This window comes from Oryctolagus cuniculus, chromosome 14 (genome assembly GCF_051225735.1).
Source record: "Oryctolagus cuniculus isolate XC-2025 breed Fujian yellow rabbit chromosome 14, ASM5122573v1, whole genome shotgun sequence".
NCBI lineage: Eukaryota > Metazoa > Chordata > Mammalia > Lagomorpha > Leporidae > Oryctolagus > Oryctolagus cuniculus.
Window position 1 is genome coordinate 20,421,233 of NC_142880.1, and position 144,179 is coordinate 20,565,411.

The following is a 144,179-nucleotide window of genomic DNA, read 5'->3' on the forward strand; positions in this document are numbered from 1 at the left end:
GTAGTAATAGTGATAGAACAAAAGTATAATAAAAAGCCAAGACACTGTGGAAAATAAAAATGACCTAAATGAAAGATCTCTGTGAGTGAGATCCCAGTGGAAAGAACGGGCCATCAAAGGAGGAGGTACCTTTCTCTGAAGGGAGCAGAGAACTTCCACTTTGGCTATGACCTTGTCTAAATATGATCAGAGTTGGCGAACTCAAAAGGCCTCCATAGCCTTGGCAGCTCATGACAAGAGCCTCGGGTGGTTACTGACATCATAAACAAGAGTGTCAATTGTTAAACAAACAACAAGAGTCACTGTGCACTTACTCCCCATGTAGGATCTCTGTCCTTAATGTGCTGTACTGTGTGAATTAATGGTATAACTAGTACTCAAACAGTACTTTACACTTTGTGTTTCTGTGTGGGTGCAAACTGTTGAAATCTTTACTTAGTATATACTAAATTGATCTTCTGTATATAAAGGTAATTGAAAATGAATCTTGATATGAATGGAATGGGAGAGGGAGCGGGAGATGGGATGGTTGCGGGTGGGAGGGAGGTTATGGGAGAAAAAGCCACTGTAATCCAAAAGCTGTTCTTTGGAAATTTATATTTATCAAATAAAAGTTAAGGCCAGCGCCACAGCTCACTTGGCTAATCCCCAGCCTGTGGCGCAGGCACCCCGGGTTCTAGTCCCGGTTGGGGTGCCGGTTCTGTCCCGATTGCTCCTCTTCCAGTCCAGCTCTCTGCTGTGGCACGGGAAGGCAGTGGAGGATGGCCCAGATGCTTGGGCCCTTCACCTGTGTGGGAGACCAGGAGGAGGCACCTGGCTCCTGTCTTCAGATTGGTGCAGTGCGCGGGCCGTAGCGGCCATTTGGGGGTGAACCAACGGAAGGAAGGCCTTTCTCTCTATCTCTCTCTCTCTCACTGTCTAACTCTGCCTGTCAAAAAAAAAAAAAGTTAAAAAAAGTGTCATTTATTACTGAGTGCTGACTGAATGCCAGGTCCTGAAAATGCACCATGGCTTTAAGTACTCAAAAGAATTTTCTGATGGGTATTATTACTGCCCACACTTGACAGATAAAGAAACTCATAATTTGGGAGATTTGAATTACCAGCCTAGGCACACAGTACTGAATCAAGATAGGGCTGGGATGTTAACCCTAGACCCTGCGATTGCGAATCCCATACTGTACCATCTTACCAACATCACTGTGCCTCCATTGCAGCTCACATCCATATCTTTCTGTAGTCTTTTTGAAATGACATTCAGGAATAAAAATGGGCAAGGCTTTCTACTAGTGTCATGTGACAAACATTCAGAGTGAATCTGGGAAATAGAATTCAAAAAGTCCATGTAAAATCTGAGATCCTACTCCACTTCTTTTATAGGATTAACCAAATGAATGGAAGATATGAATTAAACTGTCATTCTTATTTTATGTAATAATTGATGGTTTCCTTATAAGCGGTATAGCCACATGAAATTAAGTTGTATGCCATTTTATGGTCTGGAAACTTCTCTAATAAGGAGAAGAGAAACAGAACTCTGTGTTCTTATTGCAAACTTCCCACCTGACCTTGAGCATGCCTAGTAATCTTTGTGGGTCTCAGTTCTTTTGGTGTAAAACAAGAATAATTAATTTTACTAATCTTGCAAAGGCTTTGCAAAGATTAATGAGTTTATCATGTTTAGAACACATTCTATAACTCCTTAAGGAAAGGGACATGAAAAATGTGCAGCACAATATTAAGATTGAGAAAGATGGCTATGTTAATCATTCATGGTATCTCAGGGGCTGCCATGAGATTAGGATTGAGTCTTTTTTTTTTTTTTTTTTTTTCATGGTACTGATGAGAACAAACTGCACATCCCCACAAAGGCCAGCAGAGGGTTTATGGGGTGGCTGAAGGGAGGATACCTTTCTAGGTAACAGGATTGTCTCTGCATCAAACAGCCCAGATTTCTTACCTCAACACTTTACTAACTAGCAATGTAACACCAGGCAAATCCCTTCACCTTCATGAGCCTTGGATTCTATAGCCACAAAATAAGAATAACTCCATCTATCTCATGTGAAATGTGAATTTATTTAGCACCAACTCATTATATATCATTTCCCTACCTTAAGCTTGCATTCCAAAAAAAAAAAGGCAATGAAAAAGAGAAAATTTTAAAAAATCATTTTGATATTGATTTAATATTTTAGATAATGACAAAGGCTGCAGGGGAAATAAAACCAGGGAAAGGGATGAGACAATGTAGGGCAGGTAATTTACACTTGACCAGGGTGGTGACCCAAATGGTGCAGAGGATGGCCACATGACAACCTACAACATGTGTTTTGTTCCATGTGTGGTAAATATCATAATATTTAACAGCTAAGAGAACATATTCGGCTATCTCTAGTTCTAGAGGCCTAGTCTAAAGGACCACATATCATAATATATAATTTTTAAATCCATGCATATGAAAGGTCTTCAAAATGTTAATGGAAAATGCATATTATGAAAAAACTAAGCATGGATTTCAAAATTTTTGCAACAAAATGTACAACTTTAAATCATTTTTTCACAAACATTTTGAAATAGCCTTGAATCTCAAATTAGCAATGGAGTGTAATTTGATCACAGGTGTATGAGATAACTCATATGGTGGACAAACATTTATAATATAATTGATAAACAAACTACCACAGTAAAGGAGAGAAAGAAGGAAGGGAGGAAGGAAGAAAAGAAGGAAAGAAAGAAGGGAGGGTGAGAGGGAGAGAGAGAAGGAAGAAAGGGAAAAGGAAGAAAGAAAAGGAAGCAGTGTTGACTCTGGCTTATAAATTCAAAATTGATTCTTACTAGATAAGGGTGTAAGTCTGTCTTAATACACCCCTCTCTTGGGAGAGCATGAGCTAGGTCAGGTAGGAGAATTTCAAGAGAAACCAAAAATGGTATACAACATATAAAGGAAAAATATTCACTGAAAATCAACTTTTGACTCAGAAATTTCCCAAATTGTATATGTGTCAGAACTATAAATCTAATAGTTCAACACATTCTGGAAGAATTAAAACAAAGTACAAAGTAGATAGAGAAGCAAAGAACTAGGTGGTAAATCACAATGCTTTCACACATGGAAGCAGACAGAATAGGTGAATGAGAACGGGCATATCAAATTTCTGTTACAATAACAGAATCCCTGAAGCAAGCTAATTCTATGAGGAAGTTTATTTTGGAATCACGATTTTGAACATTCCAAGTTGGCCTTGGTGATTCAGCCTCTGTTGACAGTTCTTGCAGGCAGAAATTCGTGGCAGCACAGAGCGAGAGGCAGGGGTACAAGTCAGCCTACATCTACGTGGCCTCCTAAGCCACCGGGAGTCAGTTGTGGGCTAAACACTAATGATCTAATCCAACCCCACCCCCCCAAAAAAAGTCTCCAGCTTCAACTACCATAATTGGGTTAAATTTTCACCTTTTAGTATCATTGACATAAGACTTTGGAAACAAAATTCCTGTGTTTGGGCAGACAGATATTCAAACAATAGAATTCTTCCTTTGGCTCCTGAAAAATTTGTGTTTTTTTAATATATATATATATATGTGTGTGTGTATATATATATATATATATATAACATACAATCATTTCGTCTCCAGTGGTTCTTAACTCTTTACTAAGTCCAGCATGAATTTAAAAGCCCCAAGTCTGAATTCTTTTCTGAAGCTCAAGGTAAACTCCTTTAGCTATGAACCTCTATAAAAGCAAAAACAAATTATAAACTTCTAAGACACAATGGTAGGACAGACATAGGGTATGTATTTCCACTTCAAATGGGGGAAATAAGAAAATAGAAAGAAGAATGAATCAGTCCAAAGCAAGACTGAAAGACTGAAGCCCAGTAGGTTAAATATTAAATCCTAAAGACCCATGTATAGCATCCGGGATCCACTCTGGCGCAGGTTGAATTCCTAGGACCTGGGCAGAGCTGCTCCTGTAGCTTTGCTATTTGGCTGCTCTCTGTCACTACATGCAGATGTGTGAGGTGTTCCAAGGCTGCATAGCTTGCTGCTGGTCACTCCATCTGCCTGCAGCTGCCTCTGCAGCTCTCCTCTCACGGCCTTACCAGTTCCATCAGGAACTCCTTGCAGGAACTTTGACCCTACAACGCAATGCCTGGCCTCCCAGGCTTTCCTCTGAAATCTTGGGGGAAGTACTGTGACCCCTAACACTTGGTTTCTATACAGCTGCAGAGCCAGCACCAGATGGTCACCAACAAGTTCTGCCACCAGCACACGTTGAACAGGGATCTACTCCTTAGCACTCAATGCAGGGAGATGATTTCTGATGCAGCCTTGGGAAAGCCCGTGGAGAGTACCCGGGCAGTCTATGAAACAGTTCTGCCTTCCCGGACCTTTGGACCTGTTGTATGAGAGTAAACTGAATTGACCTCGAGGCATTTTCCACCATTGCCTTGCAGATTAGCACATGGCTCCCTTTAACCTGTGCTAAGCTCTGTAGCAAGCAGTTCCTCCACCATTCTCCTGACTGTACTTTGTCTTTGCTAGTTCTCTGACCGGGCTGCCCAATTTTCAAATATTTCTGCTCTGTTTCTTTTTAGTCTTGATTCACACCATAAAACTTACTAACATCAGCCAGTAATGCCCATGGCCCAGTCTGAACACTTTGCTGTTCTGAAATACCCTCTCCCATTTAAACTAGTCCATCATTTTGATGTTTGTCCTTCCACACAGTGGCAGGCATGGACATAGGTTCTTTGCTGCATGTAGTAAGTTCCCCATAGGATCTTTATTTCCATAGGATTCATTTGCATGGACAGCATGGCCTTCGCTGTCTACACGTCAGGCTCTGATCTTTGGTGCGCTCATCAGAATTACCTGTAACATTCCACTTACAGCACTCTGGGCTTTTGCCAGATTACTACCCCAAACTCTTTTAAACTATTCTCATTAATCAACTCCAGAATCACTTCAGCATCTTCAGGTAGAGTTCAGGTAACAGCCCCACTCCTTGGAAACAATTTTTTTTTATTTTTGCAATAGTCAGCTTTAATACTACAACAAAATGCCTGAGGTAGGCTAACTTCATAAGGAAAGAGGTTTACTTCAGCTCATGGATTTGGAGGTTCAAAGTCCAAGATTAGGCCCCTGATGGTAGAGTCCTGAGGCAGCACAAAGCATCAAATGGCAAGACAGAGCATGTGGCTCTAGGTCTGTGTCTCTACTTGTAAAGCATCCGGATCCGTTCACAGAGCTCGCCTACAATGACCCACTCTAGTTCAATCACCTTCCAAAGGCCCCACCTCCAACCTCCGTAATTGAATTCAGCTTCTACCCTCTTAGTACTATCAACACAAGATTTTGGTAACTGTATCTCTGAGTTTGAGCTGGGGACAAATATTCAAATAACAACATGAGGATACGTTTGCAAAAATCAAATGTCATCTGCTGAAAGTGAGATGGGAAGTGGGTGAGTCAGTACTGGGGGGATGGAGCTTGGGGAAAGACGCTGTGCGGGAAGCAGAGTGACCTGACCAGAGGAACACTGATCAGGCTCCTGGTTCCTGAGGCCTCATGGGATTTCAGTTCTGCACATTTACAGTGCTGCCAATCAAGGTGCCAAGGAAGACTTCCGGAAATGTCATTCCAGGAGATATGTCACAGTGGGTGATGCCATATGTGAGCAGGCAAGAGTTAAGTCAACAAAGTTGGTGAAGACATGCTAAGGGATCAGTGGTTCATGACAGGCTGAAGAGGATGTGAATGATTTGGTAGATTATTTTTTCATTTTTATATTTAAACATGTTACATACCAAGATCAGTGGGAGTTGCTCAAATGTTTCATTCTAAAAGTCTTGTGAATTAGGCATTTTAGACAAATTTGCAATGCAAAAACCATGTTTGGAATAAGTATGCTTGCAAGCATAGGGCAAGCTAGAAGGAAAGCCAAGGCCATGTTCCAGATTTCCAATTCCCTATTTTGGATGCTTTTTATAAAGTCTACGAATGTACCAGAAAAGACAATAGAAATTCTGATTATACTGTGACAAAATAAAGGCACAAGTTCTTTTCAATGGGAGGGAGTTTCTGGATGTCTGTGAGGTTTATCAGAATTATCTTTTCAGAGTGCTCCTTTTGCTTAGTGTTTCAGACACAAAAGACACCCGTGAAGCAGCTTTAGGGTATTGTGTTCTTTGTCTTCTGAGAGTGCTGCTTTAAAATGCATTTGGCTGCCATTCTTCTGGTATACAATCGGAAGACTGTAATAATAATAGCACCTTCCATTTATGTAGTGCTCCACAGTTTCCTAAGGACGTCCACATTTATTATCTTATATAAGCCTCATCATAGCTAGTGAGCATACTCTCAGGTGCTTTGTTGTATCCATGATTGTTGGGTTGACCTTAGTCATACATGCTTTGCTTATTTATATGCTTGAATACCTATGTAAAGCTCTAATCAGACAGAGCTTCAAAAGCAACAGAAGCTGCAGTGTTACTTATAATTTTGAATTATTTGACTTCCTTCTTTTAATTTGGTTAACTTATTGCTCCCTTATGCTTCTCAAGAAGTTACCATTATTTAAATATAAATCTTTTTTTTTTTTTTTTTTTTTTGACAGGCAGAGTGGATAGTGAGAGAGAGAGACAGAGAGAAAGGTCTTCCTTTGCCTTTGGTTCACCCTCCAATGGCCGCCATAGTTGGCGCGCTGCAGCCAGCGCACTGCACTGATCCGAAGGCAGGAGCTAGGTGCTTCTCCTGGTCTCCCATGGGGTGCAGGGCCCAAGCACTTGGGCCATCCTCCACTGCACTCCCGGGCCACAGCAGAGAGCTGGCCTGGAAGAGGGGCAACCGGGACAGAATCCGGCGCCCCAACCGGGACTAGAACCCGGTGTGCCGGCACCGCAAGGCGGAGGATCAGCCTAGTGAGCCGCAGCGCCGGTGCTTTATATGAAATTTGTAGTACAAGGGCCTGCATTGTGGTGCACTGGTTCAGTTTCTGCTTGTGATGCCAGCATATCATAGAGGAATCTCAATTCAAGTCCCAGCTGCTCTGTCTCCAATCCAGATTTCTACTGACACACCTGGGAGGGCAGCAGAAGATGGTCCAGCCAGGATGGATTTCCTGGCTGCTGCCTTCAGCCTGGCCCAGTCCTGACTATTGGGGTTCTTTGGGGAGCGAATCAGTGGAAGTCTCTGTCTCTCCTCTTTTTCTATCACTCTGCCTTTCAAAGAGTTAAAGAAATCTTTTAAAAAAAATTGTACTATGAAGAAACAATTAACCAATAGAAAAATAGGTGTTGATTTATCAAAATATCTCTTTATAATCTGTGACCTTAGAATTTGTTGCTTGCACTGTTAGGCTTTTGGAGAAAGTTATCATTATCCCTGCAGGACAGCATGAGTATTAAGCAGCACTACTTAAAAGAAACATTGCCTACCATTTCTAGAAAAATTATCCTTAATAATTCAATTATTTAGATCTCTATCCAAGTTTTGTTTCCAAAATATTGTATCATAAACTTAATCTGAATGAATTGGAGATAGATCAGAAAAAATATTAAACAGAATTCAAGATCCTGGGAAGACACTTTTTTTAAATTAACATTGTGTCTCAGTGGGTTAATAGGTAAAATGTATATATAATTTTGATTTTTTGGATTACTAGCAGGGTGCAAAAGAATTCGCTAAAACAGATGTTTGATCAACTCTCAGATTCATATGAATTGGTATGAATGGTAAGAAGATATTTTGAAAACTGAAGCTATGCACATTTAACATCTAACATTCAAAAGCTGATATATACAATAGAGATCATAGGTGTTTTGTGGCATGACTAATGTGCCTAATGTAAATAACCAAATGGCAAACTGTATTCTGACTATTCTCAATATACTCTGAATTCTTTCTTCCAATTCAGATTTAATTTATAATAGAAAATGGCAACACATTTGGACAAAACTTTCATATTTAGTTTGAAATTTAATCATCAGTGTTAACAATGAGACATTCTTTCTGCATACTTCAAATAAACTCAATTTATTTGAGAGGCAGAGGGGAGAGAGAGAGAGATTGAGAGAGAGAAGGATATCACATCAGCTTGTTCGCTGCCACCCATTTATTTACTCTGCAAATACTTAACGGCCAAGGCTAGAACAGAGTTGAAACTGGGATCTGGGAATGCAATCCAGGCCTCCCATGTGGTGGCAGAAACCCAATTACTTGAGCCTCACTGCTGCCTGCAAGGTCTTCATTAGCAGGAAGCTGGAGCCAGGAGTCAAAGCTGGAAATCAAACCTAGGTATGCCAATGTGGGATGTAGGTGTCTTAGCTACCAGGTTAAATGCCTACTCCCATTTCCGCATATTTTAAAATTCATGTAAATTAATATGAATTTTCAAGTGCTTTGTAAAAGAGGTAAGCTTTTGGAAATAAAAATAATTACTTTCATTTTTTATCTTTACTTTGGCAAAAAATCTCTCTTAAATTCTTTCGCCAGTATGAGACAATCTATCACTTACGGCCAAACTTGATAGCAACAATTAGATATGTGTGCCTGCAAGTCAATAGCATCGAGAGTGATAAAATCAATTCTGTGCAAGATGGAATGTTTTTAATGTGGTAGGAAGACAAAATGCTATTGCTTTGTGACCAAGTGTGTAAAAATACATTGCTCTGGGTATCTGAGAACTACACAGATGAGAAAAATCAGCTATCACCATTTGTTCTTATTTTTTTTTAATTATTTAAACTTGTGAATAAAGCAATAGTCCTTTTTTCTAAAAAAAAAAAAATAATAAGAGTTCCCTTAAGTGGTCAATTTAAACAACACAATGATTATCTTTGGAACAAAATTGGCCTGTTGCTGTTCTGGGATTTTTTGCATTAGCTATAAAAGAACAGATGTTTGACTCACATACGGATTTCTTTTAATAGTTTTCATTAAGTCTTTAACTGTAGTGTGTCAATGTGGTTCTGTAGGCATATCCAACCATCTGTTCCTTGAAACTGTGATAGATGTTACTTATAGCAGTGTATTAATTTTATTGGATCAGTCACTAATACAATAAGAAGTTTGTTTGTCCTGGGAGTGTTCCAAAAAGACTGACTTTGTCAGTAAAAAAAAAAAAAAAATCACTGTCTTGCTAAGTCCTCTATTTTATATAATTTATCCTATTTATTTAGCTTTCATAGGTTTTATAGAAGTGTATTACGTGAGTATTTGGTTTCTAACCCCAAATCCATTTTCCTCAGGTCTTCCGGAGAAAACATCAGTAGACAGTAATTTTAAGAATTTGATTTTTCTAGTACAAGGAGTAACACAACTTTCCATATGTGTTGTCACTTTCATCCATTTCGGGAATGATCCACTGCGAAAACTTTGTGGAACACTATGGATTTCCAACTGGAAAGAATTAAATGTTTGAGAAGTGATATTTGCCATCATTACGGATCTCTGGAGGTCTCAGCTCTGCCGACCAGGAAAAGAGGAGTCGTAGGAAACAGCTTCGGCCGCCACAGCAGCCGAGCCGCTGCCTGGAGCCAGATAAAGTGACCTTACGTTATACGTCCCGCAATGTTGGTGAATTATCTTAGGCCAGCTCAAACATGTCTGTTTCCTCCAGGTTTTCAAAGTCATCCTTTGCTTCAGTGTTCGAAGAGGTTGCCTAGAATCCCTGGCCATATGTTACGGGAATTATCACCCGGGATTTAAGCTGTTTTCTGAGCAAGTCACCTTTTTCCTAGTCAGTTTGATCTGTTTCCTACATGTTGTTACTTCTTAACTTTACATTGCTAATTGTGTTGAGTTTCTTCAAACTAGCCCGAAGACTTTGAGTTTAATTATTCCTCCCTAATTTCACAAATGCAGAGTTATTTTCTAATGCAATTTTTAAAAAGGTTGTTTTTGGAGTAGTAGAATGGATTATAAGCCACAATATAAAATGCAACATTAAATAGTGTTAATCTGTCATCATAAATTCCTGGGAATTTCTGGTCTCAGACCCTAACTTTTAAATTCATTTTTTTTGAGCTGCTCTTTCTTTCTAGAATCTCTTCTCCAAGCTCTTAAATCACACTTCTTTCTTTTGCAGAGTGTTCCATTTCTTTGTCCTGCTCATCCCATGCTCAGGATCTTTTTTTTTGACAGGCAGAGTGGACAGTGAGAGAGAGAGACAGAGAGAAAGGTCTTCCTTTGCCGTTGGTTCACCCTCCAATGGCCGCCGCGGCCAGCGCACTGAGGCCGGTGCACCGCGCTGATCCGATGGCAGGAGCCAGGAGCCAGGTGCTTTTCCTGGTCTCCCATGGGGTGCAGGGCCCAAGCACCTGGGCCATCCTCCACTGCACTCCCTGGCCACAGCAGAGAGCTGGCCTGGAAGAGGGGCAACCGGGACAGAATCCAGCGCCCCAACCGGGACTAGAACCCGGTGTGCCGGTGCCGCTAGGCGGAGAATTAGCCTAGTGAGCTGCGGCGCCGGCCGCTCAGGATCTTATGCTGTCCACATCTGATGAAGATGCTCTAATAAAGAAATGACTATTTATTTTGTATCCTATCCTCCATCATTAATGAAGAAACATCAGAAACTTTGATACTCACTGACTTTCTTATTAAATTCTAAGTTCTCCTTCTATTCCATCTCTATAAATGATACAGATTTCTTTTCACCCTGTACAGAATGAACCTTTGTGGTTTTATCCTGCAACACAAAATTTGGGTTGCAAAGATCTAGCACTGGGTTCAAGGTTAACCAGCTTTGAGAAATTCAGTTAAGCTGTCTGAGATCAGCAAAACAAGCAAAGTATGTAACTTTTATGATTGTTGAGGAACAAAGATGAAAAAAACCTGAAATAAATGTAAAAACTCGATGAGACCCCCTCCCACTATTTGTTCTGTCATTTATCTGTCATCTTTCATCTATCTGTCATCTGTGTATCTCTATCTCTCCTAAGTAGCAATGCCATTTCACTAAATTGGAATTTTTCATCCTGGGCATTATATTTTCAATTTCCCAAACACACAGTGGTTTTCTGATTTATAGTACAACAAATTACTGTACAAGTACAATCCATAGCCTGAGAAGACTCCTCCTCAGCTTTTGTTCTTGCCTTCCTTGGTTTCTTAGAACTAGTTCTTTGTGTCTGCATGAAAAAAAAGTCTCTACTCACACTCTCCACTTCTACTGTCTACAGGTAACCTCCATTTTCTTCATCTTTCTCTTACTTCATTTAAATTTCTGTTTATATCTCTTTATAACATTTGAATTACTACTTAAAGCTCTTTAAAACATATGAATTTCTACTTATAGCTATTTAGTTGGGTGATTTTTAATTACTATCAGATGTAGATTTTGGATTAATAAATCCCACCAGATGGCTCCTTAGGGATCATACATATTATATTTAAAGCATTAGCTCTTCTCATAAGATAGTCCTGGTAATAATATTTAGCGCTCCATCCTTGGTACTGAACTTCAGTTCCCTCATCTTTAAGGCCTGACTCACTTCTAAGGATTGAATTGCTCATAATTGTTTCCAGTTGCCTGAGAGCAATATCTGGTTAGCATACTTTGTCTTATTTTATGCTCACTTGGTATAGTTTTGTCAATAACTCTATACTAATTATTCTAAATCTCCCATATTTAAAAATGGGTTGTAATTTAAGAGTTCATGTAGATCATTTTTTTAATTAAAAGCATGTGGTTAATATATTCTAGGAAGTATCCCTCAGTTATTGTTCTATCAAGTGCTTAAGTAAGCATAGCCAATTTTTAGGAAGTGACCATTAGAGAATAACATTAGGAAGAAGGTGAGATGGAAGGTTCTGCCTTTAGTTCCCTTCATAGAAATACCAACTGGCAAGTATTCATAGAGAAGAATCTGAGAATGAGGCTGGAGCATGGACCATTAAAACAAGGAAAATAAAAGCAACACATTAGTAGGGTGAGCGGAATAGCTTTAAGCACATTGCTCCTCCCTTGGCCTGAAAGAGCACCACACCACGAGGACTTCCCTGAGCCCACAGTTCTCTAGTGAGGAAACCTGACGGCACAGCAGGCCAAGCAGCTTTCCCAGTGTTCTGGGGTGGATACCAGGTGGCCCCTTTCTGTCTTTCCCTGTCTTTCTATGGTTTCATTAACTTGTGAAAGCCAATCCTAGTGTAAGTGAAACTGTGATGTCTGAAAGAGCTGGACGTTTCCGTAGATACACAGACAAAAATGTAATGATAGAACACTCATGAAAACTCAAGGAAATAGGACACCACCAAAGGGAACAAAGATCTAATAAGATTCCTTTAATATGTGACAGATAACTAAAAATAATCCTCTTAAAGAAGTGCATGGAACTACGATATAAGAAGTGATTACATGAGATTAGGAAAGCAATATTAGGAACTTAGAACTAGCAGTTCCACAGAGAAATAGAGACAATAGAAAGAATCCAAACAGAAACCCTAAATATGAAAAGTGCAATGAATGCACTGAAAACTTCAAAAGCTTCAACGCAGATTTAACCAAGCAGAAAGAATAGCCTGCAAAATGGAAGACAAGTGACTTGCAGTTATTTAATCACAAGGATAAACAGAAGTAAAGAATGAAAATAAGTAAAGAATGTCTATCTACAGAACTTTTGGGACACTGGCATGTGAAATAATATACATTATGGAAGTTCCAGAAGAATACAGTAGCAGAAAGTCTATTTAAAAAATAATGTAGGAAAATACCCCAAATTTAAGAAGAGAGATGGACATGCATATTTATGAGGCATAGAGATCTTCAAATAGGTTGAACTTGAAAAGATATACACTATGACATAATTAAATTGCCAAGATTATAGGATACAGAGAATTTTGAAAGTGAAAGAGAAAAAAAAAATCAATTTGTAACATAAAAAGGACCAGGATTACTCAGAAGAAATCTTGAAGCCCAGGAGAGAGTGAGATGAGAGAAAAAAACTGCCAATGTCAATAACTGTATACAGTAAAGCTGTCCTTTAAACATGAGAGAGAAATATTTTCCAAATAAACGAAACTGAATGAGGTCATTACCACTTGACCTGCCTCACAAGAAACACCAAAAGAAATTCTTCAAATTTAAATGAAATGCTATTTTTTAAAAAAATTTTATTTGAGGTGTACAAGTTTCATGTACTTCATACATACAGATTTAGGAACATAGTGATACTTCCCACTTTATGCTCCCTCCAGCCCAGGTTTCAACCCTTTTTCCTTCTCCCCTCTTATTCCCACTCTTACTCTTTACAAAGTTCTATTTTCAGTTTACTTTATACTTATACTACACTGAGTAAAGAGTTAAACAAATAGTATGAAGAAAAGAAAAATGTACTGTTCTTCAGTTCTAGGGACAAGGGCTATAAAAAATCATCAAATCTCAAGATGTCAATTTCACTCCAATGCATGACATTTTAGATATGCTATTAGTTACTTCAGGCCAGGGAAAACATATGATATCTCTATTTTAGGGAATGGATTATTCCACTAAGAGTAATGGTTTCCAGTTGCAACAATTTTGTTGCAAAAATTAGAATTTCACTTTTTTTTTTTTTACAACTGAGTGGTACTCCATAGTGTATATATACTATAATTTCATTATCTAGTCAACAGTTGATGGACATTTTGGTTGATTACATATGCTAGCCATTGTGAATTTAGCTGCAATGAATATGGGGTACAGATAACTTTTTCACATGCTGATTTCTTTTGGTTTGGATAAATTCCCAGGAGTGGGATGGCTGAGTATCTGATAGGTCTATATTCAGATTTCTGAGGTATCTCCATACTGTCTTCCACAGTAGCTGTGCCAGTTTATATTTCTACCAAGATTGCATTAGGGTACCATTTTCCCCACATCCTCCCCAGCATTTCTTGTTTGTTGGTATCTATTTGAAAGCCATTCTAACTAGGGTGAGGTGAAATTTCATTGTTGTTTTGCTTTGCATTTCCCTGTTGGCTAGTGATCCTGAACATTTTTTCAAATGTGTGTTGGCCATTTGAATTTCCTCTTTAAAAATGCCTATTCAAGTGTTTTGCCCATTTCTTAACTGGTGTGGGGAGCAGCCCGGACTGGACTGAGTTACTGGAATTAAGACTTATTCTATGCATCTGCTCTCCCACAATATGGCGCTGGGAGAGAAGTAAACAGCTTCTGCACAGCTGCCTCCAGTTCAACTAATAAACTGTAGGACTTGCTCCTGATTGGAGAGCAGCGTGCTCGGCGTGTGGGCAGCCGAGTTGGGATTGGCGGAGGAGGACTATAAAGGAGGAGAGAGACGGCATGCACCAGGAACATCTAAGGGGAACATGTAGCTGAAGGAACACCTGTGCAGCCCCCGAGAGAGCCGGCCGGCGGTGTGCCGCTCCCCCGCGGAAGTGGGGAAAGTGGCAGGGGGAACTGCCCTTCCACGGAGGTGGAAGGGACAGTAGCCAACCCGGGAAGAACCAGCAGCAAACCCGGGGAGGGCCGAGCAGACGAAAGAACAGCGCAGGGTCCTGTGTCGTTCCTCCACGAAGAGGGGGAGCGACAAACTGGATTGTTTGTTTTGTTGTTGTTGAATTTCTTAAACTCTTTATAGATTCTGGATATTAACTTTTTATCAGTTACATAGTTTGCAAATATTTTCTCCCATTCAGCCGGTTGCCTCTGCACTTTGCTGAGTGTTTATTTGCAGTGCAGAAGCTCCTCCATTTGATGTAATCCTATTTGTAATTTGGCTTTGATTGCCTGTGCTTTTGGGGTCTTTTCCAAGAAGTCTTTGCCTATGCCAATGTCTTGCAGAGTTTTCCCAATCTGTTCTCTAGTAATTTGATGATGTCAAGTCATAAATTTATATCTTTGATCCATTTTAAGTGGATTTTTGTGTAAAATGTAAGGTAGGGGTCTTGTTTCATTCTTCTTTATGCAGAGATCCAGTTTTCTCAGCACCGTTTCTTGAAGAGATAGTCCAAGCTCTAGGGATTGATTTTAGCTATTTTGTCAAAGATAAGTTGGTTGTAAATGTATGGATTGATTTTTGGAATTTCTGTTCTGTTCCATTGGTCTACACATCTGTTTTTGTATCAGGACCAGACTCTTTTGAATATAACTGCCCTGTAGTAAGTCTTGAAATCAGGTATTGTGAAATATACAAATCTGGCTTTGTTTCTGTTGTATAAGATTGCTTTAGCTATTCAAGGTCTCATATGTTTCCATATGAATTTCAGCATCATTTTTTCTAGATATGAAATGAATGTTGTAGGCATTTTTATTGGGATCACATTCAATCTGTAAATGGGTCTGTATTATGTACATTTGATGATACTGATTCTTCCAATCCATGAACATGGAAGATTTTTCCATTTTTATGTAACTATTTCTTTATATATTTTTGTAGCTATTGTGCAAGGGAATGATCTTAGAAGTTCTTTCTCAGTCAAGGCATTTTCAGTGTATACAAAGAATATTGATTTTTCTGCTTTAATTTTTTTCCTGCCACTTTACCAAACTCTTTCATGAGTTCCAATAGTCTCTCAGTGGAGTCTTGGATCTACTATATATAGAATCATGTCACGTGCAAATAGGAATAGTTTGACTTCCTCATTTTCAATTTGTATGCCTTTGATTTCTTTTTCTTGCCTAATGGCTTTGGTTAAAACTTCCAAGTGTTTATTGAAAAGCAATGATGAGAGTGGGGTTCCTTGTCTGGTTCAGGATCTTAATGAAAATTATTTTCCTCATTAAATAAGATGTTGGCTGTGGGTTTGTCATAAATGGCTTGATTTTGTTGAGGAATGTTTCTTCAGTACATAATTTGTTTAAGGTTTTTGTCATTAAAGGATGTTGTATTTTATCAAATGCTTTCTCTGTATCTATTGAGATAATCATATGGATTTTGTTCTTTATTTGTTAATGTGATGTATCACAATTACTGATTTGTGAATGTTGAACCATCCATGCATACAAGAGATAAATTCCACTTAGTCTGGGTGAATGCTCCTTATGATGTATTGTTGAGGAGTTTAGTACCTACATTCATCAGAGATATTGGTCTATAGTTTTCTTTGTTGTATCTTTTTTTCTGATTTAGGAATTAAGGTGATGCTAAGTTCATAGAAAGAGTTTTGATGGATTCCCTCCCTTTTTATTGTTTTGAGTATCTTGAGGAGAATTGGAATTAGTTCTTCCTTACATGCCTGGTAGAATTCAATAGTGAAGCCATCCATTTCTGGGCTTTTCTTTGTTGGAGGGGTCTTTATTACTGAGTCAGTCTCCATCTTGATTATTAGTCTGTTTAGATTTTCTATGTCTTCATGATTCAATTTTGGAAGATTGTATGTGTCTCAGACTCTAACCATTTCTTCTAGATTTCCCAGTTTATTGACATGTAGCTCTTTATAGTAAATCTTGAAAATTCTTTTTTATTTCTGTGGTATCTGTTGTAACAATTCCTCTAATTTTATTGATTTGAGTTTTCTCCTTTATTTGTTTATTTGAAAGAGTTACACAGAGAGAGGAGAGTCAGAGAGAGAGAAAGAGAGAGAGAGAGGTCTTCCATCTGATGGTTCACTCACCAATTGGCCACAGCATCCAGAGTTGTGCTGATCCAAAGCCAGGAGACAGGAGATTCTTCCAAGTCTCCCATATGGGTACAGGGGCCCAAGGACTTGGGCCATCTTCTACTGCCCTCCCAGGCCACAGCAGAGAGCTGGATCAGAAGTGGAGGAGCTGGGTCTCGAACCGGCACCCATATGGGATACCAGCACTTCAGGCCAGGGCATTAAGCCACTGTAGCATGGTGCCAGCCCCACTTCTTGTCTAATTTTAATTATTTCTTTTTTCATTCTAACTTGGGGTTTGGTTTGTTTTTCTAATGTCTTTGGGATGCACTGATAGCTCATTTATTTGGTGCCTTTCCAATTTCTTGATGTAGGCAGCAGTTCCTATAAACTTCCTTCTTAACACTGTTTTTACTGTATCCCATGAGCTTTGATATGATATATTGTCATCTTCATTTTTTTCAGAAATTTTTTATTTTGTCTATGATGTTCTTCAATCAGGAGCTTATTGTTCATTCTGCATATGTTTGCATGTGACATAGAGATTCTTGAGTTATTGATTTCTAGCTTCATTCCATTGTCAGAGAAGATGCATGATATAATTTCAATTTTATTTTTTAATTTGATGATACTTACTTTATGTCCCAGCAAATGGTCCATTTTGCAGAAAGTTCCATGCACTGATGAGAAGAATGTGTATTCTTAAATTGTGGGGTGAAAAGTTTTGTAGATATCAGTTAAGTCCATTCAGTCCATACTATCGATTGGCTCTGTTATTTCTTTGTTGATTTTCTGTAGTGGGCTATTGACATCCCCCATTGCTACTGTACTAGAGTATATGTCACCTTTTAGGTTCATTAATATTTCTTTTAAATAAACAGGCACACCATGCTTAAACATTTATTATAGTCACATCTTTCTGTTGTATTGATCCCTTAATTATTACATAGTGTCCTTTGTTTCTTTTAGCAGTTTTTGTGTAAAAGTCTATTTTTTTCTGATATTAGAATGACTATACCTACCCTTTTTTGTTTTCTGTTGGCATGGAATATATTTTTCCATCTTTCTACTTTCAGTCTCCATGTATATTTGTTGGTGAGGTGTGTTTCTTGTAGGCAGCAAATAGATACAGCCAGTCTGTATCTTTTAACTGGAAAGGTTAAGCCATTTACATTCAAGGTTAGTATTGCTAAGAAATGTGTTGGCACTGCCATTTTTTTAAACATTCATTTTATTTATTTGAAAGACAGAGTTCTGGAAAGAGGTAGAGGGGGAGAGAGAGAGAGATAGAGAGAGAGATAGAGAGATAGAGAGAGAGAGAGAGGTCTTCCATTGGCTGGTTCATTCCCCAAATGGCTGTAATGTCCAGAACTGAGCTGATCAGAAGTCAGGAGCCAGGAGTTTCTTCCTGATCTCCCATGTGCGGTGGCCCAAGAAATTGGGCCAATCTCCACTGCTTTACCAGGTACATTGGCAGGAGGCTGTATCGGAAGTAAAGCAGTGAGGACTCAAACTGGCACCCATATTGGATGTCATTGCTGCATGCCAGGGTTTTAACTCACTGTGCCACAGCACCAGCTCCAGCCCTGACTTTTTTTCTATAAATATTCCTGCTGTTTACTTTTTATTTCTTTTGTACTTTTACTAGGAGATTTTCTGCCTTCACATTCTTTCTATGGAAGGAAGAAAAATGCTGTGAATTTCTGTTTAAGCTGTGGAAGTGCAGCACAAACATAGGCACAACACATCACTTCAGTAGCCATGACCAGAAAATATCATCACTATGAGAAATTGCAGTAAAACTTCCAATAGTAAAACAAAAAGAAAATATTCTAAAATGGGCAAAATCTTTATGTGTTTCTATCTTTCTGTGTTTCTGTGTGTAACACATCCATAAGCAGCTTTTGTAAGGCTGGACAAGTGGTGACAAATACTTTTAATTTCTGCTTGTTATGGAAGGTCTTTATTTAACCTTCATTAATAAATGCCAGCTTTGTGGGGTACAGTATTCTGGGTTGACAGGTTTTATTTTTCCTCTGAAGACTTGGACAATATTTATCCATTCTCTCCAAGCCTGTATAATTTCTGATGAGAAGTCAGCTGTGAGTCTAACTGGAGAGCCGCTGAAAGTGATCTGACATTTCTCTTGTACACATTTTAGAATCTTTTTTTTATGTTTTACTATTGAAAGTTTTATTACAGTGTACCACGGTGATCTTTTCTGGTCATGGCTGCCTGGGTATTGTGTTGTGTCTGTTTTTGTGCTGCACATACATACCTTGCACACAGATCCATGGTGTTTTTCTTCTTTCAGTAGAATTTTCATGGTGGTTTTCATTTTAACTCTCTTCTGAGAATGTACTTTGTACACTTTTTTTTTACTACTTATCCCCAGCTTAGTGTAGTATGCCATTCCCTATTATGTCATCTTGGAATTTCTTAATGAAATGCTAATTAACACTGTAAATGAATATAAATGTATTATATTCACTAGTATAGGTAAATGTATAGCAAAATTCAGAATTATCTAAAATTGTAATGTCATTTTGTTTTTTTTTTAACATTTATTTAATGAATATAAATTTCCAAAGTACAGCTTATGGATTACAATGGCTCCCCCCCCCATAACTTCCCTCCCATCCACAACCCTTCCCTCTCCCGCTCCCTCTCCCCTTCCATTCACATCAAGATTCATTTTCAATTATCTTTATATACAGAAGATCAATTTAGCATGTATTAAGAAAAGCTTCCAACAGTTTGCACCCACACAGAAACACAAAGTGTAAAATACTGTTTGAGTACTAGTAATAGCATTAAATCACAATGTACAGCACATTAAGGACAGAGATCCTACATGAGGAGTAAGTGCACAGTGACTCCTGTTGTTGACTTAACAAATTGGCACTCTTGTTTATGATGTCAGTAATCACCCGAGGCTCTTGTCATGAGTTGCCAAGGCTATGGAGGCCTTTTGAGTTCTCCAACTCTGATCATATTTAGACAAGGTCATAGTCAAAGTGGAAGTTCTCTCCTCCCTTCAGAGAAAGGTACCTCCTTCTTTGATGGCCCGTTCTTTCTACTGGGATCTCACTCACAGAGATCTTTCATTTAGGTCATTTTCATCTCTTATAGGAAAGATTTAAAATATACATGTTTAAAATAATGTAACATATTAATTCATCAAGGTATATGCAATATAAATTACATAAATTGGAACATGTGTAACCAAGAATTTGAAGAGGGAGTAGTGAACTAGAAAATTTTGTATATGATGGAGATTAAATTTTTATCAGCTTAATATAGGATATTCAGATTTAAGCTTCCTGATGGCAACAGACAAAAACTTGTAGTAGATAGTCACAGTATATCACCAAAACACACACACACACACACAGAGAAAAGAAAAAAAACAAACCTACAAAATCCATAAAACCACAAAGGAGGACAGTGAGAGAGGAATTAAGAAATAAATATTTTTAAAAAATCAGAAAATTATTTAAAAATATAATAGTTTTTACCTACCAATAATTACTTTAAACATAAATGAATTAATTCTTCAGTTAATAAGCATAGTGTGGCTGAATTGATTAAACAAGCACCACAAGCAGATACAATTATATACTGCCTATTAAAGACTTAATTTAGTCTTGAGGCTACACAGATTTCTAATATATAAACATATAAAGATCACCCCATCCACCAAAAATACATTTTTCTCAAGGGCACACAGAACATTCTCCATAGCTGATCATATGTTATGTGGTCCACTAAACAAATCTTAACCAATTAAAGCAGATGAAATGAGAAATAAATAATCAGTAATAAAGGGAAAACTAGAAAATTCACAATATGTGGGAATTAATATATTTGAACAACCAATAGATCAAGGGAGAAAGTAAAAGGGAAATTTAATAAATCTTGAGATGAAAGATAATGAAAACAGAACACACTGAAAGGAATGGGATGCAGCAAAAGCAGTCTGACTCATAGAATGGCAAATGCCCTAAACAGTACTCTGGCCTCAGAATCAGCCCTTAAGGCATTCAGATCTGGCTAAAAAGCCCATGAGAGTTTCGCAGGCATGGAAAGCCAAGACACTGTGGCAAAAAAAAAAAAAAAAAAAAAAAAAAAAAAAAAAAAAAACACAAACAAACAACAACAACAACAACAACAACAAAAAACACCTAAATGAAAGATCTCCGTGAGTGAGATCCCAGTAGAAAGAACGGGCCATCAAAGAAGGAGGTACCTTTCTCTGAAGGAAGGAGAGAACTTCCACTTTGACTATGGCCTTGTCTAAATATGATCGGAGTTGGTGAACTCAAGAGGCTTCCATAGCCTTGGCAGCTCATGACAAGAGGCTCAGGTGATTACTGACATCACAAATAAAAGTGTCAATTGTTAAATAAACAACGGGAGTCACTTTGCACCTGCTCTCCATGTAGGACCTCTGTCCTTAAAGTGTTGTACTATGCAAATTAATGGTAAAACTACTACCCAAACAGTACTCTATACTTTGTGTGTCTTTGTGGGTGCAGTCTGTTGAAATCTTTACTTAGTATATACTAAGTTGATCTTCTGTATATAAAGATAATTGAAAATGAATCATGATGAAGAATGGGATGGGAGAGGGAGTGGGAGATGGGATGGTTGCGGGTGGGAGAGAGGTTATGGAAGGAAAATCCACTATAATTCAAAAGTTGTACTTTGGAAATTTATAATTATTAAATAAAAGTTAAAAAAATAAAAAGCAATCTGAAAGAAAAGTTTATGTCTACAGATTCCTCTGGTAAGAAAACAGAAAGATCTCAAACCTCATGTTATAACTCATGAAAATAAAAATAAAACAAAAAAATTTGGACAAACTTTAGAAGGAAGAATATAATAAAGACTAGAGCAGCAATAAAAAATAGAAATTAAATAGATTAAAAAAACATAAAATACCAACAAAACTAAGACTTGATTTTTTAAAGAACAACCAACAAATCTTTGCCTAAACAAAATTATAATTAAAAGAGAAGACATTACAACTGATACTACAGAAATAATGGATCATAAGAGATTACTATTAATAATGATATAATATAAATTGGATAAACTAGAAGAAATGTATAAATTCCTAGATAAATGAAGCCTACCATGATCCAATCATGAGAAACAGAAAAATGTTAACTGAGCAATAGTGAATAAGGAGATTGAATTAATAATCAAAAGCGTTTTTATTAGTGAACACCCAGATCTCCATCTAGATTTTACAGTTATAGTATATACTCATTATTTCTATAACTATATGTGGAGTTACAACACATTCATTTTTGTAAACCTTTGTTGAAATAAAAAGGATAAAAAACAGAAAAATAGCAAAGATGGAGACACTATCCTGTATTTGAAAAATGCTAAGCTCTACCTCATCAGTCTTCTTATATTTTTTCCTCCAAATTTCAGAACTTATAAAATAAGTATGTTAAATTTATTACTATAATATAACCTATATTTCCATGGTCATTTCATTATCCAAAGTTGTTGACTTACAAGATATCTATTATTTTGAAACCCAGAAAATGATCATTTTTATTTCTATGGCAGTGTCTTTTATGATGAAATACTGTTTTCTTATGAAGTATGTTTTAATGTATTGGCTATTTTTAGAGTGTGACTTCCTACTTGTAAATACATGCTTTGTTCCACTGAAATCGTAAATATTCCCATTAGATTTGATGGATACACATAGCTTCTCGGCCTTTTGGCTAAGATAAATGTTGAATTCATGGGTACACACTGATAAATTATTAGTCATAATTAATGGAATGATGCATATGATTAACATAGATTATTCTTGATAAGGTCACTTTAAAATACTTTAGAAGAATTAATTAATATATGGTAAATTTTATGTGTAAGGAATGTTATTCCTAGAGATCAACTTAATACTAAAGATTGAAAGACTTATGCTAAAAATGTGAATATTGTTTGCCTGTTTATCTTTAGGGAATTTCAGTATTACTTGGAGTTGGTTTTATGTTGATCTCATGTAAAATTAGATTATAATCTCAGTGAGAACAGATTCTGTGTCTTATTCACAACTCTAACACTTAAATAGTACAGAACCATAACTAAAAGTAAGGATGTCTGAAGTAGACAGTAGGTTAAGGGTCCTCTTTGAAATGCCCTCATTCCATATTAGAGTACCTGCGATGGAGTCACCTCTACTTCTGATCCGGCTTCCTGCTAATGCACATCCTGGGTGGCAGAAAATGATGGATCAAGTACTTGGGTATCTGCCACCCAGATAGAGTTCTTGGTCACTGGCTTCAGCCTAGCTCAGCCCTGATTGTTGCAGGCATTTGGGTAGAGAATTGGAAGATGACATTTCTCTTTCACTTTCTGAAAAAAAAAAAAAAAACTGAAAAGAAGAAAAAATGAGTGTCGAATAAATACTAGGAAGAACAATTGTGTCTTGGATTTGCTTTATTTCAATACACTAAGTTTTTATTACATCTCCAGTTTGCAAAGCATGGGCTACAATGAGGTTGCACATAGTTGTGCAATACATGTTGGAAAAAATTTGTTGCCTTTTGTAGTAATTATGTAATCTTGAGAAACACCTTTCAACTCTGTATGCTAGATATAAGAGTACATGTTATTTATTTGTACTTCTTTCAATGGTAGTCCAAAAATTGTAGTAAATTTAACTTTATTTTGTGACACTTCCCTAAATAACAGTATACTCTTTGGAGCCCATGTATCATTCCTAGATATCCACATGAAGGCAGTGTGTGCAAATATTGTGGGAATTCCCCAATACAAACAAGGGAAATAAAATGTGATGATCAAAGCAAGTACATTGAGGACTTTTTTGCTATAGCAAGGAATTTTCACTGTTATTGCTGGAAGGGAGAAGAAAAATTATCACTATAATAAATTCAATTATAAACATTTGACTTGTGAGTAGTTTTCATTTTACTTAAGTATTTATACAGCTGAGGTACATGAGTGAATATAATTACAGTAATCATCAAATGTGTTGCAGCACTGACTTACATGTTGACTTTCCTCCTGCTAGCACTTGAAGGCTGTAAAGTGCTTGTTCACATATTCATATCTTCCTCTTGGGAGCTGATAAGGAGGGAAGTAGGAAATCCCTTTCAAGTTTCTGTTTCCTGAAATGCTATATCTTGTATTCAAGCAGCCCTTCACCAGCTTAGAAGGACAATGTTCCCTGGGACTTCTCTTCAAAGACTCAGGGTTTCTGAGCTTTCTTAGACTGTATGTGGTATTCCATTTTCCTCTCTCTGTCACAGGCAACTTGGTCCTGTCAAGATTTGACGAATATTACTTTCTCTAATGAGGATACAATTGGAGGTAACTTTAGTCCTATATAAATTATAAGATTGGGATGGGGTGCATTTTCTAACTGGTAATAATACTGTGACCAGAGGTGTTCTCTTACACACATTGAGTAACTACCACATAGAGTAGACTATTTTGATGTTTTATTTAGTGCTCACAAATTGATCAATGGGACAATGGATTCAGTACCAATTAATTAGAAATGGGACCAATGTGTACACATGCAAGAATACTTCAAAAACATTAGTGGAAAATGGGATTAAAAATAAGTTTATATTGATACAAGAATTTTGAAATACTCATATAGTTTCTTGCAACATTCATTTTCATTAAGCTTTTTGAAAGCAAAGATATGACTTAATCTAACTAAATATCAGTAACTTAAGATAAGGAAGTGTTGCTTCCAGTACCTAAAAATTGATCATCAGGGGCTGGCATTGTGCCGTAGAGGGTTAATATACTGCTTGGGATGCCTGCATCTCGTAACAGAATGCCAGTTCGATCTGGGCCCCTCTATTTTCTGTCTAGCTTTCTGCTAATGTGAACCCTAGGAGACAACAGGTGACAGATCAGATACTTTGGTCTTTGCCACTCATGTGGGAGACCAGATGGAATTCCTGGCTCCTGGCTTTAGCATGGCACAGCCTAAGCTCTTGTGAGCATGTGAGGTATAAACCAGTAAACCATCTCTCTCTTTGTCTCTCTCTCTCTATGTATTTATCTCTCAAATGAATAAATAAGCCTTTAAAAAAGGTAGCCTCAGTTCATACTCATATGCATATTAATTTTAAAATATTTCATCATAGTGGAGTGTTAGCACCTAACACCCATCTTTAAGATGTGTAAGGTTGTGATCTGTAATATGTTGATATTTGTGAAATGAAATATCATAAAATATATTTTGAAATGATTTTTTAAATATTTTATTTATTTATTTGAGACATAGAGCTACAGACAGTGAGAGGGAATAACAGAGATAAAGGGCTTCCTTCTGTTGGTTCACTCCCCAGATGGCCGCAACGGCCGGAGCTGAGCTGATTCGAAGCCAGGAGCCAGGTGCTTCCTCCTGGTCACCCATGTGGGTGCAGGGCCCCAAGGACTTGCGCCATCTTCTACTGCTTTCCCAGGCCATAGCAGAGAGCTGGTTGGAAGAGGGGCAGCTGGGACTAGGTGGAGGATTAACCTACTTTGCCATGGTGCTAGCCTCTTGACAATGATTTTTAAAGCAACATTATGAAAGTCAAAACTAGCACAAAATTTTCATAAACATTAAGGAACTTTATATTTCTTTACTTTTATTTTATAATTATATTTTAACATTTCTTAATGGCACAATTTACTATTTATTTGTACCAAATGATACATGCTTGTTTTCACTAAGTAATTTAAAATGTTATAATGCTCAATGTGTGGTGCCATTTTAAAATGTCACAAATTTCATACTTTTCTTTTTTTAATTTTTTTAACTTTTATTTAGTAAATATAAATTTCCAAAGTACAGTTTATGGATTACAATGGCTCCCCCACCCATAATTTCCCTCCCACTTGCACCCCTCGCATCTCCCGCTTCCTCTCCCATTCCATTCACATCAAGATTCATTTGCAATTCTCTTTATATACAGAAGATCAATTTAGTATATATTAAGTAAAGATTTCATCTGTTTGCACCCACACAGAAACACAAAGTGTAAAATACTGTTTCAGTACTAGTTATAGCATTACTTCACATTGGACAACACATTAAGGACAGAGATCCCACATGAGGAGTAAGTACACAGTGACTCCTGTTGTTGACTTAACAATTTGACATTCTTGTTTATGGCGTCAGTAATCTCCCTAGGCTCTAGTCATGAGTTGTCAAGGCTATGGAAGCCTTTTGAGTTCGCCGACTTCGATCTTATTCCGACAGGGATAAGTGGAAGTTCTCTCCTCCCTTCAGAGAAAGGTACCTCCTTCTTTGATGTCCCCATTCTTTCCACTGGGATCTCACTCGCAGAGATCTTCCATTTAGGTCTTCTTTTTTCACTTATTTATCTGCATTGCTTAAGTTTTTATCATGTATGTTTTCATGGGGACCAGTGCAATATTTCAATACACGTATACAGCAGAAACCCATGAATCCAGGTAACTAGTTTTCTATTCCCTTTCCTTTGTTGTTTGGAGCCCACCAGTTCCTCAAAAAAATCATTTTAAAATAAATGATAATCCATCACATATCATTTCTAATTTACTTCTTTGGAAACTACATGTAACCTGTGGAAATGGATTATGACTTTCAAGAAGTCACACAAGCCAGTAGAAAATTAGAGGAAATGCATGTTCGACTTGCATTTTGCAGTATGGACCACTTGCAATGTGACTGGTTTGAGTAGAGGTAGATGCATGGTGTCAGAGAAACATTGCATTTCACACATAATCTGGAAAACAGAGCCGATAATATCTCATCAGTAAGTTTTAGACTTACCACACATGGAAACACATTTTGAATACATTAAATATTTGTATTTTTAAAATTAATTTAACGTGTTTCTTTTTTACTTTCTAAGTGTGTCTACTAGAAAATATACAAAGAACTATTGCTGTGCGGTTTGCATTACACTGCTGTTGGACAGTCCTGAGTGAGTGCATCACATGCTGGTGCCTTACATGCGTTTTATTCACGGCTGCACGTGTGAGTGGTGTCATTATTCACTCACCAGTGAACTCTCAAAGACCTTTCCACTTCCATGTTGACTGTGAGGGGAAGGCCAGGCAATGAATTATTCACGTTGTAGCACTGGGGAAGCGTTTAGTGGATCCCATGAGGTGTGTTGAACCGAGGGCAGTGCTAGGTAGACAGGCCTCTGACATCGCCTCTTCTTTCAAGGTTTTGTCATCCTATTTCAGTCGAACTATACATCATTGAATCCCCTCCACTGCCTCACTGTGTATTTACTTTCGGAAACAGCCGTTGCTTTCCAGGGTTCACAGAAAGAGCTTGTTGATGAAATGATGCTAGCATTTTTATTGTTTTTTATTCAGATTCACAGCAATATTCTCAATATTAGCATGGTCTTAGTTGTAATGATTACGTTTTTGATGCTGTTATCTTTCCTGCCAATACAATACCTTTCCCAGGGGGATTAAATACTTTCCATCAATGAAAAAAAAAATCAGATGGCAAATAAGCCTGACATTTGTAGAAATGGAACTGACAGCAAAATCTTGGGTAATTATCCATCCTAGTTGGCAGAGGGAAGTTATTAAAATGCTAACAAGATTAACATGGTTTGTAGGAAGTCCAGGAGCCCAAACCTTTCGGTTTGTCTGTCATCTGGTTTGGCAGTATGCTTTCCATCAGGCAGATACTGATGTGCTTTGGCTACGACTGTAAGGATTAACCCCATGGCTGTTTGATCCTGCATCATGATGTTGGAGAGTGAATAGTAAAACTGGCAAAATCAAATTCTCTGCTGTTGTACTTTCTCTAATGCAATATTTATTGATTTAAAGTAATTATAACACCAAAATAAGAACTCAACTCAAAGAACCTATCTGCCAGAATATCTTTCCATAAAAGCCAGACTGGTGATTTTACTTCTTTACCATTTGTACACAATCCACTTTTAATAATTCCTATTTGGGAACAGTAGCATGGATGGTGAAATTCTGTTTTAGAATTTCCTTCATCACCATGCTAGACTGGCTTGGGTTAAGATCCACCTGTGTGATAGTCTTGGCTTTGTGGGAAATACAAAGACTTCCATACCTTACACTGTAGCTGCAGGTCTCCTCCAACACAATGCAGACAGCTCTGTACAGACCTAGCTCATAGCTGCACACTGCATTGGAGAAAGTGCAGCCATCTCTCATTTGTGACCCAGAAGAGTAGAGGTGCTTTGGAAAATTGAAATCCATAGATAGTTCCCAAACCCTGAAGCAGTTACATTCTGCCTTAGCCTCTGCCCTATTTCTTTTTCCTTAGGGATCTCTTTTTAAAATGTATGGAAATGAATTCACTTATTTTTTTTCTCTCACTTACATTTTACTTTGGTGTAGAGTTAAGTCATGTTGTCACTGGGTCCCCGATCGCTCAGCACAGATCCTTGTGCACTGCAGGCCTCATCTTCAGAAGACTGTATTGACTGCAGGGAGCCAAGATGTGAGTGGGGTGAAACAGACAGAATAAGTAAAATGACAGCTCTGTGTAATGTTCCAATTGGCTGACAGGATGACTGTTCTATTTTTTCTTCATACTCTGCATTTTTATACCATCTCACAGGATTCTATGCTTAAAAGAAATACTACATGCTTAATAGTTCATAAAATAAGCAAGAGAGGTCTGTATAATTTCGATGTCCCTATTGTGTTGATGGAAAAATACATTTATGTTAGTCAATGTTTCTTTTTCACATGGAAGATACACATATAGATACACACATGTGGAAATACAGGATATCTATGGGGTATATGGAACATTTTTTTTTCTGAATCAATTTGTTGCAAAATTGCCTGAATTATGCAAGTCAATATCCTTTCTTTTATCTTTCTTTTTTTTTTTTTTTGACAGGCAGAGTGGACAGTGAGAGAAAGAGAGAGACAGAGAGAAAGGTCTTCCTTTGCTGTTGGTTCACCCTCCAATGGCCGTTGCGGCCGGCACACTGCAGCCCACGCACCACGCTGATCCGAAGCCAGGAGCCAGGTGCTTCTCCTGGTCTCCCATGGGGTGCAGGGCCCAAGCACTTGGGCCATCCTCCTCTGTACTCCTGGGCCACAGCAGAGAGCTGGCCTGGAAGAGGGGCAACCAGGACTAGAACCCGGTGTGCCGGCGCCGCAAGGCGGAGGATTAGCCTAGTGAGCCGCGGCGCTGGCCCAAGTCAATATCCTTTCTCTCTGTTCCCCCCACCCCCCAAATAATTCCTTTGAACGGTACTGAAATTCGTCCTGAATATAAATTAAAAACTTAGTCTGTTTTGTAAAAACTTGCCAATTATGGCTATATTTTTCTTTTCAAGGCTGTTCTGTTCTCTTTTTCTTTAATTCTCTGTGTCATCCCCATTACAAGCACCATGTTCCTCTCTTTCTGGGGCTTTATAGCCTTTGTTTCTACATGGCTGGCTACTATTCACCCTCTGTCCAAGATCTATAGTTACTTTATCTGAGAAATTTTCCTGGTAAGTTGTTCTTTAACAAGTGCCGTGCTCCTGTTGTGTCCTGTTAACCTCATCTTAGCCCCATTGGACATACTGTCCACTCTCTATGTCATTCACAACAGTATTTTTTCTTTAATGGTAGGGACTATGTCTTCCATTGCATGCTGGTGTTAGCAAATAGCCTTGTCCAAATTTAGTATTAGTCGAGAAATAAATTGACGACAAACCAAAAAGAAGCAAGACAAAAATATCATTTTAAAGGCAGAAGAAGGGATAAAGCCAAATAATTAAAATGCTTGTGAACACTACCTAAATTGACCATAAATCTCCACTTATTTATCCTTTTATTCTGTAAGTATTTAATGCAATGCCTTTTCTATTTCAACATCTTTCTTGGAAGCAATTTCTATATGTTAATTTATTTGATTCCTTAAAATATATTTTTAATTACATGAAGTCACTTTTAGTTACAGACTTTTTCACTGGTTTTTAGAAATTTTATGTATTTCTTCCTTAAGGAAAATAATAATTTTCTCAGCTACAAAGAAGTTGAGTATTATCTTTCATGGAGCATTAGGTTCATCATCCCAATTTTTTAAACATTTTAAGTTTTGGTTATTTCATCAGATGTTAAAATTGCCTTATTGACTTACCATCTGGAAAAAAAAGCAGATTTTGTTGATCTCACTTTTCTGGAGCTTTTTTGCTTTGGAGGAAAAAATATTTTATACCACAGTCATGTTCACAAACCCACAGAATAATTGAAACTGAAATTATAGTTATTTATGTTCATGTACCTTTAGGCTATATCATGAATTAGTAAAATGATATAGATATATTTTCTATGTGTAAAAGATATATGTTATTGTCTTTGCATGTTTCAGCCACCTGGAACACTGTAAAACTGAAGTGTTGCATATGTTATAGTGGTTTTCCTTTAGAGAAATCCATCCAAAGACTGGAAAAGAAAGTGCAGCTGTAACTGACAAAACAAAACAAAATGACTCATTTGGAGGCCTGATAGGTATTCAGAAGAGAAAATGTAGTAACCTTGATCGAGGTCACCATCTAATGATGCCAGGGCTGGATGCTATCTGTACTGAACTCAATATTGCCATCCCAAAATTCATGTCTATTTCAACCCCAGAATGTGAACCTAATTGGCAGTAAGATCTTTGCTGATGCAATCAATTTAAAGTGAGGTCAGATTGGATTAGGGCGGGGCCAAACCTGGTGGCATCTTTCTTGGAGGAGGGAAATTTGAATAGAGTCAGACAGACAAGGAAAAGGCATGTGTAGACTGGGGAAGATGTTGGAATGACACGGCTACAAGCCAAGGAGCTCTAAACACTCTCAGGTAGAAGTTAAGATTCAAGGAAGGATCTTCCCTTGGACTTTTTAGAGAGTGTTTGACCCTGTTGATACATTGCTATTGCAATTTTGTCTTGAAGAACTGTGAGGCAATTGGTTTCTCTTATATCATCCCAGTTGCATTACTTTACCATAGCAGACCTAGGAAACTAATATAGATGTTTAAAAGGTTTGTCAAAAAATAAATAAATAAAAGAGGACTTAAAATTTGTTTATTTTTATGAAAAAATTCTGAAGTTCACATCAAGAGTTTTCATAACACACATTGAAGACCTCCTCATGTAAATGAATTTCAAAAAATTTTGCTCCAAGGTGAAAATGTGTTTGCATTCTGTTTTCCATTAATTTTCTTAGATACCTTGTCACATAACAACAACAAAAGAAAAAAACAGAGCAGTGCAGACTGAAGTCATGCTCTGTTGGACTGAGGACTTAGAATACCACTGAGAAGGATTAAGGAGGAGTGGGCAAGATCCATGGCAGGTGACATCAAATTACCCAACTTCCATTTATGCCTGTATCCAGTTGAGGGAATGAAAGGAGCTCTTTTATCTTAACAAACTGACAATGGCAGATGAGTTGCCCTAGATATCAAGTATCTCAGTCTGTTTAGTTGCTGTGACACCATAAACCAAGTGACTTATGAACAACAGGAAATTATGAGAGGTGTTCAAAAAGGTCATGAAGAAATACATATTATGAAAAAGCTGTGCATGGATTTCAACATGGTTTGGCACCAAAATAAACTTGTGCTAACTTGTTGTAGCATGTCTAAACAAAGTCTACTTTGAGGAGGGAGTATGTATAAGAAAGATAACTCCTAGCAGAGTACCCTGAATTCGGCTGAAATTGATGCAAGAACATACAATTTATGGTGAAGTGTGGGTGTAAGAATGATGAAATCATAAATGCTTTATGAAAAATTTATGAGGAAAATGCACCAAAGAAATTAGCAGTTTACAAATATGACAGCTGATTTTCTTTTTTTTTTTTTTATTTGACAGGTAGAGTTACAGACAGTGAGAGAGAGACACAGAGAAAGGTCTTCCCTCCTTTAGTTCACCCCCCAAATGGCTGCTACGGCCGGCACTGCGCTGAGCCGAAGCCAGGAGCCAGGTGTTTCTTCCTGGTCTCCCATGCAAGTGCAGGCACCCAAGCACTTGGGCCATCCTCCACTGCCCTCCTGGGCCACAGCAGAGAGCTGGACTGGAAGAGGAGCAACCGGGACTAGAACCCGGCGCCCATATGGGATGCCGGCACCGCAAGGCAGAGGATTAACCAAGTGAGCCATGGCGTTGGCCCCACAGCTGATTTTAAGAAGGGACAAGACAATGTTGAAGATGAAGCCTGCATTGGCCGGTGCTGCAGCTCACTAGGCTAAACCTCTGCCTGCGCTGCTGGAACCCCGGGTTCTAGTCCCAGTCGGGGTGCCGGATTCTGTCCCAGTTGCTCCTCTTCCAGTCCAGCTCTCTGCTGTGGCTCGGGAGTGCAGTGGAGGACGGCCCAGGTCCTTGGGCCCTGTACCCGCATGGGAGACTAGGAGGAAGCACCTGGCTCCTGGCTTCAGATCAGCGCGGCACACTGGCTGTAGCGGCCACTTATGGGGGTGAACCAACGTAAAAAGGAAGACCTTTCTTTCTGTCTCTCTTTCTCACTGTCTAACTCTGCCTGTCAAAAAAATAAATACATAAAAAATAAAAAAGGAAGATGAAGTCTGCATTGATCCACATTAATTTAAGGGAACAAAATGAATTTTGTTTATACCTTAACTGAACAGGCATGATGATTAATAGTAGAAACAACAGCCAATGCCATGGACATTTCAGTTTGTGCAACTTACACAGTGCCGACTGAGAAATTATAGTGGAGCAAGTTTTCTGCTTGATGGATGCCTTAAACTGTTGCACCCAGACTAGCTGCTGACAAGACAGAGCTTTCAGTGAAAACTGTAAGCATGTGGGACCAAGAATGTGAAGTATTTCTCCAAAAGAATTATTACAGCAGCTAAAACATAGCTTTACCAGGATGACCCTGAAGACAAAGCACAATCAACATAACGGCTACCAAGAGGTGGAAATAGTCCAGTTATGGCAGAGTGGGCAGGTCAAGAGAAAAGGTCATGGTAACAATTTTTGGGGGGATGCTCAAGACATTTTGTGTGTCAAAATTCCTGGAGGGACAAAGAACAATGATATCTTCTTACTATGAGCATCTTTGAGAAGGTCAGCCAAAGCATTGGCAGGAAAATCCTCCAGAAAAACTTCACCAGAGAGTCCTCCTCCACAAAAATACACCTGCTCAATGATTCCTCAAACAAGTGCAGTTTGTGATAGTGTAGATCGGAAATCATTAGGCATTCACCTGATAGTCATGACTTTTCTCCTTCAGACTTCTTTTTGTTTCCTAATTTTAAAAAATCTTGAAAGGCATCTTGTTTTTCCTAAGTTAATACTGTAAAAAGAGTGCACTGACATGTTTAAATTCCTGGAACACACTCTTTAAGAGGTCTCTTAAAATTTGTGGGGTAACGGGTAAGGCCACCGCCTGCAGTGCCGGCATCCCAGATGGTCAGTGGTTTCAGTCCTTGCTGCTCCACTTCCGATCCAGCTCTCTGCAAGGGCCAGGAAAAGCAGTAGAAGATGGTCCAAGTCCTTGGGCCCCTGCACTTCATGTGGGAGACCTGGAATAAGCTACTGGTTCCTGGCTTTGGATCGGCACAGCTGCGGCCAGTGTGGCCATCTGGGGAGTGAATTAGCAGATGGAAGACCTTTCTCTCTACCCCCCCCCTTTCTCTTTCTCTCTGCCTCTGCCTCTCTGTCACTCTGCCTTTCAAAAATAAACGAACCTTTTAAAAAATTGTTTTCTTTATTTATTTGCTTGTATATTTATTTGAGAGACAGAGATAGAGAGATCCATTCCCTGGTTCACTCCTCAGATGGCAGCAACAGCCAGCGGGACTGAAGCCAGGTGCTGGGAATTTAATCCAGGTCCTCCATGTGGGTGGAATCAGCTCAATCACTTCAGCCAAGGACTCTGGGGTCTGCATCAGTAGGAGGCTGGATTCAGGACCTAGAGCTTCGGATCCCATCAGGTATTCCAATGTGGGACACAGTTTCCTAACTGGATTCTTAACTGCTAGGCACTGGGTCTGGTTTTGTTTATTTTTTAAGATATATTTATTTATTTGAGAGGTAGAATTCCAGATGATGAGAGGGAGAGACAGAGAGAAAGGCCTTCCTTCTGCTGGTTCACTCCCCAAATGGCCCCAATGGCCGGAGCTGAGCCAATCCAGAGCCAAGAGTCAGGAGCTTCCACTGGGTCTCACACACAGGTGCAGGGACCTAAGCCCTTTGGCCAACTTCCACTGTGTGCCCACCCCTAGGCCTGTTTGTTCGTTTGTTTGTTTATGTTTTTATACTGTTTCAGTTTATGGCACAATACTTTGAATGTTTCTTAGAGTATTCTTATCTTTGCTTACATTAACCATTTATTCACACACTTTGCATATTTTCCCATTAGGATCTGTATTATGTTTGTCACCGTCATTTAAAATTCTAGATCTGATGACTGAGATGTGTTTCATGCCTTATTCTGGTTTTTCATCACTTTGTGTCTTCAGAGTGCGTTATTTTTTCTCACTTTTTGGCATTCTCTGTAATTTTTTGTTGAGAAGTATGTGGTATCAGATAATAGAAAATGCATTAAATTGGAAATGTCAGTCTTGGCCGCCAGTTGAATGGTTGTGAGTTCCAGGTACTCTAAATTCCTTGGTGTCCTTGTTTTACTCTGCTGTCTTGAACTTGGGTCTTCCCTAAGTTTTCTCCCCCCTGGATAGAGGCTGCACCTAGATGCTCCACCAGCTATGATCCACTATCATTTTACCAGAACCCTGTTGGAGTGATAGAAGAGGGAAAGGGGAGCGGTGCATAATTATCTCAGCCTTTCTGTGTTTCTTGTGTTTTGCATCTGTGAACTTCAGAAGCATGTCGCCAGTGACGGCTTTATCTTCCTTCTCTGGCTGCATCATTCCCAACCTGCTTCTTTGAAGCCCTGGTCCTTGTTGACTGTGGTTTTTAATTCCTTCTATGTGGGAGGAAGGCTCAAGTGGGCTTAAGTGGCATGAATGCTCTTCTCCAGCTGAGACAGGGCTCCTGCAACGTCTTTTCTTCCTGAGAGTAGACCTTCACTGTGGAGAAGGCTGTCAGTGCTCTTACTATTAATCCGCCACCCTTCACCTTATGAGAGCCATGTGAAGATCTTAGATCTATGAGAATTCAGTGAGGTTACTAAACCCCACTCTAAGACTATGTCTTCAATAGTTTCTTGTTGTCATTATAGTCTACATTCAACCTCTACAAATTCAACAAAATCACCGCTGATATTTTCCTACAAATTTATGGCTCCAGAAGCAGCTTCTGCTGGGAGTTTCTCCAGATTTCCGAGAGGTTACACTGACACCTCAGCCCTTTCACAGGTTTAAGAATGTCACTAAGTTTTAGTTCTTCCAAATTTTTCCTGTAAGGGCAGGATGAGCACTTCTAAGCTTTTTCCATATTGAGCTTTAAATTGGAGGATATATGCCTTTTTCATTTGGTATATTTTGCTACAATTACTTATCAAACGTCATAAATCTGAAAAGATTAAATATTTTATAAAGATAAAAGTGCTTTCTCTGAGAAAAACCAACCTATCTAATGATAAAGAAGGAGAGTTTGTTTTTTTTTGTTTGTTTGTTTGTTTGTTTTTTGTGCTGTGTTGGAAGGGGATTCCTGGTGTAGAAGTTGCATCAGAGTCATGAAAAGTTGTATTTAAATGTTTGTTCTTATTAATACTTTAAAGCTTTTATGCATTAGTTAAATTTTGATAGTTCTATATTGACATCCTAGATTAACAAATAAGATTGTGTTTTGTTAAGTATATTTTCCAAAATTTAAATCTCTAGAAATGTATGTATATTGAATGAAAGCAACCAGTACCACAGCCAAAATTTCTTCAGTCACATGCTGGCATTTTCTTTCTTTATTACTTCTGTCTCCTAGTTTTTCTTCTCTGTTAGAAAATCCCCATTGTTGTAATTATTCCAGATGGTGCTTTTTTGACGATCTATCTTGTCCTTTCCAATTTTAGCTCACAGTCTACTTCTGACTCACCGACCAGACCATAGTGCTGTGGAAGGAGCGGCTTGAAGGCTTAGTGGCATCGAGGAGGTAAGAAACAGTCATTCTTTTGATGTTTTCTTCCCAAGGATCTCAAAAGATGATGTAAGGATTCTTCTTGATTCTTTCAACTTGTAGTGCTTTGAACACAAATTCTGCAACACTAGTTGAAAGTCAGTCTCTCTCTTTCTGTCGTCTTTCTCTGTGTCTCTCTTGTTTTGTTGATGGTTTCCTGCTTGGGACAAGGGTTTCATGACCCTAAATGAGAGCAAGCTGCCTCTACGGTTCCATCCCAATTTATTGAGGAGCTCTTCTCCGCCTAGAGGCAGAGGCTGCCTTCGACAACCTTATAAGGCCAGGTGGGTTATGAAAGCTGAGTTAGTCTCATTAGAAGTGTTGCCTTGTGTTCCCAAAATTCAAGAGGGAAAGAACCAATGCAGGCTCTGATATACTCAGCATTCTATCTTGTAGGGGGCCTTCCATTGGAATCACATGTACCTGCTTTCCACCCACAGCCTTGGTCTTAAAAGAATTGAAAGGATTAACTCAAACATTCAATAATATTATATGGTAGGGGAGATATGACATGAAACTTGGAAACAGCTGATTGTGGTGTGTGTTCTTCACACATCACTTGTAGCTATGCAGGATTCACTTCTCTTAGTGAACTTAGTTTCTTTCTTCTAAAACTAATAGTCCTCGAAGAGTCTTCAAGTTATTGGCACATATTTAATTCTGTTGTTTAATGATAAATTAAAGGAACTTATCTACACTGATCTACTAGCAAATAGAATAGCTGAAATTCCAAAGAGAAGTTGCCATGATACCTGATTGATAAATTAGGAAAAGGCAACCATGCTAAATGTTCGATCATAGAATGATTAGGGAGTAAGCTTATATATAGCCACCCTCCTGACAATCAGTCTAAAATTCTGTAAACTTTGTCACATTAAAACAATAAAAGATACTAAAAGTTTAGATTGCAGGACATCCAAATTGATTATTTTTCAAGAATAAGCACACTCTGATAGTCATTTTCTTTTAGTTTAGAAAATAGGAATTAACTTTTATTTAAATAATTTATGTGTGAATGCAATGTTTTCAGTTCAGGAATTCTATTTAGTGAAGGCTGTCCTTTCTGTACTTCAAATAATAGTCACATGTGTTTTTTTGGATGTGTTTGTGAGCACTGTTTAACAATTTTCATCACTCTAGAAACTGTTAAAAGTGGAGAATTTTTGAGAAAACAATAAAAGATCATTTAGCGTATAGGGCATTGGTTGCTTCTACTCTGTCCGGTGCTTCCTACATGCACGTGTCTGGCTTTGGCTTCAGAGAACCCGGGCACTGAGACAATCACTGTGAACAATGTTGGGACTCCCACCTCATCAAGTCTGCTCCTTCTTTATTTTCTCAACCCACCATTACTTTTTTTTTCAGAGTCTCAATTATCCATTGCCAACTTTAATGCAGGTCTTATAGCCAAATGCTTTCATAAAGAAAAAAAAATCACTCTTTTTTTCATTTTATTATATACATCGCTATGAATGGCAAATTCATTGACAGCTGTTGTACTTGGCTAGCATTTCTGGATTTCATTTCAAGTTTGCAGAAAAGTTATCTTTTCTTTCTCATTCAAATTTCAGCCAGCTATTCAAATTGCAAAGCAATTTTTGGAATAGAGTGTTTTAAAGGGATAAGTTAATTGATTGGTTTTAATCCCAGATAGTTCTACTTTTCCTTTCTTGAATGTAGAGGCGATGCAAGTTTTCCACAATCACCTAATTCTGTTATGTGGCGGATATTAATTAAATGATTACTGTGTTAATAATTTGAGTAATACTTTGGGGAATTGTCAATATATTTAAAGGTAAAATTTGATTTTTTGAGTATGTACATTTTTTTCATTACAATTGTATTTTTGCCAACATATCATTTCATTTAGTGCTTTCAAAATCTTTGGGAGAAGTGTTTTACATCCTTCCATTTGCACGAGAGGCTCAGAGGGTGAGGGAGGTTAAGCAACCGGATCATGGTTGCATCACTTCTAGAAAATGAAGGCATCAGGATTCAAACCTGGAAAAGGCTCCCAAGCTCATGCTTCCAAAGATTCTGTGCTGATTTCCTCAAGGACCTTATGGTATTGTGGGGAAGTAAACAGAGATGACCCAGCAATGATGGAAAGTACAAGACTGACCAAAAGTTCATCTGAAGAGCAAAAATATTAAAAAAATGTGAAAGTTCATTTCCTGAAGCATAAAAATTCTAGGAGGGTAATTCAAAGTTTGTTTTAAACCACAGATGTTTGGTTTAGATTTCATGGATGTTGAGGTTTGTATGAGATCCTACCCATCATTAAATAATGTCTGATTCCAATTTTTGTGATCATCAAAACAACCTTATTCTCTTCATTGATTGATTTTCTTATTAGGAATTGGTTTCAATTTAGTCATCCCAATAAAATTGTATGAACACATTAACCACCTTTTTCATATTTCATGGTAATAATCATTGAAGCAAATGATACTACTCCAATGTAAAAAACATTTCTTTATATATAGTCCTCTGGTATTTCTTAACATTCCTTTTACTTGTGAGCTGACTATACATGCAATTTTAAATGCTTCCTTTTGCTTATAGAATCACATAATATATTTTTAACTTATGAAAGTTTAAACTGAAAAGACTGGGTTATGTTTAAAAGATAAAGTAAAAGTATCACACTCATAGACCATATTTTTGGGATTTATGATTTAAGTTCTTTAAGGAGGATTTATTTTTGCCTTAAAACATTTTTAATATAGAAAATTATAAAGAATAACAGAAAAATAGCCCATAATTTCACATCAGATAATCTCTGGTGCATTTAAAGAATAAATTAATCCTGATTTTAAAAAATTAATCATTTGAGAAAGGTATAAAATGAAAATAAAATCTCCTTTACCTTCTTAGTCCTTGCCAACAAAGAGAATTAGGGTTAACTTACTGTTTAGTGCTCCACATAAAAGTAGACACAGAACATTATGTGGATATGTGCCCTTTTAAGTATACTTCACATTTTGTTTGTCACATGAACTTTTCATGTAAACTACCTTTTCACATTTTTGCATAGTTTTATATTGCATTAGTCAGGTTTCTTGATCACTTTTATGCTCAATAAAAATAAATAATAATACCTTGTCCTTTATGTTACCATACATTTTCCAGATAGAAGTTTAATATCTTTATATATATCAATTTTTTGATTTTTGGCTTCTGGACTTACCTTTCTTCTTGAAATTTTAATTTTCTTTTGAATTTTTTTGGCATATCATTTGAAACACTTAAAAAATTTTTAAGATGATTGAAAATGATTGCAACAGACTGTTATAAGAATTAAGAGAAGGAAGCAATTATTTCTTTTATAATGAAGTAGAAAAGTTGTTTTTCTGATAGCCCATGAAGACTGATAGGATTTTTATAAAAATACAATGGGAATGAGAAGATACAGAGGTGAGAAAGACTGTGAATGGGTTGAAAAGTGGTGCAGGAAACGGCATCTGGCTAAGTGTTGATCCCTGACTGCCAGGGCCCAGCTACTAGAAAGATGCATGAAGATCACTGAAGATGCGCAGCCCCTCCACTGCCTCTCTGCTTGGTCTCATTTGTCCAAAAGCCTAGAAACCCAGAGACTGGAACGTAAACACTAATACTATACAGAAATCAGTCCTTGTAGATTTAGAAAAATCCCTACATTCTTTGCTCATGACTAACAGACCCTCAAGTTTGTTTATGAAATACCTGCAGTTTTTACCCATATCAGTTTCTCTGTCAACAGCTACCAAAGAACAAAGGATGTAATTCCACATAAAAGGAAAGATTCTCCAGTGAAAATGTCAATAATTTGAAAAAGAGATGTTAGTTTGCTATCCCAGTTCGCTATTTTCCAGTTTATGAAGAGGCATTGTTAGTAAAAGCATTCAGAATTTTTTCCTGTGCTAACATTTGTGGATTTTTTAAAATCTGTGACTGGTTCCTAGCAAGCAACCTTCCATCCCATGTCTGAAAAAAAAAAAAAAAAATACAAGATTAGAAGGCCATTATTTGTTTGATTAATTTGTATGAGCACAGCTGTTAGAACATTGAGTATGAATTTAGATAAGAAGAAAAAAAAAATGGCCTCATCTGTCCAGAACCTCCTATTGTGTTGTTCTACCAATTACACTTTACAAAAAAAATCAGATGGGCAAATGTTTGGCAGCAAGGAAGCCGCTGACAAGGGGTAGATGAGCATAGTTAAATTCTAAGAGCGTGTTGTGTTTCTAGCCCTAATTCATAAATTTTCTGTCTTGTTTCCTTTTCTTTTGTTCTCTCATTTTCTGTTTCCTGCTTGCTTTTAACTTCCTTTCCTCTACTCCAGTTATAGCAAATATCAACAAAACATTTCACTGCTTAAGGGAGAGAGGCAATGCTTAATTCCTACTGGAAGTATACTTGTCTCATTTTAATCATTCTCTGAAAATTCACCTAGGTCTGAGTTAACACTCAGCTTTACTGGATAGCTTTTGATACAGAACATTCATATGTAACTTAGAAAAAAGTCATTTAGTGAAAGTGTCCATTTAGTGAAAGTTGTCGCGTCCATGAACAAATATATGAACTTCATCAGAAAAGGGCAGATGCGTATAAACGCAGGCTGCTGTCCAGCCCTGTGTGAATTGACCAGTCTCAAGGTGGTATTCACTCTGGCCCTGGGGAGTTCCCACTCTGAGTACAGAGCTGGTTGCAAATGTGTTTTCAGTCAAATATAATTACTGAGGAACACAAACATGTTTGCCGTCCAAGCCCTTTGCGACATGAAACCCTAGATGAGCTTGCACTGAGGTCTTTTTGAGTAAAGATCACTCTGAAAGGTTTTGTGGGAAAGATGGTGTAGCCAACTGGATAGAGAATCTGACTCCAAATCTAGTTGGTGGTCTCTGCTATCCACAGGCACCGGCCACAGCTGTCATGTGTTTGCCTCATTACCAGGACAGGAGTGAGCCAAGAAAGAGAGGAGAGCATTATCTCTATATTTGCTGTAACATCAGTGTTATGTTTAATATTTGGGGCAAAAGATCAGCTTCATTTTCCAAAGAGGGAGTTATACAACAATTAACTTAATCTGTGTTTAATAGGATTTTTATTCTTTTGTGTTCACTATAATATGGGAATAATTTCAGTGTGTCTGTGCAGAGGTCCCACTAGCTTACATCACAGTATGGTATGTGTTGACTGAGCACCAGTCAGTGGCACACATTGGAAGACACGATCTCTGGTCACATATGGCCGCTTCCTCTGCAGGTTGGCTTTAAACAGATGAAAAAGATCTGCCCCATTCAGTAATGCCAGATATAGCTAGGGTTTATTGTATTAATAAGCTACTAATCTCCATTCAATCTAACGCTTTCCAGGATTACTCTTTGGTTTGTATTCTACCTCATAATGCTTATATAATAGACAAAGACATAATGTCCATATCATTAGAACAACTGGAATGCTTATCATTGGATTATATACATACACATAAAAAGTTAAAGTAGTAATAAGTATATACTGAAATGTCTATCTACCTACCTATCTACTATCTATCTATCTATTTGTGGAACAAAGATGAAAATTTTGGTAGATGCTAGGGTTGAATTTTTTGACCTTCAAAATATAGGAATTACTAAAATGATCATCTTTAATAATCCTGAAGTTCTGTTAAAATATTATTGCATTTTACAAGAATACAGTATAATGGTGACTACAGTTAATTCATTGTATTCTTGTTGCTGTTGTTGTAGTGCAGAGGATTAAGGTTCCACTTGTAACCTGGGCACCCCATATTGGACTGCCTATCTGGGTCCTGGCGGCTCTGCTTCTAATCCAGCATCCTGATAATGCACCTAGGAAAGCAGTAGATACTACTTCTACACATGTGATAGACTCAGATGGAGCTACAGGCTGCTGGCTTTGGTCTGGCCTATTTGCCTGGCTATTTGTCTGTTGTTGCCATTTAGGGAATAAACTAGCAGTTGGATGGTTCATTCTCTCTCTCCCTCTCTCCCTCTCTCCCTCCTTTCCTCTTTCCCTCTCCCTCTCCCTTTCCCCTCCCTCCTTCCCTCTATCCCTCTGCTTTTCAAATAAATAAAAATAAATTTTTAAAAATGTACATTGTGGTCTTGAAAAAAAGAGAATTTTTTTCCTAAAAACATTTTATTGATTAACTTGAAAGGCAGAGTAACAGAGAGATAAGGAGACAAAGAGACAGAAATAGATAGGGGGAGAGAGAGAGAGTTCTTCCATATGCTGGCTTGTTCCCCAAATGCCTGAAGCAGCAGTAGCTGGGCCAGACCCAAGCTGAAAATGTAAAACTCCATCCGAGTCTCCCACATGGATGATGGTGGCCCGAGTACCTGGGCCACCATCAGCTTCCTTCCCAGTGCCATTATCAGGTAGCTGGATTGGAACAGAGTAGCTAGGACTCAATATGAGGTGCATGCATTCCAAGCAACAATTTAACCAATGTACCACAATACCTACCTCTTATCACAAAAATGATAATTGTAATATGGTGCATATGTTAGCCTGCTTTGGTCATATATATATGTATATATATGCGTATGTATTTCAAAATATAAAAGTATATAATTGCATGAATTTGCTATACATGCAGTAAATATATAGTTTTTATCTGCCAATATAAAAAATAAAATCAACAAAGAATTGTTGCAAAGTGCATGTACTGCATTGGATATCAGGCAACCTGTGATCTTACTCAAGTCAACTATTGGTCCTATGGGATTGGGGAGGTTGTTTAAACTCTCTAAGATTTCCCCCTACTGCATAAAATAAGAGTTAAGATCACTCATATCTAAACTGCCCTCGAGGACCAAAGGGTTGTGGTCATGACCAAAGGGGTCCCTTAATGAACTTTGACAGAGCTTCCTAATTTGATGGCAGAACTGTGATGCCAATAGAGGAACACAGCACCACTTATGTTATATTTACCACTGTAGGATCCAAGAGTAAAACCAAGCAAAATAAAACTCTACACTTACTTGGGAGTTCACAATCTGTCAACATTTATATAACAGTGCTTTTTTCTGCTGTAATCCAAAACTGTCTAAATTTTTCAGTATACATGACATAAAAACCATGTGTCTAAATAGATCTTTTTAAAGCTTCAATAGCTCATTTATGACTATTTCAGCTAGCTTTTCCTGCATAATTAACTAGTCCCAAACTTAGTACCTTCAAACAACAATCATTTTATTTTGCTCATGAGTTGAGGGTCACAAGCAAGGAGAGGTACTCACCTTTACCTCATGGGCCCAGGGGTCTCTGTTGAGGTTCCTCAAACAATAATGGATTGATTGGAATTACTTACTTGAATATTTTATGAACTTAATTTGTGTGGTCCCTCCAAAGTTCATACGATAAAACCTAGTGCCTGGAGTAATGGTGTCTGGAGATGAGGCCTTAGTGGGGGTAATCGTATCTTGAGGGTAAAGCACTCATGAGTGAGATCTGCGCTCCTGTTTCTCACTCTCTCTGCCAAGTGCAGGTACAAGGAGAAGACAGCTGTCTGTTAACCAGCAAGCAGCTGTCAGCAGACACTGGGTTTTTCAGCTCTTTGATCTGGGACTTCCCACTTTCCAGAACTATAAGAAATGAATGCTTGTTTAAATTGCCCAATTTATGGTATTATGCTAAGACAACCCAAACTGACTAAGACAGGACCGTATTTGTGTAACTTTAGTTCATGCTGCTGGCTGAGGTTGTTCCGTCTCCTGGCTTTATATGATGGTGGTGCCAAGAGCGAAGAAGGCTTTTCCACATGTCTGGTCGCTCAGTGCTTCTCCATTTGGCCTTGCTGTCATTCTGTGTTGCTAGGGAGTACTTCCAACTGTAGTTTGATTTCTTACATGATGACTAGTTTCCAAGGAGGAGGGAGTGGGAGATACTAGTCCTCTTAGAGCTTGGGCTTGAAGTAGCACAGGGTCACTGCCGTCCTATTCTGTTACCCAGACAGATTCAGCAGGTGAAGAAGCACACTCATTCACTTCTGCATGATAGGGTGGTTAAGAATTTGTGATCATCTTTAGTCTTCCCCAGTAACCACCCCTGATTTTGTTATTTCTCTAGAAGAAGATGTGCTGGGAGTTTTGTCACTTTAGTGGGTATTTGTTCCTTTTAAGTTATTTTGTAATTAAAATCACTAGGTTTTTTTTTTCCCAAAGGGTTATTAAACCAGAATCAGAGCCTAACTAATGTGCAAAGGTCAATCATGTACATGCTTAGCTGGAAAATTCCCTAAAGCAGCTCAGTAAAGGCACGAGAAGGTAGAATTTTTTTCTACATCAGAAAACTACTTTGACTCCATGATTTAGTAGAGACCACATCACCTGGGAAAATAGTAGCATCTCATGGACAATCCGGATCATCCCAACTTGCAATGATTTTTGTTTTATACATTCTTTGCCAGTTTATAATTGTATCGTGGCAACATATATTCAGTAGAAATTCTACTAAGTTTGAATTTGGTCTTCTGCTAGGGAGGCCGATGATGTGAAGTATGATGCTGTCTTCAGATGCAGGGCTGCGGCTCCCAGGCAGCCTGGCAATCACCGGGTGAAGAGCTGTACTCTAGAGTACACTGTGTTGCTAGCCTGGGGTGTTGGGTAAGATAGGGATAATAAATGCAGTTTTCAACTTCAGTATTTTCAACTTGTGATTTGTTCCCTCATCATGATTTGAGGAGATTTTTGTTGTTGTTGTTGTTTTAACTTTTATTTAGTAAATATAAATTTCCAAAGTACAGTTTATGGATTACAATGGCTTCCCCCTCCATAACTTCCCTCCCACTTGCACCCCTCCCATCTCCCGCTCCCTCTCCCATTCCATTCACATCAAGATTCATTTTCAATTATTTTTATATACAGAAGATCAATTCAGTATATATTAAGTAAAGATTTCATCAGTTTGCACCCACACAGAAACACAAAGTGTAAAAGTGTAAAATACTGTTTCAGTACTAGTTATAGCATTACTTCACATTGGACAACACATTAAGGACAGATCCCACATGAGGAGTAAGTACACAGTGACTCCTGTTGTTGACTTAACAATTTGACACTCTTGTTTTTGGCGTCAGTAATCTCCCTAGGCTCTAGTCATGAGTTGTCAAGGCTATGGAAGCCTTTTGAGTTCGCCGACTTCGATCTTATTCCGACAAGGTCGTAGTCAAAGTGGAAGTTCTCTGCTCCCTTCAGAGAAAGGTACCTCCTTCTTTGATGGCCTCGTTCTCTCCACTGGGATCTCACTTGTAGAGATCTTTCATTTAGGTCTTCTTTTTTTTTTTTCTCCCAGAGTGTATAGGTTTTCCATGCCTAAAATACTCTCATGGGCTTTTTAGCCAGATTCAAATGCCTTAAGGGCTGATTCTGAGGCCAGAGTGCTGTTTAGGACATCTGTCATTCTATGAGTCTGCTGTGTATCCCGCTTCCCATGTTGGATTGTTCTCTCCCTTTTTGATTCTATCAGTTAGTATTAGCAGACACTAGTCTTGTTTGTGTGATCCCTTTGACTCTGAGACCTATGAGTGTGATCAATTGTGAACTGAAATTGATCACTTGGACTAATGATGGCACTGGTACATGCCACCTTGATGGGATTGTATTGGAATCCCCTGGCACATTTCTAACTCCACCATTTGGGACAAGTCCAATTGAGCATGTCCCAAATTGTACATCTGATTTGAGGAGATTTTGTTTGCTCACAAACAAAAATTTCAAAAAGTTTGTGGAGGGGTGGATGTTGTAGTGCAGGCTTGGGATGCCAGTATCCTATCATCCCACTGCTGATTGGAGTCCCAGCTACCCTCAGCTTTCCATCCAGCTTCCTGCTAATGCATCCTGGTAGGCAGCAAGTGATGATTCATGTTGTAGGGCCGCTGGCATCCACATGGGAAACTCAGATGGCGTTCCCAGCTCCTGGTTTGAGATTGGCCCAGTCTTGGATGTTGTTGGCATTTTGGGGAGTGAACCAGAAGAACATCATTCTCTCTCTCTCTCCCCCCGCCACTCCTTTCCTCTCTCTGACTTTCAAGCAGATAGAAATAAATGAATACACATTCTTTATGTTTGTGGGGGAATGGAATTAATAGGTAAGTTTAGGGGTATGCGTCTGGCTCAGTGATCACACTGTTCATTGGGACACCCACGTCCCGTACTGGAAATGCCTGAGTTAGTGATCCTTTCCACTCCAGCTTTCCACTAGTGTGCATTCAGGGAGGCAGCAGGTGATGGCTCGAATATTTGAGTCTCTGCTACCCATGCAGGAGATCCATACCAAGTACTGGCTTCTGCCTTTGGTCTGGTTGACCCCAGGTTGTTGTGAACATTTGGGGCAAACCAGCAGTTGGGATCTCTCCTCATTCTACTCACTCTCCCTCTCCGACTCCTCCTCTCTCCTTCTACTCCCACCCCTCCCTTCTCTTTCTCCCTCTCCTCCTCCTCTTCTCCTTCTGTCTTCTTTTCTTCCTTGTCCTCCTCCTCTTCCTCTTTGCTCCCTCTGCTTTCAAATAGAGTAATAATAAAGCAAAAAAAAAACCTCAACAAAGATGTTTATCATCAGTACAAAAAAAGTTTGAAATGCGCACATAGTGCTTTTCATAATGCTCATTTTTTTTTCTTTTTGAAGACCTGTCATTAGTTTGCTAGGGTGGCTATAAAAAGGTGCCATGGCCTAGGCATCTTCAATAACAGAAATTCATTTCTCACATTTCTGCAAGTCCAAGATCCGGGTGTTAGCAGGATTGATGCCTTCTGAGGGCCACAAGGGAAGTATCTAGCCCAGGCCTCCCTCCCTGGCTGGTCCATGGCTGTCTTCTCTCCTTGTCCTCCCACTGTCTTCCCTCTGAGCCTGTTTCTAAATGTCGTTTCCCACAAGGACAGGTGTTGGAGGGGAGTATATATCCCACACTATTGGCCTCATTTTACCTTAGTTGCCCCTTTGAAGGCCTTGTCTCCAGATTCTGTCACATTGTGAGGTACTGGAGGTTAGATGGATTGGGAAGGGGGCAGAATTCAACTCAGAACACACATACACTAACCAGCTCTCTCTTCTAAGCCCTCCATGCTTGTGCCCACAATGATGTGTTCAGCTTAGCTATATTTATAAAAATTAAGGGCCAGTGCCGTGGCTCACTTGGTTAATCCTCCGCCTGCGGCGCTGGCATCCCATATGGGTGCCAGGTTCTAGTCTTGGTTGCTCCTCTTCCAGTCCAGCTCTCTGCTGTGGCCCAGGAAGGCAGTGGAGGATGGCCCAAGTGCTTGGGCCCCTGCACCCACATGGGAGACCAGGAGGAAACATCTGGCTCCTGGCTTCAGATTGGCGTAGTTCTGGTCGTAGCGGCCATTTGGGAGGTGAACCAACGAAAGGAAGGCCTTTCTCTCTGTCTCTCTCACTGTATAACTCTATCTGTCAAATAAAAAAAAAAATTAAAAGAGAGGGAAGGAGGGAGAGGGAGAGAGAGACTGAAAGAGCGAATTTACATATGTGCCTTAGAAATAGGTTTTATAGGGGTTTGCTTTGTGGCGCACTGGGTTCAGCTGCTGCCTGTGACTGGCATCCCATGGTCGCCGGTTGAAGATCTGGATGCTCCACTTCTCAGGGAAAACTGGTTGTCAAGACAATACCTTTCTGACTTTTTTTAAAGATTTATTTATTTGAAAGGCTGTCGCTCGCCCTCTTCACGGAGGAACGACACCAGACCCTGCGCTGTTCTTTTGTCTGCTCGGCCCTTCCCGAGTTTGCTGCTGGTCCTTCCCAGGTTGGCTGCCGAACCTTCCACCTCTGTGGAAGGGCGGTCCCCCCTGCCACTTTCCCCACTTCCGCGGGGGAGTGGCACACCGCCAGCCGGCTCTCTCGGGGGCTGCTCAGATGTTCCTTCAGATAGATGTTCCTGGTGCATGGTCTCTCTCTCCTCCTTTATAGTCCTCTTCCACCAATCCCAACTCTGCTACCCACACGCCAAGTACGCTGCTCTCCTCCAATCAGGAGCGGGATCAGCTCCTGCAGGTTATTGGTCAAACTAGAGGCAGCTGTGTAAAAGTTATTTACTCCTCTCCCAGCGCCATATTGTGGGAGAGCAGATGCATAGAATAAGTCTTAATTCCAGTAACTTAGTCTAGTCCGAGTTGCTCCCCACAAAAGGCAAAGTTACAACGAGAGAGGGGGAGACAGAGAGAGAGAGATCTTCCATCTGCTGGCGTTCCATCCACTGGTTCACCTCCCCCAACCATGGCCATAACAGCCAACACTGGGCCAGTCCAAAGCCAGCTCCCTGTTAATGCACCTGGGAAAGTAGTGGAGGATGGGCCAAGTGCTCGTACCCCCTGCACCTGCGTGTGAGGCCTAGAAAAAGCTCCTGGCTCCTGGCTTCAGTCTAGTCCAGCCCCAGCTGTTGTGAATATATGGGGAGTGAACCAGTAGATAGAAGATGTCTCTGTTTCTCCTTTAGTCTTTCAAATAAAATTATAAATAAATAAATGGGCAAATAAATATTTTTAAAAAAGAAATAGGCCTCACAAACTGGAGCAAATCTGAACCAATGACTATATCAGAACCTTTTATTTATAAAACATGGTCATTTGTTGTGAAAGTTGAAGGGAAGTTCCTTTTGGTTTCTTTTCAGTCCATCTACTAGTAATTAGAATCAACAGTGTTACTTGTGCTGTCTTTTCTTCTGGAGCCACTTATCCCGTACTGGCAGGTTCATTTGACTTTCTGGGATGATTTGCCAGTGGATCCCATGTTTTCCTGTTGCAAAGCGGCTTGGCTGTGCCTCATTGCACACCGAGCGTGATGCCTGACCTGGAGTTGTGCAAGACCTACCATGCTGTGTGTGGGGGGTGGCAAGGGATACCTGCAGCAGGGAGGAGCTGACCACATGTATCCGTCTCTCCCCTCCAGACTCACTGGTAGTCCTCTCACAGATCCTGACACCGGGAAGAAATCAGGGTGATGGAGAGAATTAAAGGATAATGCCATTGGAGTAATGTTAAGCATCTTAAGTAGGGACTTTTTGGCAGGCTATGATCACACATGTGGATTGAATATATAATTCAGAGCATATTAAAATGTTAGAAGGAGAAAGACACTTTAGAGATTCTTCAGCTAGTACAATGCATTGTTTTAGACAATATAAAATAACAACATTGGCAAAAAAAAAGAGAAAAACTAGAAAATATTTTATAAAATAACTGTCCCAAGTTTGAGCAGTTTCTTAGTAAAAGACAATGTTCTCCTAACGTGCTGTAAATATTTACAGTATTATTTACTTATTTTTTAAAAAAGGTTTTCATTAAGTATTTTGCCAGACTTTTCATTTTCCAATTTCATAATGCACTAAAATCTATCAATTAATTGGTAAATGAGTAGAAACAGGATGCATGTGTCTTTTAACATTTTCTCTGTGGTGTGCTTAATTAATTTAAACGAAACTGCGGCTCTAACACCAATAGAATGTTCTCTTTAAATTGTTTTTTTCTTCTTCAGTAGGAATGTGCTTTTACTCTTGCCAATAGCTCTCTATCCTGTAAGTCTTCTATAGCAAATAGCATTCATGTGCTGAATAGATGCTAGGAAGCTATCCAGTCCAAGTGTTAATCATGCACATAACTCAACCTCAGCTTTGTAGCACTGTCCAAACACTGGCCATGGGGCTGAGGTGCTTATACAAGGCTCTGGGTTTCATTTTCCAAGTGGCATTATTTTCCAATCCAGGAAATTGTTTCAATCTTGTAACTTTAGCATATAAAACCCCAGAGTATAAAGCCATGATATTTACTAAAAGAAAGTGTAATTTTATGCCTACATATTAAAGAACCAGTCAGCGGGGCCAGTGTTGTGGCATAGCAGGTGAAACCTCTGCCATCTGGGTGCCTGTTTGTGTCCTGGCTACTCCAATTCCAATACAGATCTGCTGATTACCTGGGAAAAGAAATGAAGGACAGCACAAGTGCTTGGACCCCTACACCCTCATGGGATACCCTGACTCCCGGCTTTGGACTGGCCCAGATGGCTGTTATGGCCATGGTTGGGGGAGGTGAACCAGCAGATGGAATTCCAGCAGATGGAAGATCTCTCTGTCTCCCCTTCTCTCTTTGTAACTCTGCCTTTCAAATAAATAAATAAATCTTTACAAAAAATCAGAAAGGTATTTTTTTTTGACAAGCAACTTTCCAGGAGAAGACCAGAAATGAAAAGCTCCATAACAGAATAGATGGGGTATACAAACCTTGTAAATAATTTCAGAGCAGACCATGAGCAGACTGACACTGTGAAAACCTTTCAGAATTAATCCTTCACAACAATACTTGATGACAGCCATGAGTGCAACCTGTCATTGAATATTCACCGACCTGTGACAAGCACAGTGCTTGGGGGCTGTGAGTAACACAAGGGTGCACACGCTCTGACATCCGTTAGTCTGTGGTTTGTGCCAGTTATTCAACAAGTGTTTCTTGAGCACTACCTATAGGAAGGCACTTGCTAAGTATGCCCCGGAGACAAGAGGGACAAGTGTGATGCAGACCTTGTGCTTCAGGTTTTACCTAGCTGCTCCACCTGTAGTTTCTGAAAATTCTAGAACTCCATTTATTTTTTACCTAAAGAGGACACTAGCCACTTGAGCTTGACTTTGTGTGCAGCACCAGCTCTCCGCTCTCAGATAACCCATATCTTCTTTCCCACCTCACTTCTATTCTCTTGACTGACTGTGTGGCCCAGATTTTTGTGACTGGTGCTCCTTCTGTGCCTAAAGTTTTGAACCGTTGCTGTGTGAAGGTGTTGCACATACTGTTGCACTTTTGAACTAATTTTTCTGCATTTTGATAAAAATTTATGACTACATTTTAATTTCTTTAAAGGTGTATTTGTTTATTTGAAAGTCAGAGTTAGAGAGAGGGAGAAACAAAGAGAGATCTTACATCTGATGTGGGGAGCAACCCGGACTAGACTGAGTTACTGGAATTAAGACTTATTCTATGCATCTGCTCTCCCACAATATGGCGCTGGGAGAGAAGAAAACAGCTTCTACACAGGTGCCTCCAGTTCAGCCAATAAACTGTAGGACTCGCTCCTGATTGGAGGAGAGCAGCGTACTCGGCGTGTGGGCAGCCGAGTTGGGATTGGCGGAGGAGGACTATAAAGGAGGAGAGAGACGGCATGCACCAGGAACATCTAAGGGGAACACCTGTGCAGCCCCCGAGAGAGCCGGCCGGCGGTGTGCCGCTCCCCCGCGGAAGTGGGGAAAGTGGCAGGGGGCACCGCCCTTCCACGGAGGTGGAAGGGTCGGTAGCCAACCCGGGAAGAACCAGCAGCAAACCCGGGGAGGGCCGAGCAGACGAAAGAACAGCGCAGGGTCCTGTGTCGTTCCTCCATGAAGACGGGGAGCGACATAATGGTGCCGTGACTCGGATATGAAGCCTAGGCAGGGCTTAGTGTCGTTCCTCCACGAAGAGGGGGAGCGACAATCTGACATCCCCAGATGGTCATAACAACCACGGCTGGGCCACTCAGAAGCCGGGAGTCAGGAACCTCAACCCAGCTCTCCCATGTGGGTGGAGACCATATTCCACTGCTTCTCTCAGGCCATTGATAGGAAACGGGATCAGAAGTGGAGCAGCCAAGACATGAGCCAGCACCCATGTGGGATGATAGCATCACAGGTGGCTTTACCCACTGTGCCACAATGCGGGCCCCTAAAATTCTTCTTATATGGACAGCAAGTAGCTTGCATTGGGTCCCAGACTAAAGGCCTCTTCTTAACTAAATCACCTCTTTAGAGTCCATATCTTCACACTTACATTCTTGGCCCCTAGGTGTTTGGGCTTCAACAGTGATGGTGGAGGCATAATTTGTCCCAGAAACAAAAAGGGACTAATTACTCTTTCACTTAAAGAGGAATTTACCATTCTTACTGAGATTTGTTATTTAGTGTTCTGTGTTGCTTTGATCTGTACACTGAAGAGTTTGCAGAGAGAAATCTGGATTTCAAGAGCCATGCCTTCATGGTCAAATGATCCTGGAAAATTATTGACGTATCACCCAACTCGACAGATTTTTGTTTACATCTGTTTATGTGTATACCAGAGTGTTATTTAATTATTTAATCTTTGAAAAATTATAATACATCTATATTACCCTATAGGCATTCAATTAGCTCAACAAATTAGTGTCTTAAATATTAAAGTGTGTCAGTAATGGACATAGACTTTTGCAGGGTGCTTCCTTATTTCACACCATAGCATTTCCCTGTAATTGTTATGCCAAAAAACCCAAGATGGGTACAGGCCTCTGTTACCTGCTTGAGGAGGAATTGCAAAGGGAAGTGGCTGATTCCTTGGGTAGAGGCTTATGCTCTGAATTGGAGAGGCTGGTCTCCACGCCTTATTTCTGCTGCTATCTTGGCTTAAGAATTTGAAGTGTGTGGCTCAGCTTTCCATCTAGAATCAAACCCATACCTTACATTCTAGAATAATTATATGAGACAATTGACAGAAAGCATGTGGCACAGATAAGATCCAGGAAAGGGTGTAAAAAAATCTTCCTCCTCAAAAACACCAAGAAAACACACACTACTAAGGTCTCAAAAATATTTGTGGAATAAATAATGTCAGCTATTCTTATGCAAGAAAAAATAAAACCGTATTTCAAATTTTGAGTAACAATTGTGAAAGGCTTCACCTATGCAATGCCTGCTGTGTGAAGAACTCCCTAAGAGATAAATGTTATCTCATTTAGCATAAAGTGAGTGTTCCAAGTTGTCTCCTCACTCAACAATCTGTCTCGATCAATATCTGTATATCTGAGATGGCTCAATCATATGAAAGATCTTCAAAAAGTTCATGAAAGTGTATATTACAAAAAAGCTGTGCATGACTATTAATTTTTTTCTCCTAAATAAACTTACCTGTTATTTCTACTTCCCACAAACATTTGGAGGTACCCTCATAAATAACGTATCTAGGAATAACAATAAATAACAATAAATGAGTGAGCCACCCTGCAGAGATATGGATCTCCTATTGTTAACAAAAATATTCAGCCAAAGATATATTGTAAAGGGAACAATGAAATATTAACTCTAGGCATGGTAAAGAGAATTGCCTGTCTTCTACTCAAACAAGTGTCCCAGTACAGTTACTCCTCTGCTGTGTCCTGTGTCCCCACAAATTGTCTAATCCTCTTCCTCACTTATCTGTGATGTTACTTTCTCATATCAATTTCCTTTTGACAATTCCAGGACAGATTTTCATACCCTTCTTGTGTTTATTGGATATTTTAACTTTAAGAAAAAACTTTAGTAATGATATAAAAAAGAGCTTTGATTTCATCTACCAGTCTCTGAAATTACATATAATTTAGCCGACATTGGCTTCTTCTCTGTGTGCAGGGCTCTGCAGTTTTTCTCTAACTGAAGATCTCAATGCTGTATAATGACATTATTTATCAATATGCTGAGCAAAAAGATGGTGGGGGCATTTCCATTGTCAGGTGAGAAACTTTTTGATTGGAACACGAACTAAACTTGATCTCATAGTAGGTAGAGGTATGGAGGCTTTAATAGTTTACTTGTAATACCAAAAGAAATTCTCCTTTTGGTGTCATCTCTATGACTGTCCATATTGAACTATTTTAGGACCCATATCCCATAGGCTATATATATCCCCCTCTACAGCCTAAAAAAATGGGTTTTAGCAAATGGGTTTTTAGCCCAAGTCTACTATTGAATACTGCTTTAGCCATATCATACCAGTAATAAATATCATTAAGTAAATGAAGACTATTCATATTGATATTTGACTATTACATATTATTCAGTAATCTTTAGGTATTAGGGAAATACAATTTTATAAAAGTGGAATGACTTTGAAAGTCATAGAAGCATAGCAGATTTCCATGTGACAGAAATACCAAATGAAGATAAAGTTATTGGTAATGACCCTTGGCAGTCAGGGTGGCTTTACATCAACACTTGTCCACAGGGCTGTAAATCAGAGAACTTGAGCCTGAGAATAGTAGTTTCTGGGGTCTAAACCTACTTATTGAAAGACTTAATGTTGCCCAAAGAGATTTGGCCTTTACTCTTGACTTCTGGGAGGTACTCTAATCCCTTGAGATGTTCTGCCTGGTAGAGTGTCTATTTACCTGGAGTCATTGGGCCATGTCAGTTAGTCCCTTATAACAAAGTGACCTATAAAGGGGAACTTGGACCATGTGATATGAACTTGACCTCAGAAGGAACCAGAGATAACATCAAGCATGCAGGTGACTGAACCACAATGAAGAATCTGGACGATCTGGATGCCAAGTCAGCTTCCCTGGTTGGCAATGCTCCATGTGTGTTGTCCCACATCGCTTCTGGAGAAGTACATAGCGTTGGCCCCACTCCACTTGGCGAAGGCAGCTGGAAGCTCCACATCTGTGGCTCTCCTAGATCTCCCCTACATGCCTCTTCTTTGCCTTTTTCATGGCAATAAACAACCACTGCAAAGAAAACAGCTTTCGGAGAGTTCTATGAGCCCTTGTAGTCAGTTGCCAAGCCCAACAGGAATCAGCGTTGTTGCTAGAAGTGAGCATAGTTGCAGTGACTCTCAGACCTGCAGTTGATGTCAAAAGGTTGCACTGTTTTATAGGAACCCCAAACTTGCACTTGGTATTAAAAGTGATATGGCCTGGGGAACTCCTGGACTCTCTAGAGGCCTAGAAAAGTAAACACAAATCTACAGATGTTCACATCCCCCCCCTTTTTTTTTATTTGACAGGTAGAGTTATAGACAGTGAGAGAGAGAGACAGAGAGAAAGGTCTTCCTTCCATTGGTTCACTCCCCAAATGGCCGCTATGGCCAGCGCGCTGTGCTGATCTAAAGCCAGGAGCCAAGTGCTTCTTCCTGGTCTCCCATGCAGGTGCAGGGCCCAAACACCTGGGCCATCCTCCATTTCCCTCCTGGGCCACAGCAGAGAGCTGGACTGGAAGAGGAGCAACTGGGACTAGAACCTGGCGCCCATATGGGATGCTGGCGCCGCAGGTGGAGGATTAACTAAATGAGCCACGGCACCGGCCCCTCACATCCCTTTTATAAAATGATATAGTATTTCATAGAACCTGTGTATATTTTCCCACATACTGAACTTCTAAATCATACCAACATTACTGAAATAAATAACACAATATAAATACTATATAAATAGCTGTTATACTGTACTATGTGTAGTTAGTATTCATGATGTATAGCATAGGATCTGTAACAATTACAGTGAATATTATTTTGAGTACCAGGGTCTATCAGTATTCTATTTATTTTCTGTCTGTGAAATCGTTTATTCCACATAACAGATAGATAGTTTCGTTATTCAATTTTATAGAAGAGAAAACTGAACAAGCCTACAGAAGCTGTGTATGTTGCCCAATCTTACCTAGTTTGTAAGTGGAGGGGCCAGGATCTGTCTCCTAAGTAAGAAGCACGACTCAGTGCGTGAAAGAAAGAATGATGAGATCAGGATGCACCTGGTAACACACCTAAACATGTGAAGCACTTTATGTTATCAGAGACAAAGTTTGAGGAAAGAATGGAGCAGGAGCATGCACACTTGGAAAAATACAGGGTGTGACCCCATTGTGCGGAGTGACAGGGCTCATGGGCGTGGGCAGACGGCGCTTGGACTTTACAGCCTCTGTAGACTGAAAGATTCTTTCTAGAAGCAACTGTTGCTAAATGTGACGCTCAGCTAACTGATGAATGGATGGTAGAGCTAAGAGGCTGACAACCTGCAAACATGGTTAGTGTATTTTTAACTTTATCACTTACTCATCACTGTATACAAGTATCACTTAAGGAAAAAATTTGGATGCAAAGAGATATGTAAAAAATATTTTCATCTGAATTTTAATTATGTTTCTAGAGTAGAAACAGATTTTGTTTGATTTGCTTACATGTTGCTCAGCGGAGAATAATTGTTTCATTGATATAAAGCATTGTCCTTTCAGCAGGACACTTTGAATGATAAAAAGTATGTCTTCTTAGCAGGACATACTGCATCACAAGCATCTTCAGTGTTTCGTACTGAGATAGAGATGCACAAAATGATTGCATCTATGGTTTTTGTTTGGCAAATACCTTTTTCCTCTCTCTCTGAATGTATTTTTTTTTTTTTTTTATTTTTGACAGGCAGAGTGGACAGTGAGAGAGAGAGACAGAGAGAAAGGTCTTCCTTTGCCATTGGTTCACCCTCCAATGGCCGCCGCTGCAGCCGGCGTGCTGAGGCCGGCGTACTGCGCTGATCCGATGGCAGGAGCCAGGTGCTTCTCCTGGTCTCCCATGGGGTGCAGGGCCCAAGCACTTGGGCCATCCTCCACTGCACTGCCTGGCCACAGCAGAGAGCTGGCCTGGAAGAGGGGCAACCGGGACAGAATCCAGCACCCCGACCGGGACTAGAACCCGGTGTGCCAGTGCCGCAAGGTGGAGGATTAGGCTAGTGAGCTGCGGCACCGGCCCATTGAATGTATTTTTTTTTATTTTCCTTGCTGTCTCATTTCAGATTCATCTTCCTAAAGCAGTAATGTGCTATTTCATTTTTTGTTACAAAAGAAAAATATATTCCTAATTTTTTTAAAATATCAAAAATTGCATATGGAATAATTGCCCTTCTTGGCGGTGCTGACTAGGTACATACTCAATGTCCAGTTATGAATTTTAGATCAAATATCAGCTCTGAATTGATATAAGAGCACAATTATGCAAATTGGCTTTTACAAAATACAGTTAATAATGCACAGTATGCAGGTGCATGGGTACATTGGGCCCTGAGTCTATTATTCAAAGTCTTCATTCAGCTGTCTCGGGCTTGGTTGGGAGCTGCTATTCACTGGAGGGTATTATACTCTCAGGGCCTCCTCCAGGATTCATTAGTTTCATCCAAGGTGAATAAGAAATATGAATCCCCCTGACATTTAAGTAATTTAGCATGCTCAGTGAAGAATTCAAGCTTTTATACGAAAGATGATTATTTTATATTGTACTGGGAGGAGGACATGGATTTCTCACTGCCAGTTTCTTCTATGCCCAGTTTATTTTTCATCTTACGTTCATGCTCTCTTCAAGAATAATTCCAAGCATACCTTTAAAGTAAATTGGGAGCAAGACAATTAAGCTTCAGATGCTTGCAACTCCAGCAGCAAAATCTGAATTGCTACGAAAGAGAAAGCCTCAATATACATGAAAGCCAGAGAGGGTCTTAGGGAGGAAAGCCAAGGCTCTTGAGTAGCAGAGATTAACGAGTCTGCTCTGAGAAGTTCTTCATTACAAGTCCCCTTCAATGCAGTGCAATTTTAAAGTAAAAATTGCGAATTTATCTTTATATCTTCAATACTTTATGTATCTGGTTCCAGTTTTATGAAGAAATTTATGTTTAATAATAAATCCTTGTATCTTGATAGGTTTTTAACCAGAAGTAATGTTTTCAGTTATTTCTATAAAGTAGAAATGATTGTTGCTCAAAAAGGAAGATATAACTTAATAGTTTGACTCTTCATATCTTTCTTTCTTTTCTTATTTGGCTAGTAACTGTATGAGAAATCTTTTCTTATGCTGTTCTTATTGCACAGAGCGTTTTTATTGCAGTCCAAGTGTGTTATTCAGTATTAGTGCAGGAAAATGTCTACATTGTTCTCTACACTTGTATCCTTTTTATTAAAGTAGGTGAATGCACTATAGATATTATTTTATTTTATTTTATTTTTTTATACAGGCAGAGTGGATAGTGAGAGAGAGAGAGACAGAGAGAAAGGTTTTCCTTTTTGCTGTTGGTTCACCCTCCAATGGCTGCTGCTGGAAAAGTGTGTTAATATTCTTACTCAAGTCTGACTTGTTTTATTTCAACATCAATAAATCATATCAATATAGTTTCATTTAAATACTAATGATAAATTTAGGTTAATAAACTTGGTATCAAATGAAATGAACAGGTAAGTTTTTCCATTTCTAGCTTGCATTAAGAATCAAATATATTAAATTGGATTTTGACACTGTCACATTTAGTATATTTTTGCTCAGTACTTTTATCATCAAAGGGTTGTCATCAGGCTGTTTATGAATTGAGACCACTGCTTATCAAGCTATGAAATTATTTAGGATAAATGAGTTGAAATTAAAGAGCCTAATTATTGTAGTAGACTATTACCAAAACATTTTTCTCTCTGAACTTTGGCCTTACTCTCTATAAAGTTTCCATTTTTCAAATTATAAAAAGAAAATCAAATATTATCCATTTATTGAGGAAAAAACAGTTTTGCTTTTTGTCGTCGAGTTATTTTTCAGGAGTTTTTTCAATGTAGCCTCACTCTCTCTTTTCGGCTTCACTTCCTATCACCTCTTTTTTTCTTAAGGCTCTCCTCTCTGTTCTGCACCCCTGTACCCCGCCTGTCCCCAAGGCATAGACAGCCTTTAAATATGCTGTTCCTTGGCTTGGAATACCCATCCCCACGTTTAGTCTGGGAAAAATCCCATTTGTGTGTTTCTCCCCTGAGCTCCCTTTCCACTTGATGGACTCCTGTGAGTCTTTGAGTCCTTATCAGTCAGTGTTGAAATTGTGGGCCTTCTCTGTTCTCATTTGTCTCTCTATGTTATTCTGCTTCATTTCTGGAATATCCAGCAGAGTGTTAGATGTCTAATAAAGTATTCAATAAATTCTAATAAAAGTAAACTAAAACTGACTAATCCCCTTAATAATAAATCAATGTACTTAACCATAGGACTTCTGAATCCTGAAGCTCCTTTCAAGTCTTCTGCTCCTACAGAGCCCCATGAATATTTATATGTAATATGCAAATCCCGACTTTGATCAAATGCAAAATTGTTTGAACTCACATAGAAATTCCAGATCAAGTCAGGAAAATGGCTCTGCACATGATCTGAGGGCTCCCATTTTGTTTTTGTTTTTGTTTTAATTTTTTATTTAGTAAATATAAATTTTCAAAGTCCAGTTAATGGATTACAATGGCTTCCCCCCCCATAATTTCCCTCCCACTCACACTCCTCCCATCTCCCACTCCTTCTCCCAGTCCATTCACATCAAGATTCATTTTCAATTATCTTTATATACAGAAGATCAATTTAGTATATATTAAGTAAAGATTTCATCAGTTTGTACCCACACAGAAACACAAAGTGTAAAATACTGTTTCAGTACTGGACAACTGTTGGAAACTCAGAGACACCATGCACTAAAGCAGACCTCGAGTGCCGTAACTAGACCCGTGGATGGTATTCTGGCTTGAAACACAAGCTACCGTTTCTTCCTCTGTTTTCACTATAACAATTACCACAGCAGGCTTCTGAGACATTCAAAGTGGGGGAATTTCTCCCCAGCAGCAAGCCAGGGATCAATTCAGCAGAGAACACAAAACTAGTCTCAGTTTTCCTGGCACCGATTGTCACGCACCACAGGTTGAGATTCCGTTATCAAGGCTACTCCATCCCTATGCATCTCTTTAGATTCCAGTTACAAACCCCAGATTTTTTTTACTCTGCTTCTAACAAATTATAAATCAGGATCCCCACGACCTACTCCTTGGAGTCCATCTATTTGCTTGAATGGCTCAGAGAAATCAGGGAAACATTTACCAATCCCTTCTAAGAGGTACTGGAAAGGACACAGATGAAGAGATTCATAGGGAGAGGTGTGAGAAGGGGCGTGGAGCTTCCATGCTGTCTCCAGGCTTGCTCACTCCTGGAACATCCACATAGTTCGCTATCAGGTAGCTGTCCATACCCTGGTATGAGCCAGGAACCAGGTAAGAAAATGAACAAACTACATATCATATCACAAATAGTGGTCCCTAACATTTCATGTCCATTTGGAAACTATGACTTCGTTTGAAAACAATCTTTACATACATAATCAAGTTAGGAATAGGAGGTGGCCATGTGAACATGGATGCACAGTTTGGACTGGTGTTATCTATACATCAGGCCTTGCCAAGAATTTCCCGCAACACCTAGAGGACAGAAGATGCAAGGAAGGAGCCTTAACAGGAGCATGGTGGATGGACATCTTGATTTCAGGAAGACTTTGAAAGATGCATTTCTGGAGTTGTAAACCACCCAATTTGTGTCCTTTGTTACAATAACTCTAGGAAAATAATAATGATGCCTGCACTTACTGATAAAGTAAGGTATTTTTAGATCTGTTTGATTAATATTTATTGAGAATTTATGATAGACACAGTGGTAGACATTAGCAATATCTCTCTGGAGAGTTTCAAAAAGAATGGTGGGCATAGTGTAGAGATGTCAGTGTCACATGTAGTGGACACTATGAGTTACGTGATGATTGTACTTCCTCCCCATTTGATTTTGCTACTACTTTACTGTGAATTGTTACATTCAGATTATCAGTTGGTTAGAAATATGTAAAATAGAGATGGAATGATAGTCCAAGGGGTTTCTTCTAAGAAGAGTTTGTACTTTAGTGTGTTATTTTTATACAGCTCTTTGCTCTCGGAAGCACTCCAATGGGTTTAATTCACTGGAGAGTAGCTTCTATAAAAATATTATATTGGTGCCCTATAGATTAATTTCAAGGTTTTTACTTTAGGGACATAAACATCATTTTGTAAGAGCTTGCTGGCTTGTGACTCACCGAACACCAGGGCAAAGTAGTAAACATTTAGCCAGGAGTTATGTCTTCTGGCAGAGAGACTCAAACTTGCAACCTCTGGGATATTCTTTCTCACTGATCGTACTGTAAACTCTCTGACCTCGCTCAATGCAATTCATGGCTCTGTCTTAGAGTTTCTCAATCTTGAATGGTAATAATGATCTTTTCCATCGAAGCTGAGATGTATTTATAAAGTACATGGAAGTTGCCAACAGGAAATCGCTACATACACCACGATTTATTGTTAGTTTTATGGCTGATTCAAATCCCAAAGGAATTGAAGTCATTGCCATTTGAAGGTCGTCCAGTTCATTTTTCAGACAGATGACTGACTCAAGACAGCAGTCACATGGTCCCTGAACAATTACACTCTGACTGCCTTGGCTATCACTGAAGAAAAACATGATTGTTGAATTAATGCGGCTATAAAAATGACCTGCCTTGTGTCCCCAAGCAATTGGTAACAGAAGATAATGGAACTGGGTTGAAAACAAGTTAACACTTTTCTCCTAAATATTGTTTCAGTTTTGAGGTGAGAGAATTAAAGATTGCTTAGACTTAAGTGTTCATGAGAAACACTTATTTAATTAAAAATTTTCTATCTTGTGATAATAAAATCAGTATTTGATAAGTGTGATGAGAGGCACTAAAGTGTTCAGAGTAGTATGAATTTGAGAAAATTATTTGCATTTGATGAAATGAAGAAAGCCCTTGGAAAAGGTGACATTCTAAAATGCTTTTATTATCATTTTAATTAGTTTTTAACAGATTCAGTATAGTTCATAGATAAAATTCTAAGAATATATTGATATTAACTTTCTTCTTTCCTCCCTCCCTGTCTCTTCCTCCAACCTTCCTCCTCCCTCTTTTTTGTTTATTTTTCAGTTTTTGAAAAAACATATTTTACATTTACATTACAGTAAAATGGCTAATGCTTCACTGCATAAGGAGTTCAACAAGTGAAAAGGAATAAGACCCTAGTGTAGTGGGAGTATAGACAAAGGCTATAAACAATAGCTGAATGAAAAAATGACCATTTCACCCATGTACAGTGAATTTTATAGTAATCACAGATTATTAAAATTATAGTAGCATAAGATTCTTAACCATTGAATTGATAAAGCTATAAAACAAAGTTTTACAAAACTATGTTTGCAGCAATGCTGATAAACACAGGCCTTTTCTTTCTTTTTTTTTATTTTAGTTTCCACATATATGGGAGAAAATGTATTCGTTTTTCTGTATCTGGCTGATTTCACTCAACATAATGTCCTGCAATTGTATCCATTTTGCTGCAAATGGTAGAATTTCATTTTTAATAGGTGATTAATATTCCATGATGTATATATATATATATATATATATATATATATATCACATTTTGTTTGTCCATTCAGCTGATGATGGACACTGTGGCTGATTCTACCATAATTATAGCAGCACTGTTCATAAGAGCCAAAATTTGGAGAATGTGACATTTTAATTAGATCTTAAAATTGGAGAGAATTTCAATAGTAGAGATAAGGAGAAAAGAAAGAATTCCCCATGAGGAAAATAAAAGTGAATTTTCTTATTCAAATGGAAACCATCAAATGAAAATGCAGCAGATAGATCTGAGGAGAGCTGAGTACTTTGATTTCAATGGAGTGCATAAAGGGGAAAACAAACCACAAAAATAAGAAAAAGAGGGTATATGGCTGTGCTGGAAATAATTTTACTAGCATTCTTAGGATTTGATTTTTGTGTCATAAAGGAGAGACTGCGTTTGGGATAATCTGATCATTTGTTAATTAAAAAAACTGTTTTCAGTGGTGTCTGTACTTGCCATTTCCTTCCAAGTAACCATGAAAAGTGGCCAAAAAAAAAAAAAAATAAAAGTTTAGATGAAGAGCTAGAAAAATTAATTCAATTTTTTATTCAGGTATAACTCACATGAAACAAAATTCACACAATTAAAGTATACAGTTCAGCAGTGTTTACTGAGTCACAGAGGTGAGCAGTGTCCCATGATCATTACTGCCTAATATTAGAAGTTTCATCATCACGTGAAGATACCGTACCACGCCTATCAACAGTCACTCCTCACTCTCTGCAGTACTGCAAATGTGTAGCGCTACCATCACCAATACTATTTGGTTGTAGGAATCGCTGATATTTTACTGTCTCTCTATATATTTGTTTTTTAAGCATATTTCACATGCTTAGAGTCCTCCACTATGTGGCCCTTTATGACTGGTTTCTCCCGTATAGCATAGTATTTTTAGTTTCATCTATGCTATGGCACATTATAGCACTTTTTTCCTGTTTTCTTGTCATCATATTCCATTGTATGAATACCACATTTGTTTATTCATTCACAAATTGATGAACATTTTGGTTCTTTCACTTATTGGTTATTATAAATAAGGTTGTTGTGAATATTCATTTGTAAGTTTCTGTGTGGATGTGTGTTTTCGATTGCCTTCAGTATATATATGGGAATGGAATTACATGGTAATACAGTACCTCCAGTATTATCATTCTGAGGACTTGTTGAGCTGTTCTCCAAAGTGAGTGCCCTGTTTGACAATTCAATCAGTGATGTATGCAGGTGGTAGTTTCTCCAGATCTTTTCCAATACTTGTTATATTTTTTTTGTTTTAGCCATTTTAATGAGTGTTGAGTCATATCTCAATGAAGCTTTCATTTGTATATTCCCAATAATTAGTGATGCTGGTTAAATATCTTCGCATGTCTTTGTTAGCCATCTGTGTACAGTCAGAAACCACTTAATAACAGGGACACGTTCAGAGCAGTGCATTAATAGATAATCTTGTTTTGTGAAGTTAATAGACTGTACTTACTCAGACTTAGAGGGTTACATCGCTAGTCCATATAATCGTATAGAACCACCACTCTATATGCTGTTCTTTGTTGTCTTTGCAGAAATGTCTATTCAAATACCTTCCACTTTTTAAAATTGGATTATTGTCTTTCTATTTTTGAGTTGTAGAGTTTCTTTTTATATTCTGGCTTCAAATTCCTTATCAGATATATCATTAAAAAATTAGATGACAAATACATGATATAGTTTATCCCTTCTCTGCATTATCATTTTATTCATGGTTTTCTTGAAGTACAATTTTAAAATTTTTGATAATGTCTAATTTATATATTTTGTCTTTTGCTGATGCTTTTGGTGACCACAAATGTGTTGCCAAACCGAAGGACATGAAGATTTATCCCTGTGTTTTCCATAGACTTGCCTCTTTAGCTCTTTTATGGATTTTGAATTAATTATTTGTATATACTATGAAATAATGGTCAAGCTAATTTTTTATGTTTGAATTTCTCATTGTACCAGCACCATATATTGAAAAGATTATTTTTTGTCCAATGAATTGTTAAAAATCGGTTGATTTTAATGCAAGATTGTATTTCTGGCCTTTCAATTTAATTCCATTTATCTGGATGTCTTTCTTTAGGCCAGCAGCACAATGTCTTGATTATTAAATAATTTTAAAGTTGGAAAGTGTGAGTCCTCTAAGTTTTTTCACCTTGAGTATTATTTCAGCTCTTCTGAGTACCCTAAAATTTCATATAAATTTTAGGAATATCTCATAAATGTCTGCAAAAGAAAGCTAGGATTTTGAAAGAGTTTTTTTTTTTTTTTCCGTAGATCAACTTAAAGAACTCTACTCTCTTGAAAATCATGTTCCAATCTTAACATTCTGTGTGTTTCAGTTTACTCAGTTCTTTGATTTCATTCAACAATGTTTTATAGTTTTTAATATACATATACTTGCTTTGTTTTTTATATATATATATATTCTTGCTTTGTTAAATTAATTCCTAATTTTTTTAGGAATTAATTCCTAAAATTCCCAATTTTCATATGATTGTAAATTGATTTTTTTCTCCTTCATTTCATTTTTTGGATTTTTCATCACTACTGTGTAGATAAGCACTGATTTTATATTTTTCATTTTGTGTCCTACAATCTTATTGAACTCATTTATTAGTTTAAAATTTTTTTATTTGGGGAATTTCTTATGGTTTTCTTATGTATTATTGAATTTATTTATTTATTTATTTTTAAAATCAGAGAGCTAGAGATAGAAAAATAGGAACAAGGATGGAGGGAGGAAGGGAGAGAGAGAGAGAGAAATATCTCCCCACCTATTGGTTCACTTTCCAAGGGTTTGTAATAGCCAGGGTGGGGCCCTGGTGAAGCCAGGAACTAAGAAGTCAATCTAAGTTTCCTAAGTGGGTGGCAGGAGCCCAACCACTTGAGACTTATTTTCTGCCTCTCAGGGTGTGCATTAGTCTCCAAGATGCGCATTAGCACTGGAATTTGGAAGCAGGGCCAGGATTTGTAGCCAAACATTCTGAAATGGGCTGTGGGCAACACAAGTGGCATCAAAACCACTGTGACAAACACCCCTCCCCCCACTTATGATCTTCTATCTACATGATCATTTCGTCATGTATTTTAACATCTTCCTTTCCAATATGAATGCTTTGAATTCCATTCCTATTTCTTGTCTAATTTCTCTGGCTACAACTTTTGGTAATGAACTGAAATGATGAGAGGAAAAAAATATTGTCTTGATCCTACATTTTAGGAAAAAGTTTTGAGTTTCTCACAATTAATTGTAACGTTAGCTGTGGTTGTTTGTAGATGTTCTGTACCAACTTGCAGAAGTTTCATTTTATTCCTATTGAATGCTTTTTATTACAAAAGCAGTGTTAGATTTTGTCAAATATTTTTTCTGCATCTATTGAGACAACATTATGAGGTTTTGTCTTTTATTCTATTAATATGTTTGTTTCAGCCCATTTTTTTTAGCCCATAACCAAGCATTTAAGACTGAATAGTTTATAAACAATGTTTCTTTGTTTCTTAGAGTTCTGCAGGCCAGGGGATCTAGGATAAAGGCATCAGCTTTCAGTGTCTGGTGAGGGCTTTCTTGCTGCAACCTTACACAGCAGGACAGAAGAGCAATAAAGAGCCCAAACTATTTCCTTTTATAAGACACTGACTACTTCCCCCCAAATCCCATCTTTTAATAACACCACATGGAGATTAAGTTTCAACGTGAATTTTGGTGAAAACACATTCAAACCATAGTGATGATGTATTAAATTAAATAAATGATTTTCTGATATCAAATCAACATTCCATTTCCATAATAAATCCCACTTGATACCATTGTATAATTTCTCTCTATATATTGCTGGATTCAGCTTGCTGGTATCTTTTGATAATTTTTGCATCCATATTCATAAGAAATATTACTTTGCATATATTCTTGTGACATCTTTGTCTGGTGTGGTGTCAGGTTAATATTGGTCTTATGGAATGAGTTTGGAAAGCATTCTCTCTCCCATTTCTTGAAAGAGTTTATGAAGGATAATCCATTCTACTTTAAAAACACATTGTCACTTGGTATCCATGGGAGATTTGTTCCAGGATCCCCTCACAAATACCAAAATCCAAGCACACTCTAGTCTCTAATGTAAAATGCTATAGTCTTTGCATATAACCTATGCATATCTCTCATACACTTTAACTTACAATACCTAATACAATGCAGGATATTATTTAATAGCTTTTCTACTGTATTGTTTGGAGAATAATGACAAGGCAAAGTCTGTATGGGTTCTGCAATTTTTTTCCAAGTACTATTGATCTGGGGTTGGTTGACTGGATGGATGGGGAACAGGCAGATATGGAGAGCCTACTGTATAATGCAAATAAAAACACTCTAAGAGCACAAAAAGTCAAAATAATTTCTCAATGTAAATAGACACAGGCATTTAACATGAAACCCAAGATCTGCACAGTTCCTTTCTAAGAGGCTTTTTACAAAAGATGCATGTGCCAATCAGTGGTATGAGCTCTCTTAAGGATCTGAAATTCTTCAAACTTAACTTGAAGAATAGCAAATTCTTGACATAGGCTTTAATTACTCTAAGCACTTGTTATTCAGAAAAGCATTATTGAAAATGAATTCTACTGGGACCAGTGCCATGGCTCACTTGGTTAATCCTCCAGCTGTGACGCCAGCATCCCATATGGGTGCCGGTTCTAGTCCCTGTTACTCCTCTTCCTCCTCTTCCAGCACCCCAGGGTTCTAGTCCCGGTCTGGGCGCTGGATTCTGTCCTGGTTGCTCCTCTTCCAGTCCAGCTCTCTTCTGTGGCCCTGGAAGGCAGTGGAGGATGGCTCAAGTGCTTGGGCCCTGCACCCGCATGGGAGACCAGGAGAAGCACCTGGCTCCTGGCTTCAGATCAGCACAACTCTGGCTGTGGCGGCCATTGCAGGGTGGGTGTGTGATCCAACGGAAGGAAGACTTTCTCTCTGTATCTCTCTCTCTGTCTATAACTCTACTTGTCAAATAAATTAAAAAAAGAAAATGAATTCTACTGTGACTTAAATGGTTATGTCTTTTCCAAAATTCATGTTGTTGAAACTTAGTCACCAGGGTGATATATTAAGGGGTTAGGCCACTAGGAAATGATTAAGTCACGGAGGAAGAGGTCTGGTGAATGGGATTAAAGCCTTCAGACAGCATTTGCTCTTGCCCTTCTGTCTCCTTCCATGTGAGGACGTCACCATGAAAAAGCCCCATCTATGCAACAGGCCCCCATTAGACACCAGTGTTCTTGGACTTCCCAGCTTCTAGAACTGTGAAAAGCAAACTTCTCTTCTTTATAAATTACCCAGTATGGTATTTCATTATTGTAGTACAAACTTAAGACAAACCAGGCACTGTCACTTAAGAAAAGACCCACTCTCCTAGATTTTGATTAAAAACATAGCTTGCAAGGAGATGGTAACTACTCACTCTTACTGGGGTCAATGAGCCACTTCAATATTCACTTAGAAAGTAGCACTGTACAATTTATTCTCATTGCATGTTTTGTTTTTAGTTTTGCATTACACAGAGTGAAAGCAATAGAAGAAAATAGGAGAGAGTGAGACACAGAGAGAGTGAGGGTGAGAATTTCAGAGAGATTGCCAGACCTAGATATCCAATATATTTTATTTTATCATGAGAAACCACCTTTCAAAATAATGAGTGTTGATCAAATAACACATTCAAATTATTTGGTGCATTGCAGAGTGCCATTTCTTTCCTTTTTTTCCTCTAATTTGAAAGTTTTAGGATGATCTATTTGGTAATTTAAAAGTTGAGCGCGATGGTGTGTATATTTGATTATTTCACTAGTTCAACGAGCCAGCATTATATTGTAGTCCCAGAAAGCACAATTGCTTTAAGAGAAATGGGCTGGAGTCCCCCTTCCCCCTTCTGACACTGCAGACAACTGTTAATTGAACCCAGAAAACACCAAACTTATTGGTAAAAAATCAATAAATGTCTTTTGTTCACAGCCTATAATATTTTGCTAATAGATTTTAAATTCCTAAAAAGTCACCACTTTGTCCTACAATAGTCCTTTGCAGCATTTATTTGTCTTCTTGTATGCTAATATATAGTTCAGTTCATATATGCCCTATCCCATTCTGCAGTGAGTGATTTTAAATAGCACTTACTTACCAGAAAGAAATAATATTCAGATTAATGAGAATATGTATAAAGCATTTTGAATGCAGAAAAAGAACAGTATTTAAAACTAATAATAATGAACTATGATAGAGAATATTCATATGTCTATGTCTTTAGAAATATATTTATTTTGGTATAATAATACATGAATTCACACTTTCAAGACACTGTTTTTTAGAAATATTTGTCCTCTACATGGGTGGAAAACCTATAATTCTTGAATAAATCTTTTGAAATATAATGTTATATTTTTATGCAAATGATGATTATAAAAGAAATATTAGAATAAAGTAGAAATTGAAAGTGAAAATAACATCTCCTGTATTCTTTCTCAAAGTGATCATTGTTAATCAATCAGTAGATGTCTTCCCAGTTAACTGAAAAATCAAATAGATGCATAGTAGTCTGTGACTCAATAGTTAAATGAATTGATGAAACAAGTCTAATTTTAATGTTTTTAAAATGTACTATTATATTGTACATATTTCTTTTCTACCATTGTCTCTCAATTATATATTAAAGTTATCTATTGTTTCCAGAATCCTAACCCATTATTTAGTGGCTACATAGTACTCCATAGCTAACACAATAAATTTCCTGTTTTTAAAAATTACCCTAAGTGGCCTTTCTAACTTCAGGAAAAAAATTCAGAACCCAAGCTACCAACATATTCTGATTCTGAGAATCCATATTTTAAAAATGTCTGTATTTATATAGGGTAACCAAATTTCATGTATTTCATATATTCATATTTAAGAGCATAATGATACTTCATGTTTAAGGAAGTACTCTCTACTGGCAATAGCTCTTTCAAAATAATAGTACTAACTCCTATTCCCACCAGAAATATACAAAGTCCCCATGCCCTACTAAGCTGGGTCTCTAACCATTATAAATTTCAGAATTGAATAAAAGCATTGAATTTATTTTCAAAATAGTAAGCTTTATAGAGTTGATATAAACTTTCAAAATATTGATATAGGCTATGTATATACAAAAATACAAAATATAAAATAGATGTTATTGGTGCCCAGATATTCTGAATGAATATGCATTTCATTTGATGAATCACTGATGCAAGTAGAAGGAGTATGGTCTATTATATGGGCTAAATGAGAAAACTATTCTCTAAAATGTATGTTGTATTATTAACCAATTTCAGATGATGAGAAAATCTAACTTTGCTTTTAAGGATTTTCTCTATCAGTGAATTTTGGAGACTCTCCTCATTTGTTTGTTTTATTGAGACCATGATCACATCAAAGAAGGAATTTCTCAAAATATTAAGCACAACTTAAAAGATGTTGAACACTTCAATTCACCTATGTCTATTTAGAATATTTGCTTGCTTTAATTGAAGTGCTAAAAGAGCTTTGTCTTTTCTAGAATATGTATATTTATAGAAAATGGCAATTTCATTGTGCTCTCAGTTTAAAGGAAGATTATAGAAAAATCTAATTCCTATTAATGGAAAATACAGCCAGCTCTCTGTATTTTCAATTTCTGTATCCATGAATTCTACCACAGGTGGAAAACACTTGGGAAAAAAATTGCATCTGTATGAAACATTTGCAGACTTTTCTTCTTGTTATTATTCCCTAAACAATAAAGCACAATTCTCTGAAGATACCAAATGATGGCTGTATACATCTTTCAAGAGACTTAGCCAAGATCAAATTTTGAATGGAATTACATACATGAACTTTCCACAAAATTTCTCCATTAAATAAAATATGCCCAGTGTTTTCAGAAAAGCCTGAACAAGAGATATGAAAGTGCTTATTTTGTATTGTTCAGTGTTGTAAATGTTGGGTTTAACTAATTTGTAGTATTGTTTAAGATTTATCTATTTGGAAGGTAGAGCTAGAGAGAGAAGGAGAGAGAGAGAGAGGGAGGGAGGGAGAAAAAGGGAGAGTGAGAAAGGGAAGGCAAGGGACGGGAAGGGAAGGGAGGGGAGTGAAGGGGGAAGGAAGGAAAGAAGGAAGGAAGGAAAGAAAAGAAAGACCTTTCATCTGCTGATTGAATCCCCAAAAGGCTGGAGCTAGGCCGGGCCAAAGCCAGGCACCTGGAACTCCTTTCTGCTCACCCATGTGGGTGGCAACAGCCCAAGAACTTGGATCATTTCTGGTACTTTCCTAGGTGCACTAGCAGGGAGCTGTATCAGAAGTGAAGCAGCCAGGATCCCTTCTGACACCCATATGGAATGCCAATGTCACAGGCTGGTAGCTTAACCTGCTTTGCCACAATACCAAGCCCTAACCAGTAGGATTTTTAAAAGTTCCCTTTTAGAGGCCAGTTTCTGTTATTCAACTTTTATTTGCCCAAATGAATTTCGAAAACTGAATGTACTCTTAAAAATCACAGTAATTATTAATTAAGGGACATTTTACACCAAACAAGAAAATACATGATTTTATTTTTTTTAAATATTTATTTTATTTATTTGAAAGACAGAGTTACAGAGAGAGGTAGAGACAGAGAGAGAGAGAGTTCTTCCATCCGCTGGTTCACTCCCCAGGTGGCTGCAGCAGCCGGAGCTGTGCCAATCCAAAGCCAGGAGCCAGGAGCTTCTTCTGGGTCTCCCACGTGACTGCAGGGGCCCAAGGACTTGGGCCATCTTCTACTGCTATCCCAGGCCATAGCAGTGCATCAGGGTACCTTTTTCCTCACATCCTCACCAGCATTTGTTGTTTGTTGATTTCTGTATGTGAGACATTCTAACTGAAATGAGGTGAAACCTCCTTGTGGTTTTGATTTGCATTTCCCTGATGGCTAGTGATTCTGAGCATTTTTGCAAGTGTCTGTTGGTCATTTGCATTTCCTCTTTTGAAAAATGCTTATTTAAGTTCTTTGCCCATTTCCTGGGTTGTTTGACTTCTTATTGTTGAATTTATTGATCTCTTTATAGATTCTGGCAGTTAACCCTTTATCAGTTGCACAGTTTGCAAATATTTTCTCCCATTCTGTTGATTGCCTCTTCATTTTTTGAGTGTTTCTTTTGCAGTACTGAAGCTTCTCATCTTGATGTAATCCCATTTGTCAATCTTGTATTTGAATGCCTAGTGCTCTGCAGTCTTCCCAAAGAAGCCTTTGCTTATGCCTATGTTCTGCAGAATTTACCCATGTTCTCTAATAATTTGATGATATCTTCTCATAGATTCAGGTCCTTGATCCATTTTGAGTGGATTTTTGTGTAAGGTATAAGGTATGGGTCTAATTTCATACTTCTGCATGTGGAGATCCAGTTTTTCTGGCACCATTTGTTCAAGAGACTGTCCCTGCTCCTCTGATTCATTTTAGCTCCTTTATCAAATATAAATTGGCTATAGATTCATGGATTAATTTGTGGAGTTTCTTTTCTATTCCATTGGTCTATAGTCGGTTTTTGTGCCAATATGCTGTTTTGATTATAACTGGCCTCTTAAATGTCTTAAAATCAGGTATTGTGATATCTCTGGCTTTATTTTTGTTGTATAAGATTGCTTTAGCTATTCAGGGTCTTTTGTATTTACATATGAATTTCAGCATAGTTTTCCCTAGATCTGGGAAGAATATCATTAGTATTTTGATTGGAATCTCATTAAATCTTTAAATTGCTTTTGGTAGTATGGACATTTTAACGATGTTGATTTTTGCAATCCATGAACATGGAAGATTTTTCCATTTTTAATGTCTTCTTCTATTTCTTTCTTTAGTGTTTTGTAATTTTCATCATAGAGATCTTTGACATCCTTAGTTAAGTTTATTCTAAGGTATTTTATTCTTTTTGTAGCTATTGTTAATGGTACTGGTGTTAAAAGTTCTTTCTCAGCCATGACATTGTCTGCTTATACAAAGGCTATTGATTTTTCTGTGTCGATTTTATATCCTTCCACTTTACCAAACTCTTTTATGAGTTCCAATAGTCTCTCAGTGGAGTCTTTCGAATACCCTATATATGGTATAATGTCATCTGCAAATAAGGATAGTTTGATTTCCTCTTTTCTAATTTGTATCCCTTTGATTATTTTTCTTGCCTAATGGCTATGGCTAAAACTTCCAGGACTATATTAAATAGGAATGGTGAGAGTGATTATCCTTGTCTGGTTCCAGATCTTAGGGGGAATACTGCTAGTTTTTCCCAGTTCAATAGGATGCTTTGTGTGCGTTTGTCTTATATAGCCTTGACTGTGTTGAGGAATGTTCCTTCTATACCCATTTTGGTTAAGGTTTTCATCATGAAAGGATGTTGTATTTTATCATATGCTTTCTCTGTGTCTATTGAAATAATCATTTAATTTTTGTTCTTCAGTTTGTTAATGTGGTTTATCACATTGATTTATTTGCAAATGTTAAACCATCCCTGCATACCTGGGATAAAACTCACTTGGTCAGGGTGAATGATCTTTCTGATCTGTTGTTGGATTCAATTAGCTAATATTTTGTTGAGGATTTTTGCATCTATGTTCATCAGCAATATTGGTCTGTGATTCTCTTCCTCTGTCACATCTTTTCCAGGTTTAGGTATTAAGATGATGCTGGCTTCATAGAAGGAGTTTGGGAGGATTCCCTCCTTTTTGATTGCTTTGAATAGCTTGAGAATAATTGGAATTAGTTCTTTAAATGTCTGGTAGAATTCAGAAGTGAAGCCTGTCCAGTCCTGGGCTTTTCTCAATATTGGTTATTGGTCTGTTTAGGTTTTGTAGATCCTCATGCCTCAATTTTGGTAGATTTTATGTTTCTAGGAATCTATCCATTTCTTCTAGATTTCCTCGTTCATTGGCATACAGCTCTTTGTAATAATTTCTGATGATTCTTTTAATTTCTTTGGTATCTGTTGTTACATTTTCTTTTTCATCTCTGATTTTATTGATTTGGGTATTTTCCTTCTTTTTTTGGTTATTTGTGTCAATGGTATATCTATTTTGTTTATTTTTTCAAAAAACAGCTTTTTATTTCACTTATTTTTGTGGGTTATTTTTTGTTTCAAATTTGTTTATTTCTTCTCTCATTTTAATTATGTCTTTCCTCCAATTAGTTTTGTGTTTGGCTTGTTGTTGATGTTGTAGGTCCTTGAGATGTATTGATAGCTCATTTATGGAGTACTTCCAGTTTCTTCATATGGGCACCAATCGATATGAACTTCCTTCCTGACACTGCTTTTGCCATATCCTGTATTTTTTTTTTTACAGGCAGAGTGGACATTGAGAGAGAGAGAGACAGAGAGAAAGATCTTCCTTTTTGCCGTTGATTCACCCTCCAATGGCCGCCATGGCCGGCACGCTGCGGCCGGTGCATCACGCTGATCCGAAGCCAGGAGCCAGGTGCTTCTCCTGATCTCCCATGTGGGTGCAGGACCCAAGCACTTGGGCCATCCTCCACTGCACTCCCGGGCCACAGCAGAGAGCTGGCCTGGAAGAGGGGCAACCGGGACAGAATCCGGCGCCCCGACCGGGACTAGAACCTGGTGTGCCGGCGCCACTAGTTGGAGGATTAGCCTATTGAGCCATGGCACCGGCCCATATCCTGTATGTTTTGATATGATGTATTGTCATCTCCATTTGTTTCCAGAATTTTTCTGATTTATCTTTTGATTCTTCCATGACCCCACTGTTATTCAGGAGCATGTTGTTCAGTCTCCATGTATTTACATATGTGCTAGAGATTCTTGAGTTGATTTCTAGCTTTATTCCATTGTGATCAGAGAAGATGTATGGAATGAATTTGATTTTTTTGAATTTGCTGAGACTTGCTTTGTGACCTAGCATATGGTCTATCCTGGACAAAGTTCCATGAACTGATGAGAAGAATTTGTATTCTGCCACTGTGATGTGAAAATTCTGTAGATAACAGTTAGGTCCATTTGGCCTATAGTGTCGACTAACTGTTGTTTCCTTGTTGATTTTCTGTCTGGTTCATCTGTCCATTGCTGAAAGTAGGGTATTGAAATCCCCTGTTATTATTATACTGGAGTCTCTATCTCCCTTTTGGTCCATTAACAATTTTTTTTAGTAGCCAGGTGCCCTGTAACTGGGTGTATATACATGTATTATAGTCACACCTTCCTGTTTGATTTATCCTTACATAGTGCCCTTCTTCATACATTTTAAAACTTTTTATGTTAAAGTCTATTTTTTCTGATATTAGGATTGCAACACCAACTCTTCTTTGGTTTCTGATAGCATGGACTAAATTTTACCATCTTTTCACCTTGAGTCTGCATGTAATTTCGTTGGTGAGATGTGTTTCTTGTAAGCAGTAAATAGATGGGCCTTATTTTGCAATCCATTCACTCAGTCTGTATCTTTTTTATTTTTTAAATTTTATTTATTTATTTATTTTGACAGGCGGAGTTAGACAGTGAGAGAGAGAGACAGAGAGAAAGGTCTTCCTTCTATTGGTTCACCCCCCCCAAATGGCTGCTATGGTGGCGCCCAGCACCGATCCGAAGCCAGGAGCCAGGTGCCCCTTCCTGGTCTCCCATGCTGGTGCAGGGCCCAGGCGCTTGGGCCATCTTCCACTGAACTCCCGGGCCACAGCAGAGAGCTGGACTGGAAGAGGTGCAACCGGGACCGAATCCAGCGCCCCAACCAGGACTAGAACCCGGGGTACTGGTGCTGCAGTCTATATCTTCTAACTGGAGAATTGAGGCCATTTACATTCAGGGTGACTATTGATAAGTAACAAATTGGCCCTGCCATTTTTCCATAAATATTCCTATTGTTTACTTTGTATTTCTTTTCTACTTCTACTGGGGGTTTTTCTGCCTTCTCATTCTTTCATAATGATGACTATCTTTTTGTGCTTCTGTGTGTAGCACATCCTTAAGCATCTTTTGTAAGGCTGGATGAGTGTCAAGAAATTCATTCAATTTCTGTTTGTAATGGAAAGTCTTTATTTCACCTTCACTCATAAATGCAAGCTTTGTGGGGTGCAGTATTCTAGGTTGACATTTTTTTTTTCTTTTAAGACTTGGGCTATATCTTACCATTCCCTTCTAGCCTATAGGGTTTCTGACGAGAAGTCATCTGTGACTCTACTTGAAGATCTCTGAAAAGTAATCTGGCATTTCTGTCATGCCCATTTTGGAATCTTTTCTTTATGTTTTACCATGTAAAGTTTGACTACAATATGTCATGGTGAGGATCTTTTCTGGTCACATCTGTTAGGAGTTCTATGTGCTTTCTCTTCTTGAACAAACTGGGGAAGTTTTTTGGAGTCATTTCACTAAATAAGCTTTCCACTCCTTTCTCTCTTTCTACTTCTACTTCAGGAAGACCCATATGCTGGGTCATTTGATAGTATGCCATACATCTCCAACACTGTTTTTAAGTTTTCTATTGTCTTCTTATTTTTTTTGTCTGACTGTAAGATTTCCAAATATTTGTCTTCTAGATCGGATATTCTTTCTTCAGCCTCATCAAGTTTGCTGTTAAGGCTTTCCACCATATTTTTTATTTGATACATTGAATTCTTCATTTCTAAAATTTAATTTTGATTTCTCTTTAAATTCTCAATTTCCCTTAGTCCTTTTTCACAGTCCCTGGAGCAAAACTCTTATCCATTTGGTTAAGAGAATCTTCCAAAATCAGAACCATTGTTGAAAAAAGTCTTTAGTAATCTGGATATTTTTGAAATTTTCTACTTGCTCCTTTTGACAGGAAAACATCTTTAAAATCAAATATTTTTGTACATCCACATTTATTCTTGTTTTAACCCTCCAACAAGGGTTTAGTCTATATAACTGGGATAGGGTCATTTAAAAATACAGTTTATTGACATGTAACATTTACATACTATAAAGTATATGAATATGAAGACAAAAGAATAATTTTGAATTGTACTTTGCTTTATAATTTATTGATTTATTTGAGTCATTATCTCCTAAAATGTAACCATTATTTGTACACTTTCACTTATTTTTATATATATTATCCCATTTCTCTACTTATATAAATAGAATCAGATAATAATGTAATCTGCTTTGTCTGACTTCTTTTATTCAGCCTTATTTCAGTGACATTCATCTACTGTACAGGGCATTAGTTTAATTGTGTGGTTTTCCCTTGTGCAAATATACCACAATGTTTTGTATTAGTTATTGGCCTTTTGACTGTTAGCACTGTGATACAATTATTAACTATCATCCCTTGAATATTTTTGTGCATGTCTGTTTCTGCTTCTCTTTTTGTATGTTTATTTGGTTTAGTGTTTCCTACTTTTGCAATTGCTATCTTATCACTTATGCTATTTTAGGTGTATGATGTCATAAATTTCCAAAGCAGTTTACCAAATTACATTCCCAGAGAATGGCAGTCACTCAATATCTTTTTCAATGCTTGTATTTGGCAATTTTTAAGATTTTATTTTTAAGTCCATCTGGTGAGTATGTATTGAGAGCTTAAGTGTTTAACTTTCTTTCTGTACTTGGTTGGATGTTTATTCAAAACTCTAATCTTCTGTCATTTGTATTTAAAGTTCAACCATTTAAAAAGACCCGTTCTTGAGCAATCATATTTACAATGTGTTTAATAATCTTAAAAGTATTTGTGCACATTAGAATTTGCTTATTTTAACTGTCTTTGAAGTAACTACAGGATTATGTTTCAGTTAGTCTGGCATTTAGACATCTCTACAGTCTGGTCACTTCATTTTTCATATATTATGTAGCCCATGGGGTCTCAACAGTTTGTGGTTCCAATGTACAGTCATATTGACAGAGCTAAAGCTTGAAAAAAAGGCCTTAGCTGTGTTAATGAGGTTCCTTTTCCCTATAGAAGAGCTAAGGATTTTTATCTGTGCAGAGGATGCTTTCAGACATAACGGAAAGCTGTGGATTAGGTCCTGAGTATGGACAAACATGTCCATGTGGATCTATTTAGTTCTACTAATATGCCTTTTTATTTCATATGTGACTCATGCATGCATATTTGTGTATTGTTTCTCCTTGTAGGGACATTGGTATAATTAAATAGTACAGCATGCGCAATGTTAGATTGTGTTATTGATATATATAAGGTACACAAAACTTATTGATTACATCATCTTCTACTACTTCAAGGTCAAGTTCAAATCATTTATTTTCTACTAACCCTTTTCAGTACATTCCTATAATGATTTCTCTCATAAGTATCCTCCTTTATGATTAGCTTTTTAGTTCTAATCATATATTTAATTTCCAAGACCACGTTTTATTTCTTCGTGCTACTTTTCACAGGGTGATAGCATGCTGTTCTTGCTTTATGGATAAGGAATATTTAAGAGGTTCTGAGCTTATATTTGCAGATTTTAAATATAAATTTCTAATGATCTTTGTATTGTTTAAGTATATCCTCATAGCATTATTTTTCCATTTGTGTGCTTGGTTTCTGTTTTTGTCTGTCTTTCTAGTTAAAGGCCTTTTTCAAATGTCTGGTGATGTTCTTATGTTAAGAGAGGACATGAAAACTATTGCATGACTGGTGTGCATGATAGGGCTTGTTGATTGGTGAATTTCAGTGAAGGATTGTCTCATGGAGAAATTCCTTAAACATTTTTTTTTTGACAGGCAGAGTGGACAGTGAGAGAGAGAGAGAGAGAGAAAGGTCTTCCTTTGCCATTGGTTCACCCTCCAATGCCCGCTGCGGCCGGTACACCGCGCTGATCCGATGGCAGGAGCCAGGTGCTTCTCCTGGTCTCCCATGGGGTGCAGGGCCCAAGGACTTGGGCCATCCTCCACTGCACTCCCTGGCCACAGCAGAGAGCTGGCCTGGAAGAGGGGCAACCGTGACAGAATCCGGTGCTTCGACTGGGACTAGAACCTGGTGTGCCAGAGCCGCAAGGCAGAGGATTAGCTTAGTGAGCCGCGGCGCCGGCCAAACATTTGTCTTTATTATATTTCTTATCAGGAGGTAGACTGATCAGTTTTCACACAACAGTAATTGTCAGTTTCTTAACTTGGATGTATAGTGCTGGTTGTGAGGCTTTTAGGAAAGAGAAAGAGATGGGAAGCAAAAAATGCATCAACTTACCCTTTTGAGATAGTTCAGAACACATACAGATTTTAAATATATAATCTAATCTATAGAGCCACTACTGTGAAATAGCGCATACAAGTATACCCATCTCCTGGCTCCTCTATCATCTCCGCAGAGTTGAAGAGCCATCAGCTGGGAGGGCATTGCCAGCATTCTCTGTAACACGACCAGGGAATAAATGTTGAATAATAACTTCCCAGTAGAGATTTTGTCTTTGCATGTCTTCAATGTGTCTTGCTTAACCTGCTAAAAGAGTGCTACCTACAAAAACATGCTACAAAAAAAATGACTTTAAGAAGCTTTTGAATAAAGGCCTAAGAAACATCTAAAACCTACCATGACATTCTGCTAGGTAGCTGAGGGGGTAAAATAGATATGCAGAGGACACTGGCTTGATCCCAAACCTTAATGTAGATGGACCCTAGGGATAAAGTCCTAATCCGAGAAAGGAGGTCTTTTACTTTGGCAAAAGCGTCTACAACCTGAATACAAATGAAAACCAAATAGATTATTCCTTTTCAAAGCAGAAAGTCTCATCGTTTTATACCTTCTTACAAGAAAAATAGAAGGAAAGGAGTTTGTTCAAAAGTTGTTCTGAACTAGATTGGGCACTCCATTCCCTATTAGATCCAACTGCAGAGTAGAAAGTATTCAAGAGGGAAAGCAAGTTTGAAGTTTTAAATGTTTGAGTCTTGAAAGATTGGGAGAACTAACTAAGTTTGACAGCCCCCAGACAACCTGACATCATTAATCCTGGATGAATTACATCTTTGAAGGAGAAGGGATCCTGCAGAAAGGGAGGCTCCCCAGGATGGTGGCAGAGAAAACATCTTGAGAGGAAAAATGACAAGCCTCTTGTGGACACTGATCTTTAACCTTCTGTAAAAACAATGAAAAGCATTACCCGCTGATAGAATGATCAGTAGAGTGCAAAGAACAAGGACTGAGCCATACGAAGCCCTCAATATTAGGAGAATGGAACTAGGGGGCAGGAGGAAGAGCTTTTTCAAGCCAATATTTATAATCATTTCCCATCTCTTTGGCTGTTACACTGTTAGAAGTGTTTTTCTTATCTCGGGTTTTTTTTTCTTCTTCTGGGAATGATCTCTATATCCAGTCTGAGAATAATACTGCATTACAGCATTTCCCATGGGTTCAGTTGCCAGTCATCAATTCAACTTGTTTTTGTCTTTTCTAAATTCCTTTCACTCATCTTTCTGAAGTTCACACAACCAATACATTTACAACTATGGCCATTTTCATAAAGGTAGTCCTACAGACATGAGTTATGCTAATACCCATCTAAATTCAATAAAAAAGATTCCTTGCCCAAGGATGGATGTACAAACCTTCATACAGTTGTAGCTTGAGGACTCTATATTTTGAGACCCAAAGGCAGGACTCCTGGATAGGTTGGGGGTGGGAATGAAATTGTTTAATTACCTTTCCTCAGATACAAATTAAATTGATCATTTTAATGTGAAATAGATAGTCACATCAGTGTTTATAACTAGCATCACAGATGATGTTAGAATTAATTCCTGGCAGTATTATGGGCATAGGGAAAATGGCTTGCAAATTTGCAAATTCCTTTGCTACTTTCAGGAATGCAAAATGAAACATTCTGATTTAGTACTTCCACTTCCAGGAAATCTACTCCTGAGATGTATGATTGAACAAAAGCACAAAAGTGTACATAATTAAATAGTTTATAATATTGGTTTTAAGTCTAAAATTAGGAAAAATATATTAATGAAAAATTAATTTAATAACTAAAACCATATAATGAAATGCCAAGCTATTGTAAAATGATATGGAACCACATTTAATTTTAAGAAACACCAGGGGCTGGGATCATGGCAAACAGGTAAAGCTGCCACCTGAGACACTGGCATCCCATGTGGGTGCCAGCTCCTGCACTGGCTGCCCAGCTTCTTATTGAACTCCCTACTAATGGCCTGGGAAAGCAGCAAAAGATAGCTCTAGTGTTTGGGTCCCTGCCACCCATGTGGGAGACCCAGATGAAACTCCTGGCTCCTGGCTTTGGCCATGTGGGGAATGAACCAATGGGTGGAAGATCTCTTTTCTCTCTCTCTCTCTCTCTCTCTCTCTCTATCTCTGACTTTCAAAACAAACAAAAATCCTAATAGTAATATTTTTAAGGAACATGATATATGCTTGATGAATACATCATTCTACCACACAGAGCATTATACACATCTCAAACTCTCTATATATTTGTATATGTAAATATGTATGCAAAAAACAATATCTGGGAGGAATAAGCCTGATATATTCAGAGTAATAGTTCTTGTTGTTTAGATTTAGGTTGGTATTCACTTTTTTCTATACCCAACCAATATTGATTTTAAAAAATTAACTAGCTTATGAATATATGAATGTTACATAAATACCAAATGTGGAGTGATATTTTCCCTTAAGCTATTTTAGTGACACTGACAGTATTAAAAGACATCTTGCTTTTTAATGTGTATTATATCTACAGTTTTCTTTTAGTAGATTTATGGCATAATACAAGAATAAAGCTTACAATTGAATCATTAGGAATGACAAAACCTAAGTGAAGCAAAGAAATATATTTCCCATATTTTGTCATTTTATATTTGGTTATTATTAGTTATTTATGTATAGTCAGTTATATACAATCATTAATCATTTTAATTATAGGACTTTCAAGGAAAGGTCCAGAGTAAGACTATCTTTCTCAAAGAAAGAAGGAGGAGAATCATGACCTGATTCCACCCTGGTAGCCTTCTTATTAGTAGTTGATTTGCCTTGGTTGTATTGACTACAGAAAGTAATTTATGTGATGGGCACTTTTCCAACTGGAGGCCAAGTGATATCAGTCTTCAGATCAGTGCAATGAAAGAAACAATAGACCCTTACAGGCTAACTAAGAAACTGTACTTAAGGAAGAAAAATATTTTAAGACACTTAGATAAATCTATTTAAGATTTGGAACTGGCATCATTTCAGATGCTAGAAAGAATAAACTATTAATGGCCGGCACCACGGCTCAATAGGCTAATCCTCTGCCTGCGGTGCCGGCACCCGGGGGTCTAGTCCTGGTCGGGGTGCCAGACTCTGTCCCGGTAGCCCTTCTTCCAGGCCAGCTCTCTGCTATGGCCCGGCAGTGCAGTGAAGGATGGCTCAAGTCCTTGGGCCCTGCACCCGCATGGGAGACCAGGAGAAGCACCTGGCTCCTGGCTTCGGATCAGCGTGATGCGCTGGCCGCAGCAGTCATTGGAGGGTGAACCAATGGCAAAAGGAAGACCTTTCTCTCTCTCTCTCTCTCTCTCTCTCTCTCACTGTCCACTCTGCCTGTTAAAAAAGTAAAAATAAAAAAGAAAGAATAAACTATTACTAAATCCAACTGAGATTATTTAAAGCAAATTATTTTGGTGACCTAATGGTTAAACCCAAAGAATTTAGATTTTATTTGCTTCTGCAGGCGCACATGAAGATAGCTAACTGCTTTGGTTTTATTCCTATGAGCTGAAACAATAGTAAAGAGTTTCTCTAGGATCTAAAACCACATGGGTGCATCTATATGTAAATAAAAAATTCCAAGTCTAAGATAATGGGAACTCTATTGTCCTCACCATTCTCTAGAGAGCCTCTGAGTTGCTTAAATTGGTTGTGCACTGAGTCCTCTTTGAATGATACTCATCCTGCAGAATCTAATAAACATAAAATTAATGAACAAAATTAATGACACTAAGACTTGATTGTTGCTTTCGAACTTTGTTCTCTTCTGTAGATTTTGAATTTTTCTTTTTAGTTTAGCCAATTAATAGTAACTGGAAATTTCAGTATTGTGATATACTGTGCCTAAGGAGAAGTCTTTTCTGGAAGAATTTATTATTTCCAATCTGATTCCTTGCATTAGTAGGAAATACAAGTTGCAGTGGAAGTCCGTGTTGGAGAATTACATAATGAGTTCCTGCTCTATGCCAGGCCCCCTGCCAGGTCCTGAAGAGATAACATTGAGCACACAGACATGGCGCCTGCTCTGATGACAACTTGCATCCAGATGAAATGTATTTGCCTTTAGGCATTAACTGGACGTCGATTGAAAAGAGCACATTTCAAGGTGGATTAAGGGTATAACCTTTCTCTACCACTTACTAGTGAATGGGCATTTACTTAGCTATACTTTGCTCAACTTTCCTCATCTAATGAAATGTGGATAATAATAGCACTTGCTTCAAAGATTTGTTCAGGAAATGAAATAATACATGTCAAATGCTTAGGACAGTGTAATGCATGCCAAAAGTTCAACAAATGCCAGCTATTATTTATTTTTATTGTAACTTCATTAGTGTCATTTAGGAAATCAGGAATGGTTTGCAAGAGTCTCTCCTTGATATTCTGTGGCTAGAGGTAGAGGTGGTACTTGTTGGAAGTCCCACAGGACAGTTCTGCTATGATTGACACAAAAAAGTCCTGAATCTTTAATACTCAATTCTGACCCATCCATTGTTCAGCTATAAACTTCCTTCAATTAATTATTCTGAAGATGCATTTTCATTTTGTTTTTAAGATTTATTTATTTATTTGAAAGTCAGAGTGACAGAGAAAGAGACAGACAGAAAGTGAGAGATAGGCCCTCCACCTGCTGATCTCCCCTCTAAGTGGCCACAACAGCCAAGATTGAGCCAGGGTGAAGCCAGGAGCCAGGAACTCTTTCTGGGTCCCCCACATATGTGGAAGGAGCCCAAGCACTTGGACCAGTATCTGCGGGACCTTCCCTGGCAGATTAGAAGAGCGCTGGATCTGAAGCAGAGCTGCCAGGACTCCACCCAATGATCTGACATGGGATGCCAGTGCTGCAAGTGGTGGCTTAACACACTGTGTCACCATGTTGGCCCTTAAAGATGCATTTGCTGAACTTTTGACTGTTTGATTATGTCCTGCTGACTTTCAAGTGCCTGTAGGATGCTTGAGTGGGACTTTGCAGCTAGTGCCCACCCATGTCCCTTTGGCACTTTCACGTCAGGAACATCACCCAGGCTTACAGCTGCCAATGTTTGCAGCTCTTTGCTTGAGGTCCTTCCCTGGCTGCCAGAGACCACTTTGCTGGTTGTCCCCGTGTTTGCTGTTAAGTGGGAAGTTTCTTCAAATTAACATTGCCAGAAACAGCCTCACCTATGAGTACTAGAAGTTGGTTCAGAGGGAAACAAGTATGAAGTGCATATTTGACACTGTTTCTCAGAGCTCCCTGGGAGGATTAGGAAACTTGAGTGATAACATACCCAAACCCATCAATTCTATCTCACTTCCCTATTCTCCGACTTGTGTTTCTTGGGATCCTTTCCCAATTACACTTCTTGCCCTCTAATCTTTTTTAGGAGCTGCTATTTAGAAGAATCCCAACTAGGACCATTCTTTTACCTTGAAAACTCTGTAAACTTTGCTCTATTGTCTTACGGAATATCTAGGCTTGGAAAGAAGCCCAAGAAAAATTGAATTATATTTACTGGAAATTTCCTGATTTTTAAAATTCTCATCATTATAAAAATTGTCAAGATTGGTATAGGTATGGGTCTTTTCCCTTTGATATTGTCTGGGACTTTATGAAATATTTTCACCTGAATAACACAGGTTTCTAATTATCCCGAAGAGTTTTCTTCTATTAAATGTTTTATCATAGTTATTGTCCCAGTTGTTCTGTTCTCATTTTCAGAAACATCTGTAATTTTTGCATAAGTGATTTATCCTTTATTTCTATTATTCTCAGTCTAATTATTTCTTACATTCATTAATTTTTCTCCCAGCCTGTTCAAGAGCATACATGTCTTTCATGTAATTGATTCAATTTCCTTGTGCTAGTTTTGTTATTTAACAACTTGGAAGGCAGAATTTTGCTTTTAGTTTTCCTACAATTATTTCTGATTTCATTCTTTTCATCTCAAAGGAAAATCTGTTATTTCTATCCACTCAATCAGGTCTGTTCCTGGTACCTAGAGATCGTAACATTCAGCATTACTAGGATGAAAAGTTATTTCCCTAAAATTTTTTAGAAATTCCCTAGGATCATTTATTGGAGTTATAGCAGGAAGTCCCCTGGTATTTTCCAGCATCTAACATAGTACTTCTTTGAAAGTACAAGAGAAATCGAACCTGAGCACTCAGCTTGCCATGTGCTGGTTTGTGCATGGCCATTTCCCTGTCTGCCTACTTAGGTGTTGGTGGAATCTTTTCCTTTGTTTAACTGTTGAGTGCATATGAGTCTCACTTTGATTTTCAGAGGCCAGCCTTGATCACCCATGGCTTTCCTGGCCTGAGATGGAAACTAACAGAATTCATTTTATGACTCTCTCAACTTCAGAACATAGTGAACCCTTAAACATAATTCCTAACATGCAATCACAATTAAGTGCTCCAGTCTGTCTCTGTGTCTAATCCTATCTAAAGTGGTTTAATTTGGTAGCACACTTTTCAGCGTAAAATCAACTCCTCAGGTGTCTTTCTTCTTTCTGTGTAGTGTTTCTTTTCCTTTTCTCTTTTTATTTTTCCCCTGAAAGCATACTTTGTGACTCTGTATTAACATAATAAAATGTTGAGTGGCCAATTGTAATTTTTATTCATCCTGTCACCCTTTATAGTAGAAATCTCATGCATATTTTGAACTACTGATTGTGATATTGCAAAGTATTTTTTTTGTCTTCTCCATATCTTTATAGTATTTTAAGTAGTAGAAATTTTAGAACATTGCAATGGGGGACACCTTCCATTTTCAAGTGGAATTGGAGCATTCAGCTTTCCAAAGGAAAGACTTATGGCAAGCAGAGGGTGGTATGAGCCTAGAAAAAAAGGAGTTGAAATCTTGTGTGAAACAATTCGCATCTCTGATTGTAAGTTGTTTAGCTTCCTGAGCCTCAATTTTCTCATGGGCAATGAGCATATTATTTCCCATGCAAAGTTGCTGAGAGGGCTAATTGTTTACAGTGTCATGCAAAGTGGTCAATTGAATTGTGAGATCTTACTGAAGCTTCAATACTCTATCTGCAAAAGAGGTTCAGGTCCAGATGATTTTATAAGTCCTTTTCCCCTTGAAATTTCTATGATTTGAAATAAAACTTAGGTGCTCTTAAAATTTATTGTTTGATGTTTCTGTGTGGTGAGGAGAGGAGGGGGAATAACTGAAATGGGTCAGTGAGACCCTGGAAGTATTCTATATAAGTGTTTAATTCTTTGACATTTTATTTTTACTGGGTGATTTATTTGATTCCGGATCACATGCTGCATAACATTGTTAAGATTTTCATATGTGTAAACCTCTTCCTAATTAGACATGCGTCTCATGACCTCTAAAACCATGACTTGCATTTCTTCGTTATTCTGCCAGTTAGAGTCACAACTGCCAAAGGTTCTCAGTGAGTGTTTGTAGAATTGGTGAAGAACTAAATACATAGAATTAGTAGAATTTCTGGGTAACGATGTATCATAAACTATTTTGTTGTATAAGACTTTTTTGAGATATATGTTTTCTCTAAGTAAAATACCTGGGAGCAAACTAATTAGGTCATTAGACAAATTGTTAGAAGTATTGCTAAAACTTTTGTCACAGTGGTTGTACCATTTATAATTCCACCAAAACCATCTGAGAGTTTCAGTTGCTCCACATTCCCATCAACATTTGATGTTGTCTGCCTGTTAATTTCATTCCATTCTAGTGTGAGTATGTCTGGCACCTCACTATCATCTGTTCAAATGTTTGTTTTATTGAATTGCTTATCTTTTAATTATTCTACAATAATCAATGTATTTTTTTACTATAAATTTTGCTGTGCAATGTATATGTAGCATTATGGCTATATATGTAGTGTAGGGTAACTCACAAATCCTTTTATGAAGGGATTGGTACAAATCCTTTGTGAAGTATGTATTAATACCTATTGTATTAATGTAGATTATCTATTAATTTTCAGAATGGTGTCTTTTGAGGAGCAGAGGTATTTTAAATTATTATCAAGTACAATTCATTATTTTTCTTTTGTGATTATCTTTTGTTCTTTCTCTGCCTACCCTTAGGTAATAAATGTTTTTTTTTCTAGAATCTTCTATAGATTTAGATGTTATGCTTTAATTCTGTGATTTGACTCAAATCAGTTTTTGTATTTGGTGTGAGATATGAGTTATGGCTTATAGACAGCCAGTAATTCAATACTGTTTATTGAAATTATGTTTCTTTCCCACTAAATGATTCTGTTGAAAATTTAATTGATAAGGTAAGTGTAGATAACAAGAATTTTCTTCTCTACTAGATTTGGACAGAAGAGCATTTATTGCTGAATCAAATTCACAACACAGAAGAACCACTTTTATATTAAATTTTAAAATTATCATTTTGAATAAATTTTGTCTTAATAAAACTGTTTACATTTGAGATCACTTATATCCTAGTGAGATTACATTAGAGATGTGATGGGAAGACACACTGGAAAGAAAGGGCAGGAGAAACAGATGAGCCTTAAGATACCATGGCCAGACTGGCCAGGAGATAAAGGAACAGAAGCAGGAGAGGGAATACAGACTAGTACATTTAACACTGAAGAACGTGGGAGGGAAGTTAAATTTTTTTAAGATTTATTTATTTATTTGAAAGGCAGAATTATAGAGAGGCAGAGGCAGAGGGAGAGAGGTCTTCCATCTACTGGTTTACTCTCCAAATGGCCTCAATGTCCAGAACTGAGCCATTCTGAAGCCCAGAGCCAGGAACTTCTTCCAGGTCTCCCACACAGGTACAGGGGCCCAGAGACTTGAGCCATCTCTACTGCTTTCTCAGGCCTTAGCAGGGAGCTGGGTCAGAAGTGGAGCAGCTGGGACTCAAACAGGTGCCCATATGGGATGCTGGCACTGCATGTGGTGACTACCTGCTAAGCCACTATGCCAGCCCTGGGAATTTAAATTTTGGTAGAGAAAAAGTTTTGAGTTCTCTGAAATACATACCCAGACATTTAGTTTTTACTTTGCAGTTTTTAAATTGAATTCAGCTTGACAGAATGACAAGTGAACAGAAAATGTCATACCAGAAGGTCAACGAAGTCCCAATTTACTGACACAGTTTTCTTGTTTGTTGTTTTATCCTACAGAGATAGATTTTTTTTACCCCAGGCATGAATAGATGGAGATCACTGTTTCACCTCCAGACTTATCCTCTTATCTGAACACTTCATCTTTAATTTGGAGGAAAACTACCTGTTAGGTAGGGTGTGATAGGGTACAGTGGTTTTGATAGAAGGCTACTTATAATAATTCTTAATAGAATGCTGATTTATTAGTTATACAAATGACCCACTGTCTTCCTGCCTGGAGCTTTCTTGTCCCATCCCCACCTTGTACATACACTCCCCTCTCTGCCCCACAGTGCAGATGGCAGGTAGTCAGGTCTGTGGTGCTGCCGTCAGCTGGTCTTTTCCCCCCTAACTGATCCTCATGAAGTTCTACAATAATGGCAAATTGATGAATGGTAACGCATAAATGAAACATAAATCTTGTTGAACTTTTTGGAGAAGACGTTGCCTCCCTAAAAATACCTATTACTGATAGGTGGAGAGTTTGTTTAGGAAAAGAATATGGGCATCTCTTGGGATTGCTCATCAATTTAGATGCTTATATCTCTTGCCATGCTAGTGAATTTATGTATCTTTAACTTCCTGTCAAAATTAGTATTTTTACTAGATATTAAGATCTTTACTTAATATGAGATGCATCATGCCTGCTGAATTTGCCATTTTTGTGTGTGGCAATAGAATAAAAGAGACTTCAAATTACCCCAAAAAAGAAAAATGTAAACTTCTGCCAAGACAGAGTTTATAAACCAGAGAAACTTAATTTTGCTGATACTGTCATTGTTAAATATGTCATCTTAGGAATGACTTCTTTTTTCTAATTTTAGCTGACTGTTTTCACACTTGCAGCTGTGTGAGTTCAGTGAGTCATAAGTAGTGGCAGAAATATTTTTAAAGCGCTGTTTTGTTTTAGAACAAAATAAAAAGTAAAGTAGTGAATTCCTGTTTTCTCCTGCAAATACAACTCAGAATCGTTGGGTACTTTGTAAGAGTGATTTTTCACCTCAGTTCGGGAGAGGGAACTGACTTTATTAAGTATAAAATAAGGATTTGAGGAGATGTATTTTTTAATAGCCATATAATTTACCCACGAATTTCAGGGTTTTATTTAAGGATTTTATTTAGTTATTTATGGGAAATTTTTTTTGTAAATTGACTTTGGGGACTGTTAGGAATTCTTGGCTTTGAAAATTACTAGTGCTATGGGGAATTATCAAAGTTACTGTGGGGAGCAGCTCGGACTAGACTAAGTTACTGGAATTAAGACTTATTCTATGCATCTGCTCTCCTCTGTGGGGAGCAGCTCGGACTAGACTAAGTTACTGGAATTAAGACTTATTCTATGCATCTGCTCTCCTACAATATGGCGCTGGGAGAGGAGAAAACAGCTTCTACCCAGCTGCCTCCAGTTCAACCAATAAACTGTAGGACTTGCTCCTGATTGGAGAGCAGCGTACTCGGCGTGTGGGCAGCCGAGTTAGGATTGGCGGAGGAGGACTATAAAGGAGGAGAGAGACGGCTTGCACCAGGAACATCTATGGGGAACATCTAAGGGGAACACCTGTGCAGCCCCCGAGAAGAGCCGGCCGGCGGTGTGCCGCTCCCCTGCGGAAGTGGGGAATGTGGCCAGGGGGAACCGCCCTTCCACGGAGGTGGAAGGGACAGCAGCCAACCCGGGAAGAACCAGCAGCAAACCCGGGGAGGGCCGAGCAGACGAAAGAACAGCGCAGGGTCCTGTGTCGTTCCTCCACGAAGAGGGGGAGCGACAGTTACAAGCGTTGAGGAATATTTTCTTTCTTTTTCTAAACATAGCCACAGTTCTATTTTCATTTGTGAATAAACCTTGTTTTATTTCTGAAAATGGTGCCTGTGTCTCTAATCAGGAGGAATGGTGATGATGAATGGATCTGCCACCAGGATTTAACAAGGACTGTGACTCATCACCCTTACGCTGATGATCTTTACCCTTCTTCAGCTTAACCCAATGGGAAGACACACCCTTGTGGAATTAACTTCCTCCCCTTCTTCCTATTTCTCCTGGTTTCCAGTATTTGTGGTAATTCTTTGCAGTTGGAAAACAGCAGATTCTTATGATGCATACGACCTGATAATAAAATATTTTTTAGATGTCTTTATTTATTTGAAAGGCAGAATTGGTGGGGGGGCAGCTCTCTTCTATCTGATGATTCACTCGCCATATGACTCCAATGGTCCTGGCTGAGCCAGACTGGAGCCAGGAAATTCTTCTGGGTCTCCCACATGAGTACAGAGGTCCAAGCACTTGGACCACCTTCTGCTGCTTTCCCAGTCCCATTAGCAGGGACCTGGATCAGAAGTGGAGCAGGCAGAATAGGACCCAGTTCTCATATGGGATGCCAATGTCTCAGGTAGCAGCCTAACCCACTATGCCACAATGGTCCCAGAATGTTAGTTCTATAGACGTATTTTGGGACATGAACTAATAATGGCACAAAAAGTTGCCAGCTGTACTCTTTTCTTGGACATAGATGCCAAAAATCCAGTTTAGACTTTAACTGGTTCCTTTCCAGCCAGACTTTGCAAAGCCTTGTACCAGTCTACATCCCAACTAATCAAAGCCACTACACATCCAAACCAGTTCTTCATATTGTTGATTTTTTAAAAATAATCATTATGATGAATGTGTGTTACTGTTTCATGATTTTTTATTTGCATTTCCCTGATCACTAACTTTTCATGTCCTTATTGCTCACCCAATTATCTTCTTTTGTGAAATTTTTACACAAGTACATTTTCTGATTTTGAACTGACACTTATTTTTTGACAGAGTGGATAGTGAGAGAGAGAGACAGAGAGAAAGGTCTTCCTTTTTCCGTTGGTTCACCCTACAATGGCTGCTGCAGTGGGCGCACTGCGGCTGGCACACTGCGCTGATCCAAAGCCAGGAGCCAGGTGCTTCTCCTGGTCTCCCATGTGGGTGCAGGGCCCAAGGACCTGGGCCATCTACCACTGCACTCCTGGGCCACAACAGAGAGCTGGACTGGAAGAGGGGCAACCGGGACAGAATCCAGTGTGCCGACCAGAACTAGAACCCGGGGTTCTGGCACTGCAGGCAAAGAATTAGCCTAGTGAGCCGCGGCACCAGCCAGAACACTTTTTTTTTTAAACTTTTATTTAATGAATATAAATTTCCAAAGTACAGAATATGGATTACAGTGGCTTCCCCCCCATAACGTCCCTCCAACCCGCAACCCTCCCCTTATCCACTCCCTCTCCCCTTCCATTCACATCAAGATTCATTTTCAATTCTCTTTATATATAGAAGATCAGTTTAGCATACATTAAGTAAAGATTTCAACAGTTTGCTCCCACACAGAAACATAAAGTGAAAAATACTGTTTGAGTACTAGTTACAGCATTAAATCTCAATGTACAGCACACTAAGAACAAAGATCCTACATGAGGAGTAAGTGCACAGTGACTCCTGTTGTTGACTTAACAAATTGACACTCTTGTTTATGGCATCCGTAATCACCCTAGGCTCTTGTCATGAGTTGCCAAGGCTATGGAAGCCCCCTGAGTTCACTGATTCTGATCATATTTAGACAAGGCCATGGTCAAAGTGGAAGTTCTCTCCCCCCTTCAGAGAAAGGTACCTCCTTCTTTGATGACCCATTCTTTCCACTGGGATCTCACTCGCGGAGATCTTTCATTTAGGTTTTTTTTTCCCCCCAGAGTGTCTTGGCTTTCCATGCCTGAAATACTCTCATGGGCATTTCAGCGGGATCTGCATGCCTTAAGGGCTGATTCTGAGGCCAGAGTGCTGTTAGGACATTTGCCATTCTATGGGTCTGCTGTGTATCTCACTTCCCATGTTGGATCATTCTCTCCCTTTTTGATTCTATCAGCTAGTATTTGCAGACACTAGTCTTGTTTATGTGATCCCTTTGGTTCTTAGTCCTATCATTACGACCAATGCCATCTCCCTAGTCCCAGTGATCAATTTCTGATCACAGAACACTTTTTATTAGTATCAATTTTTTAATATATTTTAAAAGCAAATTCTTTGTGCATTTTGCCACTCTGGCTCACCTTCTTATTTATTTTATCAATGGAGTCTCTACAAAAGCAGAATTTTTATTTATTTATCTATTTTAGAAGCCCAAAGATACTCTTTTGCTGTGTTTATGTTGAAGTCTATACACACCATGGACAGTCACAGAGATGAGCTTCAGGACAGTGTGGTTATAGGACTGGGACAATCCAGGGGGACTGGGTGGGAGGTGAGGCCATGGAGGCTGCACTACTTCCTGCTTTTTGACCTTAGAGACAAAGATAACTAACCTCCAGTTGAGAGTCACAGCCTTCCCCTTTGACAGTTTGGCACAAGGCTCAATGCAATCAGCCATGTTGTTCCCAGAGTCCACCTGGTCCCAGGAAGGCTGTCCTGCTGCTTCAATTCTCAGTAGATGAGAAAAACTCAGAAGACTGGAAAATAAGTACTTTAATCCCCAAACAACAGGACTGTCAATCAAATGACCTGTCAGTGAGCTCAGCCTTAGCTCCTCTGCTCTGTGGTGCAAGGGTGCCAGACCCTGGTTTAGCATCAACTGTGCCTTGCTGTAGCACCTACAACTTCAGTTTCCAACAGAAGTTTCCCACCCTGGTCATAACTATCCTCTGGGAGTGCACTTCACTAAAAGCAATAAGCTTTTCTCTTCTTTAAATTTATCTTTAAAACATTTTTTGCAGATGTAAAACTGAGCATATTTAAAGAGTACAATATGACATTTTTTACAGGTGTAAAGTTTGTTTGGAACAGGAAAATGCATTTGATTTCATAAGGCTGGCAATTTTCAAGTTTGTGCAACCTCTTTAGAAAGCAACGTGTCTTCCACAGAAACCCCCCAAGTGGAGTCTGACATGGGCACTGACGTCTGAGACACCAGTTCAGTTTGGGCTGCCCACATTTGTATGACTGCCACCTCTACCTTGGGCATCTAGGAGTAGGTGTGGTTGTCCAGTGCCCAAAAAAACATGCCTGGCACAGGGACAACAGCAAGACACTGCTTCTCACAGCTGCACAGGCTCCAGAGGTCAGAACTGTATTACTTTGATTAAATCTAATATGCATTTGTAGTGTGCAATTTTTGTGTGTATTCCATAGAAAAACTACAGGCATGCCCCAGTGTCAGAAAGATGTTCTCCTGCTTACTTTCAGAAGCTTTATACTATCAACTTTTCTTAAAATTTTAGCTAGTAATCACAGTTCAAGTTAGTTTTCCTTTGTGTATAAGGTATAGGTCTATGTTCATGTTGTTTTCCCCACAAGGATGTTTGGTTCTTCCAACATCATTTATCGTAAAAACCGTACAGTCACCCTTGAGTTACTCTGGAATCTTTGTTAAAGTCAGTCTAACCTATCAATCTGGTTTTCTTGCTGGAATATTTCTTCTGTCCCATATATCAGTCTATTTGTGCAGTCAACATGTTGTCTTTATTATGGTCATTTTGTAATGTACCAATAGACTGAACGCTCTGTCCTCCCAAAATTTGTGTGCTGAAACCTCATGGGACAGTTTCCTACTAGGAAGTAGGACCTTTGTGAGTTGCCCAGGTCATGAGGGTAGAGCCCTCCCCAATAGAATTAGTGTCCTTAAAAAGAGCCCCAGAGAGACCCTGCCTTTTTAGCCAGGTGAGGACACAGTGAGAGGAGACTGGCTATGATCCACGAAACAGACTCAAAATATGCAGGACCTGCTGCTGCCTTAATCTTTCAGCCTCCAGAATGGGGAGTGTCGCTCCCCCTCTTCATGGAGGAACGACACTAAACCCTGCCTAGGCTTCATATCCGAGTCACGGCACCATTATGTCGCTCCCCCTCTTCATGGAGGAACGACACAGGACCCTGCGCTGTTCTTTCGTCTGCTCGGCCCTCCCCGGGTTTGCTGCTGGTTCTTCCCGGGTTGGCTACCGACCCTTCCACCTCCGTGGAAGGGCGGTTCCCCCTGCCACTTTCCCCACTTCCGCGGGGGAGCGGCACAATGCCGGCCGGCCGGCTCTCTGGGGCTGCACAGGTGTTCCTTCAGATAGATGTTCCTGGTGCATGTTGTCTCTCTCCTCCTTTATAGTCCTCTTGCACCAATCCCAACTCTGCTACCCACACGCCGAGTACGCTGCTTTCCTCCAATCAGGAGCAGGTCCTGCTGTTTATTGGTTGAACTGGAGGCAGCTGTGTAGAAGCTGTTTCCTCCTCTCCCAGCGCCATATTGTGGGAGAGCAGATGCATAGAATAAGTCTTAATTCCAGTAACAGTCTAGTCCGAGTTGCTCCCAGTTGCTCCCCACAGGGAGGAACAGATTTCTGCTGTTTATAAGCCAACCAGTCTATGATGTTCTGTTCCTGCAGCCTGGAATGGACTAAGGCACACGTCTTGAAATCAGATGGATCAGTCTTCCAACTTTTCAAAAATGCCCGTTTTAGATCTCTTAGACTTCCATGTAAATTTAAAATCAGCTTGTCAATTTCTATAAAGAAATAAAGCTTGCTGGATTTTAGCTTTCATGGCTTGGAATATACTGATGAACTGTTGGTAAACTCATGGCTGTACAAAATTCATGAACTTGTTACATCTTTATATTTTAGCCTTTTTAAATTTCTCTCATTAATCATTTGTGGTTTTTTTCACTGTAGAGATTTTAAGCATATTTTATTATCATTCCTATTTCATGTTTTGAGGTTCTTTAGTAAATAACATTTAATGTTTATATTTCATATTTTCACTGCTAGTAAAGAGAAATTCACTTGATACTGATTTTGAATCCATTGACCTTAATAACTCTTTAAGTTTTAGTTCTGTGATATTTCAGTGGTGCAATATTTATTTCAAAGTTATTGCAATTAGTTTATATGTTGCTTACTTTGTTTTTATAGGTGTCCAATATAGAGAATGATAGGACATAATGATTAAACGCAGTTATCAGTTCTAGTTGCTTTTATTCTCTATAGTCCTCAGGATTTTCTACATATAAAATATTTTCCACTAAGAATAAAAATTGGGGGGATTTTAAATATGTGTAATTTTTTTTTCTATTTCCAGTCTACTGGTACTGAGACCTCCCATACAATCTTAAATCTAAACAGTGTGCTTTGACATTTTTGTCTTGTTCATTTAGCTTCAAAAGGAAATGTAGTATCTAGGTTTTTGTAGATGATTTATTTCAAGTTGGGGATATCCAGTCTACTGGTATAAAACTATTCATTTCATATCTAGAACATCATGCTCATTTGCAGTATTAAATTTTAGCCAGCACTATTTTCAAATATGCTCATTTTGTGATTCATAGGAAAATTTCTTGATAAATATTGTAGTTCCTATCTGATAAAATTCCTGTTATATTTTTATGTACTTTTATATTTATTATTTTTAAGATTTTTTTTCTTTTATCCAACACATATATGGGCATTTTCCCTATATGTTATCTTGCATGGTTTATTTTATTTTATTTTATTTTTTGACAGGCAGAGTGGATAGTGAGACAGAGAGACAGAGAGAAAGGTCTTCCTTTTTGCCGTTGGTTCACCCTCCAATGGCCGCCACGCCTGGCGCACTGTGACCGGCGCACTGCGCTGATCCGAAGCCAGGAGCCAGGTGCTTCTCCTGGTCTCCCATGGGGTGCAGGGCCAAGCACTTGGGCCATCCTCCACTGCACTCCCGGGCCACAGCAGAGAGCTGGCCTGGAAGAGGGCAACCGGGACAGAATCCGGCGCCCCGACCGGGACTAGAACCCGGTGTGCCAGCGCCTCTAGGTGGAGGATTGGCCTATTGAGCCGCAGCACCGGCCTATTTATATTTATTTATATTTATTTATTTTAACTTTTAGCTAAGTTCTCTCTTTCAAAGTTGATATAAGCAAAACTAGTTGTAGTCTTGCCATTTGTGTTTTTCTATCAAAATGTAACTTTTGTTTTCTTGACCAATGATCATTCAAATATTATAAAACTCTAATCCATTAGACTAACTAAAGTTTCATGCCTTGAATTTTTTTTTTTTTAGATTTTACTTTATTTATTTGAAAGACAAAGTTACAGAGAGAGGTAGAGACACAGAGAGAGGTCTTCTATCCACTGGTTCACTCCCCAGATGGCCACAACAGCCAGAGCTATGCTGATCTGAAGCCAGGAGCCAGGAAGTTCTTCCACATCTCCCACATGGGTGCAGGGGCCCAAGGACTTGGGCCATCCTTTACTGGTTTCCCAGGCCATAGCAGAGAGCTGGATCGGAAGTGGAGCAGCCGGGACTAGAACCAGCGCCCGTATGGGATGCCAGCGCTTTGGGTCAGGGCTTTAACCTGCTGCACCACAGCACTGGCCCCTGCCTTGAATGTTCAAGTCTCTTTTGGCACTTTCTGCCCTATTGTCTTTATACATTATATCATTTATTATAAGCATCTTGATGCCAATATTCAGATTCACTAGCTAGTTATCCTGTTTTTTAAAAAACAGCATAATTAGATTCAGAAAGCCAAAAAACTTTCTTTATTTATATGCATTTATTATTTTTTCTTAACATAATTGGATAAACAAATGAGAAGGGAAAATGTCAAACTTATCTACTTCTCTCAATGGTTACACATCCCTCTTCAATTATTTATTTTTTAAATGACAAAAGTGTTAATGTCAAGTTAATATATACACTAAACAGAAACTGAAATAATATATTTACATAGCCTCATATTTTCTCAGGGGTAAGTCAATATTGAATAATTTACCTACAAAATTTTGGAGTATTTCCTTTTGGTCCAAATATTCATCATCCTACTTGGCACCTTAAATATCCTTTTGAGCACATAAGCTTACTCATGAAAGAATTTTTGAGGTGTCGAATTTTATTCCTCTTTTCATTATTTCATTACCCAAAAGACAGCTGCTTATTCCAGTTCACAGGATCTACTCCTATAGTTTTATGCATAACTTTGAAAACCAAAAAGATCATCTGGCTTCAAGTCTGTACTCCTTAACAAACCATATGAATTTGGGCCCACTTAATTTATTTATTCATATGATTGTATAAAATATCATCCAACTTATAACATAGTTGCTAAGAGCTAGTGAGCCTCTTTGCTTCATGTCTCCTATACAAAGGGCAGAAAACATGAAACTAGACCAAACCGAAGATACCTCTTTAATCATTTTGATGTTCTTAAATATTTTTGTGTACAAATACAGATTGACAGAAACTTTTATACAACATATATTTTATATTACAGAACGTTGTGAACAATTTGGGAAAAATTCAGTATTTTTGATTAACAGTTACATTGCAAGCATTTCTTTATTTTTGAACATTGAGATTGCTTCAATGTAAAATTAAATATTTCTGAAGATAACTTTGAAGTAACTTATAATGATAAGCATAGTACCATGCATGTGTAACAACTAGATGAATATATGTTTGAAATAATTAATGAACTTACACAGAAAAACAGAAAATGCTCTGTTATTTGTTCCTTACATTGCTCACCAAGAGGGCTTTTGTTTTATTCCCAGGATTTCCTATTACAAATGCTGACTTGACTGTTGATCAGGGCTGTCAATTCTTGATCCATCCTAGGACCTGATATTTGTGTAATTACATTAGAGGAGGCATCAACAATAATAAATAACCTTGATTATACTGAAGGGGAGATGAATAATTAAAAACCTGGATGAGGCATTAATTTACTACCCAATTGTCACATAATTCTAATTGACTATTCTATTTACCTCTCCCTTTGGGTAAAGTTATTTTGAATGATATAAAAATTGCACTGGAATGGGTGACCAAGATCATGAATAGAATCATTACAACTCAGCAAGGGACCTTGTTGGACAGCCTTGTCAAAATAGGTTAAGAAATTTCTCATGATTGTTGGCTATGTTACAATATTTTTAAGGATATCAATCTATCTTCTTTTCTAGCACCTGAAAAAAAATTATCTCACATAATCTTATTTCTTCCTGGGGTGAAAGGAATAAATCCTTTTTTAAAAAAAGTAGAATTTATGGATGGGAAGCCTCTGGATAGCCAGGGTGGACTATATATAGTTTTGTATGTAAAAAATTAGGTATGTTATGGAGAGAAGTTATAGCCCTGCTTAGGAAATATACTTAAAGCTATACCATCATAACCCAAGCCAATCAGAAGCTGGGATTGCTGTGACAGTGACTCTTTTGTAGTAGAAAATTTGTGACTTTCAGTTTTGTGATAGCTACCATTTTCCGAAATCAGAAGTAACAGGTATGACTTCCAGGATGAAGTAGTTAGGAGTGATAACTTCGGTTCTCCTATGTTGTTGAAAATAGTGTTACCGAGAAGCTACAAGACACCATAGTTTCTGATAACTAAAAGACCGTTTCCCCCAGCAATTCACATGAGTTGTCTCCTGTGAGCAGGAGAGAAATCACGTTCTGTAATAAGTCATTATGATTTTAGGATTATTCCATTACTGCCGCATAAGTTTTGCTGTCCAAATTAATTCAGTGAATTAAATGAAAGAAAATATGACACACATCAAATTTCCCTTGTAGCAAAAATGATTTAAAAATTGGAAAACTGCACAGCATATAATGTTAATTCATTCTGTAGTGTGAACTCTACTGAAGAAATTGATGAGAATTGGCACTCCGTCTCTGAGAACCATGCTGATTCTCAATTAGAGCCTCTCCTATGAATTCAGTTTTCCCCATCTGAGGGGTTGTGATGTAGCCCATGTGTGGCAGTGAAAAAATACTCCTGTAAGCCCAAGGAAAATGTCTCCAAACTCAGCTCTGCGTGACTCGAGTTCCTTCAAAATTAAAATGTAAGTTTATTTTTATGTGAAAATTTCAAATCCATGCATAGTTTCCCAAAAACAAATTTTCCAAAAACTTTTTTAAAAATTTATTTATTTGAAAGGCAGAGTTGTAGAGAGAGGGAGAGGGAAAGAGAGACAGAGGGAGATATTCCATCTGCTGGTTCACTTCCCCAGAATGGCTGCAACAGCCAAGTCTGGGCCTTGCCGAAACCAGTAGCCTGGAACTCCATCTGGGTCTCCCACATTGGTGGCGGGGAACCAAGCACTTAGGACATCTGCTGCTTTCTCCAGGTACAATAGCCAGAGTTGGATCAGAAGTGGAGCAAGCAGGACTTAAACTGACACTCACAGGGGACCCTGGTATTGCAGGCAGTGGCTTAACCTGCTGTACTGTGACAGCAGCCCCTCCCCGAGCTTTTGTTGTGCCCTCGTGTATATATGGAACACTAGGATGTTAAGGTGTATGGCGACTACTTAGGAATCTAAAGCCTAAATCTCACTGGTGGCTCATGTTTGCATATAGGAAAATCAATGTACTTTGTGGAATTTCAAATTTAGCACTCAAATTGTAGAATATTGGCATCCAATACAAATCTATCTATCTATCTATCTATCTATCTATCTATTCATATATATTACTATATATTATATAATAATTATTATGAGAATAAGAACTCTTTATATTAAGAATAATGTTGCTGATAATTTCAGAAATAATTGCCTACATATTTCCAAATGCATGTGAACACCCTGCTCTGGCATCTTGGAGAATGATTCACCGTCATCACTATATAATTTGGAATGGAATCACCCTTTTTGCACTTTCTTCTGTCTCTATTTCTCTTATCCCTTAAATATGTTCAGAGTAGGTTTGAATCTATGTTGGAAAAAAAGAGACAGCAAGAAAGGGGACACAGAAGGAGCTCTAAGTGGAGATTTGAGGTTTGGCAGAAGCTACAGTGTTCAGGGAAGCCGATGCTTTCACTTGAGATTATTGTCAGTATATTCAGCATTTATCTCTCACATTTACAATAATTCAATTTGTGGAAAATGGAATTAAGAGACAAAATTCAAAATGTGTAAACTTTATTTCTTGGCATAAGCCCCATCAAGTGGAAGACACTGTTGTCAGCAATGAGACCGGCTGTGTAGTGAACCCCTCAAGGGCTGAGCATCTTGGGCATTTAACCATGTTAATGAGACATTTCTACATTATGAGCTGAAGAAAAATTGATGTCTTTAAAGATTGATTAAGATTAGGAAATAAAAAACCATAGTGAGCTAAGTTGGTACGATAAGGTTGATACCTAATGATGTTCCATCAAAGCTCTTTCAAAATTTCCCTTGTTCAGTGAAAGAAATGAGCAGGAGCATTATTGCAGTAGAAAAAAATTCTATGGTGAAGCCTTTCTTCGAGGTTTTTTATTTCCAAAGCTTGGACTAATATTCTCAAAACTTTTTTGTAAGAAGCAGATGTTATTGTTCTTTGGCTTTCCAGTCAACAAGTGAAATGCCTGGATTATCTCAAAAGACTGTTGCTGCCGGCGCCGCGGCTCACTAGGCAAATCCTCCGCCTAGCGGCACCGGCACACCGGGTTCTAGTCCTGGTCGGGGCGCCGGATTTTGTCCCGGTTGCCCCTCTTCCAGGCCAGCTCTCTGCTGTGGCCAGGGAGTGCAGTGGAGGATGGCCCAAGTGCTTGGGCCCTGCACCCCATGGGAGACCAGGAAAAGCACCTGGCTCCTGGCTCCTGCCATCGGATCCCGGCCACAACGCGCCGGCCGCAGCGGCCATTGGAGAGTGAACCAACGGCAAAAGGAAGACCTTTCTCTCTGTCTCTCTCTCTCACTGTCCACTCTGCCTGTCAAAAAAAAAAAAAAAATTAAAAAAAAAATTAAAAAAAAAAAAAGACTGTTGCCATTACTTTTGATCTTGGCTGGTCTGCTTTTTCTTTGACTGGACCATTTCCACCTCTTGGTAGCCATTGCATTGCCTGTGCTTTGTTTTCAGGATTGTAGTAGTAAAGCCATGTTTCATGTCCCATTATAATTCTCCCAACAAGTGCTCCAAGGTCCTGATCATATTGAAATTCTCCATTGAATTCCCTGCTCTCCCCTTTCATTGCCCTCTCATTCCTAGCTTGATCCTCATACCAGCTTCAGTTTGGGACACTTCTTCATTTTTTTTTTCATTCCAAATAACCATCACCATGATCAAATCCTAATCATCAGCATATGTGATTCTGCAGTCATTTGGATGTTGGCCTCATTATCTTCATGTGAGCACAATTCACCAGCCTGCGAAGGACAGTTGATTTCAAAATTGCCTCATTCATCTTAGACAGCATCATCTAAGTTGTTGTCATTTCACTCTATTTCATCTAAAATTTGTTTTTAACAGAAAGGACAGCAGAAAAACAGGATCTGAGAACCCTGGCCTCTCTTTGTCACACATCAGCATTTTATGCTTGACCAAGAAGTTGATTATAAATACCCTTTTTCATCTTATTAGGCCAAATATTAGTCAGAATCATAGCAAATGCTAAATAAAAATCTGAGCAGAATATATTTTAAAAATATACACAAATAATCAGCCAGCAACATCAACGCAACGTTTTCTAGTGGGCTTTGCTTTTATTTTATGGTCATGAACCATTGAATTCCAAGAAACACCATCATAGTTCCCCAGGCCCTGCATCTTGCTTCATGATTACGAGAATAGGAAAAGAGGAAATATGTCCTTCCCCCTATAAAGTCACGTGTCTGCTAATTGCTAGAGGTGGGTTTCATTCCTCAAGCCTAGGGACAGCACTCCTTCTGCTGTAGCATTTTTCTTGGTGTTGGTCCAAACTACAATACGTTAAGTTCAACATGGGATTGCTTTGGAGCCCTTCCTGGGTGTGATATTGTGAGATACAAAAGAAGTTATCTGTCTGGTGGTAAATTCCAATTATTATGAATCACTACTTAATTTAACCTATTTATTCTCCATCTGAGTCATTTGTCTTCGTACTTAGAGAGGTAAAGCAGGTTGGCCAAATGTATGCTTTAGCCCGGTGGGTTTTCTTTAGGGAACCTGAAGATGATCAGAGATGTTAATTGCTTTGTTGCTGGCTTCAGTCCCTCTTTCAGAGGATCTTGTCTGTAATGTTTCCTGCTAATCTCATTCTGTGCACAGGCAAGAGCTATTTTCTTTCCATTTGGCTTCTAAATATGCCAACATTCATTTAATTTATTTTCCTGTGCTGTTGAGCTTGGACTTTGTATGTCTTCTCAATGACAAATAACAACATTAAAAAATAGATTTTTTAAAAGGCAAATTACTTATCTTCCTTCAAATGTTATGATTATTTTTGCATTTCTATTAGAGAAACACCAACTTGCTTATTGTTTATCTTTTGCATTCCAGCAGATTGTCCCATCAGAACATTATGTGGACAGGATGAGTGTTCTGTAATTTTTTACCCTTTGTCAATGTTCCTTGCTTCTTTAAGTGTAAAATGTCTATTTTCTTTAATAACGTTTCAAAACATTGACATGGCAAGCAAATATTTTGGTTATGTTTTATATATATATAATTAATATATGTGCTATATTAACATTATTGTCACTATTTTTTCTACAACATTTAAGGAGAAAAGAATGTGGAGATATTTGTTCCCAGGGGAAATAGCTGTGTGTCTTTAGGCCAATGGTATAACATTTTTTTGTTCATGTCCTTCATCTATATGCTAATTCAGCAGTGATATGTTGAGCCCCTTTTCCATGTGTTGGTAAAAACTGGCTAACGGAAAGTAAATAGTAATGACCAAACTGAAGTGCCCGCATTCCAATGAGAGGTGGATTGAGAAAGGTATGTGGGCAAGTAGTTGAAGAATCTTAGAGAAGAGGATCTCTGGAGCTGAGTTTAAAGAAGGAGTAAGAATTAAGCTACTGGAAAGGACACAGAGGTAGGAATAGAAGTGTGGATAGAGGAGTTATTTGAGCTAAAAGCACTTGTGAAAGCCAGAGTCTTAATGTAGGAAAATAAAAGCAAGGCATGAATGCTGGAACAAAAACTGTGAGATAAGGGTTAGAGGAAATTGAGATTAGAGAGTAAAAGAGGGCGGTGAGATAGTGGAGAGTATGTACACCTTATAATCTGGAATGCATTTGGTAGTGATACAGGGAAACTGTTGAAATGTTTTAAACGGAAGTAAGTTATGTTTGTGTTTAAAGTAGATTACTTTAAAATTTATGTAGTTCAGAGAGCTTTATGGGAGGTTATAAAGTTGTAAGTGATGGGAATGAAATCAGATCCAGGACCTTCAACGCTCACCCTCCTGGTACGGAAAGGGTACGCAGAGCAGCGTGCTGTCCTGGCCTGATAGAGGGAAAAGAGAATTGGGAGTCAAGCACTCTAGCCAGGGCTTCACAGCAGGTGGCAGAGCCAGTGAAACCAAATCCTCGGAGTTCAGGTACCCAGTCCTTCCATTACATCAGAGCTGTCTTCTGACAGGTCCATGCAGCTGTCCTCTGGAAATCAGTGCTCCTGGGGACATCCTCGCAGGCAGCGACTCTGACGTCTGCTCAGATCAGCAGCCTCAGTGTGTGAGCACACACTGCGTGATGAAAAACAATCATCTGTTTTCTCAAAATACCTTAATTATATTTTACTTACATCTATCTTTTTTAAGATTGATGGTTTAATTTGATTTTCATGCCTAAACAATTAACCAAAATTTACTATTCTCCATTTATCATATGTTCATTTTAAACCATAGAAGAGAGTTTGTTAAAATGTATTTGCGCTCCTCTGTTTCTAGTCTTGTTTTTTTCTTGTAAAGATTTATTTATTTATTTGAAAGGCAGAGTTATGGAGGGAGAGGGAGAGACTGAGAGAGAGAGAGAATCTTCCATCTGCTGATTACTCCCAAAATGTCCACAATGATAGGGGAAGGGCTAGACCAAAGCCAGGAACCTGGAATTCCATCCGAGCCTCCCACCTGAGAGAGAAAGAGAGAGGGAGTGAGAGAGATTTCCATCCACTGCTTTACTTACCACATGGCCACAACATCCAGGCCTGGCTGACATTGGGAACCAAAAGTGGATAGCAGGGGCCCACACACTTGGGCCATCTTATGCTGCTTTTCTCTGGCTTATCAGCAGGAAGCTGGATGGGAAGTGGAGCATCTAGGACTTAAACTAGGGTCAGTATCACAGGTGGTGGCTTTACCTGCTGCAACACAATGCCAGCCCCTCTGGCTTTGTTTTCTTTCTTTTTTTTTAAAGACTTATTTATTATTTACTTGAAAGTCAGAGTTACACAGAGAGAGAAGGAGAGGCAAAGAGAGAGAGGTCTTCCATCAGCTGGTTCACTCCCCAGTTGGCCCAGTTGGAGTAGAAGATGGCCCAAGTCCTTGGGCCCTTGCACCCTCGTGGGAGACCCGGAAGAAGTTCCTGGTTCCTGGCTTTAGATTGGCGCAGCTTCGGCTGTTGTGGCCACTGGGAAGTGAACCAGCAGATGGAAGAACTCTCTCTCTATCTCTCTATCTCTCTGGCTTTTCTGAGATATTGGCCTTGTTGGCTGCTCATACCCTCCTTCACAAGGGATCCTTCTTTTGCTTTGGAGATTCTGTACTGTGTTCCCTTTTTCCAAGTAACTGCCTATTTATCTTCTTTTAATTAATATCTTTCATCTTCAATTGTTAATCATTCCCATGTATAGGAAAGTTATTATCTCATTTAATTTGTTGACCAGTCCTGTGTGTAGGATGGATTTATTATCTTATTATAAATTGTTAACCTGTTCTGTATATAGAATAGAATTAGGGAAAAAAGCGTACATTTTATGAGCTATCAACACAATGTACTTCAATCTCTGGATACATGCTGTCCTGGAGACTCCCACCTATCAAAACTAGTGCACTCATTTTGAGGACAATGTTTTGTTGTTGAGTTTTGGGTTTTAAGTTGTAATTATTGCACATCTGGTGGGAAGGCCAAGTTTTCTTAGGAGATAAAGTGTTTCTAAATTCTGAAATCCCAGGAGCTTCCAGTCTCCAACAAGGAAACAAGATGCTCCAGGGAACATTTTCCTAGCAGCCTCCATTGGTGTCACCCCTCTAATCCAAGCTCCAGAGTGTGACGTGTGAGTGGGGTTGCCCTGATGGATGTTCCGACCGACATTTGAAGGCAGAAACTCTCGGTGACTCCCCAGATGTGTGAGTGATTTATGCTGCTGCATTTACTGGTGTTAGGAAACAACCAGTACTAACAAATCCACTGTTGCCCTCTCCATCCATACATTTATGTGACTCACAGGGCAGAGAAGGGGAAGAACCTGGGTGTATGGGATTTTCATCTCAGCCGAGATTTGCAAATCTCAAACACCTTTTCTCTCCTGATCTCATAATTTGCAACAACAAAATTTAAAAATACTTTGTGTGTATACCTTCTTTTTTTAATTTTTTATTTTTTTAAAAAATTTTGACAGGCAGAGTGGACAGTGAGAGAGAGAGAGAGAGAGACAGAGAGAAAGGTCTTCCTTTACCGTTGGTTCACCCTCCAATGGCCGCTGCGGCTGGTGCGCTGCAGCCGGCGCACCACACTGATCTGAAGCTGGGAGTCAGGTGCTTCTCCTGGTCTCCCATGTGGGTGCAGGTGCCCAAGAACTTGGGCCATCCTCCACTGCACTCCTGGGCCATGGCAGAGAGCTGGCCTGGAAGAGGGGCAACCGGGACAGAATCCGGTGCCCTGACTGGGACTAGAACCCGGTGTGCTGGCGCCGCAAAGCAGAGGATTAGCCTAGAAGTTTATATTGGTGCTGACACTATGTCTCTCTCTCTCTCTCTCTCTTTTTTTTTTTTTTTTTTTTTTTTTGACAGGCAGAGTGGACAGTGAGAGAGACAGAGAGAAAGGTCTTCCTTTTACCGTTGTTTCACCCTCCAATGGCCTCCGTGGCCATCACGCTGTGGTCAGCGCACTGTGCTGATCTGAAGCCAGGAGCCAGGTGCTTTTCCTGATCTCCCATGGGGTGCAGGGCCCAAGGACTTGGGCCATCCTCCACTGCACTGCCGGGCCATAGCTGAGAGCTGGCCTGGAAGAGGGGCAACTGGGACAGAATCTGGCAGTCCTGACCGGGACTAGAACCCGGTGTGCTGGTGCCGCAAGCGGAGGATTAGCCTATTGAGCCCCGGCGCCGGCCATATATTGGGGCTAACAATATGTCTCAATGGGTTAAGCCACGGCCTGCAGTGCTGGCATCCCGTATGGGTGCAAGTTCGAGTCCTGGCTGCTCCATTTCCCACCCATGTCCTGCTAATGTGCCTGGGAAAACAACAGAAGATGGCCCAAGTCCTTGGGCCCCTGCACCCGCATGGTGGAAGAAGCTCCTTTCTCTGTTTTTCTTTTCTCTCTTTCTGTAACTATGCCTTCCAAATAAAGAAAGAAATCTTGTTAAAAAAATAAAAGTTGAAATTGATGGAAATCTCCAGTGCATTATACATATTAACTTTAAAATAAAACTTTCATCTTCCTTTTATCTAATTATGCACTTATGGATTTATTTATTTTAATGAGTAGATAACAAAGCTCTATTATTTTTGAACCAAGCCTTTCAACTTCCCATCTGTTTCCTCTATAAATTTTATATATTTATTTATTGCTTGCTTTGAATGGGTCATACCTGCACTTGGTTCAAAAACCAAATGATATAACAAACATATGCACTGAAAAGTCTTGTTTCTATTCTTGACCCTTGTAAGTAATCACATTTATTAGTTCTTTGGAATAAGTCTAATATTTTTAGGCATATTCTGGCAACCATTTTTCTGCCTTTATCAGTTCTTTCCTAAAACGTAGCACAGTATATACACCTTGCCATTGTTTCTTTTAACAATGGTTACCCTTGATGTAGCAATCTACCATAAACCTAGTGGCTGATAGCAATGTAAATATATTACTTTACAGTTCTGAATGTCAGGTGTCAAAAATAAGTATTAACAGAACTAAACCCAAGGTTTGCAGAGCTGGTATTTTGGGAATTAAAAAAAAAAACTCTATTTTTTATTCCAGGGAAGAATTAATTAATTAATTAATTAATTAATTTTTGTCTATTCCAAAGTGATGAGGTTGCTTTTGCATTCTCTGGCTAATAGCCAAACTACTCTATTGTCTATTTCCAACTTCTTGTTGCCTTCTCTTCTTCTGTCACCAACCTCCTTTTCTTTTTTTTAAAGATGTATTTATTTGCTTGCAAGGCAGAGTTATAGAGAGGCAGAGGTAGAGAAAGAGAGACAGAGGTCTTCCATCCACTGGTTCACACCCCAGTTGGCTGCAACAGCCGGAGTTGCGCTGATCTGAAGCCCGGAGCCAGGAACTTCCTCTGGTTCTCCCACGCAGATGCAGGGGCCCAAGAATTTTGGCCGTCTTCCACTCATTACCCAGATCATAACAGAGAGCCGAATTGAAAGTGGAGCAGCTGGGACTCAAACCGGCATCCATATAGGATGCCAGCATCACAAGCAGCGGCTTTTACCCACTATGCCACAGCGCCAGAACCTCTAGTTCCTCTTCATAAGCATAATTTGAGATTACATTTAGAGCCAACCTAGATAATTCAGGATAATCTCCCCATCTCACAATCATTAATTTAGTCATATTTGCAAAGTCCCTTTTGTGATATAAAGTCACACATTCACAGATCCTGAGAATCAGCATGTGGGTATCTTCTGTGGGGGCATTCAGCCTGATGCAGTAATATATCCTGGATTCCATACCTCTTATTAGCTAGATAGCTGTCTTTCTCCTTATAGCTGCAAAGTGTTCCAAAAATAGTTGTACTATGATGCATTCAACTAATTTGCCATTCATGAACATTGGTTTTGCTTTTAGAGACAATACTGCAACATATAATCTTATACATACAGCCTGTAGCACCTGCACACACCAAACATACATGATATATAAATATAAAAACATAATAAATACATAAAGATGTGTGTGTTTCATTACTTTAGCTAAAATATCCAAGAGTAGTTTCTGGAAGAAGAGAAAAATTTACTTCAGTTTACAGATTAGAGGTTACAGTTCATGATTAGATGGCCCCATAATCTACCATCTATGCTGGCTGGTCATGACAAGTGTGAAAAAATGGTCACGTGGCAAGCCAGGATGTGGCTAGAAAAGCTAGGTAGAACCTGAACTGACCAAGATAAATGACCATCTCACAGAATCACTCTCTGAGGGGAGGATCCCAATGACCTAAACACCTCCCACCAGATCCACGTCTGACAGGTCATAATTGGATCAAATATCCACCATTAATCCATCAGCTATTAACCGTCAGACATCAGAATGTACACTTCTTGCATGAGTTTTAGTCCTGCCCAATTCATAATGATACATAAACATGACATTTTTGAAGTATTAATTTTAGCATTTATTGAAGAGTAAAAGGTCAGTTGTGTTAAAATTTGCATTAATTAGTTGGACTTTTTATAATTAGCTTATTTTCTCAGGACATGTCATATTACACATTGGAATGAGGTAAGATTCAACATCAACTCCTTTTAGCTCTTAGAAATCTTGTTCAAACAACTAGGTATATGGTAATTAAAGGAGTTATAGCAGTATCTCACAATTCTTTAAACTCACTTTAAATCACATAATTAAAGTCAAATAGTAATCTATCATCAAAAACTAGTGATTTGTCAGCTGACAGCTCTTTTATGTGCTCCTTTAACTTTTGTGGAATGCAGATAGTTGGAAACCATTAAATTGAAAAACAAATGATCACTTACTGTCCATCAGAGTAATTCACTTTTGCAAAGTCAAAAGTAATAATTTGAAAATAATTGCTATGCTTTGCTCTTCTGTGAATTTTCCCTCTAGACTAATAGAAGATTGTAGTCAGGGAGGCAGGAAATAAGATCTAAGTCAGAGAAGAAAAAAATATAAAAGGAAGTTAGGAAATGGAGAAAAACCTATGTTTCTTCATGGGTAAATCAGTTCTGCTTTTGTGCACATGAGAGTTGAGGATCTGAAAATGAATTTCTTTAAAATATCACTTTTTGCATATTCTCTGTGAACACATTATAAACCCTCAGGGTGTGTATTCCTCAGTCACCATGAAGGACACAGCTACTTACTACTTCAGAAAATATTTTCAAACACCAGTAGATATACTTTTACTCTCTTCTTAATGGCATGCATATATTTTAGAAGCACTGCATTAGAGCAAAGGGTCTCTAAAATAATCCCTCTTCAAGAGCAATGATCATCTCTTCTAGTTGCTTAACGTCTCCAGAACAACTCCTTGTGTTTTCCAAATATATGTGGATGAGAAGTGCTTATGGACTGAGGAAAAGAAAGTGATTAAGAGTGAATTCACTGCATAAACACTGAGGGCAGATGTGGTCAGTTTTCTATCCTCTTGGCAGTTCCTCCTAAAGGAGTAAAAATCTTGGCCCTACCAGGAAGGTCCACCTGGTTCAGCTGCCTTTGCTTAGCTGTGACAGGGCAGCAAGTGAGAATTCTCACTGGGATTTCTGGCCAGGGATACAAAAGCTGAGCACAATGAGTGTTAAGTGCCACACATTCTAAACAGGAGGTAGGCCATCAATGCTGAACTTGTTGGAAAATAGCCTAAATTGGTTCTACAACACTTAACCCATCATCACCCCCCATCTATACTTAAGAGAGCTATTAAATTAATGAGTAAGGACTGATAAGTGAAGATTTTCTTGAGGAAAATGTTGGGGTGTTGTACTTTCCTTTTACTTTTTGATAGGAAAATGTGCTTTTCTACAACTTAAACTCAGTGAATGGGCTTTCAGGGGGACTATCTAAAGAGCTTAAAGGTAGAGAAAACGCATGCCTATTTTTCACCGGAAAGAAAGGGCTAATGGCTGACTGGTGTTAGCTGGGGAGCAGAACAAAGAGGGCTCCCTGAAAGATAGCTTTTATTTCCAGCGTGTGGCCCATGTGTTGCAGTTGAGAGATGTTGAGTGTGACCCATGTGTTGCAGTTGAGAGATGTTGAGTAATGTAGCGAAGCCTGAGCCAGGTTTGGATGATCTCAAGGGCAATGAGTCATGCAGAATGTTTGTGAGCAGAGAGCACCTGGAGAGGAGCAAGGCGGAAGATGTAGACGTACTCCCGAGAGAGCATACTAATATTTATGCGTTGGTCGAGGGCTGTGATCTTCAGATTCTAATACTACCAGTCAAGTAGGATCCTTCAGTGCTTTTCCCTCCTTTTCTCTCACCACCCTCCTCCTACCCTTGAGCTTCTGGGAGGGCCCAGGAGCACCAGAGCAAATGCAGGAGTGGGAGGAAAGTAAGGGAAGGGTCCCACCACTCCCCATTTCTCACTGCAGGTTTCCTGGCACAGGAAAGCCTTGACTGTGTGAGAGAGATATATTATAACAGCAGATTTAGCTGAACTTTTAACACCTGAAAATGAGACTTTATTAACAAGCAAGTCAACCAAAAAAATCTTGGGATCTTCCTATGATTTAGTTAGTGTTGGTGAGCTGACTGAGAAGATGTATAGACCTCATCGTCTGTTGTTGGTATCCCATTTCTGACTTAGTAAACTGATTACATAATAATGCCCTTAATGGATGTTTAACTCAGGATTTCAAAATGATTTTTTTGGAAACTCATCCACACTCTTTAAGTGCAAACCTCATTACAACCAATTTTCTTGATCTATGAAGTAGAATCTAATGTAACAAAAGTAACAGGGAAGATTTTAATGTTAGAAACAAAAATTCCATGACAATTCCCTAACCACATGGGGATTTTGAAGAGATTTTGCAGAGCCTACCTCCAGGTATCAGTGGGGTAGGGGAAGGATGGAGAACTAGAGATATGTTTTAAATTACTTTTGACAGTAAGGTTAACTTCCCTACTTTTAGTCAGGAATGAAGATGTAGTTGCTATTAAGTAACTTCTATTTATTCCTGTATAACCTAATGAAACACTTCTCACATTCCTACTCTCTTGCAGTATTTCAGATACTACCTTATTTAAGTAGTTATGTAGACGTTTTGCTTCTTGTTTTTGTCATAACTTTCTAAATTCCAAAATTCTTCACCATCTCTAGCTTCAGATAAATTCTCCACCTAGAATGTAATCTGAAAAATATTTCTTCTGCAGTGCCTCTGTGAGCAATATGTGTGTGTGTGTGTGTGTGTGTAAACTTATGTAATGAAATAACCTAGTAGTATAGGGACTACGGTCAATGTCATTTCCAGAAGTTGCATCAGAGGCACAGAGAAGTTAAATAACTTCCATAGCTAGGAAGTGGAATGCCAAGAATTGGAACTCAGGCTTCTAGCTCCAGAGCCCCAACCTCTTCTCATTTCATTCTCCAGGGTCTTTAAAACAAAGTTGATTTCCCATTCTGGGTGGACAGTCAGATGAGAAAAATGTGTACAAAGCTTCCCATGTATGACTGAACAATCTTTTTTGGAGGAGCTTCTATGGGAATTCTGTAGGTGTTGGTTCATTTTTACATAACCTGCACCTGCAAACCTGAAGAACAGATGCTTTGGGCAGGAAACCAGATATTTTTAAAGATAAAATTTCCATGTTCAGAGACCACTAAATGACAACTGAAAAGGAGAGGTAATGAATAGTAAAGATAAATCAACATACAGAAAGAAGGGATAAGTATATTGGTAAGTTGAAATCACTTGTACTTACACAAAAAGAAAAAAATATTCAACCAAATCAAACTGTATTTTCTGAAATTTCTGCAAAAATTTTGGTCACTCTACCAGTCCCATTGCCATGATTCTGGGGAAAAAATATAATTGTCATATTAGCCTAAATGTCAACAAAAATAAATAATTACTGCCAAATTATTCACATATGTTTTTCTTTTTTTTAGAAAACTTTTATTTAATAAATATAAATTTTGAAAGTACTTTTGGATTATAGCGATTTTCCCCCCATAACCACCCTCCCACCTGCAAACCATCCCATCTCCTACTCCCTCTCCTATCCCATTCTTCATTAAGATTCATTTTTAATTATCTTTATATACAGAAGATCAACTTATTATATACTAGGTAAAGATTTCAACAGATTGCACCCACACAGACACACAAGGTATAAAGTGCTGTTTGAATATTAGTTTTACTGTTAATTCTCATAGTACAACACATCAAGGACAGAGATCCTACATGGGGAGTAAGTGCACAGTGACTCCTGTTGTTGATTTAACAATTGACACTCTTGCTTATGAGGTCAGTAATCACCTGAGGCGCTTGTCATGAGCTGCCAAGGCCATGAAAGCCTCTTGGGTTCACAAACTCCAATTTTATTTAGACGAAGTCATAGTCAAAGTGGAAGTTCTCTCCTCCCTCCAGAGAAAGGTACCTCCTTCTTTGATGGCCTGTTCTTCCCTTTGGGGTCTCACTCACAGAGATCTTTCATTTAGGTTAATTTTGCCAGAGTGTCTTGGCTTTCCATGCCTGAGGAACTCTCACTCCCATATCTTTTTCATAGCAAATATTGGGCTTCATGCAATTCATAAACTTAATTCTACTGTTAAATTTCTATTGTTCTACTGAAGATATCATCAGCCTATGAGACCAGCTAAATGCCATTTCTTTGGCTGTGACAATTACTCGTCTAAGACAGATGTGTGAGAAGTAATCTGTCATGTGTGAGGCCTTTGCAGAACTACCTCCTCCTAGGAGTGGGCTCATCTGGCCCTTCTGTACCAAGCTGCCCTGGAGGCATGCCAGGTCCTTGCATGAGTGGCATCTTATCCTTCTTTCCCTGCTGTCCCAGAATGCTGTCCACCTTCTTCTGGCCACATGGGCTCCTCTACTTTGCAAGTTGAAATGTCAGTTTTCATTATCAGAAGACAACATGCCCATTACAAATCCTATTTTTTTTTTTTTTTTTTTTTTTTGGTCTCACTGAAAACCTCCGTTCATACCTATTTGATTTCAGGAGTTCCCGACTGTTACTGGGGAAAAAGGCCTCCGTCCTTCAAGTTCACACTACAGTGGCTTTCTGAAGAGGCCGTGCAGTAAGAGCTGTGGAAGTGCCAGAGGTAGCAGCTGTGTTAGTTTTACAGTGGCTGAAGGCAAAGATCAGAAGACCAACTTGACTATGAAGAACTGCTAGAGAAATAATGAGACTCCCCTGTGCGGAAGCTTACTGGTGAGGCTGAAGGATGAGCAGGGTCTACACCTTGTCCAAAGCTGCCCCTTTTGTCAGCTCTCACAACATCACAGCCGTCACTTAGGGTGAGGAATTCAACACTGCATACATTCCTATATTACTTAAAAAACAGGCATGAATGTGATAGATATAAATTCAATCTACTAATTTCATTGCAACTGAGTATGCATGATAAGAATTTTTTCCTAAGACTAACAGGCTCTTGTAGGAGGCTGAACTGTGTCCTCTTAAAAGATATGTCCTTTTTTTTTTTTTTTTTTTTTTGAGAGGCAGAGTGGACAGTGAGAGAGAGAGAGAAAGGTCTTCCTTTGCCGCTGGTTCACCCTCCAATGGCCACCGTGGCCGGTGCACCGCGCTGATCCGATGGCAAGAGCCAGGTACTTATCCTGGTCTCCCATGGGGTGCAGGGCCCAAGGACTTGGGCCATCCTCCACTGCACCCCCTGGCCACAGCAGAGAGCTGGCCTGGAAGAGGGGCAACTGTGACAGAATCCAGCGCCCCATCCGGGACTAGAACCCGGTGTGCCGGTGCTGCAAGGCGGAGGATTAGCCTAAGGAGCCGCGGCACCGGCTAAGATATGTCCTCTTAAAAGTGGGCATTGTGGCACAACAGCTTAAACCATCACTTGAAACACCCACATCCTATACCAGAGTGTCTGGGATTCAGTCCTACCCCTCCTTTTAATGCAGATTCCTTCTAATGTTCTTACAGAGGAGCAGGTGATGGCCCAAGGATTTGGGTTCTGCCACCCATGTGGCAAAACTGGATGGAGTTCCTGGATCCTGGTTTTGGTCTGGCCCAACCCTGACTACTGTGGGCATTCAGGGAATGAACCAGCAATGACAGATATTTATTTATCCTTTTTTCTTTCTCTCTTTCTCTTCCTCTTTCTCTCTGTCTTCTCTTTCTTTTTCTGATTCTCTCTCTTTTTCTCATTTTCTGTCTCTCCTTCTGTCACTCTGCCTCTCAACAATAAATAAATAAACAACACTTAAGAATATAAAAAACAACACTTCCAAGTAGTAGCTCTCAGTAACAGTGAATATGACCTTAAGGAAAATGGAGTCTTTGCAGATGTGATCAAGTTAACATGAAGTCAGACTGGATTGGAGTGGGCCTTAAATCCAACAACTGATGTCCGTATTACACGAGATGAAGCTATAGGAAGACTCACACAGAAGGAAGACAGCCATGTGGAGATGGAGGCCAAAATTAGAGTGATGCCACTGTGAGCCAGGGAGTGCCACGAGTTGTCAGCAATCACTGGAATGAGGGTTCTTTTGTGTGGCCTACAGGAAAGCCGACCCTTCCAACAACACTTTGATTACAGACTTCTCGCCTCTCTAAGTGAGAGGGAATAAGTTTCTGTTGTTTCAAGGAAGCCAATTTGTGATACATGTATGGCAGCCCCAGGAAATGAGTGCAGTCACATATATGAACAATATGGTAATATCCATAAGGTTGTTTTTCCAAAAACAATAAATATTATAGCTGGGAACACAGACTCTGAAGTCCAACTTAATGAATTTGGGCAAATTGGTTAACTTTTCTCTCTCCAACCTTTCCATGTAATATAGAGATGATATAAGTATTTCAGCAGTTAATACCTGCATAGAACTTAGGCCTCCGCACATGTTAAAATGCTATATCAGGAGCCAGCATTGTAGTGCACCAGGCTAAATTGCAGCTTGTGACACATGCATCCCACATCAGCATGCTAGCTTGAGTCCTGGATACACCACTTCATATCCAGCACCCTACTAATGCACTAGCGAAAGCTCCTGAAGATGGCCCATGTGCCTGGGTTCATGCTACTCAGGATGGAGTTCCTGGCTCCTAGCATCAGTCTGTCTGAGCCCCAGTTGCTACAGCAATTTAGGGAGAGAACCAGCAGATGAAGATTCTCTCTCTCTCGCACTGCCTTCCAAATAAATAAGTAAATACATCTTTAAAAAATACTCTATTAAGTACATACATGCGTTTTCATTTGGAAGGGCATTTGGAATATATCCCCCCTGTATGCAAATCCCCTTACCACAAGATTTCACTACAGAACCCTATTTTTGTTTGTATACTAATCCTTCTCTAATTTCTCTTGACATTAAACTTTATCAGATTTAGAATTAATTAGGGGCCGGCACTGTGGCATAGCAGGTAAAGCCACTATCCCATATGGGCACTAGTTCGAGTCCTGGCTGCTCCACTTCCAACCCAACTCCCTGTTAATGTGCTGGGGAAAGCAGCAAAAGATGGCCCATGTGCTTGGGACCCTGCACCCATGTGGGAGACCTGGAAGAATCTCCAAGCTCCTTGCTTCTGATCGGCCCAGCTCCAGCCATTGTGGCCATTTGGAGAGTGAACTGGTGGATGAAAGACCTCTATCTGTGTCTCCCTCTGCCTCTACCTCTCTGTAACTCTGCCTCTCTGCCTTTCTAATAAATAAATATTTAAAAATTAGAATTAATATTTAAGCAAGTGCATTATGTACTTTTATTAGTTGGTGATATGAAAAATAAGCATTAATTTATTATATGAGTATTTACTGAGCAACTATTGTATGCCAATTAATGTATTTGAGAAAAAGCAACACATATATTCAGACTCCATCATGAGTTTATAATATAGTGGACATATTTATTAATTAATTATTTATTCAAAGTCTGCTTTTGATATGGACATTTAAAATCATTCAAATTGCTGGCAGCATAAACACTATTAAAATCTGCAGAATCCAACATTATTTGAAATATTTGTTGCATTTCACCACCTTTTCAAATATTCCATGACTTGTTTTGTTTTTATCACATCCTACTTCAAGTGGTGACATTATTTACTATTCTCTTTTTTATAGAAGAATTGGATTCTTGGCAAAGATCCAATACTTGCATAGTACAATTTCTTATCGATTTGATATCCTATGGGTTTACCTTGAGGTGCTAAACTATCAAATGAGTCCTTGCATATTAGTTAAATGTAGCCATGCAAATCAGACAAGAAACCAGGAATGGAGCATATGCCAACATGAGACAACTACCCTGGGCTTCTATCATATTCCATGTGTTTGAATATAACAAATATTTTTTTTTTCAGTTATGGCCACTGGTTAACAATGACAACAAGCATGAACGACCATTGAGGCTACCTCAAGACTACTTTGATTGATGTTTTGAAAATTCTAATTTACCTCTTAATTGCATACCCCTAGAAACACATCAGAAGCAGATGATAGGGGCTGGTGCCATGGCTCATTTGGTTAATCATCTGCCTGCGGTGCCAACATCCCATATGGGCACTGGGTTCTAGTCCCAGCTGCCCCTCTTCCAGTTCAGCTTTCTGTTGTGGCCCGGAAGGGCAGTGGAGGATGGCCCAAGTGCTTGGGCCCTGCACCCGCATGGGAAACCAGGAGGAAACACCTGGCTCCTGGCTTTGGATTGGCGCAGCGCCGGCCGCAGCGGCCATTTGGGGAGTGAATCAACGGAAGGAAGACCTTTCTCTCTGTCTCTCTCTCTCATTGTCTATAACTCTACATGTCAAATAAATAAAAAATTAAATTAAATTAAATTAAATTAAATTAAATTAAATGGCCAGCGCCGCAGCTCAATATGCTAATCCTCCACCTAGCGGCGCCGGCACACCGGGTTATCTAGTCCTGGTCGGGGCGCCAGATTCTGTCCCGGTTGCCCCTCTTCCAGGCCAGCTCTCTGCTGTGGCCTGGGAAGGCAGTGGAGGATGGCCCAAGTGCTTGGGCCCTGCACCCGCATGGGAGTCCAGGAGAAGCACCTGGCTCCTGGCTTTGGATTAGCGCGGTGCGCCGGCCACAGTGTGCCAGCCGTGGCGGCCATTTGAGGGTGAACCAACAGCAAAAAGGAAGACCTTTCTCTCTGTCTCTCTCTCTCACTATCCACTCTTCCTGTAAAAAAAAAAAAAAAAATTAAAAGAAAAAAGAAAAAGAAAAGAAGCAGATGGTATAGAAGTGCTCTTATTTTCTTTTAGGTCTATCTTTGCTTTAGTAAAATGTATGCCACTTTCTAGGCTGCCTATTCTTGAAGTCCAGGTAACTAGGTTAGTGTATGTAAATCATGTCTAGTTGAGAGAATATTACAAAACTAGTTGCTCAGCATGACAAGACTACGTACCAAGCAGATGTAATCATTCATCCATCTATTAGCTATTTCTTAACATGTTCTAGAAAATAAAGTAGCTTAAATATACAAAATAGAGGGTGTTATAAGCTGAAATTGAAGGAAATAATAGATTCCAAATTTCTGATAATTTATTTTATATATCTTTAAAATTAATCCCTTCAAAATATTGCAATAAATAATTGTATATAATTCATGTTTATTTTATGGTTATAAAATAATTATAGTACTTATTAAAGAATAAAGATGCTATGATAGAGAAAAGACTGGGACCATATAAAGCAGATGTTTTGTATTTCAAAGAATCCTGATTTTTAGAGCCACCAACTTATAGTAATGGCTAAATAGAAAACAAAAATGAGGAATTTCCTTTCTGAACTCAATTTTATGACCTTTAAGTGCCAAAGACTTTAAGTGCACTAGACTCTGGTGTGAAATGGTCATTGGAAAGGGGATATGCAAACCCCACCATGAAACCAACGTCCTATCAGTTTCTAAACTTTGCTCTCCGGCTATGGGGTCTTCCAAATCCAGACCGAGGTAATTACAGATCACTGAAATATAAAGCTGAGTATTTTTTAAAAAATTTTTATTTCTTAACAATTTGAAGTATATAGAGACAGGGAGAGAGAGGAACACAGAACAATCTTCCGTTCACTGTTCACTCCTAAATGCCAGCAATGGCCAGGGCTGGACCATGCTAAAGCCAGGACCCTTTATGTCCATTTGGGCCTCCCACTTGATTGGTAGGGACACAAGTACTTGGACCATCTCCTGCTGCCTCCCAGGATGCACATTAACAGAAAACTAGAATTGGGGGCTCAGATGGAACTTGAATCCAGCTCCTCCACCATGGGATGGAGGTATCCAAGTGGCATTTTAACTGCTATGCCAAATGCCAGCTCCAAGTACAAAGTTTCAAAAGCAACATTACTGGTGTTGCATCTCCCCAGTTCCGATTGTCTCTTTTCAAAATTTTGTGTGATAAATGTGCATTTCAAGTTGACCTGTTTTCAAATTTACACTGTTTTAAAAACTACTGATCATCTTTTACTTTCAAAACAGTTCACACAATTTGTATGTTCTCAGCCAAGACATTTTCAACTAGAAACTAAATATAGGTTAAAAAAAGAATTTCTTTTTTCAACTTTTGTTTAATAAACATAAATTTCCAAAATACAACTTTTGGATTATAGCAGCTTTTTCCCCCCATAACCTCCCTCCCACCCGCAACCATACCATCTTCCACTCCATCTCCCATCCCATTCTTCATCAAGATTCATTTTCAGTTATCTTTATACACAGAAGACCAATTTAGTATATACTAAATAAAGATTTCAACAGTTTGAACCCACACAGAAACACAAAGTATAAAGTACTGTTTGAGTAGTAGTTATACCGTTATATCACATAGTACAACACAGTAAGGACAGAGATCCTACATGGGGAGTAAGTGCACAGAGACTTCTGTTGTTGATTTAACAATTGACACTCTTATTTATGACGTCAGTAATCACCCAAGGCTCTTTTCATGAGCTGCCAAGGCTATGGAAGCCTCTTGAGTTCACAAACTCCAATTATATTTAGGCAAGTCCATAGTCAAAGTTGAAGTTCTCTCCTCCCTCCAGAGAAAGTTACCTCCTGCTTTAATGGCCCCTTCTCCTCACTGGGATTTCATTCACAGAAATCTTTCATTTAGGTCATTTTTTTTTTCCCAGAGTGTCTTGGCTTTTCATGCCTGAAATACTCTCATGGGCTTTTTAGCCAGATTCAAATGCCTTAAGGGCTGATTCTGAGGCCAGAGTGCTGTTTAGGACATCTGCCATTCTATGAGTCTGCTGTGTACCTGCTTCCCATGTTGGATCGTTCTCTCCTTTTTAATTCTATCAGTAAGTATTAGCAGACAATAGTCTTGTTTATGTTATCCCTTTGACACTTAATCCTATCATTATGATCAGTTATGAACTGAAACTGATCATTTTGACTAGTGAGATAGCATTGGTACATGCACCTTGATGGGACTGAATTGGAATCCCCGGCACAATTCTAACTTTCCCATTAGGGATAAGTCCGATTGAGCATGTGCTGAACTGCACGTCTCCTCCTTCTCTTATTCCCATTCTTATATTTAACAGGGATCACTTTTCAGTCAAATTCAAAAATAAGAATTTCTAAAGGCTATAATGAACACAAAACAGAAAATATGTATCTCCTTGTTCTTTTACTCTGATCTTAGAACCAATGGTAAGACACACACAAAAGAAAGGAAGAAAGGAAGAAAGAAAGAAAGACCTTTCCATGTGTTATAAAGCTTATCCCCTAAGTTTCACTTTCTTGTTTATATATACAATGAAGTGATTAATGCAAGCGGCGTCCTGAGTTTTCACTTTGGAGCCTTGATTTCCCGCGATTGTGGCTTCCACTTAATATAGCAGACTAAAGTATGGGAGCTCAGCCTTGCATTTTATAGCCAAATACTCTTGCAAGAATTTCCATATTGGAAAGCTCTCTGTCCAAGTACCAGTCATGAGAATCTGACAACTTAAAATTCAGCCAGTGTCCAGCAGGTCAAAAACATCACCAAAAGGAAGGAACCAAATGAGAATCATTTGGGGGCTGGAGGGAAACTATCAGGACTGGGATTTCTGAGACTAGTTTACTACATGCAGCAAGAAATCCTTGTGGAAAGAGGCAATTTGGACAGTGTATTCTGTAGCTGATGTAGTAAGTATTTGCCAAAGTAAGTTATCCTGCAGTTCGATAATGTTATCACAAATTCTATTGGCAAAAGAGTCTGTTTAAAGTTATGTTGGGGTCTTACGCCTGAGTCTGACCCCTGACCAGCAAGGGATAGTACAGACACTCCCCGACAAGGTGAACAGGAAAGGTAAGAACACACCGCAAGCACCCGTGAGCTCTGTCGAAGCAGGAACTACTTTATTGAAGAAGTGTACAGGCTTATAAGGCTTACGAAAGACATGCGCAGTAGGGGAGCCAATCAGCAAAAAGGTCATGCAGGCGTGGGTGGACCACACACAGGGGCATCTTAAGCAAAGTATAGGGATCACGCACTGTCCACGTGTCCGGAACTAAAGCAGACCATCCCTGCTGGTGGTCTGATCTTACATAGCTTAATCGCAGCAGCCACAGACATGCCCTCGAACATCTGCCAGGCGCCATATTATAATGGAGATTTTAGGCAATGTCCAACAAAGTTATGGTATACTTTCCATAAAAATTAGCATTTATTCTCAAAATATTTGGTTTAAATTCGTCTTATTGGGCTGGTGCCGGGGCTCACTTGGTTAATCCTCCATCTGCAGCGCTGGCATCCCATATGGGCACCGGGTTCTAGTCCCAGCTGCCCCTCTTCCAGTCCAGCTCTCTGCTGTGGTTCGGGAGGGCAGTGGAGGATGGCCCAAGTGCTTGGGCCCTGCACCCGCATGGGAGACCAGGAGGAAGCACCTGGATCCTGGCTTCCGATTGGTGCAGTGCCAGCTGTAGTGGCCATTTGGGGAGTGAACCAATGGAAGGAAGACCTTTCTCTCTGTCTCTCTCACTGTCTATAACTCTACCTGTCAAAAAAAATTATCTTATTTCACTTACATATGTATTGATAGAGTATTAGAATATTAAAATAGTGTGTGAAGATGTTTCACTTGAAGTATTTGGTGTTCATTGACCATGGATTTGAATATTGTAAGTGTGTTTGTCTGTGTGTGTATCAAATGCAAATATGATTAATCATTCATGTGCCTGTGAACACACACACATATAAAGCATTCTTACCAGCTGTCTCACCACAAGGAACAGTCTGTACTCTCAAAAGACAGGACCTGAAATAAGAGGCTTTGAAGCTAGGTCATGTCAGATGTTGCTTCTCTTTCCCCAGTTGCATTGCAATTTCCTGAAAGGATTAAAGCATTAATGAAAAAACGTTCATGAGATAAAGAAATGGCAACGTTCACAGAGTCAAATATAATCCTAACATGATACAAACAAAAAGTGTGCAAATAATTAGAAACATCATGATCATTATATTTTCAGATGGTGTGAATGTGGAATATGGGGTTGCTGTTTCTTATTTTTCCTTAACGGATGCAAATGTTTACTTATCCCAGAGTGAGTCCACCTACATCCAGGAAGATAAATATTTCTTTTTGTTATATCTTAGACCAGAATAAGTAAAAAGGCAAGTGATTAAATTCATAATGAAACATCCATAAGAAAACTAGATAACTACTTTTGTTTCAAGAGATCATAATTGAGCATTCTACTTATGAGGCAGGGAGCTTGTGGTTGGCGGGTCAGAGTCATCACACATATGGTTGACTCTCCACATCTGTGGATTCTGTGTTGCAGATTCTAGCAGCCACAGGTTGAAAATATTTTTGAACAAAAAATCTGTGCTGAACATGTATATTTCTTATTGTCATTGTACTCCAAAACAAGACTATATAACAGCTATATTATATGAGATATTATACCTAAGATCTATGTTATATGAGATATTATAAGTAAATTAGAGATGATAAAATATCCGAAAGGAATGTGCATAGGTTACGGACAGATCCTATGCCATGTCATATAAGGCATTGGAGCATCTGAGGATTTTGGTGTCACTGGTACGTGTGTGTGTGTGTGTGTGTGTGTGTCTGTGTGTTCTAGAATCAATCTGCTATTTATACCAGGGAGGATAGTTGATACCATTTTTGACATAAATAATCTTCCTTTCCCCTTCCTTTCCTCCCTCTCTTCCTTCCCTATGGTCAGCCTTTTTCCTACCCTGTCATTCCTTCTTCCTTTCTTTCTCCCTTCCTCTGCCGATTTCTCTCTCTCTCTTTCTCTTTCTCTCTCTCTCCTTTTCTCCTCTCTCCCTCCCTCTCTCACTACCTCTTCACTTTGTTTACATTTTCCAAAAACTGCATAAATTTTGTTTGAGATTTGATTAAATACTCGAACTTTACAAAGAAAATATATTTGCTTCATGTGTGAAGATATGTATCAAGTTTATCTATTTATTTTGAAAGGCAGAGTTACAGATAGAAGTAGAGATAGAGAAGAGAGGGAAAGAGAGATCTTTCATCGCTGGTTCACAGCCCAAATGACTACAATGACCAGTGTTGGGTCAGGCCAAAGCCTGGAACTTGGGACTTCATCCTGGTCTCCAACATGGGTGCAGGGGCCCAAGAACTTGGGCCATCTTCAGCTGCTTTCCCAGGTGCATTAGCAGAGAATTGGATTGCAAGTGGAGCAGCTGAGACTTGAGCTGGTGCTCATATGGGATGCCAGCATCGCAGACAGAGGCTTAACATTGCTGCGCCACAACACTGGCCTGATATGTATCAGTTTTAAATTGTATTATTTGAGGGTTTCTTGTATGATTTTTTAACTGCTTATTTATTTGAAAAGCAAAGCAACAGAGAGAGAGGGAGAGACACACAGAGAGAGAGAGAGATGGAGATCTTCCATCCTCTGGGTCATTCCCCAAACAGTCACAACAACCAAGACTGGGCCAGACTGAAGCCAGGGAGTTCCATTCAGGTCTCTCACATGGATGTCAGGGGCCCCTGCATTTGGACTATTGCTTATTGCCTTCCCAGGCACATCAGCAGGAAGCTGGATCATAAGTAGGGCAGCCAGGACTTGAACTGACCCTCCAATATGGGATGTCAGCATAGCAAGTGGAGGCTTAACCCACTACATCACAATGCATGCCTCTGCTTTCTTTCTTTCTTTGCTTTTCAGTAGATCTTTCTCAAAGGAAGACATTTAAATGGCCAACAGGTATGTGAAAAATAGCTCAACATCACTAAGAATCATGGAAATACAAATCAAAACCACAATAACCTCATTCTAGTTAGATTGGGTATTATAAAAATGATGAAAGATAACAGTGTTGGTGAGAATGTGGAGAAAAGGGAACCCCATAGACACTGTCGGTGGGAAGGTAAAATAGTACAATCAAAGTGGAAAACAATATGAAGTTTCTTCAAAAAAGTAAAAATAGAACTACCATATGACCCAGCAGTCCCACTACTTGGAATCTATCTAAGGGAAATAAAATAATTCTATTGAAGAGACCTCTGCACTCCTATTGTAACACTGCTCACAATAGCAAAGAAGTGAAAACAAGCTAAGTATCTGTCCACTGATGAATGGGTAAAGAGAATGTGGGATATATATACAATGGTCTACTATTCAGCCATGAAAAATGATGAGTCTTGGAAGGATCTTTCAGCATGGAAGGAACTAGAAGTCATTGTGTTAAGTATAATCAGCCAGGCAGCAGAAAGCAAGCAGTGCATAAACTGATTCATTTGTAGAAACTAAAAAAACTTGATCTCATGGACGTTAAGAAGATAGTTGTGGTTACCAGGGACTGGAGAGGGAAACAGGGAGGGAAAGACGAGTAAATGTTGGCTCTAGTTGGTGCTAAGTTGTAGTTAGAAAGGAGTAACAAGTTCTGAGGCTTTACTGCACAGTACAATAGCTATAGATGATGGTAATGAACTGTATGTTTCTCTCTATTTAAAAATTAAGAAAACTAGAAAGTACAACATTGAATGTTTTCACCACAACAAAATGGTAAATGTTTGAGAAGATATATTTACTGTGGTTGAACATTATGCAATGTATACATTTATCAAAACATCACATAGTATACCATAAACAATTATGATTTTTATATCTTTAAATTTTTTTAAAGTAAAAGCCCTAAATATAATTGAACACTTACTAAGCCAAGATCTCCTTTAATTTGTGCATTGGAAGATTCTATCTATATATTTCAAGCTGGAGAGTGTTCAAATTTACTGTTTACTAAGTTACTATCATCTTTGAGGTATAAAAGGTCCGAGCATGCACAGCAATTAAGGCTTATTTCCCATTCAAGGAGGTTGCGGTGAAAATCCATGTGGAAATGAGTCTGAAGAGAAAGAGCATTGTTCCAGTTTCAAGTGGGATGACAGAAGGCCAGTGAAGTGCCCAGGAATTTGATGGGATATGAGCTGAGGAACAGCTAATAAAACTGTGCCTATGTGAGAGGAGGGTCAAGGGAAGGAAGGAAGTATTCAATTACCAACAGAAATACTTCAAAGACCTTCACGGACTGAAATGGAATCACCCCATCTTATAGTTCAGACCTAGAAGCTCAATGTGTTAAACCTGGAACTAAGGGCTTTGCTGGTGAGTGTCAGGATTGAGACAGGATAGGACAGCTCGCTGGGTCTCCCGGCCTGGATAAAATGGCCTTTCAGGAACCATTTAGAGAAAATCTCGAGAAAACGAGGAGATGAAAATCTCATCTGCTGTTACCTATCAGCTTCAGCAACAACTAATTGCGTTTTTGTCCCACTTGAGAGTGGGCCTTAGAGAGGCTGCCTTCTCCATCTCCCACCTCCCACAGCACAGAATCCCCTAAGCTCTTAGGAATTGTGAATTGTGTGCTTAGAGGAAATAGTTCCAGGCTGATTTTCAAAGGCCTCTGAAATGAGAATTCAGTTCTGTCTATTCCCTCTAAGGAGAAAAATGTCACAGTTGCCATCCCTGATCTCATGCGTGTTGAATCTCTTTCCAAAATGCATACAATACACAAATCATAAAACAACTTCTCCCTAAATAAGTAGCCTTGGTTATATGCATACTAACCAGTGATTCACAATGTTTTCTTTTAACCATGTAGAATCTCTTTAATCCTCCTCTGTGAACCTCCAGATTTGAAATTAAAAACAAAAAAGCTATAAAGAAAAATTACTCATCCTAAGAAAGAGTTCAGTTCCCATTATCCACCTACTGCCACCCCACCCAGACAGCAGCCACTTGAAGATTCTAATAATCATAAATACAGTCAGGGGCAAAGAAATCTAAGAGGTGTTATAAATGGGAAAACATTGACACCCATATAATATCTTGTGGAGATTAAATATATTCATATGTGTGTCAAGAACTTAGAATAATTCCTGGTATATACAATTAACATAAAAGTGCTTTGCTATTCTTTATTAGTAGTCAACAGCATCGAGTGTGTTAGGACTTGTAGCAGGTGCGTGTCTGACTACCATAAAGCTTTATTTTCTGTAACTATCAGATCTTTTGAAAACAAAAAAAAATGATTTGTTTATATTGCAGAATTTTGGATCAGAAATCACTAATGATGTGTTTGTCCCAGAAGAGGTAGTGCTGTCATTGCACTGATTTTTATGTACATGTCCTCTGTAACAAGGGTTTTATATATAGGCACTCAGTTTGATTTTGTGATTTTTTGAGTCAGATATTATATGCATGGACCTATCTTAAAAGGATCATGATAAAATCTGGTGGCCGGCGCCGTGGCTCAACAGGCTAATCCTCCGCCTAGCGGCGCCGGCACACCGGGTTCTAGTCCTGGTCGGGGCGCTGGATTCTGTCCCGGTTGCCCCTCTTCCAGGCCAGCTCTCTGCTATGGCCCGGGAGTGCAGGGGAAGATGGCCCAGGTCCTTGGGCCCTGCACCCCATGGGAGACCAGGAGAAGTACCTGGCTCCTGCCATCAGATCAGCGCGGTGCGCCGGCAGCAGCGCACCAGCCACGGCGGCCATTGGAGGGTGAACCAACGGCAAAGGAAAACCTTTCTCTCTGTCTCTCTCACTGTCCACTCTGCCTGTCAAAAAAAAAAAAAAAAATCTGGTTATAAAATTTTATAGTAGTCATTGTCTAAATCATTTATGTAACTTTTATAATTTGAACTCGTCGCATTGTAGCAAGTTGTATTGTTTGTCGTTAACATTGACTTGCCAACTCTCTTAACAACAACATCAGGAATCTTTACCCCAAACGAGTACTTTAGCAAATCTTTTATTTGATGAAACCAAGGAGAAAGAGTTAAGAACAGAATTAGGGAAGATGGAAGGCACAGATTCAGTTAGGCTTAGATTGTAAACATACTTAATCAGCATTGCATGCTTGATTTATCCAGTGTATTTGGAAAGCACTCTGTACATAATGAACACCTCATAAATAGAAAGCATCTTTTACTCTAACTATTTTACTAGTAAGGTTTTCCTGATCACTGTCCCCAATCAGGCTATATTTGTGGAAAAGGAATGTAAGTGACAGATTTCCAGATTTTAGCTGCCTTAGCCAAATGCTTTCTTTCCCAAGGCTGAGGATAGCAGCTCTATGAAGCTGAGATCCAATAGCATTCCGTATACTGAACCTATTCTTGGTCAAAACCAAGCATTCAGGGTTGTGACAAAGGTCGGCAAAGACCAATCAGCTGGAATGAATAGCATTGTGTGCAGCTGGCTCGTTGCATCGTTTCTAACAACACATCAACCAGAACTGATTATGTCAAAACAGAATTCTCTAAGTTATAGCCTTGGCGTCAGCACTTCCGAAAGGATAAACAGCTCAGAATGTGCCTGTGTGAGAACTCTGAGGCTGCTCCTGAGTGCTGAAGGGTGGTTTTGAAAAGTGCAGTGGCTTAGTCATAGTGTGTGTTAAAACACGGATACCTCCAACTCTTTTGTCTGATTTCGACTTATATCTTCTTAACTTTGTATTTTTAACTGGACATTTCTTTGTAGATGCTGTAACAGTTTGTTAAAAAGTTTGTGATCTACAGTCACAGAAACACATTAATTGCTTAAGATCAGTTGTTAAATTAATGTTACATAAAAGTGAAGCTGACATTCAAGGAATATGAGAGTGAGATGGGGGAAGGGACTCATTACAATAGCGTAAGAATTCTTACTTTACTTTAATCTCCCCTTTATCCTCCATAATTGGAAATTCTATCACTGGCATCTTAATCTCTAATTGTGCACACACAAATCTCACATCACATTGTTTAGTGTTGACATTTTCTCAGCAATCAACAGAATATCTCAATTTCAGTCTTTTCTGGATGAGGGCCAATGAAAATCTCCAATTTAAGAAAGCATCTTTAATATCTCTTCCAAACCTGGAAAATGTCCATGGGTTTTGAACTGAGGTGTGCTCATTACGTCATAACAAATGTTTTTTGTCTCACCAACCTTCCTTATGTCAATGTATATTAAAATGTGCTTATACAAGGCATTTGCTTTCCAGTGGAATTGTATTTGAGTATCATGGTTTGTAAGTGGGAAAGGGAACAATATTTAAAAAACCATTTTTGTGCATGTACTCATAACTATATGTTTTAAATATGATAATTTAATATAGTATATTAAAAGTGGTCAGTTTCAAGAATGTCTACTTGGTGAATGAAAAGGATAGATCTTATCAGTAGTGTCTTTGTGAATGGAAACTCCATTTTCTTTTTTTTTTTCAAGATTATTTATTTGAAAGCGTTATAGAGAAAGAGAAGGAAAGGCAGAGAAAGAGAGAGGGAGAGAAAGAGAGAGAGAGAGAGAGAGAGAAAGAGAGAGGTCTTCCATCACTCCCCAGTTGGCTTCAACAGCTGGAGCTGCACTGATCCAAAGCCAGGAGCCAGGAACTTCTTCCAGGTCTCCCATGCAGGTACAGGGGTCATCTTCTACTGTTTCCCAGGCCATAGCAGAGAGCTGGATTAGAAGTGGAGCAGTCAGGACTTGAACCGGTGCCCATATGGGATGCTGGCACTGCAGGCAGCAGTTTTACATGATATACTACAGTGCCAGCCCCATTCCATTTTCTTTGAAACAAATTACTAGCATTTCCAATCTAAGAAACTGATTGATAGACTCTATCAAATAGAGAGGCGAAGGAAGAACCTAAAATGAGCTAAATCAACATATTTAAATTGTTAATGATTTTGTATTTTTCCTAAATTTATGCAGCTATGTTACTAGTTTATCTCATGATTACCACAGATAAAAATTCTGTGATATATTCTACTCTAGCCAAAAATAGACTTTCATAATGGGATAAAATATATTTAATTCTGTTAATAGTATCATGAAAATCAAAAGTGAAATCTTCAGAGTTGACTAGCTTTTAGTATTTCCTGTGTGATATTTAAAGTATTTGTTACCTCTCTTACTTGAAGATGTAAAATCACTCATTTGCCCATTAACATGGTCCCTGATGCCTGGTAATCAGAATGTTCACCCAGGGGAAGGGGTCTTCTCAGTGACTCCTGCTCTGTTTTCTACTATGGTTCAGAAGCTGTACGATCATGTACAGATTCCAGATATGTTTATTTGGTCCAGAGGTTTTTCACTTTGAGATTTTAGTCTTAGATGAATGCTTATCAGATTTTATTATGCTAAGGAATTACCTGAGGATCTTCTTAAAATTTGGATTCACTCAGAATACCCAAGATAGGACCCAAAATCATGCATTTCTAACACCCCCATGTAATGCTGGTGTTACTGGTCAATGTACAATCATGTACCACATAATGCCATTTTGGCAGTAACAGACTACATATGCTAGTAGTCCCATAAAAAAATGCAATGGAGTAGAAAAATTCCTATTACCAGGTGGGTGATTGACCTAGTGGTTGAGATGCTATTTGGGGTATCCATATCCCACATCAGAGTGTCTGATTCATTTCTAATTCCAATTTCGTGATGATGAGCACCTTGGCAGGCAACAGTGATGGCTCAAGTAGTTGGTTCCCTATCACAATCTTGAGAGATTCAAATGGAGTTCCTAGCTCTTGGTCTGACAGCCCCAGCTGTTGTAGGTATTTGAGAAATGAACTAAAGGATGAGAGTTCTCTCTGTCTCTGTCTCTCTGCCTTTCAAATAAACAAATAAATAAAAATTTTAAGAACTTTTATGATCTACTGATGTCACAGCTATCATAATGTTGTAGCACAAGACATTGTTCATGTATTTGTGGTGATACAGTTATAATCAAATGTGTGTGCTGTCACAAAAGTATAACACATCATCATACAGTTATGTACAGCAGATAATACTTGGTGATGATAGTAAATGACTATATTATTAGCTTATGTATTCATAAAACTATTTTATCATTAACTTAGAATTTCTGTTTATTAAAAAATTCATCATAAAATATTGTGGCATGTTTTCTGGCAATGGCCTCATACATTTCATGTTAGTGCATTTCTTCATTGCATCATTTTCTCTTGTGTTTCATTTGCTCTCTGGTTGTTTTGTGTATCATGGCTCCTAAGCATATACAATCACCTGATAATATTGACAATAGAGGCCATGTTGAGTGACTGAATTGGTTACAAAATTAAAAATGAATAAAGACCAGATGGTGGAAAGTGAGCAATGATTATTGCTTGCCTGTTGGGGATGTCCCTTTTCACCATTGCTATGATCTTGAAGAATAAGAACAAAGTGGCAAAGAGTGTTAAAGGATCTGCTTCATTGAAGGGAAGGAACAGGAAGTGTTTGAGAACTTGTAGCTGATGTGGAACGTCTTCTAAGGACCTGGATTAAAGACCAGACATGGACTCGTTTCCCCCTCAGCACCATGATCATTGCAACCAAAGGCGAGTTTGTGATGATGAAAGAGAGGCTGGAGCCAACTACAATGTTGCATTGACTGCCAGCTCTGGGTGATTTAAATGATGCAAAAATCTGTATTTGTTCCATAACATGAAAGTGAGTAGTGAGTTTGGGAGTGCTGATGTGAAAGCAATTGAGGAATTTTTGGGAACTCCAGACAGGCTGATTATAGAGGAAAAGTATTTGTCAGAGCAAATCTGTGTGGAAACAGACATCTGAAATGATTGTCTTCTATAAGGAGGCCAGGTCAATGCTGGGCTTCAAGGCTTTGAAGGACAGGTAATAGTCTTGCTTGAGCACAGTGGCACAGGCTGCACTTAGAGGCCTTTGTGATATGGCACAGGAAGAACCCCATGGTCTTCAAGCATATCAGCAATCATACACAGTCAGTGCACACTACAGCAGCAATAAGTCAGAGATGACTCAGCTCCTCTTCCAAGATGTCTTCAGAACTCTGTGCTTGTGAAATGAGAAGCACTGCTTGGAAATGAAATGCCTTTTAAGATTTTGATTATTGTTGGTAATGCTTTATTTTTATTTTTATTTTTATTTTTATTTTTTGGCAGGCAGATTAGACAGTGAGAGAGAGAGACAGAGAGAAAGGTCTTCCTTTGCTGTTGGTTCACCCTCTAATGGCTGCCGTGGCCGGCGCACCGCGCTGATCTGATGGCAGGAGCCAGGTACTTCTCCTGGTCTCCCATGGGGTGCAGGGCCCAAGGACTTAGGCCATCCTTCACTGTACTCCCTGGCCACAGCAGAGAGCTGGCCTGGAAGAGGGGCAACTGGGACAGAATCCGGCACCCCAACTGGGGCTAGAACCCGGTGTGCCGGCGCCGCAAGGTGGAGGATCAGCCTAGTGAGCCACGGCGCCAGCCTGGTAATGCTTTAAATTGGTCATCTTCATTCCTAGTATCAAAGAGGTGCTTCTCCCACCAAACATCACCTCTTGATCCAATCAGCTTTCAAAGCCTGCTACCTGGAAGGGAGGATCTTTGCCCAGGAAATTCTCAGCTGCAGCTGAGAAGACGCCTGCAGTTGGGGAGGATGGCAACATCTGTGACTGCATCAAGGACCTTGCTTGAGCTTGGGGTGACATCACCAAAGAGCACATGCATGGCATCTTGGAAGAAGACATTTGAGAGGTTCCTCCATGACTTTGTAAGAATTGTCAAGGATGAGGAGGTTGCAAAAATCATCACAGCTGTGGCTGAGATGTCAAACAGAGCCATCCATTTCAACCACATTAATGATTGAGATGGCAAATACAACCATCTCTAATATGCTGGCATATGAAATAGATTATATATCTTTTCATAACAAATCAGCTGCCCTTTCTTAGTTGAAGTATACAAGAGAGATTTCAGGAGCTTCTGAAATTCAAAGATAAATATTTCTGTGGAGCTGCAAATATGATAAGTACTATAGTACCTAATTGCTGTATAGCACATACAGAAACAGAATACTTTTTTGTATCTTAAGAAAAATGATAGTATTTCTATAGATTCCAGTATGAAATATCAATCATTGTAGAACTCAATGTCATCATAATTTTAATTTTGTCCTTTAATACTAGAGAAATTTTGCCCTTCATTATATAACAGAGACAAACTTTTTAGATATTATCTAGTTGCTTTCTTTTTTATGGAGTCTTGGTTTTGGCATCTGTAGTGAGTTCAGTGTTCAGCAATTCTTTACAAAAATTAAGAACCAGGGCGAGCATTTGGCCCCATGGGTTAAATCATGGTTTGGGATGCCCACATCCTAAATTAGACTGCCTGGTTGGAATCCCAGCTACACGATGCTTCTGATCCAGCTTCCTGCTAATGTCCCATAGGGGCAGCAGATGATGGCTCAAGTGTTTGGGTTCATGCTACCCATGTGGGAGACCCCAAGGTAGCTCCTGTTTAGGCCTTAGTTAGCCCTGGCTTGCAGTTAATTGGAGAGTGAACCAAGGGAGGGAAGATCAGTGTGTGTGTGTGTGTGTGTGTGTGTGTGTGTGACTCTACCTTTCAAATAAATACATCTTTAAAGAAATAATACAGGTATAAAAAGTCTAGCCATCTACTTCATGGCTCAAATATCCATTTATTTAGAAAAAATCTGTGAAATTTCTATTTCACATACTATATTTTCCTATTTTTAAATAATTTTTTATAAATAATATATTATAAAATTTTTAATTTTTTTCATTTATTTGAAAGAAATAGAAATAGAGATGATTCACTCATAACACACAACAGCCAGGGCTTGAGTAGGCTGAAGTTAAGAACCTGGAATTCAATTCAGGTATTTCATGAGGATGGCAGGTATGCAAGACCTCCAAGGGTGCTTATTAGCAGGAAACTGGATTGGAAGCAGAGTTGGGATTCAAACCCACACACTCCCATACAGGATGCCAGGATGTGGGCATCCCAAGCAATGTCTTAACCACTGTGCTAAACACCTGCCATCCCCTTTTAATTTTAATGGTGAAATTTTTAAATAAACAACATCCAGTATTTGAATCTATCACAAGGAAGTAGGTATTATAGCTTTCATCCATCCTCTAGTCAGTGGTTTTAGTAGAACATGACTCAGAACTGTTCTTTCATTTCTCCTTTAGTGGGGACAGATTTGCCCCAATTCTACCACAGTAGTTTCAGTGGAGTCCAGTTGCAATCTGAACATCCATGACTACCCGGTAGCAATGAGACTTAATGATGGAGCCAACATATCCCCTCTCCGCGGTGTGACTGCGGCGCAGTAGGTGACACAGCCTGTGCTCCATCTGATGTCACTGAGACTAAACAAGATGGTGCAAGTTGGGGCTGGTAAGTGCTGCACCATCTCCCTACCACCAAACCTGGCAGTAACAAGACTGAACAAAGTGGTCTGAGATAGATTTCTTGGGAACTGCTGTTTTTTTTTTTTTCTTTTATCTCCTCTGGTGTCAGTGGGGCCATGTAAGGAATTGATCATCCATGCTCTCCAGTGTAAGTGAGACAGAATGAGGCAGTATGAGGGCATGGAGTCACACTCTATTTTCCTCTTTCCCTTTGTCAAAATAGGAACTAGGCGATACCTTAATCTCAAACTCTACCCAAGGTCAACAGGGCAAATAAGGTAATCAGAGGTAAGTCTAATGGGCATGCCACCATCTTCCTCTGGTGTCAAAAGGAAAGCAAGACTTGAGTTCATGATAACCTTGCAACAACAAGTAGTATGAGTCAGGCCTCCACATCCACTACAATAGCTCTAAGGATGTGGGATGCAGCTAAAGTATGCTGAGACGAAAATTTATAGCACTAAATGCTGTATCAGAGAAAGAAAACCATCTAAATTCCTACTTTTTTTGACAGGCAGAGTGGACAGTGAGAGAGAGAGACAGAGAGAAAGGTCTTCCTTTGCCGTTGGTTCACCCTCCAATGGCTGCTGAGGCCGGCGTGCTGTGGCCGGTGCACCTCGCTGATCTGAAGCCAGGAGCCAGGTGCTTTTCCTGGTCTCCCATGTGGGTGCAGGGCCCAAGGACTTGGGCCATCCTCCTCTGCACTCCCAGGCCACAGCAGAGAGCTCTACTGTAAACAAGAAGAACAAAATAAATCCAGGACAAACAAAAGGGAATAATAAAGATAAAAACAGAAAGCAATGAAATTTGAAACGGGGGAAGAAGGGGAAATGAAGAAAATCAATGAAAACAACAGATTCTTAGAAAAAAGGACAATGAAACTGATGTCTCTAAAAAGACTAAGAAATCTAAACAGAATACACAAATCATGTATCTGAATTACAACCACTTCACATAAAGTTGAAATGCTTCATATAGTTCAGATATGTATTTTTAAGTTGTTAAATTATAAAATGTCCGGGCCGGCGCTGTGGCGCAGCGGGTTAATGCCCTGGCCTGAAGTGCCAGCATCCTATATGGGCGCCAGTTCTAGTCTCTGCTGCTCCTCTTCCGATTCAGCTCTCTGCTGTGGCTTGGGATAGCAGTGGAGGATGGCCCGGGTGCTTGTGCCCCTGCACCCCTGTGTGAGACCCTGAAAAAGCTCCTGGCTTAGGATTGGCACAGCTCTGGCCGTTGTGGCCTTCTGGGGAGTGAACCAGCGGATGGAAGGTCTCTCTGTCTCTACCTCTCTCTGTAACTCTGTCTTTCAAATAAATAAAATCTTTAAAAAAAATAAATTATGAAATGTCACAAAAGAAGTCAAACAAAACCTCCCTAAGTGGAAACACATACAGTATTCATAAGAAGTTATTCCTCCTAAATTAATTCAATTTCTATCAAAATCTAACCAAACAATTTTTTTTTCTTTTTTTCTTTTTTTAACTTTTATTTAATGAATATAAATTTCCAAAGTACGGCTTATGGATTACAATGGCTTCCCCCCCATAACGTCCTTCCCACCCGCAACCCTCCCCTTTCCCATTCCCTTTCCCCTTCCATTCACATGAGGATTCATTTTCGATTCTCTTTATATACAGAAGATCAGTTTAGCATACATTAAGTAAAGATTTCAACAGTTTGCTTCCACACAGAAACATAAAGTGAAAAATAATAGATGATTTTTTTTTTCTTTCTTTCTTTTTTTTTTTTTTTTACAGAAGATCAGTTTAGTGTACATTAAGTAAAGATTTCAGTCGTTTGCACCCCCATAGAAACACAAAGTGAAATATACTGTTTGAGTACTCATTATAGCATTAAGCCTCAGTGTACAGCACGTTAAGGACCGAGATCCTACATGAGGAGTAAGTGCACAGTGACTCCTGTTGTTGACTTTACCAATTGACACTCCTGTTTATGGCATCAGTAATCTCCCTATGCACCAGTTATGAGTTTCCAAGGCTATGGAAGCCCCTTGAGTTCTCCGACTCTTATCTTGTTTAGACACGGTCATAGTCAAAGTGGAGGTTCTCTCCTCCCTTCAGAGAAAGGCACCTCCCTCTTTGAAGACCTGTTCTTTCCACTGGGATCTCACTCACAGAGATCTTTTTGCCAGAGTGTCTTGGCTTTCCATGCCTGAAATACTCTCATGGGCTTTTCAGCCAGATCCGAGTGCCTTTAGGGCTGATTCTGAGGCCAGAGTGCTATTTAGGACATCCGCCATTCTATGAGTCTGCTGAGTATCTCACTTCCCATGTTGGATCACTCTCCCCTTTATTTATTCTATCGGTTGGTGTTAGCAGATACTAGACTTGTTTATGTGCTCCCTTTGACTCTTAGTCCTTTCATTATGATCAATTGTGAACTGAAATTGATCACTTGGAGTAGTGAGATGGCATTGGCACATGCCACCTTGATGGGATTGAATTGGAATCCCCTGGTATGTTTCCAACTCTACCAATTGGGGCAAGTCAGCCCGAGCATGTCCCAAATTATACATCTCTAACCAAACAATTTTTTAAACATAGACAATTTCATCCTAAAACTCACAGGAAAGAAACAGGTCCCAGAATAAATAAAATAATTTTATAGAGAAGAGTTAAATGGATGTAGTTACTGTCTGTAATATTAAGACCAGCCATACAGTTCCAGTAAACAAGGCAGTGTCATATTAGTAGAGGAATGGACACATACATCAGTGGAACAGAACCAAGAAATCAAAAATAACCCAATGAAGCGTGGTCAATTGATTTTTGACAAAGATGCAAAAGCAATTCAGTGGAGTAATAGTAGTCTTTTCAATAATCAATACTTGAACATTTGGATTTGTAATAAGCAAAAACATAACAAATAACCTATCTCACATCTCAAAATGCACATCCAACAAAGGACTAATATATAAAATATTCAAAGAACTCTCAAAACCCAGCAATAAAAAAATAACAATCCAATTAGTACACAAATAGACATTTCACTGAAAAGGACAAACAAATGCCAAAGAACCACATAAAAACTTCATGTTCACCTTCATTAGCCATTAGGGAAAAATGAGGTATTATTAAAATGCAATCAGAATGACCAAACAAAAAAAGTAGTGATACCGCCAAATACCAGCAAGAATATTGAGAAACTGGATTGCATATGTTGCTGGGGGGAATGCAAGATGATATAGCCACTCTGGAAAACACTGGCATTTCTGTTGTTGATTTGTGAAGCTGCATATGCAGCTATCACATGACCCAGTAGATGCATTCTTGGGTACTTATTTCATAGAAATGAAAAAATGTGTGCACACAAAAATCTGAACATGGATGTTCATAACAGCTTTATTGATAATATGGACAAAAAACCCTGAAAGCCACCCAGGTATGCTTCAAAACAGGAACAGTTAAACATCTGATACCTTGTTTGATGGATTACTAATCACAACGAAAAAGAGGAAATTAATAGTACCTGCAGTAAGTTTGGTGAATCTCCATAGAGTTGTGCTGCGAGAAAAATGTCAATGCCACAATCCTATTTATAACCCATTCTTCAATTGACAAATCATAGAAATGGAGATCACAACAGTGGTAATCAGGGGTCAGTCGTGGAGACGCAGGGAATTGTAGGGAAGGTGGTGGGTGACTTGGTGGTGAGGGAGCTCTTCTGTGTCTCAGATGCATCATTGCCTCTACTCCTGCTGCATCGTGTTATCATTTTGACACCTACTACCTTTGGGAGAAAGAAGGCAAAGAGTATGTGAGAGTTTGCTGCGTTATTTCTTACAGCTTTGTGTGAACACACAATTATCCCCAAGCAAAAGCTTAGTTTAAAATAAAGTTCACAAACTATTCCTCCCTCAGATGGATAACAGAAAATAGCTTTTTGGCATACATACTTCCATCTCCATGTGGAAACTTGTGTGTTTGCTAAAAATAAATAGCATGTGTACACAGCTTGTCAGTTTGTGAAGCAACTTCAGAAATGTTGCCACATTTAATTCTTCCAACAACCCATGCATTTTCGTCTCCATTTAGTAGCAGATAAAACTGAGGGAGAGAAACTGACTTGCCCAGATTATCAGGGGGAGATGGGGGATTAAAAGTAAGAACCTTTGTGCATATAACCCTGGCTTCTCGTACTGTTGCCACTCCCTGTGTCTTTCTTCTTTTCAGATTCCACATCTCTATTCTAAGAATTGGCTTCCGTGTCTGTATTCATTGTTCATAGACTTTTTGGCTTTCTACGTGGCCAGCTGCTTCTTGGAAATGTCCTTCCTGCCTGCAAATACCATCTGGGACTTTTCAACCTCAGTCGTCCAAGGGCCCTTCCTAAGTCCTTAAGTATCCCTAGCTGCACAGGGGCTGATTCTTACAGAGTCCTTGTGGGTAGCATCACTTTCTTATTTATACAGCACCTCCTCCGGGGCAACCATCTCCCTCACCTATGCCTTGCCCAACTCTTCTTTCCCATCTAAGGTACACTTCCTCAAAATGCATTATTCCTTTCAGTATGTAGACTGTAAAGAATAAATGGCCTGAAGGATATGAGCAATTTCTGCAATTGTCCCTACTTATGGAAACTACATTCCATATTGTGTGCCAGTCTTCAGATGTGTAGTGAATGTGTTCAAACATTCCTAAACAATAAAAGGAATGACTGTGATTGTCTCAAAGAGAGAACTACTGTACCAGTATTTGCAAACTCAAAGCTCTCAATACTATGGAGAATACCTACATTTCTAAGAGGCTTCTTAATCTGAAAAAAGTATAACTTCTTAATATATTTAGCATACATATGAAATATGTATACTTGTTGCCTGATTATAAAAGGATACTTCAAAAATTTGTGGAAAATGAAATGAAAAGATAATTTATTTTTGATAGAAAATTGCTTTGAAATTCATACATGTCGCTCCCCCTCTTCGTGGAGGAACGACACAGGACCCTGCACTGTTCTTTCGTCTGCTCGGCCGTCCCCGGGTTTGCTGCTGGTTCTTCCCGGGTTGGCTACTATCCCTTCCACCTCCGTGGAAGGGCAGTTCCCCCTGGCCGCATTCCCCACTTCCGCAGGGGAGCGGCACACCGCCGGCCGGCTTTCTCGGGGGCTGCACGGGTTCCCTTAGAAGTTCCCCATAGATGTTCCCCGTGCATGCCGTCTCTCTCCTCCTTTATAGTCCTCCTCCGCCAATCCCAACTCGGCTGAGTACGCTGCTCTCCAATCAGGAGCAAGTCCTACAGTTAATTGGTTGAACTGGAGGCAGCTGTGCGGAAGCTGTTTACTTCTCTCCCAGCGCCATATTGTGGGAGAGCAGATGCATAGAATAAGTCCTAATTCGAGTAACTTAGTCCAGTCCGGATTGCTCCCCACAGATCCCCCTTTCTTTTTATTTTTTAGCGTTGATACGCGCCTGTCTTCGGTGTCCCGCGGAACACACTCTGCTCTACTTGCTAGAGTTGCCACAGGCTCTTACAAGTCCTATCAATCAGGAAAACCGAATCCGGGTCCTCTCTTCGCCATTGTGAGGAGGTTTTTAGGCGCTGATGCATGCCTGTGTTCGGTGCCCTGCAGCGCATGCTCTGCTCTGCCCGCAGGGGCTTACAAAACCTATCAGGCAAACCGAATCCAAGCCTTCTCATTGCCTTATTGTGGGGGAGACTTATTGGTGTTGGTTCGTGCCTATCTTCGGTGACCTGCAGCTCATACTCTGGTCGAGCTTTGCTGGCGCTTACCGCCTTAAATCAGGCAGACCGAATCCAAGCCTTCTAATTGGCATGTTGAGGGGAGGCCTTATTTTTCTCTATTTCTCTATCTCCGGGCATTTCTATTTCTCCCATTTTACTTCTGTCTGCCAACATTCCTATTTCTCTTTTACTTCTAAACTTCTGTTTCTCTTATCCCCGCAGCTTTCCGGCACCTCGCCCCGCCGGCGGGTTCCCGGCTCTGCACCGCTTCAGCCCGCGCGCCTCTCTCATCTGCGCAGCTTCCCGGCTTTGCGCGGCTCGGCTTTGCGCGCTCCGCGGTCTCCACGCTTAACCCTTTCGCGTCTGAACCACGGCCTACGCCAGCGTTCCCTATCTATTCACGCCCCGTGCTCTCTCTGCACGCGGCGGCTTCCGCGAGTAACACAGCGTAGCTTGCGTCTCCGCCACTAGGATTCAATCCAAGTTCCCCGGGCTAGCCTGGCGAATTCAACCCAGCGTACGTCTCCGCCCCACGGTTTGGCTTCCCGTCCTTTGCTCCCCGGGCTAACCAGACGGATCCCAACCTGGCTCACGTTTCAGCTTCTGGCTTCAACTTTTCGCCCCCTATTCCCGGGCTAACTTGAGAACCCCAAAGTGGCTTCCGTTTCCGCCTCGGCCTGCCCCCCGCGGCTTCAATTTCCCTAACACTTTTCTCTACCCGGTATGTTTCCCTAAGTTTTCTTCCAACGATATTCCTCCCTCATTTCTCCTGGCCTCTCCCCACAGTCCGCGTCCGAGTCTGTTTGTTCTAGCTTTCACTTTCGCTTTCGACCTTAGAGATTCCTCCCAGCTTCCCCCCGTAGTCCGTATCCGAGTCTATGCCTAGGCTTTCAATAGCTTCTTCCGGCACCCTTTTCGTCCGGCTTTTCCCTAGGCTGTTTGCTAGTCTCTCTCTCCGGTATTTTCCCTAGGCTGTTTGCTAGTCTCTCTCTCCGATATTTTCCCAATTCTTCCCGTTTCTTCCCGTTTCTTCCCTCCTAAGTTTGCTATCCGTCCTAGGTTTCCTATCCGTCCTAGGTTTTCTATCCGAGTCACGGCACCATTATGTCGCTCCCCCTCTTTGTGGAGGAACGACACAGGACCCTGCACTGTTCTTTCGTCTGCTCGGCCGTCCCCGGGTTTGCTGCTGGTTCTTCCCGGGTTGGCTACTATCCCTTCCACCTCCGTGGAAGGGCAGTTCCCCCTGGCCGCATTCCCCACTTCCGCAGGGGAGCGGCACACCGCCGGCCGGCTTTCTCGGGGGCTGCACGGGTTCCCTTAGAAGTTCCCCATAGATGTTCCCCGTGCATGCCGTCTCTCTCCTCCTTTATAGTCCTCCTCCGCCAATCCCAACTCGGCTGAGTACGCTGCTCTCCAATCAGGAGCAAGTCCTACAGTTAATTGGTTGAACTGGAGGCAGCTGTGCGGAAGCTGTTTACTTCTCTCCCAGCGCCATATTGTGGGAGAGCAGATGCATAGAATAAGTCCTAATTCGAGTAACTTAGTCCAGTCCGGATTGCTCCCCACACATACATAATCAGGGTCTTGAAATATCCATGTCAAATGTATATTATGAAAAAAGCTATGCATGGATTTCATTCCTACTACTTTATTGAAATGTCTTTCTTAATCTGTCTGAGATCTTTTAAAGTCAATATGTTACTGTAGGTAGAAAATGAGGAGCACAGTGATTAGGAAATTTTAACACTAGTGTTTTTTTGAATTTCTACAAAGAATATGGCATTTATGGGTTTAATCAAATTAAAAGTTTCTTTAAATGGCTTCCTGGTGATTTTAAAGTTGTTTAGAAATGTAACCATGCTACTTTGGGAGAGCATTTTGGTAGAGCTAGACTGTTTATAGCATGTAGTAAATTTCTGAAGCTGTAGTGTTAATTTAATGGCTCCATTACAAATAGAAATGTGAGACAGAGAGCATATGCTCATTTAAATCCACAAGTGGTCCTTCTCTTAGGGTCCTTTCTGGGATGAGATGAGGAACAAAGAAGCATGGATGGTCTTTAATTCTCTTTTCTTTGAAGATATTACTTGCATTTATTTCATGCCATTATGTATTGTAAACTCTAAGAAGTGTTTTTTTTTTTTTTGTTTGTTTTTTTTTTTTTTTTTTTTTTTTTTGTGGCTAACTGAATGTTAGCTCCTGGTTGTTTTGGTAACAGATGCTCAGTGGACCCCAAACACACATTAGAATAATTAGATTCATTCTTTTGTAAGCCAGTGGCTGAAGTGATCATGACTATGTTGAAGAAGATGATGAAAATCTTGTTGGCTATGCATGGAAACACATTATAGCTGGGTGCAATTTAATCCAGTCTGTTAGACTTCCTTAGTCATCGATGGAGTAAATTTGGCACAGCCATTTATTTCAGTCCTGTCTCTCTTTTTTCTGCACATACCAGTTGCTCAGAGAATGACCACTGCTTGACAATTCTGCTCCTTTTCTCTCTCCCTCCATCCCCAACTCCAACTCTGGTCTCCCACCTCCCTCAACTTCTCTTCATTACTCCTGCCCACCTGACCTCTCACATCTGTATCTGCACATGCTGGGTGTTTTGTTGAGAAATACATACGTAACCACAACTAAAAGGCCTGAGAGAAGCTTCTGAGGAGGAATAAGCTGCTTTCGGCTTGCAGCTTTGGAGGTCTGGTGTCTGATGAGGGTGGAAGAGGAGGAATCACATGGCCAGCCAGGAAGTAGAGAACAGCAGAACAAACTTGCTTAAATAACCAACCCTTCCTGGAGAACTGGGCAAGGCCTGATGATCCAAAGACCTCTTCCTGGGCCTACCTCCTAGATGCCGTAGTTGGATCACGTCTCTACTCTTACTTTTTTAAAAAAATTTATTTGACAGGTAGAGTTGTAGACAGTGAGAGACAGAGAGAAAGGTCTTCCTTCTGTTGGTTCACTCCCCAAATGGCCACCACGGCTGGCACTGCGCTGATCAGAAGCCAGGAGCCAGGTGCTTCTTCCTGGTCTCCCATGCGGGTGCAGGGGCCCAAGCACTTGGGCCATCCTCCACTGCCCTCCTGGGCCACAAAAGAGAGCTGGACTTGAAGAGGAGCAACCAGGACTAGAACTGGCGTCCATATGGGACACCGGCGCCACAGGCGGAGGATTAACTAAGTGAACTACAGCGTTGGTCCGTGTCTCTACTCTTAATTCATTAACAACCAACATGACTTTGGGGCTTAACTGCCAGTATTTGTTCGGTGAGCCAAATCCTGTTCAGTTCCTGACATCTGCCCATTCTGATCTCTTGATCTTACCAAACTCCACTCAAAAGTCACTTCCTGGGGCTACCATTGTGGTGTACCAGGTTAAGTTGCCACTTGCAATGCCAGCATCCCATTTGGATGTGGGTTCAAGACCTGGATGCTCCACTTCCGACCCAACTCCCTGCCAATGCTCCTAGGAAAGCAGCAGATGGCCTGGATTTCAGTTTTTTGTAACAAAGTAAACTCACTTTTTAATTCTTTTTACTTCTTGCTTTTAAGTTTTTCTATGAATTTTTAAAGTGCACTTTTAGGTAATAAATTATTTATAAATAAATATTATACATTTATTATATATATTGCATAATTGTATATGTCATAAAGTTACACAGAATGAAGTAGAATGTTGGATACAATTTCTTGACAACAAATTATTCAGAGACATGCATGGATGTGCGATTTCAACCTGTGAGGCCCGTGCACTGCTGGGATGCTGGGGTGATGGCTTTCTTCCACAAGAATCACTTGAGACAAGTTTGGATGGACATGTCCTCTTTATTAATGACCATGCACACTTTTCAAAAGGCAGGCAGAAAGAGCGTAACTAATTCGGGGCTAATTCTATAGGGTACACTAATTCTATAGGGTAGAACCGATACTGGCACTGCTATGCTTCCCCAATCAGCTTGAAGGTCACAAAGCCAGGATAGCTTCCCAGGTGGTCCAAATGAGCCTGGGCCACACCCCTGGGAGCTGTTTACCTGATTGGCAATGACAGGGCCCTTTAGCAGGGAGCGTGGGTGGGGAAAAGTGCTGGGGCTCCCACCGCCCGCCAGCAGTCAGGTTGTGGGGTCCTGAGGAGGCATGGTGTGCCACGCCCTCTGAACCTCCCACATGGGCAGTGCAGGCAGACTCCCCATAAGGTACAGTGTCACCCACATGGATGGCTAGATTAATACCTTTCTTTGCATTGATGTTAAATTCAAAACTCATATGAGCATTGTCAGTCCCAGGGGCTCCCCTCATCAATTAATTGATTAATTAATTTCTACTCAGGTATAGCAACAACTATATTAAGGGATATAGGATCCTCTTGAATTTAAAACATGCAAGCATTCCTGTATCTAGTGCAAAGTACACCTAAAGAAACATCTTTTTAAATATTTTAATTTATTTATTTGAAAGACAGAAAGGCTTGGAGCGGGGGAAAAGAAAGAGAGAATCTCTGATCCACTGGTTCACTCCCTAAATGCCCCAACAACAGCTGGCTCTGGGCTGAAAGGAAGCCAGGAGCTGAGAATTAAGTCTGGGCCTCCCATTGGGTGGCAGGGAACTAATTACTTGAGCCATGAATTGCTGCCTCCCAAGGTGCAATAGCAGAAAGCTATAACCAGGAGTATCCATGCACTCAGGTAAGGGATGTGGGCTTCCCAAGTGGTATCTTAACTGCTTCACCAAATGCCTGTCCCTACAGAAACATCTTAATGATGTCAAAGATTTGGGACTGGGCCCAAGAATACATTGTCACGCTTTGCCTTCATGACTTGCCATAGCTGTTGCTGAGGCTGTTTCTGGTTTTCGGTCTAATGATTGTAGGTACACCTGGTCCCTTTGCCCTCTTTCCTCTCCTCCTAAGTCCTTTCTCACTGCATTGCCTTCCTCCTCTATCTACCATCTCCCATCCCCACAGTCTCACCTCTGCAACCCCTCCTGCCTCTCCCCTTCCCACTCACCCAGCACCACACCTCCCTACTCCTAATCAATCTGTACTCGTGCCCACCTGCTCACCTCTTCCACAGTCACCACCTCCCAGTGCATCTCTACAACATCCCTCCCCACTCCTGCATATACATGTTTTTATTCCACCAATTAATATCGATTTGCTGCTCATGTGGAGTAGGAAACACCCACAGGAGAGAAGCATTCTTCAGTTATGAAAACTCTGCATTGCTTTCAGCCCTTCACTGCAACTTCCTAATTTCATTCTGCTCTGAGTTCCAAATCCTGACTATGTTAATCATTGATAATAGCAGTGAACTGCATTAGTTGTACTCCCTACTCATTAGCAACTAGTATGGGGAAGGAGCTATTATGTATCCCTCCCTAGATAGTAAGTTATTAAATAAGATCTAGATTTTCCTGTGAGATAATGATCCTTGACCCTGACTAAGAAAATACTATGTGTGTTTTTCTCATTTGCTTTAGAAATTTTCAGTGTGATGTTTTCAAATGTGAGACTAGCAGCTCTATGAAATGTTCTTGAGGGATAATGATGTTGTTAGCAGTTTCTTATTCAGCAACCGAGAAAAAAAAAACAAGCTAAAAATAAAGCCCAGCCACCATATTTAAAAATTTCTCTCCTCTTTCATTCCAGACCTTCTAGTATTGCACAAAATGTAAAGATGTATTTATTTGTGGCTAGATAAAACTTTTCCACCACAGAGGAAGAAGAATGGTAGAAGGAAAAGCTTTTTTGATTATAATGTACTTTAGAGAACAACAGGTTTTTTTCTTTTAAATAATTCTCAAAGAATATGAGCAAATGCATTTTGTGTAACTTCCAAAAGTGGATTTATAGACATATCAGAAAAAGTGGCATAAAGAATATGCTACCTCTTTGGAGAAAATTTTGATAATGAAGAAACTGTACTGAGTGAAGAAAAGCTGTTTGCTAGGAGGGAACATTTTATAAATGTGTAAAATAATGAACTCACTCCTTTACTGAATTTGAAAAGACCATGTGTCAGGTCAAATATTAAAGTAATGTATTAATTGTCTCACATACCCTTTTCCTAAATTTTGTAGGAAAAGGGTCAGTTTCAGTTTCCTGAACTTTTTTGGTCATTGGTGTTTTTCTGATCTCATTTGGGCCATAAGAGGTTTTTTTTTTTTTTGTTTTTGTTTTTTTTTTTTTTTTTTTGACAGTCAGAGTGGACAGTGAGGGAGAGACAGAGAGAAAGGTCTTCCTTTTTCATTGGTTCACCTCTCAATGGTCACTGTGGCTGGGGCACCACACTGATCCGAAGCCAGGAGCCAGGTACTTCTCCTGGTCTCCCACGCGGGTGTAGAGCCCAAGGACTTGGGCCATCCTCCACTGCCCTCCTGGGCCACAGCAGAGACCTGGACTGGAAGAAGAGCAACTGAGACAGAATCTGGCACCCGGACCAGGACTAGAACCTGGGGTGCTGGCGCCGCAGGCGGAGGATTAGCCTAGTGAGCCACGGCGCCGGCCAAGAGGTGGTTTTTAAAGTGTTATTCACCAACATAATTAGGAAATTTAAACAGAAAAAGAAATAGGTGGATTAATGCTGTAACAGGAAAAATGGTTTTCCAAGAAAGATAATTTTTGGTAGACAATTATTATTCAGATGTGAGAGTTGGCAGACACTAATAAGACATCAACTGGTACAATGGGCAAAACAAAATTGAATTGCTTCAATATAAGCCCCTATAATGCGAGGGTTTTTACTTACGATGGTACACGGTACCTGAGTTATCTAGCTCCCACTTCCTCTTTCACTGTAGATCACAATTTGTCCCTCTTGCCCAGTCTGAAAACTTGGAATTTATCTCTGTTCCCCACTTACTCAAATCTTCTACATACTGAAAGGTGATGTAAAACCTGAATTATAACTCAAAACTCCCAACTTGCCTCTAATTCCACTGCTACCTGATCCCTCTGAACCAGCAGTGTCTCTCACTGGGATTGAAGCAAAGATCCCCTAACCACGCCTCTTTCTGAGCCATTTATAGTCCAAGGCCATTTGGAAAACAGGATCTTATTACTCCCCAGCCTAAAACCTTTAGATTGCTCTCCATGATGCCTAGAAGAAGATCCAATCATATGTCATGGCCAAGAAGGTACTCACTTTCTGGACCCTG

At 39.3% G+C, this 144,179-nt stretch overlaps 1 long non-coding RNA gene across 3 annotated transcripts; it reads left to right on the forward strand.

Moving 5' to 3' along the window:
• The first annotated feature begins 33,213 nt into the window (after positions 1–33,213).
• Positions 33,214–113,422, forward strand: LOC149122254 (uncharacterized). 3 transcript variants are annotated; one of them, XR_016220545.1, is made up of 3 exons: positions 33,214–33,488; positions 35,525–35,604; positions 111,692–113,422. It is a non-coding gene; the product is annotated as an uncharacterized LOC149122254 (long non-coding RNA). The 3 variants fall into 3 exon arrangements; XR_016220546.1 differs by lacking the exon at positions 111,692–113,422 and adding an exon at positions 73,008–73,965; XR_016220547.1 differs by lacking the exon at positions 111,692–113,422 and adding an exon at positions 69,976–70,056.
• The last annotated feature ends 30,757 nt before the right edge of the window (positions 113,423–144,179 follow it).